Here is a 144,179-nt window from a genome sequence, read left to right as displayed (position 1 = left end):
TGTCTTCTAGTCTGGAGCATTTGTGATGAACTCTAATCAAGATTACTGAATACAGTCTAAACTTTGACAGATTTTTAAAAAGTATTTTGAAACCTTTTTCAATTTTCAGGGATTACAGACCTAGGGATTATGTCCTTACATAACAAATAAGTCAAATGAAAGAAGTTTGCAGGGAAAAAAATGTAAAGTTGAGTTCATTAATCTAGTAACATCCTTTGCTGTTTGCCGTAGGAATAGTTTTCCTTTAAATGAAACTGACCAGGAGGTGCAGAACTTTCAAGTCGGAAATGACCAGGGATTTGGAGTTCAAATTCTTCATTCTGTGGTTGGAGCAACTGTAGCCCAACTACATGTTGACGTTCCCCCAGTGCCCATGGATTCCTGGGGCCTCAGTGGCCTGTCAAATGGTCCACAGACGAGTGAAGGCTTCAGGGGGAAAAATGGAAAGAGTCTGTTCACATACATTTTGCAAACTTTGTAATTTAACATTATTTATTATTTTCACAGGCATTTTTATTTCTCAATAAGTATGATATTCTTAAAAGTGTGCACATGTATGATAAGGACTGTGCCGGTTAGTTCATCAGGTATCACATATTTACACATGATGTGCTTGTTATTTCCATGTATTAAATTAGCCTTTTTATAGTTATTGTATATTGTTATATGCTCAATGTACAAAAATGAATCAATGAATCAAAAGTGACAAACACAGCCATACAAAGCCTCCCACAACTCTGTGTTACTATAGAATTTGACTCTCATGGCCTGAGACAAATGAATTAGTAATTGTGATGATTTCGCAGGTGTGGCTGGATTAGATAGAAAAGGGTGGATCAGAAGTAAAAAGATTAAATATTTGAATATTGGATTTAATCAGACTGACAGTCCATTTGTTCCTAATTCCTGGGTGCATTGTCAGTTATGAAACTTTGATACAGTGGCATGAAGACATTGAAGCATTTGTGTAATTTTCAAACAAAGCAGTGATTTTGGTGGTAAGCCAATAAAATTTTCCAAGTATTAATACAATGGTAAAATAATGCTTTCCTGGACAAAATTGCTGGAGTTTAAGAAGAGGACAGGTAGACAAAGGCTTTATTCAAAGCTTCAACCCTTATAGAAAAATAAGTGTAAGTTTTACTACTGTTAAGAAAGTTATAAAGGCAGCTATGATAATAAAGATAATTATTATGATCAGAAGTAAAGCAGACAGAGGAACTGACAGAATTCCTTTGTCAACTGACAAGGTTTGATATCGTATAATAGCAGCAGCATACAACATGGAAGAACAGTTCCTGTCTAGAGTGCGCTGGCAGACATTTCACTTCATAAGCGAATGAAATGCCTTTCAGTATATGTGAGGGACATAAATGAACGGAGAAGTATTTGAGGTCTGCTTTTTTATTTATGCTAAAATATCAAGCTCCAGAGAAAGTTTTCTTCACTTACATGACAATGACGCTAACTGTTATAGAGAATGGAAAAAGTTCCTTGGTTTAGTACAGACAGAACTTTATGTGCAGCAGGGAGGGGCATTTGCAAAGTGAATAAAAGAACCCGTACATTGATTTTGTTATAGCAAATAGTAGGTGCTTGATTTAATGTTGAGGAAAACTGTGAAATATTGTGGATGTAACTAAATTATGGCTACTGAAATTGTATGCTTACATACAGAGAAATGGGAAGGAAGTAAAAGACTGCTTTTCTGGGGAAGATGCTCACACACATTGTTTAAAAGAATTCTACTCTTTCCTGGGAACTGATGATTTTCTTCACTCATCAGAAACAGAAATCAATGATGTATTTTGGGCATATTTAAAATTACATCCAAAATCTATGACAGATCATGAAAAGAGTGGACTACTAGAAGTAGGCCGTGGCAGATGCTGTTAATTGCTGTCCAACAGTTACTCTTTCCTTTCCCTTCACTCATGAAGCCACCATTTTGTTCAGGGCAGCCCCAGGGGATGAACGACTGTTAGAGGCGGAGTAACATACTCCTATACCGTTTGTGCACTGTGGCCATTTGCCCTTGCCCTGGGTCTAAGATAGCGACAGTAATTCCGTCCCCCTTTGCTTGCAGATAGGAATGGCCACGTGATATTGCTTTGGTGAGGAGATACAAGGTGAGGTGTTTCGAGGCCTCTGGGAAAGCCTAAGGACAAAAAGCTAACATGCTAAGGATAACAGAAGAAAGATAGTCAGCATTCTTGATAACATCCCGGAGCCACTGAACTAAGCCCAGAACAACCTATCGAAGGACTTCTTGTTATATGAGAAAAATAAACGTTTCTTTATGTAAGCCAATGTTTTTGAGTATTCTTTCCTTGTAGCCAAAAGCCTTTGTAACAGGTGCCTAAGCATACCAATCCTTTACGAGGAAAATACTTTTCTGACTATCTGAATATAGCAGCTACTAGCTATTGATGTTTTGATGATTTTACTCGCAGATTTTTCTGTACATATCATAGTATATAAAATTAGTTTCAGCCCATACTGACGTGCAGTGAGGTGCTGGGGACTGAAATGCAAACAGCAGGTCTGGCATCACTGTGTGGTAAATGGAGAAAGCACGTCCATGTGAAGTAATTCTGTTGTAAGGTCAGAGTCATTGGAGCAATCTTCCTTTTTTATTAGTAGTAAGGCAAGATTGTTTACACCGCTCTATCAAATATTTATAACAAGACATTTTTTTTCTCTTTTAGATTTTTCTCTCTTAGAAAATCTCTCAGCTGGACGAGGTGGCTCACGCCTGTAATCCTAGCACTCTGGGAGGCTGAGGTGGGAGGATCACTTGAGGTCAGGAGCTGGAGACCAGCCTGAGCAAGAGCGAGACCCCGTTTCTACTAAAAATAGAAGGAAATTATATGGACAGCTAAAATAATAAATATAGAAAAAATTAGCTGGACATGGTGGCGCATGCCTGTAGTCCCAGCTACTCAGGAGGCTGAGGCAGGAGGATCGCTTAAGCCCAGGAGTTTGAGGTTGCTGTGAGCTAGGCTGACAGGCACTCACTCTAGCCACGGCACTCACTCTAGCCCGGGCAACAGAGTGAGACTCTGTCTCAAAAAAAAAAAAAAAAAAAAAAAAGAGAAAAGAAAAGAAAAAGAAAACAAAGGAAGAAAGAAAGAAAAAGAAAGAAAAAGAAAATCTCCTTCCTAATAAATCCAGAGTATAAAGCATGTGGGAGAGAGTGTACTATTTTGCCTGAGGAGTGCAGAGGTTTCTAGAAGGGAGGTATCAAAACCCCAGCCTTTTTGCCTGAGATTTAAGTTAGGGAACCTATTAGGATGGACCGAGGTGACTCTGATGAAAGCCCAAAAGCCCATTTGAGAGGAAAGTTTACAAAGCCACTGGAATAAAGTGACCAGGTGCTTAAAATCAGAAGAACCCATGGCCGGGTCCAGAATTAAGTTGTAGGAAAGTCAAAGGGGATGGTGACAGGCCCCAAAACCTGTCCCTCCCATTCCTCTTGCGGGCTGACTTGTACCTTGGGTAGTAGTTGTATAACTGAAACAAAGTTTCTGTAATTTTGAGAACTCTGCCCAGGTTGGAGTGGGGCCATTCTGATCTAGCAAAACACTGCTGGGTGACTCCTCTCCCAGATTGTTAAAATGTTTTTCTATCTATTTAGATCTAAAGCTTTTGGTACAGGTTCATCTGCTAGCTAGATATATGACCTTGGATAATTTGATGAACTATTCTGGGTCTCTTTTTCTTCAACCTATCAAATGATGATCACTGAAGTTTCTTTTGAAATGTTGAGATGAGAAATGTAATGCGTTTAATATATGATGTTTTGATTGGAAAGTTCTAAAATATAATATCAGGATTGGGCTGTTGACTTGGTTAATGCATAGCGGGTTGCCATTTAAGGTTGAATAGCACACAACTGCTGCCAATTCCTACATTTAATATTTTAAAAAGTTCACAGTGCCTGCATAAACTAGTGTTTAAATTTTGCTTTTGTGTGATGAGACATAATTTAATTTTACATATTCTACACAGCCTCTATCTTTTTAAAGGATTTATATTTTTTTAAAGAGAAAGAATTATGCCTGGCCATAAGATTTGTGGTTGTCAATTCAACATTATAATGTAATTTTTATCCTAGTTCAGTCATTCCGGTACATACTCCCTCTAGTGGTTCAAGCTATTTAAAATATTTATTGAACATTTCAGACCAACTTCGTTTCTAGCTGTCCTGTATTAAGTTAATCCTTATATTTATTCTCTCATAGCCTTTCCTCATCTAGCCAGTACTAATATTTCGTTTTTTAAATGCATTACTTAAGATGAGAGTAAAAAAAATGGATGATTTTTTTCCCCATTTCAATTTGACATGAAAGGAAACAAGGTAATCAATGAACTCAAGTCAACAGAAATTTGTTGAACAGTATCTATACGTTAACAAGGGTAACCAAAGGATGGTCTCCATCCTCAGGGAGCTGGCAGTCTAGGTGGGGAAGTGTCATCTGTCTCCTCTGTGTGGCATGTAGCTTATGGATCATTGAAGATGTTTTGCGCTGGCATCGTGGTCACGGTTTTTAGCAGCTGGCTTCTATCCTCACTGGCATCCTCTGAGATGTTTGTGATTCCAGAGGATTTCTAGTCCCAAGGTCTGTGCTGTCTTCCACAGCTGAGTTCTTTCAACACAGCCGTGAGACCCCTGTGGACCTCCTGGTCTTCTCTCAGTACTTCCTTATCCCTCTGGGGGAAGGGAATGAGGAAATGAGAAACTTCCTGTTGCTTTACTGTGACACTCTGGGGCCCATAGGAAGCTCTGTTGGGTGGCCATGTCATCCTACTATGGCTTCGTTTCTACTTTACTGCTGTCTAAGGTCAGCCTAGATGGCTATTCCGTGTCTCCCTCCAGAGGGCTCCTGCACCTGGTCATCTTGACTTTCCCTGTAGATTTCTTTCCCTTTCCAACTCTGAGGACCACATCCAGGCAAGGGGTGGGCAATCACACTGTCTCTCTGCCAAGACTTTTGACTGAAAGGCCAAAGATTAGAGTGCCTGTCCCTAGTTTCTTCCTGACACTTCCTTCCTGCCCCTTGGAGCATGGTAGTCTCATATCTCATGGCCTGAATAGGAAAGGGTCATGGGAAACACACATCAGTTAATTCCGCCTTTGTCCCAAGACGATGGATGTCCCGGTAGGAGGGGTGTCAGCTTTGTCAAAGCTGCACAACCTTTAAGGAGAATGAGGGGGAAAATGGGAATTGGCCTTTCATTTAAAGATTAGGAGGCCACTGGTATCTTTCAGAAATAAATTTCAAGCCTCTGGGAATGGAGGAAGAGTGGCAAGAAGGCAAGGGGTGTAAGTAGTGTGTGAGGAGATCTACACTTCACATTTATTGAGCACTTACTATGTACTAAGCACTATTTTAAGTGCTTAGATGAATTAGCTCATTTGGTCCTCAAAACAACTCTATCACCCCCATCTCCCTTACAGATAAAGAAGCTGAGGTCCAGACAGGTTAAGTTATTTGTCCGAGGACACACAGCTAGTAAATGGAAGGGGCAGCCTGCCTCTCAGCCCCTACATGCTGCTGTGGAGGGTGAGGACCTGGTGGCAACACATCAGAGAGCACCAGCTCAAGAGGAGAGCAGAACCCAGAGATTTATGTTAGAATAAGGATACCTGAACAGCTGCAGAGAGTGAAGAAGGAACTGGTGGAGTGGCAGGAAAACCTACCTTAATAAACATTCATTCAATCACTGACACATAAGACAGAAAGAGAAGAAGAGATGGTAGAAGAAGCAGGCATGGGACAAGAACACAGTGAGGAGTTAACCCTGGGTAAGGCACACAGATGCCTCTCCTCCTGAGACAGCGGCAAGGCCAGGTCCTGGGGAAGGAGCTGAGCAACGCTGAGCTTTGAGAGGGTGTGGGGACCGCTGGAAACGGGGCGGGGGAGGGGCTAGGAACCACGCAGGGCTGATCTCAGTGTGTGGTGACCAAATCGGCTGAGAGTGAGAGGGAAGACTGGGGCTCTTGGGGCTGTAGAAGCTTTCTGGATTCTGGAGTAGCTTCTCTGAGCAACGCAATAAGGAGTCAAACAGAAAGAAAGGAAAAAAATGGCTGGGTCAAGCTGAAATTTTGATTCTTCTTATCATTATTATGTATCACACACTATACTATAGATACATTTTTTCCTAGTAGCCTTTCATGATTTATTACCCTCATTTAACCTTCAACGAAAGTGAGAAGCAGAGAATTTAAGTAATTTGCTCATGGTTACTCCGCTGGGAGTGGTGGGAGTTACACCCAAGTTGGGGTGTTACGAAGCTCAGGGGACTGTCCAGCCCAGCACAGGCAGCTGTGACATAGGGCTCCAAGAGATAATCCTTGAGGCTGTGATAATGGCTGGGATGGCCAGGGGGACCTGCAGAGAGGCTGGAGACGAGGGCCTGGCTGTCACCAAAGCCCGGGCTTGTCTCCTACCAATGGTAGAGTAGAATGAACCTGCAAGGCGCTGTCAGCACACTTATGTCTTTCTCACGAGAGTCTTGGCAATTTAAGGGAGGAAAAAATAGATGATCAGAGGTACCAGAATTCGGGACTGTTGCGGAGCTAATGGCCAGTGGGTAAGGCGTCCTGGAGGGAAGTCCTGGCAACTTCAGGCCCTCTTGAAGCATAGTAATGTCTTATGTCACTTCAAGTCAGTTTACTTTCAGCACCTTTGAAATTTAAACTTTTGGTCTAAATTTTTACGTTGCATAAAGGAATGTCTTGGCAATTTAGATTTCTCTCTCTGAATTTTCTTTTCTCTCTTTGAGATCATTCTGTGCAGCAGGAGACCATAGGTTTAGTAGCCATGTGTGTTCTTGGCAGAAAAGTCTGCGTCTTCGGAGTTGGTTGGGAGTATGTTTTTGTAAAAATTCTGTTGTTGATGTCTATTTTCTTCTCACGACCAAGTAGATGAATAAATTCACACCCTTTATTTTACCTTTCTAAACAAAATAAAATATGATATCTGTTCAAAAACATTTAATAAGGAAAAGGAAAAGCCAGTCTGAAAAAAGGTCAGCGAGACACAAGAAGTGTGATATTTGCTGAAAGCCCCTGTCAGAAGAGTCTGAGTAGCATGGACGGGCCCAGGGAAACAAGACACAATTAAGATGAAACTCATCTCCCACGTTTGTGAAAATGTGAGTTTATGAATCCTAAGAGGTGGGAGGCCAAATGAGATCTAATTGTGTCTTATTTAACTTGGCCTTTTCAATGGATAATCCTTGGCTCTCCCTGCAAATATCACACTTTTGTCAAACGGACCTTACTCTAATATGTTTTTCTTCTTGTAAATGCAAAGTATTTTTGATCATATAATGGTAACTCAACTAATAAAATTTTCAACTATAAATGTAGACTAAGCTCTAATGGAAACCACATATCAGTGGAAAGAGTCCCAATCTTTATTATCATATTCTAGCTCAAATAGTTCACACAGCAGGTTCTCTAAAGGGGCCCAGAAAAATAGCTAAAGAAATATTACTTTCTGCAAAGATTCACATACTCAGTTTAAATATACTGTAAAAATAGGAGACTGGCTTATGCAGATCAATAGATGTTCATAATTAGGAAAGAAAGTCTGAAATATGGGCAACTCCCAATTGTCTTCATGGGCAAGTTGAACAAAGAGTTGTATTAAAGAAAAATCCAAAACAGACATAGTTCTCAAGTTAATCGGCTTGTGGTTTATATTGAAATGTATAATATTTTCTGAAGGAGAATTAACTTCCAATTTTATTTTTTTGTCAGTGTCCATGAAGTTCTTGAGACTTTGGCTCAAGGGGACTAAGGTTCTAGTACAAACTCAGCCATCAGCTCACAATGTGTATTTAAGCAAATCACTTGTTCTCTCTCAACTTCATTACCCATCTGAAAATGAGTGTTTTCGACTAGATAATCACCAGGTTCTCTTCCAGCTCCAACCATATATAACTTTATTTGATTCTGAGCCTTTGTGAATAATCTAAAGTTGAGTTAAAGTTGGAAGGAGAATGTGGTTTCTTGATATCTTTAGTTTTGCTCTTTTTTTGGTTTTAAAAAAATCTCAGACCACCATTCCCTTAAGAAACCAACGTGTCGTGTCCTAGGAGAGCTGCAGTCTGACCTGGCTCCTTGTGGGAAATATTTCAGTGCTAGATGAAAGCAGAAGGGGAGAGAGGACCAAAATGAAGGCAGGAGGGACAGAGACGGCTGGGAGCTTTGGTTCTGAGGGTTTGTAATTGTCCTTAACTCACATGGACTGAATGTTTGTCTACCTGTCTTCCTGGGGCTTGTGTAAGAACATCTGCAGAAAAATTTTAACGGCGTGAGTGAACTTCACTGGGTTTAACGATTCATTGATTGTAAAAAACGTTTTACCTGGGATAACAATGAGTGTGTATTCCTGGAGCCTAAACCCACTGACCTGGAAGGAGGCCCCCAAAAGTGTGCTAAGTAGACAAGGGAAGCCTGGCTAGAGTTTATATTTATCTAACCAGATAATTGAGTGAACTAAAAGGTCTTTTATTATCCTTATGTGGATTACGTACTTTGTAGGGTATCCATGGTCATTATTAAAACCATGTGTCTCCCTGTCTCCCTTCTGAGCACCTTCTCTGGAAATCAATCCATACATGCTCAGGAATGCAAACCACACTCATTTTAGAGTCAGTGTAAACAAACATAATCAAGGAGGCACATTGACTTCATAAATTATCTAATGCCTTCTGCATTAAAATAGAAATGACTTTTGGCTGCTCCCATCTACCCGTGTGTATAACCGTTAAGTTCAGACGTGTTTTTCCTAGAAGAGCAAGTTTGAATCTCGACAGGCTCATTCTGGTCCCCTGTCTTCGCGTTCCCCATGGCGACAGGTAATTCATGGAGATCACCGTCCCAGCATTTTAAATATAACCTTCTTCAGACTGGAGTCAAGATAATCTCACACAGATAAGATTATAGGTAAAACCGACATTTAGAGAAGAGGTGCAGAACTGAGCAGAAACTCTCACAGGGCTTCTGAGTCACGAATATTCTTGTTATAGAGGAAAAAGGGACTTGCAGTTGTCCTCTTGATTATAAAGAAGAAAGAAATCAGAAAGCTTTGAAAATTCCCATTAGAACCTTATTTTAACATATTCTTGCCAAGACATAAGGATTTATATAAACTAAGTGAAATTTCTTGATTCTCACTCATTTGCATATTAGATCATCTAATTGTGCTCATTGCTCTTTCTTAAAGCTAAAAATGCCGTACTTGTTTTCATGCTGCTACAAAAATGTGAACCACAGTTTTTTGTGGTCCAAGACATTTTAGGTTGTAAATATTCTTTTAGAAATTATTAATAAATTGAAACTATAGAAGTGAAACATATGAAAGTATTTTTATGGAACAGCATTTTATGATAATTTAAGAATATCAAATATCTCTCTTTTAATAGTCATTCCTATTTATTAAATATTCTTGCTTATTCTTTTATAGGTATAAAAATTCAACATATGTCAGTGTCCTTTATATTTTACTTTAAAGTTGTTAAAATAATTAAAGTTAATTTTTGGTTATGTAAACAATAAGTGAATATATTCTTCTGGTAAAAATTAAAACTCTAAAGATCTAGATACAGTCCTTTTTGATTAGCATGTGAAATCCAGGCCTCCTTCCCAGATGATGTTGGTGCCGAGACCTGCGTACTGCACTTCCTCTCAGATCCCTGCCTATATATTAATATATATATATATATATCTCCTTGAAAAATATAGAGTGTTTTAAGGCATGTTAAATATAACTGGTATTAAATGGCTGCTATTCCATAGCTTGCTTTTTCATTTAATTATATGTTTTGAGGAGTTTTCCCTGTTACTACCTATAATTAACTTAATTATTTTAAACTGCTGCTTAGTACTTTATGATATAGCTATTAAAACATTTATTTTCTATTCTATTTTTGACAGATGTTTAGGTTGTTTCCATTTTTTTTACAATGACAAAAAGTTCTGCAATGAATTCTTGTATGCCTCCTTACGACTACGTCTGAACAGCATCCTAAGCAATTTTGTCAGTTTTACCTGAAGCTGTGACACCAGCCATTTCTAAGTCCCCTACGTGTTGCTTTTTACCCCAAGCCTCTTTTGAAGCATTTTCCCAAACAAAGACCATTCCCTCCTCAAGAGGCATTTTGAGGGGAACTGTTAAAATAATTTTAAAAATTCCCCTGTCATTTTGTTTATATTTTCAAATTCAGAAGAGCAAATAATTGATATTTGGTGAAGATTTTAGTTGAATGCATAAATGATATATTTGGGAAAAGAACATTGCCTTGGGAATGAGAGGGGCTATGCTTTTGTGAATTGGCTTTATGATCCTAGATATGGGAAAAATTGTTTCTGGCTTTTTTCCTCTTCAGGAGGTCGTCAACTAGGAGATTTCAAAGGTCATGTTCATTCCTCTATTTTGTGGTTCTATTTTGGGGGCAGTGGAGGTGGGTGGGGGGCTTTCCACAGTGCAGTACACATAGTACGTGCTAAAGAAACATTTGATTATGCCATAGTTTTATCTAATTTTCGCAGTATTGAAATGTAGCAAACATTTCAATATGTGTGTATAAATGGATTTTGAAAGTATGGGTAAAATGAAAAAGTCATAGTTTGAGGCAATTTGTCACAGTAAAAGAACATATGTTTGCATCTAGATGTTAATCTTAAATATTAAAGGCAGAAAATATAGATCTCTTGAGATCTAAGGGAAAAATCATTCTGGTGATCATTTTTTAGGGAGGTATTATGCTTTATAATAAGGAATTTGTCATTAAATTCCTATTGGTTTAAAGAAAAGAATATTCACATTGAACTTGAGGCAATAAATTATTTATTAGATGCTTAATTTATTCTATTAGACTCATATATTGTAGGTGACAACACTATCTTTTTTATAAAATGTCCTTGTATAATTGTTATTTACCAAGAGAATTCGTGACACTCTCTGTTTTGAGTAAGTAGAGTTCTTTTAGGATGGCTCTAAAATGCTCCCCAGAGCTGCAGCATAGGAACTAAATGCAGAATTATAAATCCTAAAGGGGAAAAAGGGATATGTATGTGTATATAAATGCTTCATATTTCCTAAATCTCTTTCCTACTTTTTTGTGAGAGGAGATGTCACAAAGAGGGAAGGTAGGCCTTGCACAAATTCTTTTATTGAAAGGAAAGGCTTCATAAATTTAAAAAAACAAGTAAAAGATGTACAAAACCCAAAATTCTCACATCATTGTGTAGCTAGGTAATTTACTTTTATGATTTAAAATATTTGAACCTTGAGCATGTTATAATAAATATTTTTACTTACATGAAACTCAATTATGTTTACTTAAATTACTATTTTCTTAAAGTCAATATGACTAATTAAATCACTAGAGTTTTATTTAAAACTGACTAGAGCTTTCCTAAAGATTTTATTTCTATATTTTTCTTAGATTACTATATTACTATTATTGCTCCAATAAAAAGTCTTTAAGAACTCTTATATAAGAGTAACATGCTAATTGTGTAAATACTCCTTACTATAGTGTTACTTTTCACTAAACTATTAGGCTTTAGCAATAGGCTCTCAAAGCTCTTTGAAAATATTAATTTAATAAACATCCCATAATCTCTGTAAAATGATAACTTTATTGATTTTAGAACTGGAAAACATGCAGAGAGATTCAGCTTATTTGTGTCGTTACCATGCTTTCATTGCAAAGGAAAAAATATATAATGATTTGTTTTTTCTTCTTGGTTATTTGAACAGTAGCTATAATTTATTGAGGGCTTACTAAGCGCCAGGACCAATGTTAAGGTAGGTTAAGCCACTGTAACAGGAGACTGAGCAATAATTAGTGGCTTAAGGCACGTAGAAATTTATTTTTCTCTCCGTCTGAGTGTGGGGTAGATATTCCAGTCACTCTGAGACTCAGACTCACAGTGGTCTGCCCGGTCTGCTAAGGTTGCTCTGGCTGCCATTCCAGCCAGCAGGAAGTGAAAAGCGAGTGCAGAGGATTGTGTGTGAAAGGTCTGCGGTCTTGGAAGTGTGATTTTGCTAGCACATTCTATTGGTTGGGGCTTGTCACATGGCTACACCTAGCTGCCAAGGAGACTTCGAAATGCAGTGTCTGGCTCGGCAGCTATTCCCCAAGTGCAACTCTATCACTATGGAGGAAGGGGAGCGCAGCTGGCAGATTCTGCCATGGTGTTTTACATATTATCCAATTGAATTACTACTCTTGACAAATAGGATTTTATAGAAAGGGTAACCAAGGCTCAGAGGCTAAGTACTTTTCCAAGGTCATAGGGCTTGTGAGAGGCAGAGTCAGAATTTGAACCTAGGCCTGTTTGGCTCCAAAGCCCGTTTTTAATCTGTATGCCACTTAGTATCACAAAAGTTGGAATGTAGCCCAAGCAATTGGGTTCAATGAATTGTAAATATTCATTTTCTTAAGACAGATTTCCCATAGATCCATAATACTTACCCCATACAAAGAAGGAATGATACAGTGTGTTTTTCGATTTGGCATTTAATCTTCAGGTCTCATTACAACCACGAATGCTGCTCTAAAAGAGTTAAGGGCCTTCTGGACATTTTCTAATTTAATGCGGTTACTTTCATTTCAAATGCATTTGTTGCAGACCATTTTGCTGAGTTGGGTTGGCTGCGTCCACACCTATTCCAATCATCTTCTTCCCTGCGTTTCTCTAACTCAGAAGCTAAAAAGCTTGACTTCTCTAGCCCATTTCATCCAGTGGTGGTCACCAGGTACAGTTCTGCCAGTGAGAGACAGAGAGAAGTCTCCTTAGCCTGGCTTCCTTGCACAAATAAAAAGACAAAAGGCCCGTTTCTATTTGCCTTATTTTTGCCTGGAACGTGGAGGTGATTTCTGGAGGTGCATCTGCCACCTCCAGATACTGAGGATGAAGGTCTGCCAAGGGTGCACAGTGGGAAGATAGAAAGTTTTTGGTGGACCTTGTTACATCCACCCTAATGAACTTACCTCTTGTGGTATTTTCTATTGCTTGCTTCAGAAAGCAGTCCATATACACTGAATGTCTTATCTCCCTTTTCCTCCCTCCCTCCCTTTCTTCCTTCTTCCCCCAGCCCTCTCTTATTCTTAGTTTTTGACTTCAGGCCATGGCAGCCTGAGATCGGTCCAGAACTTAGTGTTGGGATTTAACTGTGCTTAAAGTGCAGCAAGGATTTCAGTGGGCGGGAGCAAAGGGTGTTAGTGTGGGAGGGGAGGAAAGAGATTGCTCCTGTTCTCAGTTTCTTTCTCTGCGAGTCCCAGGGATTATAACCCTTATCTATCTGTCCATGATTGTATAATAATTTTAGCGGTGGAGGGCAAGTTTTTCATGTAAGTTCTAGTAATGGCAATAAAAAATGAGTCCTTCTGGTTGGTGGTGCAGCTTCCTTTCCTCACTGGAATTTCGCAAGTAGCTATTTAATTACTTTGTGGTAAACATGAAAAAAACAAGTCACCTACTGAGAGGATTTCTATTAAATGAAGTTGTCTCCATTTGAAAAGAAGGGCCATTTGAGTTTGTAAAGTTCATTTGGTTCCTTTTTTTTTTTTTTTTTAAGTGTCTTACTTTTTGTTTGTGAAGCTGTCCTTGAGGTCAGGGTTGAGAGGTAAGAGCAGCTAGAACTCGTGGGGGTGGGGGCTGGTTCCTCTGTGCTCTCAAGGCAGTTGTCCTTGTGTGTTTCTGCCAAGGAAAAGAGTCCTGCTCCAGCAGAAGGGAATGGCGCACCCTGGGTGTCCCTACTTTGGTTTGTTACGCGATGGAACCTGGACATTCCACCAGACCTACTTCTGGGAAGCCATTTTTGCAACTCTCTCAACACTGTTCGTTTCTTCCAGGCGACCCTGGAATAACGTTGAGGCTGGCAAACATGCAGGCTCTTTAACCCAAGAGACTGATTTGGTCCTGGGCCAGTGTATGGTCAGCTACTTGCATGAATATACTTTCATTCTTTTAGTGAAGATGGCTTGTCTCGGTTAAGGAAAATGTTTAAAAAGACACAGTACAGAAAGTGCTTTGGTTTTCTTATATAAACATTATAGGGTATTCCTATTTTGTACTTTAGATAACACATATTCATGTTTCTCTGCATACCTTTTGGATAGTGGAACAAAAAGGAATAAGAACAAATGGGCCTAAGCAGAGTGTAAGAATAATGTTAGCAAAGGGCCAGGGCTCTTATTTGACCTTGCAGGCTGTAGCTCGCATAACTGTAGGGGTGTCATTCCCATAGATTTTGATGTGCTTAATATTCCTTAGAGTTTTGCAACACAGTGGCCCTGCCACCACGTCAATAGCATTTACTGTGTGTCATGCACTATACTAAGAATATCCTTTTCAATGAATCTTTACCACAATCCTATGATGTAGAGCCTAATAGCCTATGAAGTAGACACTAATACCTTCATTTTACAAATAAGGAAGCCAGGATGCAAAAAAGTTCAAGGTCAAAGAAGTGGCAGAGCTGAGATTTGAGACCAAATCTGGTTTCAGAGTTGGGGCTCAGAGCCACCACACCGCACCACCCCTAATTCGTGAGATCAGATCCCAGGGACACATTCTGCATCCACTCATGTAACATCCCCAAATGATTTTGATTGCTCTGGGCATTGTGCTAGATGCTGGAGTAAAATGGTTCAACAACCCGGTTTTTGGCTCAGTTTAAACTAAGAACATCATAGGATTGTCTTTTCTTACGGTTTTAAACAGTGTCTTGTCATAAATTTCTGAGGTGACCTGAAGAAAGGAGATGGGCAGGCTAATTTGTCAGGGTCCTTTTGAGGTGCAGGAGCCATGCTGGGATACGATTCATGAAACTTTAAATACTCCTGCCTGCAAGACTAATATTCTCCTGGATTCCAAAGTGTAAAACCATGAATCTCACCTTTTTCCGTGTCCACTTCCTCCTCCTCCTCCTCTTCTAGTAGCTCCTCTCTCTCCTCCTTCTCCTCCCATCTCTCTCTCTGCTGATATATTTTCATCTTGTTGCCTGAATAGGAACTCAGAAGAAGGACCCAAATCTTCCCTACTAGAGAGAAATGTGTTGATCCACTGATCTCATTAAATTTATAAAAACCATGATAAATGAAATAAACATTTTACTTCTGAAGGTACAGACTCAAATTATGTTTTATTAAATAAATCGAATGACCTAAACTTACTTTTTTGTAGTCAAATAAGTCAAATTTGAGCCCCATGAACTCACAGAGGAGGCAGTGTAGGAAAAGAATGGAAACATTTAAACAGGCAAAAATCCATCTGTAATCACCATGTTCCTTGTGCGTTAGAGTCACAGGCCAAAGAACCTCCCAGCGAACATATTTTTCCTCTTAGGTTGATCTATATTGACAACCACCCGTGGACACTAATTTTTTAAGGGTAGACTGTGGCTGGAAGGAGGCAGAGGCAGCCCTGTACTATATTTCACTGAAGCACATTTGCCATGAAAATAACTGTTATTGCTGTTGCCACTCAATGGTCAATGCCTTGCAGTATGAACACGGGGAGTTACATAAGTTATGTTTGTACCAGGTTCCCTGAAACTGTGACAAGGTAGAGGCAGGGGGCGGGGAAACCCAGGTTGAATTATCCCCATGTTCTGTGGCGGTTGTGAGGGGGAGAAGCTGAACCGGCAGTGCACAGCAGGGTGCAAATGTAAGCAATGGTGAGCCCTGTCTGTTAATAACCAGCAAGGCTTGCTTGTGGGTGCCCCAGTAAGCCGTGCCTCATAAGCATCGTGGTTTCCAAAATTATTCCAAGTTAGGCACTGCTACAAGTAAAATATACTGCTGGCTGTGAAATAATGAGTGGGATAATAAATATATAAAACTTGGAATCTCCTGATGAAAAATGAAAGCGATTTTATGAACCCAACCAGTCAAACTCAGATGAAAACCCCCCAGTGTGCTCGCCATGATTGATGCCCTGGCCTTCCATGAGGGAAGCTCAGATTCAATTTCCTATTCTGGTATCTCGTTCTGGAGGCAGCTGTGGTGGGGATTATTGCAGAGATAGTGAGTTCATCGAGTGTTGGTAAATGTGCGGCTCCAAGGTCCTGGTGGGAGAGATTGAAAGGTCAAAGCTGTGGTGTGTCAGCGCGCACCCAAGAGTGATGACCATGTGTCTCTACAGAACTGGGTGCAAATATTAGAGGGGACATTTAATGGCAGTAATATTGCACTTGGATATATCAATACAGAGTACTCTCGTTAATTACCTTTTTGCTCATCTGGTCTGCATCATGACCCCGGGGGTGGCAGTTCAATGGATCCTGTAAGACCATCTAACAGAGGAGGAGACAAAGGATTAGGGAGTCTTGCCTAAGGTCACATGATCGGTAGGTAAGTGGTGGAGCCCACGACAAAAGCCCGGTTCGACCGCTGGTGTAGAGCTCTTTCTGTTAATCTCTGCAGCGTTACCGTGTCCCTAACCTGCCGTTAAACACACATGCACATGTGCACACACGCTTACGCGTACACTCTGTGGGGGTGTGAACAAACCGGGCATCCTGTCTAAATTAATTTATTTCATGAGATCATTTCTCCACACTCCATTTCACATTGCCTGTGGAGACATAAACCTAGTCTTGACTAAAAGAATGAGGACTTGGGTCCCTAATTTGGCCCTAAATGTCATGCAGAAAATGTTTTCTTAACTCAACGTGAGGCCTGGAAGGCTTGTTTGCTTGACTTTCAAACTCTGCCAGCCAGAGGACACATCATTCTAAAAGGTTTTATAGAGAAGGCTGAGTCCTGATGGAACATTTAAGCCCAGGGGGATGTTATTGTACAGGAAAGATTTGGGGGTGCATAAAATTTGGCAAAAATTCTCCCTCAGCTGGAAACTCTGGCCCATGGATTCCCAAGCAAGCTTAATCTTGCAGATACTAGCTTTTATGAATTACCATAAGGGTTACCATAGGGTATGACCTCATCTCAGGTTTCTGAAGTAAAGGAATGTCTCTTAATTAACTATTAAGGAAAAAATAGAAGAATAAAGCAAGAGGAAAATTACATGTTTGTCTTATTCTAGATAATGTTTTAAGCTCTTTGACCCTGCTGCGCCCACAGAAAGCTGTCTGTGACACCAAAGAAGTAAAATAAATTGCCGGGTCATCACACCTTGCCCATACCAGACCTCCTTTCACGTTCAATAAATGATGTGTGATTAGAGGTGTGCCATTGACATCCCGAGGGAGGATGTTTTAGGAGATCTTTTTCTCTTTCTTCTGAACCTGGGGGCTGAGGCCGAGAGCCACAGTATTCCAATCTACCTGTCATCTCGCATCAAGCCAGACGTTTTGACGGCTTCTGAATGTGCCTTCAGAGGTCTTTGCCTAAAACTAGCTTCCCTGTCGTCACAGGGCAGTGGGAGCTGGTAGCCGCTATGTAGGATGCTTTGTGATACAGGGCGGGATACCTTCTGCCTACACAGAGATTCCTACAATTTTTCCATAGTCATGTTTTAAGAAAAAGATGTCAAAGACCCCTTTAAAAAGCAAACACAAAGTAACCCATTATCTCTCATTTACGTGCCACGATACTGTTTCTCAGTCTTTAGGGTGCACAAGAATTATCTGAAGAGCATGTGAAGGCCCAGATTACTACTCCTGACTCCCATAATTCATTAGGTTGGGGATGGGCAGGGAATTTGCATTTTTATATGTTCCCATGATATGCTGATGCTGCTGGTAGGGGACCTCTTACTGAGGAACACTGTTCTAGAATTAGACGTTCAGATTAACTTAGTGGGAATTTGAGGGAATGGGGAAGAGGATAGTAAGTTGTGATGCAGAAAGGAGAATGAAAAAAATTTCAGAGCATGGGAATCTGTATAGAGGTAAAATAGAACCGCAGGTTTCCCAGAGGAGAGCTCTGGGAAGCCTACGGGAGAAGAACAAAGAATGACGGAGGAAGGCAGGTGGAAGAGGACCCCATCAAAATGTCGTCTCTTCATACACTTAACCAAGGTGAACCCTGGGACTCCTGGTCATGGACCATGACCTTCCCGTTCCCCTCGCTTATGATTGGAAGCCTTTCAGAACATCAGGTACCATACACTTTGATCGTGAAGATAAACTTTAAAACTGGCAAAATAATAAGCAAGATATGAATCAAGTAAGGTATTGTTCTTGAATGACTAGGAAACCCTACCTGCCTTTAAAGTTGAATCTGTTGACATGAATAATGGAAAGAAATGGCAGGGGGAGATTTGTAGGGGCATAGGAGTCTGGGAGTGGTGTGGGCTGGGAGTTGAGATATTGTATATACTGTTTCTTTGAATTCATGGAAGAACCTCTGACATGCCTCTGCCTAGCGGGGGTCCTCAGTAAACTTTGATTGACCATATTGTCCACACTGACAAAAGTTCAGTGCTGCTCTTTGTTGCTTCAGAAATGAAAGGATTGAGAACAACTGCCAAGCCTTTGAAGCTTATGCCTCTGGGGCTGGGCCTCACAGCTGCTCAAACTGAGAATAATTATATCACCACTGCAATGACTCAGCTGGGGTTAGAACCTCACCAGATTGGGGCTTGACTATTTCTAATGCATGAATTTTAAAAATAGTTGAGAGGTGTAGCCCAGAATATAACCTGCCTAGAAAAATGTGTGACCTCCTGCAGTTTCTGGCAACCCAAGCCCTCCGTGGCAGCCCCCACACCTCCAGTCCTGTGTCCCAAGCAGCACCCAATTATTTAGACTCCTAATTTCTCCCCACTCTTCCCTCATCAAAAATTGTCTCCTACACCCTAACCACACACTACAGTAATAAGCGACTGTAGCTAGGTCATTCGATGAACACCATAGCGGGCTTTTGCTTGACTTTCGTGTCTTACTCACTAATCACCTTTTTGGAGAAACCCTCCCTGACCACTCAGTGTAAAGAAGCAGCCCTTCCTTTATCATCTCACACTGTTTTATTTTCTCTGCATCATTTACTGCTCCCTGAAATGAGCTTGTCAGTTATTTATTCACTAGTTCACAGCCTACCTTAGTATAAGCTCCGTGTACGCTGAGATCTTCTTACTTTTGTCCACTGCACTATCTCCAGTGCCTAGACCTGTGCTTGACACATAACAGGTGCTCAAAGATATTTGTGGGCTACATGAATGCATTCAAGCCAAGGTGAACATTGATAGTGTCTTATGGGTTAATGCTACCATATAAAATACATTTTAACAAGACCCTTAATTCTTTAACTCAAAGGAATGAAAATGTGGGAATTTTGGGTTCTTTGGGGGAAGCCATAGGGCGTTGATACCAGTTCATGTCTTGCTCTGGGGTGTCATGGAGGTGACTGGAGCGAGCTCTGGTTAGGCTGGCACGCTTCATCACAGAAAGCGCTTTCTGGCCAAAGGGTTAATTGGAGTCTCATGAATGTGATGGAAAGAGCTTGTTAGCCCAGATTCACCCTTCCCCATCTGATGAGTACCTCCCCGGAGGGAGTTTTATCTGACAGATTTTAGAGGGAAGTGACATATCATCTCAAAGTTTTGTACCGAGATAAAATGAGATATCAATTCCAGGTACATGAACTTCCTATGTTTTCGAAAAATGAGTCCTTATCCATCTTTTTAAAATTGAAAACCTGCATTGTCCTTTACTTTTCATGCCCTTTCTGTTCCCAAAAAAGACTAAAAAAGGGAAATAATAAAAGATTATAATTGTGATCTTTTCTAGGATTTGTGGTGATACCGAGTTTTTGCTGTTTGCTAGTACTCTCTGATGAGTTGGAGAAAAGAGAAAATCCCAGTTCTGAAAGATATTTATTTATCAATTATAGTACCTCCCCAAGAATATGGCCTAGAACAGTAATTAACAATGTGTGGTCCCAGGACCACACCATCAGGACCACTCGTGAACCCATTGGATGCACATTCTCGGGTTCCCCTCCAGAGTGAAGATATTGGGGAACGCTGGGCTTCCTCTGGAGGGTCAAGGGGAGAATCCATTTTTTGCCTCTTCAAGGTTCTGGTGGCTGCCAGCATTTCTTGACTTTTGGTTACGTCAGTTCAATCTCTGCTTTGTGGCCATGTGAATCAGAAACTTGGGTGGAGGCAGCAATTTGTGTTTTACCCAGTCCTTCAGGTGCCTCTGATGTATGCTGAAGTTTGAGTATCAATGTCTAGAACATTAGTACTCAGTATGTGATTTTATCTAACATCGATCTAGATCAACATCTAACAGCATCAGCGTCATCTGGGAGCTTATTAGACCTGCAAAGCTGCAGGCCCCACTCCAGACCTATTGAATCAGGATCAACAGTTTAACAAGATTCCCAAGGGATTATCATGAAAATTAAAGTCTCAGAAACACTTGATCTAGAATCTACATAGACTGTCATGTCCTGGTAATAGATGAGAAATATATAATATTCTGGTAATATATGAGAAAAAGAGGGTAACTAAATCATTGTATCTTGCTTTTGCACTACATTTTTAGGAGCTCACATTTTACTTTTCTTAATCTTACATGTTTTCATAATAAGAATAATCTAAATTTCTTTCTTCTGTGACAGTTTTTCTTAAAGTGTGGTTAGCAGGTGAATTCTCTGAAATATTAAAATTCATATTCCTCAACCATATTTTATTTCAACAAAATAAAAGATACACCCTAGAATCTGCATTTTAAAATAAATAAGCATCTTGGTCATTCTTAAACCCTTTAAAGATAAAGAGCTTTTTTCTTGGAGATAGTTTTTCTCTATTTTAAATCTTTGAATTTGCCCTTAAACATTAATACTTGTTAATGTTCTAATGAAGAAACTGCTACGAAAAATCAATGCTATTAAAAGAAAACGCTGAATAAATTTTATTATAAATTTTAAGTTTAATAACTGGAGATAGTTACTTAGAGATGTAGTCTCTTCTTTTGATATTTCTGACATTGGCAGATCTAATGCTAAAAAGGTAATGTTTTTGAGAAACATAGCAACCCAAAAAGGTCTTAGAGAAAAGGCTCTAACTTATGTTGGACGAGATCTCTTTTTATCATGTTATTATTTTCCTACCAAATTATTTTTCTATCAAAAATATAAAATGTTATGAAAAATTAAAAATGCAATTCAGGAGAACTCATCCCTTCATCCCTGCTCATGCTTTGCTCCTTCATTTTGTTGAGGTTGTGTGAGAGCTGCCAAGAAATCCACACTGGTTAACAAATGGCTAATTGACAGTCACCCATCTGTTGATGCAGAGTTGGCTGTTTTCAGATAGAGTCAATGATCATTAAGTTTTGTCTCCCCTCATGGGGGAAAGCTGTGACATACTGATTACTTGACAGTGTTAGAAAGATTTCTGACTTATTGCTTATGCATCCTAAACAAATTTTTCTTTAAGGTGAGTGGACCTAATCCTACATTCATTTTTTATCTAAATTCATGAAGTTTAATAATTTTTATAATGGCAAACAGGTATTGCAGGTTTTAATGGTAGTGGTGTATAAATTGTGGTTCATATTTTGAAATATGGCAGCAATAAGTAACTGACAAATCATGGTTTTCCCCGCTAAGCTGAAGCAATTTTTCCCCTCTGCATCCTATATTTTCTCTTATGCTTTGTGATCTTTCTGGTATATAAAATATACAACAAGCATTTTCAGAGTGAAAGGGGAAAGATGTAAGATGCTCTAATCTTTTCATGGTTGAAAGCCTTCACTAGACATGGCCCAGAGAGATTAGCCTTGAAGCAGTACCAAGCTCTGAGGCTCTGCATGAAGGTAATTTTTCCCTTTGGATAGTGACTCTGTTCCCTCAGTGTAGGTTATCAGACTCCCTGTGTGTCTCTATTCTTGTTTCTCTCCTCTGCCTTCTTGTACTTAACCAATGACCATCCCTTCTCCTTGAGAGGTTGGCCTCTTATTAAGGCTGTGTAGAAATCAGTCTACTTTTCAGTAATTTTATGTCTTTAGGAACAAACATATAGGTATTATCTAAGTCTTTACAGTGATTTGAGTTTATTTTAAACAGTCAGGACTCAAAGTAAGCAAAATCTGTCCTATAAACATTAAATTATCCTGTAATTAGAACCATACATTCAATGTGTTTATTGAATACCTACTATGTACCAGGAACTGTACTAATAAGTACAGGGGATAGCATGCTTAGTAAATCAGATATGGTCTTTGTTTCCATGTAGCTTAGATTATATGGGAGAGATGAGAATTAATCAAATGATCCTACAAATAAATATAAAGTTGTAATGTGAGGAGTATCAGGCTGGTTCAGGAAGGTTTCCTCAAAGAGATGTTTGAATTGAGATTTGAAGCAATAGTAGAAGTTAATTAGGTAAAGGGGAGAGGAAGAGCAATTCAGGTAGGATGAAAATAAAAATGGTGCTTTTTATGGAGAAAAGGAATACTATAGATCACCTACTTTTGGTGGGAGAGGATCATGAGTTGAATTTTGAACAGGTGGAATCTGAAATGCCTTGGGGCTACTTAAGATATGATGTGACCTCAGCAGATGTCTGGACTGTTAATACAGATTTGTGTCTCCATATGAATTTTAGGATTGTTTTTTTTCTATTTTTGTGAAAAATTCCATTGGAATTTTGATAGGGATTGCATTGAATCTGTAGACTGCTTAGGGGAAGTATGGAAATTTTAACAATATTAATCTATGAATTTTTCAATCTATGATCATGGGATACCTGTCCATTTATTTGTGTCTTCTTCAATTATTTTCATCAAAGTTTTATAGTTTTCAGTGTACAGATCTTTAACCTCCTTGATACAATTTCTTCCTCAGTATTTTACTTTTTTGATGCTATTATACATGGGATTTTTTTTCTTGATTTCTTCTTTGGTTAGTTCATTATTAGTGTATAGAAAGGCTATTGATTTTTGTATGTTGATTTTTTGTCCTGAGACTTTACTAAATTCATTTATTAGTTCTAACAGTTTTTTTTTGTGGAGTCTTTAGGGTTTCCTCTACATAAGACCATGTCATCTGGAAGAAGAGACAATTTAACTTCTTCCTTTCCAATTTGGATGCTTTTTTATTTCTTTTTCTTGCCTAATTGCTCTGGCCAGGACTTCTAGTACTATGTGGAATAGAAGTGGCAAGAGTGGACATCCTTGTCTTGTTCCTTATTTAGCATGTTAAATGGGTTCGTGAAGATGACAACTGAAATCACCAAGATGATAGGGAGCCTTGTATTGGGGAGGAAGATGGTGAACCAGAGCTGAAGCTCTGGTAATTGAGAAAGAATGACGAATGAAAGAAGTCGATGAGAATAGCAAAGATAGGAGTAGAGGATAAAACAGCCAAACACTACCAGCCTTAGAATTTTTTTTAACTGTGAGATTGGAGGAGAAGCAGTCTGAGAGAAGAAGTGTTCTCTCCTGAGATCCATGGTTAATTGAGGGCCAATGATACAGGGGCCCTGGGAAAAGAGATTTAGGATTTTGAAGTATTTGTTGTTTATGGAGTGTCATTCATTGAGAGGAAAACACAATAGATACTATTGTCTTTTTTCTTCTTAATAGATGAAGAAATAGAGGCTTACAAAGGATGAATGACTTCTCAAGTCTACCAAGCTAATTAGGCAGTGAAGCAAGAACAAGAATCATCTGATTTCTAGCTCAATTCTCTTTCCACTCCCTCATGAAGCATCAGAGCAAAGTTATCAAGCAGCAGAGCCAAGTTTTCTAAGCGTATGTGTCATCCAGTCTGTTCAAAGGCATTTGTTGTTTCATTTATTCTGATTAAAGTTTGTGATGACAGCATTTGTTTTGTTAACTAAAATCCTTTTTATAAATGTTTTGAGTGTCCCTAAATGATTCTCTGAATTTTGGCATCATTTATTTCGAACAAGCAAATTGGAAACCAAGAACTATAATACCTATGAGGCATGTCTTGGACAGGAAAGGAAAAAGAGCAATGAGGGTAATATTTTCCCACTGAAAGGTACTTAAATTCTCCTTATTCTAGGAGATCACGTGAACATGTGCTTAACAAATACTTTCAATGTAGCATACTCTCCCCTCTCCCCAAATGAAGAGTAAACCAAATTGTAGAGAAAATATAGGTAACTTAAATATTTTCTTAAGACCATTTATGGCTTATTTTTTTCTATCTCCAAGTACTAGATTTAAAATCTGTGCTTTCATTACCATCAATTTTATTTTACTAAAATGTATTTTGGGAAGAATATATGCATGTAAAATTTGGCATTAGATTTTTCTTTTCACACCTAATTAAATGGAATAGTCATTAAACTGGAAAATTTTAGAATGGGTTTGTCCCTGACTCAAGTTCTTAAGGTGCACATGTGTGTGTGTGTCCCAAAGTGCATGTTTCAGCACAGTGAAAACCGTCTGTGAAAATGTTTCCTACCCATTGATAATTAGTCATGAGTTACCTGATTTTGCACACTAAATTGGTCCGGGCCTATTTGAAGTAGTGATATTCACAGAGGCATTTGGTTTGTTGAGGCTATTTGAATGACTCAACTGCTTCCCTAGTAAATACATTACTGTGTGATTATTTTTAATAGGGTCCTGACATCCATCGAACAATGTAGCACATCACACTTTGAGGCAGAATACTCCAGACGGTATTTCAAATTTAATTCTCCAGCTGGAATGGAAATAAGAAACTACATTTGATACAAAGAAAGTATTGAGTTGTAAGGATTTCTGAAAAGTCCTCTTTATAGCTTGCTAGGCAAACTGGTAGTCTAACCTTCTGGAAAAGGAATTAGATAGCTCATTAGAGGTTCAATTGTACACTCATTGTTCACTCATAACTTGGCACGTTAGAATCTGTGCTGTGTGCAGCATTGAATATGAAATAGGTAGGAGAAACAGAACAAAGGTTTTCATTAAAAAAAAAACAACAACAAAAAACCACTGCCTGGTTTTATTTTAAACTTGTGGTTTGGAAGGAATACATATTTTAATTTTATTCTTTGTAAAAAGATAGTTCATTTCCTCTCTTTTAAAAGCTGAATCAAGTGGATAATTAAAAAAACCAGCAAATTTGTAATTGGCAAGATGATGAGTCATAAAGTAAACAACACAAAATCAAGACTATAAAAGATGTAAGAGGAACAACATGCAGAAGGTAGTGTGGGGTGAGTGTGACACCCACGTATATTTACAGAACTCAGCTTGGATTGATTTTTTATCTCTACAACAAAATCTCTACCCTACTGCTGAAAACTACTTTAAATTTTATAGATATGCATATTTACCACATAAAATGTATATTTAATTCCTGTATTAACATGTGTACACATCATCACACAAAACAAATACCCATGGTGCTTTATAAATGACCTGATTAAAAGTGGGTATATGAGAGTGTGTGTGTGTGTGTGTGTGTGTGTGTGTGTTTATTTATTCCTTTATTTGAAACCTATACTATATCTAGGGTATAAAAAATATTGAGTAATGTTAGTTATTTTAGCAACTTTTTAAAAGATTTTTTTGTCTCTTTAGTAACATTTTTGGCTTTTGAGGGATTTTTAATTTTTTTTAAATTTCAGCATATTATGGGGGTATATTGCCTTCCCCCCTACCCCCGGGATTTTTAATTTTTTTCTCTTTTGTATTTGATTTTTTCCTTATATTCATGTATACATATATATCATATGCTGTACTATTCTTATATTGGCTATAATTTAACTAGTTATTTACTCTTTTGGCTCTAGTTTTCTAACTGAATTTAGCAGAAGCTATAAAAGATGAAATTTACCTTGCTTGGTACCCTTCTGAAAAGTAGATATTATAACTCCCCTTAATATCTTACATTTTTGTTTAACAATTCTTACTCTCAGTAAATTCCTCTTCATTTCCTAACTAAATCTCAAATGGGAATCAACTTTGCCCATATATCAGTTATCTTCTCCAATTCTTTTGGTTTGTTTTCTTCCGTGGATTCTGTCCAAGGCAATCCTTTACTGAAAAGTGAAAGTAACTGACACAAATGCATGCAGAAGCATCACTGTCCAGTTCTTCAGTGTTCTCTTTCTCTCTGGCATAGCACAGACATGGAGTTCAAAGGGTGGGATCTGGGGTCAAATGGACTATATTCCCAATCCCAGCTTAGTCTCTTACTAGGTGGGTGATATGATTTTGTTTAGTATCAATTTTCTCCTCTCAAAAATGGTGGGAATAGGCCGGGCGCGGTGGCTCACGATTGTAATCCTAGAACTCTGGGAGGCCGAGGCGGGAGGATCCCTTGAGGTCAGGAGTTCGAGACCAGCCTGAGCAAGAGTGAGACCCTGTCTCTACTAAAAATAGAAAGAAATGATCTGGACAGCTAAAATCATACATATAGAAAAGAAATTAGCTGGGCATGGTGGCACATGCCTGTAGCCCCAGCTACTCGGGAGGCTGAGGCAGAAGGATTGCCTAAGCCCAGGAGTTTGAGGTTGCTGTGAGTTTGACACCATGGCACTCTAGCCTGGGCAACAGAGCAAGATTCTGTCTCAAAAAAAAAAAAAAAAAAAAAAAAAAATGGTGGGAATAATGATCACTCTCTCATTTGAACGTGGTAAGGATTATATGACACAATTCTTAACATACTACTTGGCACTATGTTAAGTGTTCGAAATAAATTATATAACAATTCTAGTCCAGATAGTGAAATAGTTAAAGTATATAATATTGAATATTTATTTTAGGCTGGGTATAAAATATCTGAGTAGAGAAATAAGAAGTTCTTATTTAATATGCCTATGTGCGAATAAATCGAATGTAGGGGATTTTAACTTGTTAGGTCATTTTCAAATAAAGCCTTTGCAAATGACTAGGACTTACAGAATAAAACAATATCGCACACAAAAAACTATACTCCACACATAAACTATATAATGCAGAAGTTACCCAGAAGTGATGTATAGAGATGTTTAATATTCTGGAGCTTATTTAACTAACACTGTAATGCTTCACAGAAGTTGAGTTCTCATTTCTGGGTAATAATACTTTCATTTATACAGCATTTTGCAAGGCCCTTTTACATACCTTAGTACAATTTATCATCACAAAAATCTTGCAAGACAGGTAGAGCATGTGTTATTACCCTGATTTTGCAGGTGAGGAAAACCAAACTTGGAGAAGGTAAGTAATTTGCCTAAGGCCACAGTATTTCTAAGGTGAAAGAGCTCCCTCTCTGTTACTATTAATAGTTCTGGGATTTTTTCCTCCCAGGGGGCCTCTGCCAGCCTCAGCAATGACAAGGTTCAGAGTTGAATGTAAGAGATCAGAGAAGGGAAGGTGTTTGTGTTTGTTCTTGCCGTCTTCCAGGCCCTGTGCTTGGAATGGGTCACAGGACAAACAACTCCTATGTACTCTCCATAGTTTCCTGCCCCCTGGACTCTACCTGTATATGGAAATGTCTCAAGATGGCACTATGAGACTGAAATGTGGGTGTTCGGAGGTAGGAAAGAGGGAACTAGATAGTTTCAACCTGGGGAAGGAGAGCCAGGGTTTGGAGTGGGGGAGATGAGAATAGGGAGAGCATGCCTGCCCTGCTGCTCCTGGCCGTGAGAGAACCTCTGTGCCTGCCAATTCTAAACATCGGCTATTTGCTAATGCAGACGGCAAGTAACAATGATCTGCTCTTTCTTGAAAGGTTGATTTTTCTCCAAGATCAGTGAGAGTAAACAAAATCTTTTAATAAAATCTTTATCCAACTCAACAATAAAAGGACAAGTAACCCAATCAAATAATGGTCAGAGATGTAAGTAGACATTTTCCTTAGAAGATACACAAAAGGCCAATAAGCAGATACTCAACATCAACAGTCATTAGAAAAATGCAAATCAAAACCACAATAATGAGATATCATTTCTCACTCATGAGGATGGCTAAAATAAAAAAGACAGACAATAACAAGCTTTGGTGAGGATGTGGAGAAATTGAGGTCCTAATGCTTTGCTGATGGGAATGTAAAATGATGCAACAGCTTTGGGAAACAGTTTGGTAGTTCTCCCAAAAGTTAAACATAGAGTTACCATTTGATCCTACAATTCCACCTCTAGGTGTATACCCAAGAGAATTGGAAACATACATCCACACAAAAACTTATACATCACTGTTCATAGCAGCATTATTCATAATAGCTGAAAGTGTAAACAACCCAAGTGTCCATCAACTGATCAATGAACAAAATGTATATGTTATTTAGCTATATAATGGAATATTATTCAGTCATAAAAATGAAAGAAGTACTGATGCATTTTACCATAGGGATGAACCATGACAACATTATACTAAGTAGAAGCCAGACAAAAAAGGCCATGTATTATATGATTCCACTTATCTAACTTGTCTAGAGGAGACAAATCTATAGAGACAAAAATAGATTAGTGGTTGACAGGGGCTGGGGGAGAAGAGGGAAGGGCCGTGTTAGTGGGTGTGGGGTTTCTTTCTGAGGTCATGACAAGGTCCTGGAATTAGTAGTGATGATGATTATACAACTTTATGAGTATACTAAAAGCTTTGAATCACACACTTAAATGGGTGAATTTTATGATACATGAATTGTTGTATATCTCAATAAAAAATCCTTATCTAAGACGATGGTAATAGCTAACATTTATTAAGAAATAATGCTAGAAACTGTGCTACGGGTTTTATGTATTATTTTATTTAATTTTTCCAGCAACCAGAAGGGCACATACTCATTATTATTATTATTATTATTTTTTATTTTTTGTTTGTTTTTCAGCTCATTATGGGGGTACAAAAGATCAGGCTATATACATGGCCCTTGCTCCCCATCCCCCTGAGTCTGGGCTTCAATTGTGTCCATTCCCTAGACAGTGCACATCACACTCATCATGTAGGTGTGCACCCCTCCCCTCCCCTCACCCCATCCCCCCCAGTCAGAACTTCAAGCGTGTCCATTCCCGAGGCAGTGCGCATCGCACTCATCACGTAGGTATACACCCATCCCTTCCACCCAGCCCCCACCTCTGTCCGATACCCAATTGGTGTTATTCCCAAATGTGCACTCAGGGAAACCAGTTTGCTGGTGAATACATGTGGTGCTTATTTTTCCATTCTTGGGATACTTCACTTAATAGAATGGGTTCCAGCTCTCTCCAGGAGAACCAAAGAGATGCCATATCGCCATTATTTCTAATAGCTGAGTAATACTCCATGGTGTACATATACCACATTTTGCTAATCCATTCATGACTTGATGGGCATTTGGGTTGTTTCCACATCTTTGCGATTGTGAATTGTGCTGCTATAAACATTCGGGTGCAGGTGTCTTTTTTATAGAATGACTTTTGTTCTTCTGGGTAGATGCCCAATAATGGGATTGCTGGATGAAATGGTAGGTCTACTTGAATCTGTTTAAGGTATCTCCACATTGCTTTCCACAGGGGCTGCACTAGTTTACAGTCCCACCAGCAGTGCACATACTCTTATTGTTTTCACTTTATGGAAGGGGAAACTGAGGCTTTCAGAGGCTCAATAATTTGCCCAAATCACATGAGGTTTGACACCAGACTCTGGTTTTTACCTCTATGATAAGCACCACTAGACCTTAAACAATGTCCTGTTCTCTCGGTATGGCTGTCACTGGGTTCAGCTTTGGTGTTTTTGGAGTTTTTAACATTTTGCTTTTTCAGAATTCTGTAATTGGGTGCTCTAGTGACCAGGAATAGGAATAGATCTGAGCAGTGGTCCACCCCTCACCACACACCTCAATAAAGGACTTTGTTCAAGGCTGACGCTAACCTTTGTTTGCTCAGATGTCCTTCTCTTAGAGCAGCCCTCTTGATACCCCAGTCTAAATGAAAGTCCCCCTTTCAGAGGCTCTCACTGAACCATGTACCTCTTTTTTATAGCACCCATTGCAGCCCAGTGGAGATGTGATTAATATGTGTCTTCCCCACTAGGCTACAAACTTCATGATGTCGGGGACCATGTCTGCTTTGCTCACCATTGTACACTCAGCAAGTAACACTGAGCACACAGTAGGCACTCAATAAGTATCAATTGAATGACTAAACACCAGCACAGTAAGAAAATTTCTGCACTCTTCACACCTCTCTACTGTCCCCCACTGTGTCCCCTTTTTAGAAATTTGTATATCACGTTTCTGGCTTCTGGGTGCAGCGTGTAAGCCCGGCCTGGGAGTGCCCCGGGGCCACGCTGGCCCGCGCTGTTGGAAAGTGATGCACTGGTGGAAAGCTTTGGCTGCAGTTCCAACCTCAGAGACCTCTCCAAATGTTTCCTATGTGTCGTGCTCCTCCACTCCAACTGGGATTTTGGCTGTCACCTCATTTCTTGCCTCCATTAGCTCTTATGACTACTCATAATGACATTTCCCATGAACTCCCCCGTGATCCTAAAAAATTTTACACCCAGCCAATCTCACACCACCACCTAAGTGGTTAAACATGTACATTGCAATACCCCTGGCATATAAACAAGCTGAAAAACCCAGAAATGTTAATTACCCCAGGTTATGCAGCAAATAACTGATAGAAACAGAATCAGAAACTAATAGATTGTAAACTCCTTAAGGCTTTTGTTTTATATGTTTAAATTTTCGTTGCCATGCCCAGCATAGCCTGGTAGATATTAAGAGCTCATTAAATATTTCTTTAACGAGAAACCCAAATTCTTTCTGAAAGGAGCTCACACTCTGTTCTGCATCAGCTAATTCCCACCCCTCTGCGAATATATTTCCCCTCAACTAACTTTCCTAAACTTTATGAATTTTTGGATATGATTGGAGTGCCCAAATTCCAAAGGTACCTAACCAAACGTGCCAAAATAGCCCCATTTTCTCATTTTTCATATCACTAATGTTAGCACCACCATTTTTTATCCACCCTGGTTGAAATCTGCCTTTTTAATTCTTCAATCTTATTACACACAGCCAGCAGTCAAGTCCTACAGATTCTCCTTGGACAGTACCTTTGTGTTTTCGTTTCAATTCTCACTGCCACACCCCAGTCCAGACTCACTACCATCCAACTCGACTTTCCCCACCTCTCCGCTCTCCCAGCTGTAATAGTGTCTGGATACTGTTTCCAGACTAATTTTTCTGATTGTGATATGTTTTTCTCAAACAGTTTCAGCAACTCCCTACACTGTTTTGTCCAAATTTAAATTTCATGGAATTCGAAGTCCTTCAAAAATGATTGCAACTTACATTTTTATCCTTATCTCTCCCTTCTATGGACACAATCCTCTGGGCAAACCAAAAGGTACTCCTCAGAATTCCCTGGACACCCCCCCATTTCCCCACGTCATGCTACCTGTGACTTCTTCCTTATGCTTAAACGTCTGTATCTTGGCCTGGATGTCTCCAATGAAAGCTCTTCCAGGATTTTTTTTTTTCTTGATTGCTGCCCCCAAAGGAAGTGTTGCCTGTTGCCATCTTTTGGCTCCTTTAGAATTAGGAGTCGAATTTTTGTGCCTGTCCTGTGGTTTGTGGTGTGGATAGCATCTCCCCTAGTAGACAATGAGAGCAGGGTCCATGACTTACACAATTTTGTGCCCTGTAGCACTAAGCTAGTGTCTTCTAAACAGTGGGCAATTTCGTAATTTAAATACCTTGTTTTTCTTCATTGTCCATTTCTTCCATTTATATACCAACCCCCCCCATTTCCTTTCATTTCAACATCTTATAAACTGATCTCATGTATCTAAGCCCATTGTTCAGCTCATTAATATAGTCCATGTATATGAAACAGTTTACTAGCTTCATGTAATTGAATAACATTTATGATTAGAAAATATTAACTTTTAAAGAAGGTATAGCATATGGTGACTAAAAGCTTTAGATAGTTATTCCTAGTTTCAATTAATTTTTAGTAGGAAAACTTAAAACATAACATTAAAGGCATGATGGAGGAGCCAAAAGTCTAGTCTTAGTATAGCCTATGGAATGCAAGTTTCTGGCTCTTAAAAATATTTACAGTTATCTTTTTGGCTGCTTTTGAGTGGCAGTAACTGGCATTAGTGGGATTCTCTTCTCTTGGGGATGAAAAATGAAGTCTGAAAGAATGTTCATTACCATCAGGGTATGTGTTGACCAAACTAATTTTTCATCTGCCAAAATGTGTATACTGGCTTCTGTCTCATCTAGAGACCTCTGGAACTAAAAGTAATTGATCAAATTAGCCCAACTATAACCCCCCACTAGTACTGTTATGATTGCAGCTTGTTAACCTTAGTACACTGTTTATTTAAACCATGTGGATGACATCATGAAAACCACCCCCACTTCATCAAAGCATGATGCAGACGATGAAAAACAAGTTGGTTTCAAACCACTCTGAGATAGGATCTTTTTTCCTTTCTTTCCTACGTTAAAAGATAAAATGTGAAACCTCTGTTCTTGGCCATTTGATTTTCACTCCAGCTGGCCCTTTCCCAGTGACATGGAAGCATTTTTATGCCATTTAGAATTAAGCAAACTAAAAATATTAAACAAGCATGCTTCAGTCCTGGAAAAGGAGAACTGACGACAGAAAATGTTCTTTTGATTTTCCTATTATCCTTCCTTTGCCAAGGTCACTTTTCCATGCTGTATAGTGGTTTCCTGCACCACAGCCTGGCAGACAATGCCCAGCAACATCTTTATGCTGGAACTGGCCACGAGACTAGCAAGCTATTTTCCCTAGGCTGTGATTATTTTCCTTCTTGGTGTCCTTCTTATATTCCCGTACAAGCTCGGATCTGCTTTGATTAGAAAGATTGGTGCATGTGTGTACCATTCTCACCTCCTGAAGCATGGTAAGCTCCTTGGCTCCCACGGTGTTCCTGCTGCCATGGTTCCAACATCATTCCACTGCCACAGTTTTCTTCTTAGTAAAAGTATTAGCATCTATGAAGCCTAATTTTTGGATATTAGTAAGAGATAAGTTGACAATTCACGAGGAGGTCATTGGTTTACTGGTGGCACCAATATGAGGTAACACTCCAAAAGGAAAAATGAAATTCAAAAAAGTAATGGAATAAATGCCATCTTTACTCAGTGGACACTTGCAATCTCTAGTACTTTTTAAGCCTATATTTCCTTGACATCTTGGATGAGAAGCTTATCTTTTAAATTGTAAGAATTCATTCAACTATCTCACCTTGCATGTATTAGTAAGCCTTGTTTTAGGCACCATAAGGGGTTAAGAAATGTATAAAGTCATGGTCATTGTCCACAAGAAATTGACACTCTAGTGTAGCATTTCTAAACTGTTTTCTTTGGAACACTAGTTCTTTTTTTTTTTTTTTTTCCCCTGAGATGGAGTCTTGCTCTGTTGCCTGGGTTAGAGTGCCGTGGTGTCAGCCTAGCTCACGGCAACCTCAAACTCCTGGGCTCAAGCAATCTTCCTGCTTCAGCCTCCCGAGTAGCTGGGACTACAGGCATGAGCCACCATGCCTGGCTAATTTTTTTTTCTTTTTCCTATTTTTAGTAGAGATGGGGTCTCGCTCTTGCTCAGGCTGGTCTCCAACTCCTGAGCTCAAGTGATCCTCCCGCCTTGGCCTTGGAGAGTGCTAGGATTACAGGCATGAGCCACCGTGCCTGGCTGGAACATTAGTTCTAATACAAGCTCTGTGAAAAAAGAATTTTATGTACAAAGAAGTTTGACTTCCCTCTTGGAAAGTTACAACATATTAAAGGACTTGAAAAATTCTGAAATGAAGAATTGTGTTTATAATTTGTTTAACCTAGAGCTTACCAAATTTATTTGATCATGAATTTTTTTTAATGTAATACCCAATGTTTATAACACCTCATGGAATATATTTTGGGGAATGCTGGCTCAGTCAGCTTTTTTTTACAGGGATTATTTACTTTATTTCCTTTGTATCACCCAGAGGAATACCCACAATAAGTTTTTGGAAATACTTGATTAAACAAATATACTGTCTAACCCAATAGTTAGAGCAGTGGCTCCCAAATTCCAGTCCATAGATGGGTGTGTGCTGTCTGCATTAGTATTTCTTGGAGAAGATGTTATAAATACAAATTCCTGGGATCTGAACCTGGAGTTTCCTATTCAGTGGGTTTGAAGTTGGGCCTGAGAATCTGTATTAAAACATCCCAGGTAATTCTTAGTCTTGGCTAGCTTAGGAATCACTGGTTGGTATACAAAAAAAATAAACAACGCCAAAGCTGAACATTTGGCAATCCTTGATTTAAGTTCTCCATTCCATGGTCACAGATTAAATTCTAACTTTAAAAACATATGTCCATTGTAATCCATCAAGAATGTGAATGTGCCTGATCGAGTCCAAAGCACTGGACCTGAAGATAGGTCAATAAAGTTATCTGTACATATAGAAAAAAGAATAGTGTACTTTGGTTTTACAAGTTTAGCATAAATCTATAATTTTGAAGGGCACAGAAGAAATTTGAAATATTTCTGGAACCGAGAGTGTTTTTTGGCCTGGTCTTTAGGATTGTTGCAATGATACTGCTGGCTCTGTGAATCCTTCTCAGACTATTAGAAGGTGGCTTTAAAACTTAGAAGATTGGTCTGGAAGTCTGATGGGACCATGAACTCAAACCTTGGGTGATAAGACAAGGCGGATAGGATGATTTTTTTCCTACATCAGCATTGTAAATACTATACAACAGCAATAAAAATTTTTATAAGACCATAAACTTTAGAATATCCCATGACAAGATTATATGTAGAAATACGTACTGAAATGGTTTCTATGTTTTATGCCACAAATATTTGAAATCAGTTCTGGTTTGGTTCTCCTCTTATTAAAATTCGTTTTAGAAATGGCTCTACTTCATGGTTATTTTTCATGTATTTCTGATTGAGAAAGATCTTATAGGTGGTAAAATCAGCCAAAACAAGTAGTACTACTTAAAAGATTTTGAAGAGCCTTAGATACTATTTATTAAGGATAAACCATCAGGAGCATTGTAAGGATTGTACATTAGGTTTTTTAAATTATTATTTAAACTCCCCCATCACTGCTTTAAAAAAAATCACTGTGTGCCTCCTTCTCTGTCTCTGCCTCTTCCCCATCCCTCCTCCTCCTCCTTTTCCATTTTTTTTTTTTTTTTTTTTGAGACAGAGTCTCACTCTGTTGCCCAGGCTAGCGTAAGTGCCGTGGCGTCAGCCTAGCTCACAGCAACCTCAAACTCCTGGGCTCAAGCAATCCACCTGCCTCAGCCTCCCAAGTAGCTGGGGCTACAGGCATGCGCCACCATGCCCGGCTAATTTTTTCTATATATATATTTAGCTGTCTATATAATTTCTTTCTATTTTTAGTAGAGATGGGGTGTCGCTCTTGCTCAGGCTGGTCTCGAACTCCTGAGCTCAAACGATCCGCCCACCTCGGCCTCCCAGAGTGCTAGGATTACAGGCGTGAGCCACCACGCCCGGCCCTCCTTTTCCTTTTGACACTAGTTTATGAAGCCAGCAAAAAACATTAAAGATTTAGTAGCAGGCTATACTTTTACTTTTTGGCTTAATAACCCTATCTTCATGATAAGATTATATTATGGAGTAAAGCCTCTAGAACTGTTTCCTTTGATCGGTTAAATAATTTGGTATATCCATGCAATTGAATGCTATGCAGTGATTAAAAGTAATTATGTAGTTCTATATTAATGTACATGAATATTCACTAAATATATGGGAAAGAAAAAGGTGCTCAAGGGAAATTGTTAAGTGAAAAAGCAAGCTACCAAACAGTATGATTCCAAATGCTTAGATTCCATGTATTTAATGTGTAATTTTAAAAAGGAAATAATAGCTAAAGTTTGTTAACCTGAGACCATGTGCCAGGCACTATTCCAAGCACTTTGTGTACATTGACCTATTTAATTCTCATAACCACCCATTAAGGTTCCTTCCCTTATAATTCTCTATCGCCTTCCCTTGAGAAACTAAAGCGCAAAGCCAATAAGTCACTTGCTCAAGGTCACAGACTAGTAACTGGCAGATGTGGGGTTTTTAACCCATGTACTTTGGTTTCCCAGCCTGCACTCTTAACCACGTGCTATAGGAAATGTATCAAAATGCTGATCCTATTTGAAGGTGGTATTGTGTTCATTTTTTATGCCTTTGTAATTTGTTACAATTCCTTTTTCAATCAGCCTTTACTACTTTCAAATTAGAAAGACAAAATTTTGGATGAAAACGAAGAACTCCTCCCTTACTTAACACAGTAATAAATGCAACAGAGCCTCGAATGACATCATATTATTTAGGGTTCAGTCTAGCAGTCTAAAAGAAACTCTTTAAGGATTACACATTATCTTAACATTACAGATAAGGATTAAAAACCTCTGAAATATAGTGAGTTCTCTAGTCAAAGATGAGTCAGTGGCAAAGAATTGGCAATATAATCCAGTATATCTAACGACTTGTAGATCCTATAATCCAGTATATCCAATTTTAAAAGTTGATAGTGCTGAATGGATATTTTTTTGCACAGCCACAACTTGGTATTCATAGGATACCAAAATCTAAGGATGCTCAAATCCCTTATATAAAATGGTGTAGTATTTGCACATAACCTACACATATCTTTCTGTATACTTTAAATCTTCTCTAGACGACTTATAATACCTAATGCAATGTAAATGCTATGTCAATAGTTGTTATATTGTATTGTTTAGGGAATAATGACAAGAAAAAAGACCTGTACATATTCAGTACAGATGCAACCATCCATTTTATTTTTCCAAATATTTTTGATCTGTAATTGGTTGAATCCACAGATCCAGGACCCCTAGGCAAGGAGAGCTGAATGCATTTATTATGTTAAAAAGTCAAGTCTACTAGTTGAACATGGCTGTGTTCTGCTCACATCCTGCACACCTGAAAACAGTGCCTTCCATCTGTCCCGCTTAGTGGGCTCGCAGTGGATGAGGAGAAAAAGGTCTTTAAGGGTAGTATTCTGAGCTCAAATCCGAGTCATGTCCCAACTCTGCTAAGAGGTTTTTATAAAAAGACCCCAAAAAATCACATTGTCATGCTTCATGATTGCTAAATAATGTAGAAAAACAATTGTCCTATCAGTCTGATGGCTTTGCTGTTTTATGAATTCCATCATTTTCAAATCAGAGAAATCCCTCCCCTTTGTATGTTAAACTCTGCTTTGTGTAAATCAATTAGATCTAGAAGAAACCTCAAGGAAATATAATTTGTTTCATTCTTTTGGATAACCCAACAACGGAGTCCTTTAACTGATATCAGATTATCACGTAGATGGCACTGGAGAGTTTCCAGGGTCCTTGTGATACTACGATTGAAGCAGTATTTGTTGAGTAAACACCGTATGTATTTCTAGCAGAACTGTGCTAGAAAGGGAAAGGAACTGGAAAAGGAAAAGAAACATAAATACCTGTCACTATTCTGTCACTCACATTGATTTCTTGTGTTCCACAAAGAAAGGGAACATTAGAAATTGCAATTTGGAAATTGAATATTTCCAATAGACAGAAAGGAATTGGTAGGGCAACAGTGATAATTTTGAGGTTTAGCATTAGGTTGACTTGTAGGTCATGTTGCTTGCTATTCCCAAAATTGGGGAAGAGAATGTCAGTAAGATACAGCTGAGATCTTTTTCTGAGTGTAAACATAATATGTACCCCACAAAAATTAAACTACACAGAATGGTAAAAGGAAAAAAAATCATACAAAATCTCACTGCCTAGAGTTAACTAATGTTCTTATTTTAGCATAACTCTATGTTTTGTTATGTACATTTCTTGCAAAAAAATGGGACCCAAACTGTTTTAAAACCCAGTTTTTCAATAATATACTTTGGAATTTTCCTATCAATAAATATAATTGTACATTTTTATTTTTTAATAGTTACTCATTTCATTGTGTGGTGTGTCATAATAAATTATTTAATTACTATAATCCTGTCTTTTTGGAGATTTAGTTTAAGTTTTTTGGATCCTTATATACAATGCTACCACCTACACACATACAAATACATGCATGTCTATGTTTCTGTTTATATTTACATAATAGGTGTATGTATACTTTTCTGATCATTAATTTGATTATTTCCTTAGGATTAATTCCTGGAATTGGAATTTGCAAAGGGCAGGCACATTTACATCTTGACACAGTATTGCCGAATTGCCTTCTAAAAACATAGTTTATATCCTGGGACACAAAATGGGAGTCCTTGTGCTGAGATCAATACCACCAACATTATGTGTCACCAGTTTTTAAATACTTGGGACTCTTCTAGGTCAAAAATTCTCTCCTCTTTCAAAATTAGTTTAATATCTTTTTCCATGCATAATGGACATTTTTATTCTTTCTTTGTGACTTGCCTGCTCATGGCCTTTGTCCATATTTCAATTGAGATATTTATCTTTTTCTTAGACATTTTACAATATTCTTTATGGATTTATCATATTACATGTTAATGTGTCATATATGTCACAAATTTTTTCCAGTTCATTTTATTCTTTACTTATGTATTTTTCTTTTCTTTGTTTTCCTTTTTTTCATAAAGAACTTTTAAATCTCTAATTTTTAGAGAATTTAAGTAAAGAAAAATTTTCCTGGGGAGCCCCTGTTTGTTACTTTTCTTTGTTGGTTCAATTTACAAAGAACAAATCTAATATAAGACTAGTAACAAAATATGGGAGTGCTTATCTCCATAGATTGAATAATAAATATATTCAGTATTTTGTAATTGAAAGCAGATTATATTTTCTACGTTTTTAGCCATTATTTAAAATTTGAACTAGAATGTTTTCCCTATTAATATGTATACTATAAAACACATACACTTTTATACTTTTCTAATTGGATTATAATTTAGTGTCTTTGTATATTTCTATATCTATTTCTATATATCTTTACATTTTAGGCACTTGTGTTATTCATGTGGAAACACATAAACAGACATTTAGTAACTTGGCAATTTATATATTTACATATATTCACACATATACATAAATTAGAGCTCAGCATTGTCAGAGAGCATTTATTGGGCTCACCGAATGTGTGTAGGAAAATATCACTCTCCTAATGTGGCTAATAGAAATGGAAGTTAGTTACACATAGTTACTACTAGCAGAACTTGCATCTGCATTTTTTTTTAAGTGTCATGAATCTAACCTTTCTATTTTGGCAACTGAAAGGTAGCAGGAAGGACAGTAATTCAGCTGTGGGACAATGTAAGGGGTTTTAGTGAATGTTGGCCAAATACCATTTGACATGCGCTTACTGGCAAAGCAAATAGTGATCTTGTTGCACAGCCCAGCTCCATGTGTTCAGTCAAATTTCCTCTGAAGAAATCATGAACTGAACTGCCACCCACAATTCAAGCTAGTTAAATGTTACCTCTGGCTTTTAATGAAAATGTAAAACCCATGGGTCCAATTCTCCTTACTTGGCTCTGTATGTGTAAAGGTTGAGTTGAATAGAAATAATTAAGGACAGACTGGGAACATTTGCAAAAATTAAATCAGGGATTAACTCAGATGCACTAAGAGTTGTTTAAGTTCTTTTTGACCTTGTCTTATAAACATAGTCTGTTTTAGTAACCTTGATTGCTTTGCAAAGTTGACTGGCTGACATAGCATCTCCCTGTGAGGTAGGCTCCTAAGCATTCAATCACACATGAGACTAAGAGATAGGAGTCATAGCATGTTTAATATTTGAATTATTACTTCAGGACATGCTATATAGACTCTTTAAAAGAAAAAGCGTTTTCACACTCACGTTTCTGATCCAGTCGGGGGCCATACTTTTATTGCCACATGGACTTTCAGAGACTCCAAGCTCATTTCGATTGCTGGTGCAAGGGTATAATATATTTTAGTAATTTGGCATTTGTTTATTATTATTGTCACTGAATCTGCACATTGGAAATTTATTTTTAGTTAATGAATGCTGTTGTACATGAGTGGGCCTCTAAGACGCCAATAGGATACACCAAGACCCCAGTGTCAATTAAGAGTTGAGTGATGGTTTCTGTACTTTATTTATCTTTGCTTTTTGGCAAATTTTATAGATTTTTGGGCAAATTCTTTCAGCATTCTAAGAGGTAATGCTTTTGATGGTATATGCAAGAAACCAGCAACTGGTAAAACATAAATAAATATAAATAAAATATAAGTAATTTTTTGGGTACAGTTTTGCTAGAGACTAGAATAACAGAGTCTTTTTACTTTACTATAAATTGATGTTTTAAGATTTTAAAAACAAAGTGTGATCTGTCAGTCAACAGAATCTGAATTTAAGGAATTTGAAGAAGGTGCTGATTCTGCATCAGTAGCTTCTTTAGTACGTGTGCTATTAGAAGACATTAGGTTTTCAATGGCACCTAAAGGAATTGTGCCCCGTGAGTGCTACCCACTGGTTATTATGCTTAAATCGGACCATGAAGATTTTGTATTTAATAAAATTACACATAATGTTTCCAGCATATTGCCTAGCTAGCATATAATAAGAGCTCAAGAAATGTTACTGCATCAAGTTAATAAGCCAGGCTTCCCTGATACTGGCACCCCCAGGAATTATCCTCATTTTACAGATGAAGAAATTGAGGTTTAGAAGCAGGCGGGAGGGAGCTTTCCCAATCCAGATGGTTAGTAAGTGATGGAACTAGGCTTAAACTCAGGCTTGCTGACCGCTATGATAGTCAACAGTATTCCCCAAACTTTGGCACGTTTACCTCTGGTACTATGTACAAAATTATTTTAGATGGAACCCAAACACATTTTTAAAACTGTAATATGTATGTATTTTTTTTTTAACTAGCCTCTCCACCCATTTTTTTCTGTGTTTTGTTTCTGTGGTATAATATCTGGAAAATTCTTATTCACAAAGAAAAGTAGTTGCCTTACAAATGAAATAAAATATTTGTAGTATTCCTGAAGCATCTTTAAAAACTTCTCTCGATTATTTTCTTTTTTAAAAATAGCAGGTTTATTGAGATATAATTCCCATACCATCCATTTCACCTTTTTAAAGTGTGCATGTGTTTTTAATATATTCATAAAACTGAACATGGATCACTACTGTCTAATTCCAGAACATTTTCATCACTTCAAAAAGAAATTCTATATACATTAAGCAGTCGCTCCCCATTCTCCTCTCCCCCGTCTTCTGACAACCACTAATCTACTTTCCGTCGCTATGGATTTACTTATTCTGCATATTCTTATAAATGGAATCATACAATATGTGGCCTTTCATGCTGGCTCCTTTTGCTTAGCATAATGTTTTCAAGGTTCATCTATTTTGTATCCTGTGTCAGTATTTCATTCCCTTTTATAGTCAAATAATATTCCATTGTGTGGATATACCACATTTTGTTTATCCATTCAGCAGTTGATGGACATTTGGGTTGTTTACACTTTTTTGATTATTATGCATCATGCTGCTATGAATATCCATGTACAAGTATCAGAGTCCTTATTTTCAAATCTTTTGAGTAATATACCTAGACGTAGGATTGCTGGTTCATATATTAGTAATAACCCCATGTTTAACTTTTTGTGAACCACCAACTGTTTTCCTCAGCAGCCACACCATTTTATGTTCCCATTAATGGTGTATGAGGGTTACAATTTCTCCATATCCTCACCAATACTGGCTATTTTCCATTTTACTGATTATAGCCATCCCAGTGGATGTGAAGTGGTATTTATTTTAATGTATATTTGAAGATATAATTACCCTGCGAAACTCATGGTAATGTTTGTTTTGCCTTTATGGCAGTGATAAGATTTCTTCTTCTTTTTTTTTCTTTTTTTTTTTTTTTTTTGAGACAGAGTTTCTCACTCTGTCCGCCTGGCTAGAGTGCAGTGGCATCATCGTAGCGCACTGCAACCTCAAACTCCTGGGCTCAAGCGATCCTCCTGCCTCAGCCTCCTGAGTAGCTGGGACTACAGGCATGCGCCACCATGCCTGGCTAACTTTTTCTATATATTTTTAGTTATCCAGCTAATTTCTTTCTATTTTTAGTAGAGACAGGGTCTCGCTCTTGCTCAGGCTGGTCTCGAACTCCCGACCTAGAGCAATCCGCCCGCCTCGGCCTCCCAGAGTGCTAGGATTACAGATGTGAGCCATCGTGCCCAGCAATAAAATACACTTTTATTTAAGGAGGAAAAAAGTGGATCACTTAAAAAAAGTGAATCACTTAAAGAAAATCAGTGGATAAATAATGTGTGACTGTAGATATGGTGAAATTCGTGAAGGTGTGGCCTTGGGCAAGTTACTTAATTTCTTTGAGCCTTAGTTTCCTCATCTGTAATAAAAGAGGACACTGGACTGTTATGAGGATTAAATGGGCTACCATTCATAAAATACATGGAACAGTGCCCGTAGAAGTGTGTGCTACGTAAGTAGAGAAAGTGGTGTTGAATGAGTCAGGTTTGAGAAACTCTTGCATAACTTATAGTATATCTCTTTATATTTATTAGCAGGGACTGGCTTTTTGTATAGGAGGCAGTCAGTCACTGTTTAATAAAGCAAATGGCCGAGTGAATGTCATGGTGATGTTGCATTTCTCTGTTCATTCTTGGCTTGTGTGATAAAGGTGCTGCAGAAAAGGAGAACTTTCTTGGGGTGGGGACGACCTGGCAACACAGGCACAGGCCAGTCACTGCTGATATTCTGCCACCCAGGCTACCCACCCGCACCAGCCACACTAAAGATGCTGGTCCCTGGAGGAGGATGTGGAAAACACCAGTCCTTTTCACTCCTGGCTTCTTGGCTTCTTTTCTTTTCCTTTCCTTTTTTTAAAAAATAACTTGAAAATTAATGAACGGGGCTAGATTTCAATTCTCCTTCCTTTTGGCCATAACACAAAGACAAATACACTATGACAAAAAAAGAAAAGATATTTCATGGAGTCTCTATAATGGGATTTGGCCGAGATGTTGTCTTGAAAGATCATGCTTGCAGTCAACAGTAGTCACTTGGCCTGCTGGGAAGTGAAGCATACATAACTCCCTTCGCTTATCAAATCTGTTCTCTCACTCTTGGACGTTAGAGTTTAAACATTCATAAATTAAATGGCCAAATAACAGTCATTGTTTTACATTTGATCAAACATAAAGAACTTACTTGAGTAAAGCAAGCGAGTTAATGAAGAAAAATAATTCACTGAAATGAAAAAAAAAGCGCTTTAATTTTCACTTACAGAATTATGAGCAGTGTAATGTTCTCTGCTCAGCAGTGCCACTGTTTCATGCGTGCTTACAGTTAATAACTTATTCTAGGTATTAAACCTGTCACATTCCTTTTACTTGGGCCTGCAATGAAGAATTTACAGCAGGAGACCCAGAACTGACCCAGCAATTTGAAAACATAACACAGATATGAATCCAATTATTCTCCATCTAAATGGTGACACTTATGCCCTGCATCGACATGTGACATCTGAACCAGTCATATTTAATATCTGACTCATCAAAGCCAACCCAGAAACAAAAGCAAAAAGATTATTTCACACCCACCTTCAGAACAGAGTTCATGAACGAAAGAAAAAGAGAGCGCGTTAGCCTGCTCTATGTAATTTAGATACTGACATAAAACATATTTTTTTCAAAGTTGTTCTCCCCCCTGGTGTGCTGGTCTTTTTCCCTTTCGCGACTACATTTGTGCTGAAAAAGAAAGAGTTGCTTGTACAAGTTCATAAAACAAAACAAATCACTTCTGCAGCAGGAATATATCAGTGGCTTGCTGCTCGGGTCTCAGGGTTCTTGCCAAATGCTCCGATCATTTCTGTTTTTATTCTTTGTAAAACCAGCAACTGGAGCCGCTTAAAATGTTTTTCATATAAAAATGTAACTGGATCAAACAGTGGCCTTGCAAAGAGAAGGGAGGGGTGAGTGGAGATTCCTTTGGAAAAAGACTGAAAATTTGGGGATTGTAGTATAAATAAAGATCACTTTTAATATATGTAAAAAGAGGTATTTTATTTTGTCCCTCTACAATAAGGGGAAGGGAGATATATTCTAGAACCAGCTAAAAAGGAATGGATAAAAAGATTGTGAATAAGTGCTTCAACTAATGGCAAAAGGAGCATTTTCTTGTCCTCAGTGTTGAAGAAAGCAAAAGGAAAGAGAAGATTAAGAGGTTAAGAGACTAAGATTCACTTGCTCATCAAGGGAGAGCGAGTGAGCCTGCCTGCTCAGCACACTCACTTCCTTTCGTAAAGATTAAAACAAAAGGTCAGGGCTTGGAAAGCAGGTTGGTCACAAGACCTAATTTCTTATATTTGATCAAAACTAGGCTCTATGTGGAGGAAAAAAAATAAAAACTTTTAAAGAACATTTTTGACTTCTAAAGGGTTATATGCTAACGAAGGGACAGACTATCCAGCAATCCCCAAGAGAAAATTCTGTAGTCATCTTTTTACATTGTATGAATTAGACTTTGGCTTTTTATTATGTTATTATTTGTTATGAGAGACTAATTCTCATTCTGCCATGGTCACAAAAGGCTACAATATAAAGCAACACAATATCTCTGGAACTTGAAGTAAAAACAAAAGAGAAAATTTCAATATCAAATCTCAAGGCGACAGCAAGAACGACCCTCTTCCACCAAACACACAAACTCTATTTGTATGTGTACATGTTTTAATCCGTAGAAAATATGGCTTGGAAGAGCACAGCCCAGATTCTTGGCAGTGATTACAATGAAGAGAATCAGTGGGACTGGAGGATGGGAAGGGGCTTTCAGATGTTACTTATATACCCTCTTTCACACACCGTATAGAAAGGAATGTAACAAGCATTCATGTACATGCCACTCCGATGTAACAACTGGTAGTATTTTGTGGTCTTTGCTTTAGATCTGCTTGGCTGCTAAAAGAGACCAAATGTGACAGGTGCCATGGTGCAGTGCTCTGTGTTTTCTGAAGATGACCTTGGAATCACTCTAGGCTGCTCAGGCAACAGTCCGGCTGGGATCAGGGGCGTCTCCTTCTCCCTGTTGAAGGGGCTACACCCCAGCTCCACTTCCCATGGCACTGGTGGTCCCCAGCTCCAGCAGCAGGATGGCAAATTTCCACAGGGTCCAAGGTCTTCAAGTGAAGGGCTGAAGATTTTCCCAGACAACGCTGTATACACAGCTGGTTTCCAAAATTCTGACCTTCTGGCACTTGTCGGTCTGGGAATACCTTCACTGACAAGGCAGTTTTCTCAGGCTTGTCCTATGAAAAGGTAGAAAAACAGGAGGGTAATGTCCCTCCACTGGCCTGTAGACCCGGATGTAGACTCACACCCTTTTGTGGGATGGTGAGGAGATGGAGACCCTGTGTCTTGTCTTCTCCAGGGGCCAGGAAAGACCCTGCTTTGCATAAGACAGAGTGTTCTTCTTTTTTGCACTCTTCTCACATCCCATTTCCACCTTGCCTGGAGCCAACCACTATCCTGAAGTAGATGTTTATTCATATTTTTGTACTTCTAAGTACGTATGAATGCATTTATACGCTACACATAAAATTGTTTTGTGAGTTTTAAAAATTTACATTAGAGTTTATTCTTTTTCTAAAACTTGCTGTTTTTACTTAACATTATATGTCTAAGATCTATCCATATTGGGTTTATATTTCACCCAATCTGGGAGTCTCTGTGTTTTAATAAGCAAATTTAATGTTGACAATTATTGAGGTTATTGATTTTTTTAATTATTATTGTTAATATGTTGGTGCTTTAAAATCCTTTTTCCTTTTTTTCTTTGCTTTACTTCTCTTTTTCTGCCTTAGTTTAAGTTTTCCCTATTCCCTTTTCTAGTCTCCTTTAGAAGCAATTCAAAACTTGTTCCTTTAGTGGCTACCTCTACATTGTTAAATGCTGACTTACTGACTCTAAGGTTGTTAATATAAAGACCTTAGACTCTGATGACCTCCCTCTCATTTTCCATGTATTGATATCTAGTATTCAGTGTCCCCTTTTATAAACAGTTAATATTTATTTATATTTGCCAGCATGTTACCCATTTTTTTTTATTCACTATTTCTTCTTGTAATCCATCCCTTTCTTCTCGGTTGAGTTTTTTTTTTCTTATCAAACTATAACTTTTAATAGATGAATTTTTAGTGTAAATCTGTGTATTAGTCAGGATTCTCCAGACAAATAGAACCAATGTTGGAGGGGGTGGGAGTGGGGGGGGGGCACGGATATTTTAAGGAATTGGCTCCTGTGGTTTGGAGGCAGGAAATCCAGTATCTACAGAGCAGGCCGGCTGGCTGGGAACCTAGGAGGGGCCGGCTGCTGGCAGAATTCCCTCACTTTTGGGGAGGTCAATTTTTTCTGTTAAGGACTTTGACTGATTGGATGAGACCCACCCACATTAGGGAGCATCACTTGCTTGACTTAAAGTCTGCTGATTTAAATAAATATTAATCTTAACTAACCTCAGAGACATATCTAAATAATGTTCCACCGAATATGGGTACCATGACCTAGCCAAATTGACACATAAAATTAACCATTGCAGTCTGCCAGTGGTACAATCTCTCAATCTTTGACTAAAAATGATTTATTTCACTTTTATTAATGAGTAATAGCCTAGTTCTTTATGTAATCCTGATTTGAAAATGTTTTCCTTCACTTCTGAAGATATTATTCTATCGTCTCTTGCTGCTGGTGCTGAGAATTCTTCTCTCAAACTGATTGCCGTTCTGTTGTATGTAATCTGTCTTTTCTTTCTCTCTTCAGATTTTTTTCTTTGATTTTCTGTAATTTATTTATGAGTGTAGAAATGTGTTTTGTTTTTATATGTTTCCTGGGACTTGCCATGTTCCCTCAGTGTGAGACCATGTCTTGCTTTAATCTGGAAAATCTTCAGCCCCTATCTGTCCAGATTGTCCTGCTCCCATTTCTCTCCTTTTGGAAATCCTCTTGAGGTTTCTCTTCCAGGCTTTATGTCTCTTATCTTCTCTTTCATATTTTGCATTCATTTATCTCCCTGTAATGCATGATGGTGGTTTTCTTCAAGCTCCATTTGTTCATTTACTAAATCTCTCTTCGGTTGCCTCCCTGTGGTTTACTGAGTTTTAATTTCAGAGGCCATTTTGTTTTAACTTCTAGAATGCCTATTTTTTTTCAAATCTGCTGTCTTTTTTTACTGAACTGTCCTGTTCTTGTCTCATAATTTCAAGAAAACCCCAGTCTAAGTTGGTCAGTTCTTTCACTTTACCTACTTCAAGTCTTTTATCTGGAAAACCAGATTATAATCGTTTTCTCTTTCTTTTTTTTTTTTAATTGCACTGACTCTTTACCCCGAAGGATTTTTTTCCCCCTCACATGTTTCCTGCTAAGTGTCTGTTCATTTTAATAGGCCATTATGATCAACAAGCTAATATGCAACAGTAGTCAGGATCTAACGTTCAATTTGGTGAATAACAAAGGAAGAACACAGTGGTGACACCCTAAGATCTTTAGAAAATATATACAACTTTGAGACAGTAGGGCAGAAACTTTTGCTTGTTTCCTTGAGACTGCACAAAATCCTTAACTGAAATTCCAATGATGTCCATTGAATTTTAAGGTGCTTTTTGTGTGTGTGTGTTGAGCAGAATTGTATTTAACTCATGTTTGTATTTAACTCATGTTTGTATTTCCCAGTGACATCTGGTTTATAGCTTATACTCAATATATTTGTGGACTTGAATCTCAGGTAAACAATTTCCCATCAAAATTGGGATTTTTTTTTTTTTTCCTCTATGACTCTGATCTTTATACAGAGATAGCTGTTTTAGGTAGTGAACGCATTAGCACTGATTTGTTCTTCATCAGTGGAATTCCAGCTTCACATTATCCCACTTAAAACAGGACAACTTCTTTTGAATAGTAGAAAGAGGAACTAGTTTACAATATAGTATAATATATAAAAATATATATGCCCTCTGTATTTGTCATTTTTGGCTGCCTGGGATTCATTTTCCGTTTCCTAATAACACCATAGTTTTCTGAGTGAACTCCTCTCTCCATTACTGTTGGGATTTGGGGGGGATATAATTGGCTTAAACCAGTCAACTATTTCCATCACCTGGGCCACAGTGAATAGTTATGAAGGGTATGTAACCCAGCCAGAGGCAGTGAGGTGGGAGAAATGTTTGCAGGAGTTTACGTTGGAACCTTTCCACATTGGCACGACCAGCAGTTCCCTGAGACAGGAACAGAATTTACCTAGTTATGTGTTTGCCTTTCCTTCAGCACCACTGTCTGGGGACTGACCCTGTTTGATCAGCTGGCACTGAATCACGTTACTACTGCATCGGATCAGGGGTCCCACTTTAAGGAAAAGAAGGTACATGCAGTGGGCCCATGACCATGGGATCCATTGGACCTATCACATTTTACACCACCTAGAAGCTGCTGGCCTGATAGAGTGTTAGAATGGCCTGGTGAGGGGAAAGCTGAAGGACCAGCGTGGAGCCAATACTTTACATGGATTGAGTACTGTCCCTCAGGACACAGTGTATACTTTGAAGATATTCTTATGATACTCCTCCTCCTCAATAGGAAGATGATGTATGTCTGGGAACCAAGGGTAGAACCAGGAGTAGTTCCACTTATATCACTCTCAGTGATATAAAATTTAGTGGCTTTATTAGATTCAAAAAATTGTACAACCATCACCACTATCTAATTACAGAACATTTTCATCATCCCTAAAAGAAACTCCATACCCACTGGGCGTCACCCCTCAATCCCCCTTGATCCCAGCCCCTGGCAACCACTGATGTACTTTCTGTCACTATAGTTTTCCCTATTCTGGATCTTCAATTAAGTGGAATCATGTGATGTGTGACCTGGCTTCTTTCACTTAGCATAATGTTTTCAAGGTTCATCCATGTTGAAGTATGTACCAGTATTTCATTCCTTTTCATGGCTGAACAATATGCAATTGTACAGATAATACTGTATTTTGTTTGCCCATCTATCAGTTGATGAACATTCAGATTGCTTCCACTTTTGGGCTATTACATTATTGATCCTTTTTTTTTTTTTTTTGGTAGAAATGAGGTCTCACTGTGTTTCCCATGCTAATCTCGAACTCCTGGCCTCAAGTGATCTTCCTGCTTCAGCCTCCCAAAGGGTTGGGATTACAGGCATGAGCCACCATGCCCAGCTCGGGCTATTATAAATAATGCTGCTGTGAACATTAGTGTATAAGTTTTTGTGAGTACATATGTTTTTAATTCTTTTGGTATATACCTGGGAATGGAACTCTTATGTTTTACTTTTTGAAGAACTGCCAAACTGTTTTTCAAACAGAAAAATGTTACAAAATATTTTTTTTTTATAATTGACTTGGACCATAATTATATTGTGGTCAGACAATATGTTCTTTGAATCTTGTTGTTTTATGATCTTGTATAGAAATTATTTTCACAAATATTCTATGTCTACTTGAGAAGAATGTGTATTTTCTAATTGTTGTATGTAAAGGTATCTATATATTCACTAGTTTATAGTCATATTCATATTGATATTTGTTCTGCTTGAATTATGAGTAATTGGGAGAAGTTGTGGATTTGACAACTTCTCCTTAAGTTGCATCAGTTTTGCTTTATGTATTTGAGGCTATTTTATTAGGTGCATATAATTTTAGAATGTAACATATATCTGGTGAATGGAACCTTTTTATCAAGATGCTGTGTCTTCACGCCTGTAATCCTAGCACTCTGGGAGGCTGAAGCAGGAGGATTGCTTGAGGTCAGGAGTTTGAGACAAGCCTCAGCAAGAGCAAGACCCCATCTCTATTAACAATAGAAAGAAATTAGCCAGGCAACTAAAATAGAAAAAATTAGCTGGGCATGATGGTGCACGCCTGTAGTCCCAGCTACTCGGGAGTCAGCTTCTGTTGCTAACACCTAACAAGTATGAAACTGATACAATGCACTATTTTTTATGCTTATATCAAAATGGTTTCACATTCACACAGTTACATAAACATTGTTGGAATTTTATAAAAACAAATCCCCATAATCACAGAGGAATGCCCTTCTGAAGTATTCTTTCCTGATGCAGAACACTGACTAAGCTAAAACTTTTCATTGAATCTCTGCAACCAGAAATTTGCTTGCCCCAAAATATCTATTTCATCTGGCTTCTGGGTAGCTTTTTTTTTTTAAAGTAGTAAGTTAATAATAAATATGACTAAAAATGATAAGAATTTAATTTTTAGGAAGTGGGATCACAACCATTCATCTTTTAGCTATCTTGCCCTCCTTCAAACATTAGTCTTTATGTACTTGCAAGTCATCAATAGGAAACCTACTCTTTGACTTTACTTTTCTGAGGACTTTCACCACCTTTTATTAATATTATAATAAAACATTCTATTTGATCAGGGCTGCCAACTTCCAGGATTTATGAAAAGCGATTACAGAAAATGAAGAAGAATATGTAGGTGTCTTTACTTAACATTAACTCATTCAATATGTATTGAGCACCCACTTCATAGTGGAATAGTACGAGGGGTTACAATGGTGAGTAGTAAGATGGTGTCTATATTCTTGGAATTTGTAGTTGATTGTGTGTGGTGGGGTGAGCAGATAAAACATTGATCAAATAATTACACAAATAAGTGAAAAATTTTAACCATGTTAACTGCAACCAAGAAGAGAGACATGGCACTAAAACTGTGTATGACAGAGAATTTGCTCTTGTCAGAGGGCTGGGAAAGGCTTCCTAGGAAGTGACAACTGAATTGGCAGCTGAAGGATGAACAAGAGCTTACCAAATGAAGCAAAATGGTAAATGGATACTAAGCAGAGAAACCACCAATAAGTGGGAACAGGGCACAAATAAGGAACTGAAAACGTTTTAAAGTGTCTGGAGCCAAGAATGCCAGAATGTGGTTGGTGAGTTGAGGCTAGAGAGCTAGTCAAGACCAAGCCACATGATGGAGTTTCGAATTCTCCTTAAGAGCAATAGGAAATCATACAGTTGTTTAACCCTTTAGTATGTGTGCATTTGCATTTAGAAAAGCATGGAAAATAGACTGAAGAGGGCAAAAGTGAATGCAGGTAGAAGAGTTGGGAGGCTATTGTAGCAGTAAAGGGTTGGGTGTCCTGTCACAACTTAGTTTAAAAATAAATTTATGCCACCCAAATCAGGTCTTTAGGCTCTTTTAACTGAACAAATGTTTCAAAGTTTGCAAAGTCATGTACATAAGTTTAGCTAAAACATTTTGTTTAAGAGAAGTTATGCTGGTTCTGCTCTGTCTGATCTAGATGCATCAAGTTCCCTTTATGTAATTGCTCTCTAATTCTGTTGTCTGTGTTCATCGAATTCATGTTCTAACCACCATGCACCGAGTTCTTTTGTTGTCCTTTGTAGACCTAGCACGTACACTTGGCTTACGTTTACCTTCACATCTGTCAAGGGAACATCCTTACTACCCAGTTCACTTGTCAGTTGTTCTAAAGGACAACGGAAGTGTTGTCTGCAGCAAATGTATGGATTAAGTGTGTAAGTGGATAAGATCATAGTTCTTTGACTTGAAGACACTATTTTTTATTGATACATATTAATTGCACATATTTATGGGGTACATGGGATATTTTGGTACAAGCACACAATGTGTAATGATCAAATCAGGGTAGTTAGAATATCCATTACCTCAAACATTTATCATTTCTTTGTATTGGGAACATTTCAAATCTTCTAGCTATTTTGAAATATGCAATAAATTATTAACTGGAGTCACCCTTCTGTGCTATCAAACAATAGAACTTATTCCTTCTCTCTAACTTCATTTTGTATCCATTAACCAATCTCCCTCTTCCCCTTCCGCTTCCCAGCCTCTGATAACCACAGCTCTACTCTCTACCGCCAGGAGATCCACTTTTTTAGCTCTCACATATGAGTGAGAACATGTGATATTTCTCTTTCTGTGCCTGGCTTATTTCACTTAACATAATGATCTCTGGTTCTATCCATGTTGTTGCAAACGACAGGATTTCATTCATTTTTTATGGCTGAATAGTAGTCCATTGAGCACACCACACTTTGTTTATCCATTCTTCCATTGATGGACACTTAGGATGATTCCATATCTTGGCTATTGTAAATAGTAATGCAATAAAACATGGGCATGCAGATATATTCTTTGATATACTGATTTTCCTTCTTTTGGATATATACCTAGCAGTGGGACTGTTAGATCATATGATAGATCTAGTTTTAGTTTTTTGAGAAACCTGCATATTGTTTTCCATAGTGCTTGTACTAATTTATATTCCCACCAGCAGTGTACTGCTATTTCCTTTTCTCCGCATCCTTGCCAGCCTTTGTTATTTATTGGCTTTTTGATAATAGCCATTCTAACAGGTATGAGGTGATATCTCATTGAGGTTTTGATTTGTGTTTCTCTGATGATTAGTGACGTTGAACATTTTTCATATACCTGTTGGCCACTTGTATGTCTTCTTTTGAGGGCCTGGGGTGAGTGTGCACAAGTAGCAGGTACAGTAGAGTGTGGGTGTGGGGACCCAGGGTTCCTGTGCCTTCACCCTGTTGGGGAGATTCTGTTTCCTTCAGAGTATGAAGGCAATGAAAATATTTTACCCCCAGATACAGCTTTTGACATATTTTGAATTAGCTCTAAAATGCTGTCTTTTTGGGGGGAAATTTCTCTCTATATATCTGTAGAATATCTTTATTAACACGGTCAGCCTCTCCTCCCCCTCACCCCTGCCTGGATAGAGAAAGGAATCATAGAATTTGAACCCTTTAAAGATGTAAAAATAACACAAAACAGAAAAACCACACCACACCACAACACAAGCTACCCTTTGTTCTCTCTGAGGGCTAGTATCTGGAAGATTTTATCTCTCAATACATGACAAGACCTCAGATCATTTGCCCATTTTTAAATTGGATTATTTGCTATTGAGTTATTTGAGTTCCTTATATACTTTGGTTATCAATCTCTTGTTGGGTGGATAATTTACAAATATTTTCTCTCACTCTGTAGATTGACTTTTTACCCTGTTGATTGCTTCTTTTGCTGTGCAGCACTTTTTAGCTTGATGTAATGCCATTTGTCTATTTTTGATTTTTTTGCCTCTGCTTTGAGATCTTACTTAAAAATCATTCCCCAGACCAATGTGCTGAAGAAGTGTTTCGCCATGTTTTTTCTAGTAGTTTCAGGTTTTACATTTAAATCTTTGATCCATTTTTATTTGATTTTGTATGGTGAGTGGTAGGAGTCTAGTTTCATTCTTCTGCATATAGATATCCAGCTTTCCCAGCATTTATTGAAGAGACTGTACTTTTTCCAACTGAATGTTCTTGGCACTTTTGATCAAAATCAGTTGGCTGTAAATGTATAGATTTATTTCTGGGTTCTCTATTTTGTTCCATTGATCTATGTGTCTGTTTTTATAGTAGTACCATGATGTTTTGGTTACTATAGCTTTGGAGTGTATTTTGAAGTCAGGTAGTGTGATGCCTCTAGCTTTGTTCTTTTTGTTCAGCATTGCTTTGGCTATTCAGGGTCTTCTGTAGTTCTACATGAATTTTAGAATTTTTAAAAATTTCTGTGAAGAATATCATTGGTATTTGGGATTACAGTGAATCTGTAGATCACTTTTGGTAGTGTGGTCATTTTCACAATATTAATTCTTCTGATCCATAAACATGAGATGTTTTCCATTTTTTGGAGTCCTCTTCGATTTCTTTCATAAGTGTTTTGTAGTTTTCCTTGTAGAGATAGTTTACTTTCTTACTTAAATTTATTATTAGGCATTTCACTTTCTTTTTTTCCCTTTTTTAGGTAATGAGCTTTTCCCCATTAACTATAATGTTAGCTGTGGGTTTGTCATATGTGGCCTGTATTATGTTGAGGTATGCTCCTTCTAAACCTAGTTTGTTGAGGATTTTTATCATGAAGGGATGTTGAATTTTATCAAATGCTTTTTCAGTGTTTATTGAAATGATTTTATGGCTTTTGTCCTTCATCCTCTTGATGTGATTATTATGTTTATTGATTTGCATATGTTGAACCATCCTTAAATCCCTGATATATATCCCACTTGATCATGGTGAATGCTTTTTTTGGTCAGATCATATTTATTTTTTTATTATTTTTATTTTTTAAATTTTTATTGACACATAATAATTGTACATATTCATGGAGTACATGTTATATTTTGATACAAGCATATAATATATAATGATGAATGCTTTTTTTTAACGTGCTTCTGTATTTGATTTGCTGGTACCATGTTGACGATTTTTGCGTCTATGTTCATAGGGCTATTGGCTTACAGTTTTCTTTTTTTATTGTTTTCTTGTCTGGTTTTGGTATAAAGGTAATGCTGGCCTTGTAGAATGAGTTTGGAAGAATTCCCTGCTCTTCAAATTCCTGAAAGAGCTTGAGAAGAATTGCTATTAGTTCTTCTTTTAATGTTTGGTAGAATGCAGCAGTGAAGTCATCAGGTTCTAGGCTTTTCTTTGATGGCAGACTTTTAATTACTGATTTAATTTGTTATTTGTAATGGGTCTATTCAAGTTTTATTTCTTCTTGGTTCACCTTAGTAGGCTGTATGTGTCCAGGAATTATCCATTTTCATTATGTTATCCAATTTGTTGGTGTATTAATAACAGTCTGTTCATAATAGCCTATAATAATTCTTAGTATTTCTGTGGTATCAGTTGTAATGTCTCCTTTTTTGTTTCTGATTTTATTTATTTGGGTCTTTTTTTTCTTGGTTAGTATAGCTAATGGTTGGTTGATTTTGCTTATCTTTTTTAAAAAATCTTTTCATTTCATTGATCTTTTGTATTTTTTTAAGTCTCAATTTTGTTTATTTCTGCTCTGATCTTGACTATTGCTTTCCTCCTACTAATTTTGGGTCTGGTTTGTTCTTGCTTTTCTAGCTCCTTGAGATACATCATTAGGCTTTTTATTTGAAATATTTATGCTTTTCTGATGTAGGCATTTATTGCTATAAGGTTTCCTCTTTTTTTTCTTTTTCTTTTCCTTTTCTTTTCTTTTTTTTAAGAGACAGCATCTTTCTCTGTCACGCAGGCTGGAGTGCAGTGGCATGATCATAGCTCACTACAGCCTTAAACTCCTGGGCTCAAGTGATCTTCCTGCTTCAGCCTGCCAAGTAGCTAGGACCACAGGCACATGCCACCATGCCTAGCTATTTTTTTTATTTTTTATAGAGATGGTGTCTTACTGTGTAGCCTAGGCCAGTCTAAAACCCTTGCTCTTAAACAATCCTCTTGTCTTAGCCTCCCAGAATGCTAGAATTATAGGCATGAGCAACTGCACCTGGCTGAACTTTCCTCTTAATATTCCTTTTAGTGTATTCCACAGATTTTTGGTATGGTGTGTTTCTGTTTTCATTTGTTTCAAAAAATTTTTATATTTCCTTCTTAATTTCTTCATTGACCCATTGGTCATTCAGGAGTGTGTGGTTTTATTTCCACGTATTTTTAGTTTCAAAGATACCTCGTGTTATTGATTTTTAGTTTTATTCCATTGTGGTCAGAAAACGATGGTTTACTTTTAATTGTTTTAAATTTCTTGAGACTTGTTATGTGTCCTAATATGTGATCTCCCCTGAAGAATGTTTCATGTGCTGATGAGAAGAATGTATATTCACAAATGTTGGATGAAATGTTCTATAAATGTCTGTTAAGTTCATTTAATCTAAAGTACAGTTTAAATCCAATGTTTCTTAGTTGAGTTTTTGTCTAGATGATCTGTCTAATGCTGAAAATGGGGCATTGAAGTCCGCAAATATTATTGTCTTGGGGTTTATCTTTCCCTTTAGATCTTAAAATATTTGCTTTATATATCTGGGTACTCTGGTGTTGGGTGCATATATATTTACAAATGTTATGTCCTTTTGTTGAATTGATTCCTTTATAATTATATAATTACCTTCTTTGTCTCTTTTTATAGTTTTTGACTTAAAGTCTGTTTTATCAGATATAAGTATGGCTATTCCTACTCACTTTTTATTTCTATTTATGTGGAATATCTTTTTCCATCCTTTCACTTTCAGTCTATATGTGTCTTTACAGATGGAGGGAATTTCTTGTAGGCAGCATATAGTATTTTTTTTTTAAAATTCATTCTGTTGGTCTATATCTTCTAAGTGGGGAATTTAATCTGTTTACATTCAAGGTCATTATTGATAGGTGAGGACTTACTCCTGTCATTTTGTTAATTATTTTCCAGTTTGTGCATATCCTTTGTTCCTTTCTTCCTCTCATCGTTTTTCATTGCAGTTTGTTAGTTTTCTGTAGTGATAAGTTTTGATTATTTTCTCTTTCTCCTTTAAGTATCTGCTGTACCAATGAGTTTTATACTTTTGTGTGTTTTCATGGTGGTGATTATAGTCTCTTTGCTTCCAGATATAAGACTCTTTTGAGCATTTCTTGTAAGGCTGGTCTAGTGGTGATAAATTCCTTCAGTTTTTGCTTGTCTAAGATTGAAGACACTATTGATTATAGGATTCACCATTATTTTATATACTACTAAGGAAAACATACTACTTGTTAAACTATTAATGCTGCTTTCTAATCACTTAGAATTTTTATTTTATGCTTATTTTAAGGGCTTTTACACTTATTTCTGTTCTTAAGTCTCTTTAGCACCTTTAACATTGACAGTATAATTCTGAAGCATATTAAAGAACCCTCAGCCTTTGTCAGCATTTCCTATTTGTCTAGACTTGGTTTTGTATTTTTATCATTTGAGTCATATGGCATCGTCACACACCAGCTTTTTCTCACTGTGTACAATTTTTTGAGTAATTCTCAATGATTGTTAATTTCTCTTAAATATATTACTTGCCATGTGATAGTCCTCTTGTACATATCTCAGGGATAAAATGTAGCACAGCTTCATGTACTTGTGACCATTCTTTCTCAGTCCTGTATTCTCAAGAAAATATGAAGTTATGGTCATTATGCTAATGGCGATTATTTGTTGCATCAATATCCAATATACACCTCACTGCTGTATTTCTGTGGTGTTCCACATCTATGATAACTTTTTGTTTCAATATTGAATCATGGTATAACCTTTTTGAAGAAATTTTAAAGTTAATATGAGAAATTCCAACAGTACATGTAACTCATTTGAAATGTTGATAATATGAGCAACAATGACCATGTTTGTGCATTCACAGCTTATGACCACTACACCATGTGCTACCATCTGGCTCACAGGGATTTTAAGATCTCATTGGTTTTTTTTAATTAATAAATTTTAGTTTTTAGAGAAGTTTTAGGTTCACACTAAAACTGAGCAGAACGTACAGAGTCTTCTCATCTTACTCCTTGTCCCCACATACAAACTTCCCCCCATCACTATCTGCACAAGGTTGGTACATTTGTTACAATCAATGAACCTACACTGACACATCATTGTTTCTCAAAGTCCATAATTTATAATAGGGTTCACTCTCGGTGGTGTGCATTCTGTGGATTTGGAGAAATGAATGACATGTACCTAGTATTATATCATCATACAAAACAGTTTCACTGCCCTAAATATCCTCTGAATTCTGTCTATTCTTCCCTCCCTACCCCCTAATCTCTGACAACCACTAATCATTTTACTGTCTTCATAGTTTTGCCTTTTTCAGAATATCATATAGTTGGGATCATACAGTATATAGTCTTTTCAGATTGACTTCTTTCTTTCTTTAAGGAACATGCATTTAAATTTCCTCCATGTCTTTTCATGGCTTACTATCTCATTTCTTTTTAGTGCCAAATAATATTCCATTGTCTGGATGTATCATAGTTTATTTTTCCATTCACCTACTGGAGGACATCTTGGTTGCATCAAAGTTTGGCAATTATGAGTAGAGCTGCAATAAACATCCATGTACAGATTTTTGTGTGGACATATGTCTTCATCTCCTTCAGGTAAATACCAAGGAGAGTGACTGTTGGATCATATGGTAAGAGAATGTCTAATTCTGGAAGAAACTGCTAGACTTAGGACAGATTAGAATGGACAAAAAAAGAACAAAGAAAAAAAAAAAAAGAAACTACCAGACTATCTTCCAAGTGGCTGTACCATGTTGCATTCCCATCAGCAATGAATGAAGGTTCCTGTTGCTCCACGTCTTCGCCAGAATTTGGTGTTGAAAGTGTTTTGAATTTTGGCCATTCTAATAGGCATATAGTGGTACTTCATTGTTGTTTTATTTGCAATTTCCTAATGGCATATAATTTTGAACATTTGTTCACATGTTTACTTGCCATCTTCATATCTTCTTTGGGGAGGTGTCTGTTTAGGTCTTTTGCTCATTTTTTAATTGAGTTGTTCATTTTATTAACGTTGAGTTTTAAGAATTCTTTGATAATAGTCCTTTATCAGATATGTCTTTTACAAGCATTTTTCCCAGTCTGTGGCTTGTCTTCTTATTCTCTTGAAGATCCCATTGATTTTAAGCCACAATTTCAAACAGGTAAAAAATTTTGAAAGATACTCATTTTAGATTTGGTGAAATATAATAATTCATGCAAAGATCTTAATGAATCAGCAGTGGCAACCAAGAAGGAGGGTTTAGGCTTTGGTTTATTATGGAAACTAGATGACACAAGGCTGAGTATATCGATTTGATCCCCTAAATTATAAATCTGGAATGATGAGTCAGATATAGTAGGAAGAAATGTAATAGGAATAAACATAAAATCCTGTACTTAGGCTCAAACAAAACAAAGCAAAACAACTCTAAAAATATAAGCTAGAACAGAACTGATTTACCATGTATATCTATGAAAAAAGTGTTGTTAAAAATTGGCTATAGATCCAATGATGTGAGGTGACTGCCAAAAAGAAAAAAATAGAGAAGAGTTGCCATCTCATATCAAAAGTCACAAAAGGAAAAAATTATCAAGTCAAAAGTATTTTGAAAATCTAGAATTTCCCATAAAGAACAGCAATATATTTAGGGGTGAGGCTAAAAAAAACAAAGTAATACACATCTTTAAACTCTCAAATAACACTTAGCCCTCAGTATAAAAAGTGTTAAATTATGACACATGAATGACCAGATTCACATTTCTCGTTTGATATTTACTCTGGGACATGTGTTCACCAAGTGGACGGTATCACTTTTTATTTATTTTTGCTGAAACATACAGTAGAATTAGTATAAATTAAATGCATGTATGATGTAGCTCCACCTATACTTTTAGACTTGATTAATATATGAATAACTTGAACAAGGCAGATGACTGTCCTCCGCTCTTCCATGCTAGTCATTCTACATCTGGAATACCCTGTTTGATCTGTGTGACACAGTTACAGAGAGTGCCTGACAAATGTGTAGAGGGGCAGTGTTACTAACAAAGAATAGTTCCGGTGATACAACATCTTGTTCTATTAAGAAGAGGGATACTTAGTTCAGAAAAGGCAGCTTGGAAGGTGTCTTTAAATATTGGAAAGGCTGGCATGTTGAAAATGGATTAGATTTAAGATGTTTCCTCCTGAAGTCAATACAATACTCCACATGAGGCAACTAGTGTGGAGCTCAGTGGGAAGATAACCTCCCTTTTTGGGGGAAACTGAAAATGTAACCAAAGATTGCAGTTGTTTTTTGGCAGATAAATTACATGATTGGCTTGTGTTGCACTTTCAATCAACAAAAAGTATAATTCTTTCCATAAGATCTGTTTTCAAAACAGATCTACCTAATTCTGTGCACGCAAAGTTAAATTTTGCACCTTAGTGAGAAGCTTATATTTCCCCTAATTAAATGAAGTTTAATTAGTTTTGCTCCTTAGTTTTTTTAATTTTAGTTTAGTGAGGTGGGTTTTTCTTGTAATACCAATTATCTGTATTTGCACTCCTGTTTTGCTTTTTGTAATCCACAAACAAGATATAATTGTTCTATACTTTTCATCTAGGATGATAAGGGGAAATGTTGGACAAGATGGGACTGTCTTGGTCCATTTGATGTTGCTTATAACAGAATAGCTAAAACCAGGTAATTTATAAAGGAAAGGAATTTGTTTCTAACAGTTATGGAGGCTGAGAAGTCTCAGGGCAGGACACGGTGAAAGCCTTCTTGCTGGTGGGGACTCTCTGAAGAGTCCTGAGGTGGCACAGGGAATCACATGGTGAAGGGGCTGAGTGTGCTAGCTCAGATCTCTCTTCCTCTTCTCATAAAGCCACCAGTCCCACTCCCATGATAACCCATTAATCCATTAACCCATTAATTGAGATTATTAATCCACTTATGAGGGATTAATCCATTCATGAGTCAATTACCTGTTGAAAGCCCACCTCTCAGGCCAGGAGTTCAAGACCAGCTTGGGCAACATATTGAGACCGGTCTCTACAAAGCAAAAAAATTAGCTGGGCATCTGTAGTCCTATCTACTTGGGTGGCTGAGGCAGGAGGATCGCTTGAGCCCAGGAGTTTGAGGCTACAGTTTGAAGTGGGTAAATATTTAAACCATAGCAGGAACTAAGTGCAAAATAGTGAAGGACTCCACTGAAAGCTCCCTCTAAAGTGATGTAATCCATAAATTCATGTTATTCTCCATTTCGTCTATTAGAATATCACAAAACTTAGATATACCATCTCTATGGCTTTTCTTCAAAAAAAAAAAAACGTGAAAAGTATGATAAAAAAATTAAATTAGCCTTATTTGTTATAAATTCTTCTTAGCACAACTATGCTGGCTAATTGCAATTATTTCCTGAAAACTTCAAAATTATTTAAATATGCTAAAATATTTTTGTTGCTAGATATTGGTGTTAAATTAAGTTCAAGGTTTTTAATTTCTGGAATACATCTTTATCTTTCTTTAGAGCATTGGTACTTTTCCCATTTCCCACTCTTCTGGCATCTCTCCCATTTTCTGTGATTCCTCAAGAATCTCTGGTTAACTTTGCACTAGTGCTCCTGCAGGGCCTTCCGTTACCACAGCTGTGATTTTTCTGACCTCAGGCACCTAAACTTCATGAAAACAGCTTAATTATTAGAGTGATTACGAATGAAGTTAATTTGTAGAGTCAGTGTGTAAAGTGAAAGTTGAGTAGAGTCAAAACTACTCTTGAAATCCTTTAAATTGCCCATACAAAACATGATTTGGGTGTACAGCTCTGCATGTATATGATATGAGAAGACATACAGTGTGCATAATGATATATAATATAAAATAAAGAGTTTCTATGAAAAACATACAGTGCAGACGCTCTGAGGGCACCCCGAGCTGAGACTCCCTGAGGAGCATCAAGCAAACTGCTGAGCTTGCGGTGAACTCAATGAATGAATAAACAAATAAATGAATAAATGTGGGCAAATTTGCCCACTTTTAATTTCTCTGACTCTGAGTTCATATTGTTGCATTTCCATGAATAAACTATTTAATGTGATTTCAGTGTAATATGCCCTCTATTTGGGGCTTCATTTCTTCCTCAAACGTGCCTTATTCTGTTCTGATGGAGTAGTATATATAATAAATCTCAAAGGATAGAAATTCAGAATATTTGATAACCTTAAGTCCAAAAAGAATTCTGCCTGTCATGTGTGGCAGATTTTATTTTCCATTGCTTTTCCCCCCTTAAATCTGTTAAGAATTTATTATGCGAAGGTGTCATAATTTCTCCATCATGTTGGTCTCTTCCCTGACACCGTATATCCCGTTATTCACACTCTAAATCCTTTCTATTAAAGGCATTTCCTCCAGCTGGAAGATAACATGAAAGAAGGACCTGTGTCCCCAATCTCTTACATTTCCTGGTGGTAGGGGTAAGTGATACAAAACAAAAATCCTGAAATTTTATTTAGAGGAAAGAGCCAAATGCTAGAAACTTCCAAATAGATTCAGAAGTAGAAGGCCCTGTATCAAATTCTATTTTAGCAAAGAAAAGTAAAACCTTGAGAGATTACACAAATAATTCAGATAAACACTCTTCTCCCCACCCCAAGCTAGTAATATTAAGAATAGTATTTAATAGTATTTAAAACCAAACCAGACCTGGACTGTTTGCATTTCCCCTATTCAGTGTTCACACTGAGTATTTGCACACTCAATTCTCATGCAGAGACGAAACAAAGCATGTGAACTGCCTGCCATGCACGCTGTCCGTGAGGTGCAAAGCAATATTGCATAAAGCAAAACCTGGACAGCACTAGTGAACGCTACACCAAGCTCAGTGTGGACTGCAGATGTATTTGATCTCCTCTGGCAAATGAGACACAGTGAAATTAAAGCCGGTTGTGTGTGGGGCTGGCGGGGACAGGGTGGCTGTGGCGGAGGTGAGCAGGAACACGTGTCGGCAAACCATCACTTTAAAAGGGTCAGTACCGCAGCAAAAAGGCAATAGAGAAAAACCTGCTGTGAAGTGTTTCATTTTTGTGATTCTCTAACAATTTATAGAAGGAATGGCACATAAGGGAAGTTTCCTTCTCTTTGGGGAATCATAAATAAAATAGTGGTGTAATCAAAGGACAGAAGAAAAAAGAGACTTCAGGTATTTAATTCTTATTTACCTCCTTCTCCATTATGTATGACTCCCAGGCAGGCGGGAGGGTTACGGGGAACAATAACTCAGCCTAGCCCCGTCTGCTGGAGCCTTCCAAATTTTGAGCCTGCTGCTCTAATTTATTGCTTTCTACTCAGTGAATAGAGAAGGGTTTGAAAAGGTCTTACGGAAAAAAAAAAGTGGTGAGGCTTCTGCTGGATTCGCTATCAGGGCTTGTTCATCTCTCTGATCGATAGTCCTCTCTGTAGTTTAGGGCTCCACCGTGGTCTCCAGAGAGCCTGAGCTTCTGCTAGGGGAACTTCCAGAAGCTTCTGCCTGCGGTGAGGGCTAGGAGTCAGGAATAGAGATGCTTAGACTGGCCTCCCTGCAGCCGTGGAGGTGTCAGGAGCATCAAGACAACCTTGTGATTGTGGTGATGCCTTTTTCCTCCCAGCCCCTGGCCCGGAGTCCTGGCTGTAACTGTCAGTTTCTTTAAGCCTGTAACTACTCTAGCCCCAGTCAGTGCAGAATAAATGCTCTGTGCTGGTATTTTAGCAGTGTTCACTGGACGTGCTGGGGAAGAATATAATGTGGTGAAAGGAAAGGTTAGCAGGTGGATTTTGCAGAAAAGGACAGAGGATTGGAGACTCAGAGATATCCAGAAACTAGAGACGGACAAGCCCTCTGGAGAGGTTGTCAGACCCTCTCCTCTGAACTGCGGTTCTAAATTCTTCCCTGAGGGAAAACAGCCCATTACTCCCCAATTTAGTTTTGTTGAAATGCTTCAGAAACAAACTTCTAAATGTTTCTCTCCACAGCGTCCTGTACTAATAAATCTGCAGTGCAGAGGGATCATAACTTACATTTGTGTCCCCGACCGGGTCTTATGCTTTGACTAAAAAGCAATGATGACTAATTATATAAGCAACTGCTAGAAGTTCCTTCTAGGCCCTTACAGTGATATTACCAATAAGTGTAATGCCATAATTTAGTAAGCATTATTGAAATAAGATACAATATTTTAGGAATTAGTCATATTTTCCAAATTCTCTCAATGCTATTTAACAACTTGTTACAACAAAAGATTTTATTTTTTCATAGACTCATCACTATTCAGGTAAAAAAAATAAAGTGCAGGATTGTCACTTGCCTGAGGTAATTCAGTGGTATATTTCAGCATTCAAGGTAAAGCAAAAATATTAATGAGTGAAAAAATTTGCCAGAATGTGGAGGGCTTTGAAAGCCGTGGTATTGTCATTTGTGTCAGTCACAATTAGTGATGGGGAGAAGTGATCATTAATCTTGTGGTCAAAGTTTCAGTTTTTGACATAGCCATACATTTTCCCTGAGTCATTAGGAAAACAGGATGATATGATAATTCAAGATATTTTCCATCCAACAATGAAGAAGAAATTTGTGTTAGTTAAATGGCATGAGTTTTCTGTCAATATGATATAGAGATTATTTTCTATAATTCTAGTCTGGAGTTAGAATTTGAAAAGAGAGCCATCAAGTATCATTATCCTTCAGTTGGATGGAGAGTTAGGAGGTAAGTATGTCCAGCTGCCTGTGATTGGACAAAATAACAGCTATTTGACTATGAACTTGGCGGATTGGCTGTTACTCCTGTTTCTGGAATGAGGGCGAGGCCAGTGAGGCATGTGGGATGCGAAGTGTATGTGCATTCCTGTGCCTCTGAGAACACTGGTTCCTAAGTTCTGCACCTTTGGCACCTCAGCTGCCTCCCCTCGGTCTCAGCCCTGGAAAGTAAGATTACTTATACAAGTTAAGTGTACTGTCTATGTTCAAGATTAATCATATGTCAGAGATCTGAAAGCTAAAACCATGCACAGTCCTGGAAATTATAATTAATTATTTTACTTTATTCTGCACTTGCGTTAAATTTTCTTCTCCACTATGTAAATAAAAATTCTCAGGTTAGGCCGGGCGCGGTGGCTCACGCCTGTAATCCTAGCACTCTGGGAGGCCGAGGTGGGCGGATCGTTTGAGCTCAGGAGTTCGAGACCAGCCTGAGCAAGAGCGAGACCCCATCTCTACTAAAAATAGAAAGAAATTATATGGACAGCTAAAAAATATATATAGAAAAAATTAGCCGGGCATGGTGGTGCATGCCTGTAGTCCCAACTACTTGGGAGGCTGAGACAGAAGGATCCCTTGAGCTCAGGAGTTTGAGGTTGCTGTGAGCTAGGCTGACGCCATGGCACTCACTCTAGCCTGGGCAACAAAGTGAGACTCTGTCTCAAAAAAAAAAAAAAAAAAAAAAAAAAAAAATTCTCAAGTTAAACAAACTAAATACTTAAGAAAAATAAAATAATGCTATTTGGGGACAATTGATGCAGAACCAATGGTAGTTAGGAACATGACTTTATGACGTGGCTGTATAATCTTTCTTCCAAAGAGCTGCTAATATTTTTTGTTGGCATTTCTCTAATGGTGACATATTCTGGTTAGGGAGCAAGTTGATTTCAAGTCACACTTTTGTAGGCAGAAATCTATTTAATTTGCTTTGTAAATTCTGACCTCAATAGTATAAGCAAGTTGGCTACTTATGAAATCATTTTTGAAGTGATTGAAAATTTCTTCCTAACATCATACGATGTTGGGATATAAGCTGATTAAGGAATCTCATTAATGCCTTTCCAGTGTTCTGAGAAGAAAAAAGTCAGATATGCATTATTTAATAGTGAAGAATTGATGAAAAACCTTTGAGGAGCTTTTGAAGGTGAAAAAAAATGTTTCTTTCAGATGGCTGATTTTGTAGTCACCAATTGCACCCACAGCTATATGCCAAAACTATATTGGCACAAGTGACTTATATCCATAAATTCTCTTTCATCAGCACAATTACCACAAAGTCCCTGGAGCACAAAAGATGCCGGCCCCAGTTTACAGATGCTCTCAGCATTTTCCTTTCCTTTCCTGATCTTCTTTCTTTGGGAGTACGTTTAGCCTTAAACCAAGGATTATCTTCTTTTCTTTGGAGCAGCAAAGATGTTTGCTATACAAGTTTTTTTAAAAAAAAATTCTAGGCTCAGCCCAAGTAGAATAGATACCTCTGATGATACCCTCTTAAAATAAATAATAAATTGGTAATCACAAAAGTTTTAAGGCAAATTACTTGAGTATAAGTTGCTAATTTCCTTTTCATGATGTTTACAAAGATTTTCTGCATCCTTCAAAGCCACAAAAGACGAGCTATGAATCTCTCTGTTTCAGTAAACCCAAAGCAAATTACAAATATTGTAACTACATGTAAGCAAACTGTTTCAATGTCAAAGGTTCAATAGATGGGGAAAGCAAAGTGCTGATGACAGCAATAATTCAAATAGCCAAGTGCGCTTGCCATCTCTTTTCTGCAGACAGATTTCTTCTGAGTCACCAGTGGGAGCTTCCCGGGGAGATGCGGCTTTATTCCCTCATGGCAGACAGGAGGAGGATGCTGCGAGGGAGCGGATGCCACCTGGCAGCGATGGTGGCACAGACTGCTGGAGAGGCACAGATTGGAACCCAAGCCTCATCAGACGGCAGCTGTGACAGAGGCATATTTCAAAAGTGTATTGCAAATTTCACACAAGGGGTCTTTAAAATAATTTGAAAGTCTCCATGGCTTTCACAGACTTTTAATTAAGAGAGAACACCTCTTCTTTGAAAACCAAACGCTATTTGCCGATTTTGTGTATCTAAAGGCAGATAGGAACTTACAGGTACCTTTTAAAAATCTGCAGTTGATTATGCTTTTTTTCAAATTTAATAAGCTAATATTAATAATTAGCTCTCTCTAACAAACAAAAAACAACAATAAAAGGCACTTTGACACCTCGCAATTGAAAGTTCAATGATGCTACCTCTGAAGACTTTGCCCTCCGAAGTCAGTTTTCTTAAATCTCTTGGAATCCTAGCAGCCAATCTGAGTATTCATCCTGTACTTGCCATGGGAGCAAATGAAAGGACAGTAATAATGGAAGAAGTGTATCTTTTGGGATCTAACATGCAAATTTGAGAACTAGCCATCTTTCTTGTTAACTGCAGAAGAAAGGGTCTAAACTTCTATTTCCTTAGTTGTCAACTTTTAGAGAGGGTTTCTGGGTCCAGGTTAATCCACAGTTGAGAAGAATCAATGGGGTAGGCTCTTTAGGCCACAGAATCACAGACAGAAGCTGAAACTTTGAGAAGCATCTAGTCTCTCTTTCAGCCTCTGTGTAAATATCTCTGAGAGATTAACATCAGTTATGGGCTCTGAGGCTTACTGGGGTAAGAACATCCACCTCTTTGCTCCAGTTTTTTTGCCACAGGTGGTCCAGGGTTTGTGGAACCCGAAGTTTACACCATTATGGGCCCTTCTTTAAGCAAAATACAATAGAATTACAAATAAAAAAATTAAGTCCAGGGACTTAATTAAGGTACTAAAGCTCAAGCTTCGTTAGCTTCATGGTAAATCCATCTCAGTGTCTACACAAATGTCCAAGTTCCAGTTCCGACAGGCAGTGTAGTGGGCCAGATTGAGTTTTCATATTATTGAGACTGTGTAGAGGGTTTGTCTGCATGAGATTCCTATGGCTTTCAGAAAGACAATGTGACTTCTTTACCACGGAAGGAAGTCTAAAGCCAACGAAGTCAACTTGTGGGGAAATGTAGAGTAGCTGATCAAATAGGATTAGATGACTAGACTTTTATTTATTTCCATAGTGTCTCTACAAAATGCAGAGTTTTGAAAAGTCTGTAAAGCCAAAGAAACATCATCCTGAATGGACATTTGACCCTTTTTAAATCAGTTCTGTGACCACATGCTTTATCCCTTCTGGTGTACTGACCAGCCACTCCAAACTGAAGGGTGATTCCCAATTTTAGCTATAAGGCTGGGAACTGAGTTTGAAGCATACGGTTAAAGTTGATCAGTACAGTTTGACAGTGTGTCTACAAATGGCTTCAATGGTCACTTCAGGAGAATACCATCTCCACACAGGGACCACAGGAGCCCAGTGTCACAGAAGGGAGTCTATGTCCCAGTGAGTGACAATAAGTCTATTGAGGGCATGACATACTTAGACACTATCTTAATCAATTCAAAATCACTATATCTAAAGTTTTCAGCTAGGGTTGACTCATAGTTCAAAAGTGACAATGTCTACCCAGAATCGGTAGCTATAGAGTATATTAAACTTCAGACAGGATGGGGTCAGTAGCAGGGCATTGTGTACACGAAGAAAGAGTCCTTTCTATTCGCCACCATTTAATCCGTTCCCTTGATGGCTCAGTGGAAGTTGACAGGTCTATGTTTTCAGTTCTTTCTTCCACACTTCCTGCCCCTTTGCTTCCTCTTAGGGGTTCTTTTACACAAACCTCTCTTAATCTCTTGCTCTTGCTTATAAAATAAATATTCAATAAAGTGTGTATAAATATTCCTTTAAAATATATCTCCTAGAAGAATAAAAACCCCACAGGAATTTTATCACTGCTCAGAACATTATTCACTAAGTACTGTATTGTAGCACTTTGCAGAGGAGATGGCCGGTACCAACTGGCTTGATTCAAAAATAAGATCAGGGCCATATGGATGGTAAGGGAAATTGAATTAACACTCTTATAATTTATAGAATGCTGTCAGAAATAAATCCTGGTTAATGTCAGAAGCTGGCCAGTGTTGAGATTATCCAGCAATATTTCAGTGCTTACCAGCCCTGGAACAGTGCAGGGAACAAAGCTGTATTTCACCGAATTAATGACTGGAGTTCAAGACCAGGAGGACAAAAGTAGGACAAGGTCAATTTGAATTTGTAGGATCCCTCTTACCTCACAGAATTGTTAAGGGTTGAGATTATCTATATAACTACCTTTTGTAAACTATAAATCCCTATTTAAAATTTAGACATTATAATTGTTTGAGGCTGGGACATGTTCTCCTTATGGGAGAAGGTAAAAGGAAGAACTGTCCTTAAACCTGAACCCCATTGTACTACTGATGTCTTCAAACAGAAGTTGATTTGTCTGTGGACAGGATCAGTTAGAAAACTTCTGCTGTGGTGGATTTGGGTGTTGAATAAGATGTAGGGTGAATTAAGCGGTGAGTTCTATAATCTGCTTTGGTGTGGATCTCACATATGGGTCTCACATGACTAATTCTTTGATTTATTTCAAGTAGACATTAAGGGCTTAGGGCAGGTATTTTACTAGCACAGGGCTAAGCGTACAGTGGGGGTACAGTGTTATATTTGTTAAACAAATGCAGATATATTTATAGTCCTGCCTGTTCTACTCTACAAGTAGGGAATAGTCTCAAAGAAGTCCAATAATTAAAACTAAACAAAATATTACTTAGAGGCAGATTTCTCTTCAATTAGAGACTGTCATAAGACCCTTAGCTTGGTTGAGGGAAAAAACACAGAAAGGGGTTTTGATATCATCTATGTATCTATTCATTCACTCCATAAATAGTTATTGAGCAATGGCTATCTCCCAGACTCTAAGCTATATTTGGAAGACACAAAGATGAATGAGGTTGGATTCCTACCCATTGTTACCCTCATAAAGTACATATTTGCGCTGCAGCCATCACTACTACTGTGATGAAGGCAGTAGGGAAGGAACATACAAGCTACTGAGCAGGCCTCATGCAGTCCCTGTTGGAGTTGACAGCTACAGTCTAACGCAATGGCCACACTCAACAGGGTGGTTAATTAAAGATATCAGGTGTGATGCAGGGTTTGACTTCAGATGTGAGTCTAATTGTAAAAAGAAAATATGTTCAAGTTACACATATGTGTGCACATACACACAATGTGAGAAAGGGTGGAGCAAAAACAGATAGAGATTAACCATTTCAGATTCATTCTCTGCCTTTCAATGTATGGACAGACAATAGAGAGAACCAGAGAGTGATGCCCTACACCTTTCACACTACTGTTCAGGCATCTCCTCTTGAAAGGATCTTAAATTTCACTGAGCATCTGTTGAAGAAAGATGATCCTTGTTAAATCATGGTTAGAAAGACATTATTTAGAACCACCAAGGTAGGTATAGGGATCAAAGGAATGGTCTTGCAGTGAGGGAGAGAGATTGGGCTCAACCCCATATACAGCATGGGCAAGTGGAAATCTATAGCCAAGGAGCAGGGTGAAGGTCAGTGCATGGAAAATTACTAAGAGGAAACATCAGAAGTAAGGTGGATTCTGGCTAAACTGATTCAGCAGGATTCCCACTGAAGACAAGCCAGGGTGATCTGACATCCCCTAGGGAGTGGAAGGAAATGAGGAACCCAATCAGATATCAAAAGTGATCAGATATTGAGGGTGGGGGTTCTTGCTAAATTGACTCAGCAGGGATGGCTAAAACTGTATTTTATAAGGAAGTACATAGATGGAAAAGGTTTGGAAGCCTGGCTAAAGTTTGGTCGTGAAAAGAATCTTTGTCACATCTTTGTCTACCTCCAAATTGGCATAGAATGTGTCACACGTGGTAGGCATTTCACTGTTTATACCACACAGCTTCATTCTGTTCTGTGCACTTTGTATATTATCAGCAGTCTCAGAACTGTACTGAGCAAGTTAAGGGTGTGTGTGTGCATGTGTGTGTGTGCACGTGTATGTGTGTGTGTACAGTTTTTCTTACTGAGTGATGAAAAATATTTCTTACTGGGTCAAGGTAAAAACAAATTGAAAGCCCTTGGTGTCCATCCTCCTGGTAAAGCCCCTAGAACAGGTCTGGGGCTCTGCTTTGCTGGTGTCTGGCCTCATGGTCTGGCAGTGCCAAAGCATGCTATAGTTGCTGCTGCAGGCTGTAGGCTGAGCATCATGTGATAGGAAACCTGACCTGAAGGTCATGTGACTGGGGCGCTGTGCAGACATTCTAATCACAACACTGGGAGCCCTTGAGAATTATGCTGTGAGATTTGAGCATTTTGTAAGGAGAGTAGGTGTGGCTGTCTTGGTCCATTTGTACTGCTATAACAGAATGTCACAGACCGAATAATTTATGATAAGCAGAAATGTATTAGCTCACAGTCCTGTAGGCTGGGAAATTCAATATCAAGGTGCTGGTATCTGGTGAGGGCCGTCTTGCTGCATCACATCATGGCAGAAGGGCAAAGAAAGGGTGAAAGAGAGAGCAAGAAGAGGCAAAAGCACTCCTGAGATAACGGCATTACTTCGTTCATGGGGGTGGAGCCCTCATGACCTAAACAATGTCACAATGACAATTAAATTTCAACATGAGTTTGGGAAGGGACAAATATTCAAACCATAGCAGTGGCCTTGACTTTTTGAGAATTGTGTTTTAATCAGGGACTGAAATGTGTGCATAGTAGTGCATGCCTCCTCTCACCCAGTTTCTCCTTTGCCATGCTGTGGGGGGACGGGCTAGTTCAGAGACGTCCTCAGGAATCAGCTGGTGGCTAAACCCTTCAGGAGCCAACTTTCTCGTCTGGTCCATGCCCCAGATTCCATGTCCTTGGGTTAATGCGTTGGATGGGAGTTTTCCTCTTAGTACATGAGTCGAAGTGGAGCCATTCAGGGTGACGACACACCCATTCCTTACATGAATTTTCCTGAGTTCAGATTCAGACACCTGTCTACAGGCAAAGAATTGGGTTTACCGGGAGGATCAAGCCAAAAAATGTTCTTTGTTTTCTAGCTTAGCAGTTAACCACTGTGTGTTAAGATTTATTTATTTTTGGTTAGAAACTATGATAAATGACTTTATCCTAGTAGACATGATGGGATGGAGAGGACAAAGGTAAAGGAAAGAACATAAGTTCCCTACCTCTACCCCTAACAATTTCTGCCCCGAGGAAGGTAGAATCCTTCAGTGCAGGCGCCCACAGCACATTCCTGTCAGTAACTGATACTTCTACAGACCTTCAGAGGCTCTCAGGGGCTCTCCCAGTATTATGCTTCCTTATACTATGTCATGTAAGCATTTCAAACCTGCTCTAAAAAGTAAGATTTGATAGATCTAAAAAGACTTCTTTCTTCTTACTCAGCCCCTTCCAAGGCACCCCAATAGTGCATTGAATTACATTACTCAAAAGTGCTGAGCTTAGTGGGGATAGAGTCAAATGTGAGGTCTCTGTAGAAATCATGGGAATACAAGATTCTATTAAGCAGAAATAGAATACTTTGTGAGTGCCTCGTGTGGGAGAGTTTCCTTTTATAGCTGTGAATACAGTTCACGCGTTTTGGTGAACTGGATCTGGCCTCGCAACTGTCCTCCTTCAGGCGCTTCCTTTTTGAAGGCAGCGTCTCTGTCTCATTTGACTTTATAATCCTGGCACACTTCCTGACACTAATGATTGAGGACTGAATGTTTCATCATCTCCAAGAGAAAAAAAATTTTGATTAGTCAATATGTGTTAAAGTAAAAATTATTACAACCTAAACAAGCCTCTATGTAATTAAAAGATTAACAGTCTCTTCTCTTATTTTTAGTTTAGATACATCATACAAATAATGAACATCTTAGAGTGCATTGTTGGGATGTGATTTGTTTTCTTTTTTTATTTATAAAAGAATACAGCTTTTCCAGATGCAACAAATGAAATAGGAAAAAGAAAAAAATGATCCACCCAAAGAAGTGAAGCTTTAACTTGTTAGTAATTTTGTGTACGTATACATGTGCATGTGTGTGTTTGTGTGTACATGTACATGAGAAAGGGTAAGGAAAAAAATTCAACAAATGGCTGAAAGGAGAGAGAAATAAGGAGACAGACAATGTCTCATTTACATCAAGCTGTGAGACCAGATATTTGTTATTGAATCCTTGGAATGAGAGCACAGCTCTTGTTTATTTACATTTGTTCTCAGTTTGAAAGACAGCCCAAGAGGTAAAATAAAATGAGAGTGCCTCAAATGCCTTCTAAATTTCCCCTTAAATTGAATTTCTTGTTTTATCAGGGAACAATACTTGCACTGATGCTAGGCAGACAGCTAAAAGGTCAACAAGTTCCCTTGGTTGCCTTTTGTCAAGGGTTTTTGACTTGTCTGTGAATAAAGATCTCCCAGGAGGAGGGCAGACCTGAATTTCCTGTCATCTAGAAGACAGCCATGAATTTGAAAATGTTACAAAAAGCATAAGGGACTTCAGGCACACCTTCAGACCCGCTGCGGATGCCAATCGCTGCCCGTGTAAACATGTACACAGAAATGTTTTGGATTTGTTCTGTCAACTTTTGGTTGTGAAACAAATTGTTCAACAGCAGCCCACCTTGAATACAGAATGAACCCGAGGGTTTTTGTTGTTGTTGCTACTGCCTCATGCCTAATGAGAAGACACCACGCTCTCTGCTCGCTCACAGCGCAAGAACATGCTCGTGAGGAGGAGCCGAGGGCTGCAGGGCGGCAAACTCCATTTTCCTTTTTGCTTTTCTGTTACTTGAAGCCCTGAAGATCTTCTTTTTTTTTATTTTTAATTTCTTTCTTTCTTATTTTTTTTTTTTTTTTTGAGACAGAGTCTCACTCTGTTGCCCAGGCTAAAGTGCCATGGCTGGCGTCAGCCTAGCTCACAGCAACCTCAAACTCCTGGGCTTAAGCGATCCTCCTGCCTCAGCCTCCCAAGTAGCTGGGACTACAGGCATGCGCCACCATGCCCGGCTAATTTTTTCTATATGTTTTTAGTTGTTCAGCTAATTTCTTTCTATTTTTAGTAGAGACGGGGTCTCCCTCTTGCTCAGGCTACTCTCGAACTCCTGACCTCGAGGGATCCTCCTGCCTCAGCCTCCCAGAGTGCTAGGATTACAGGTGTGAGCCACAGCCCCGGCCCAGATCTTCTGCATGTAATTTTCAGTGTCTGAGATTTCTGTATGTGTGTTAACAAGTAAGTCTTAACTGCTAGCATCTAGACAAAAATAAATGGATCTCTCCTGGTGTTGGTCATTTTTAATAATGAATGAGTTGTTATTTTGCCCCAAAACATTCCCAACAAGAAATATTTTCCCTGTATGTTTCTTCATGGAAGTTTGTTCTTAGAAAAGGTAAGGGGACTTTAGTCACTCTTCCAAGCTAGGAATTTATTGTTGTCTGCCCTAGGCCCCATTTAGGTCACTGGAAACAGCAACTGGGAAAGGAGAGTAGAGTGGTGGTGTATTTTCCCTTAGGCTATTAAGAAACCACATGGCTCACTTCCTACATTATTTCCAGAACAATTGCCAGTGGAGTAGAGAATTGTAATTCCTTATTTCAAAAGTCACTGATCAAAACGTACGCCTGCACATTCATTTGACAAACATTTATTGCATACCTTTCTGTGGAAGAGGTTGATCTGATGCTGTAGAGAAAACAACAAAGACAACTGGTATAATTTGAATGTGAACCCTGTGGTAAGCTATGTGCTGAGTATTTTATATATAGTCTCTTTTAATTCTCAGAAAAACCCTATAAAAAGAATTTTCTATGAGGAAATTGAGGCTTAGAAAGATGACTTATATGTTCCATGGTCACACAGCTAGAGAGCAATGGAGCTGTGATCAAAATCTAGGACTTTCTAAATCAAAACTCCCCCTGAATTAGTCAAGATTCTTATTACAAAGAAAGATTTAGTAATTTTAAGTTCATGTTTTACCATGGCTCACACAGAACTGCCAAGAATAAAAAGTTGAACTATATATTCCTGGTTGGGAAGATTCAACGTCATAAGCCTCAATTCCTCCCCTCTTCAGGTTTACCAAAAGGATGTTCTGCAATTTCAGTGAAAACAGTTCTATTGGAATTTAAGGGAGAATGAACAAAGGAATTGTGAATCTCATCTCAAAGAGTAAGCATATAGAAATGGCCAAGAAGTTAAAAAAAATGCAGTAATGATGGAATTATCTTATTTGATAATGAAATGTATTATAAAGATATGTTAGATAAAATTTATGGAGGGTCCTTGCTTTGGACTGAGCTTCTATACTAGGCCCCAACAGACCAACTAAAACAGAGTTAACTCATGTTAAGTGCCACGTAACCTTTAAAAAAACAGGAAAATTCTCTAACAGCACAGTTTTTACGAAAAAACCCAGGAGATTCAGAGTCACCAATTGGAAAGCAACCAGTCAACCTGGGCAGGCATGATAAGGAAGTCCTCCTCTGCTTTGCTTCTTGCGAGGAAAGTCAACTGAACTAACCTGATGTTACCAATCTGTTTTTTTTTATTATGCTGTTTCCTTGTTCCTGTTCAAGCTACCTTACAAAAACCAACTATTCTGCCATGCCCAATGAAACTCCTTCTGTTTTTTAGATGGAATGTTGCCCAAGTCATGAATCACTAACAAAAGCCAATTAGATCATTAAGCTAAATTTGTTGAAATTTTGTTTTTTAGCATCTATAATAAACTAGTCTTGTATTTTTATAAGATTAATCAGTGGAATAAACTCAGAAAGAGCTCCAAGAATAAACAAAATCTTAGGTGTGACAAACGTGACATTTCAAATCAGCAAAGAAATAATCCAGTTTTTGCTGAAACAGTTGCTTCACTGACTGGAAAAAAAATTAAGTTAAATCTTTCCCTCACATCTTATACCAAAATTAATTCCAGATGCATTCAAGAAGCTTTCCTTAATTTCTTTCAATAATATTTTATACCTTCTGTGTGTAGGACTCTTATATCTTTCACTATGTCTGTTTCTAGGTATCTAGGAATTTGATGGTATTATATATGATATCTTTAAATTTTTAAATTTTCTGTTTGTTCCTTTCTCACATAAATATAATTGCATTTCATATATTTATCTTATATCCAATGACATTGCAAACTTACTAATTCTAATATTTTATCTATTGATTTTTTTCTGTATATACAATTATGCTATCAGATTAAGGAAGCTTCCTTCTATTCCTAGTTTGTTAATAATTTTTATCATTAACAAAAGCTTTTCTGCATCCATGGAGATGCTTATATCATTTGTCTTCTTCGTTCTGTTAATGTGATGAGTTACACAGATTTATTTTCAAATTTTAAATCAACTTTTCATTCTTAAAATAAACTCGGTTATGTCATATTATATTAACCTTTTTATATATCACTCGGTTAATTTTGCTAACATTTAAGATTATTGTATATATTATTAGTGAGATGGGCCTACAATTGTCCTTTTTGAATTGTTCATGTTAAGTTTTGTAGAATGAAAATGAGTTAAAAAGTATTCCCTCTATTTTAATTCTCTGAATAGTTTGTGCAAGAATGGCATTCTTCCTTTAATATTTGGTACAATTAACTGGTGAAGTTCTCTGGGCCCAAGGTTTTGGTAGGAAGTTTTTAAATTACAAATTTAATTTTTAAAATAGTTATGTTATAGGACTATTCATACATTCTATTTCTCCTTATGTCAGTTTATGTAAGTTATGCTTTTCCATAATTTATTGGCATTGTAGTCATAATATTAATAATAAATTTATAATATTTTCCTAAATAAAGATTTTATTTTAGAATAGTTTAGATTGACAGAAAAGTTGAAAAGATAGTACAGCGATTTCTCGTAATACCCCATTCCCCATTTCCCATTTCCCCCATTGCTAACAACTTATGTTATTATGGTACATTTGTCATCACTAATGAACTAATATTGATACATTATATTATTAGCTAAACTCCATACTTCATGTGAATTCCATTAATTTTTCCCTAATGCCTTTTAAAAAATTGAAGTATAACTGATATACAAAAGATGTGCATATTTAATGTATACTGCTTGATGAGTTCAAAGATAAATATACGCCTGTAAAACTGTCACGATAAACAATGCCATAGACATAGCCATCATTTCTAAAAGTTTTCTCCCTCCTCCTCCTCTTCCTCCTCCTTCTTCTTATGGTAAGACATTTAACATAAGAGCTACTCTCTTCACAAAATTTTAAGTATTCAATACAGTATTGCTGACTCTATGTCTAATGCCTTTTTTCTGTTTTAGGGTTTCATCCAGAATATTACATTATATTTAGTTGCCATATCTCCACTTTTTTAGACTTTCCTTGTTTTTCATGACCTTGACAGTTTTGAGGACTGGTCAGGCATTTTGTAGAATGTCCCTCAGTTTGGATTTTCTAATGTTTTTCTCAAGGTTGGATTGAGGTTGTTTTTGAGACGAAGACCAGAGAGGTTAAGTGCCATTATCATCATATCATATCAAGGGGACAGCTATCCACTTTTAATTTTTGAAAATATCTGCAGGATCTATAATAATATCCTCTTTTTTCATTCCTTATATTGGTAATATTTTTCATTTTTTCTTGGTAGTTTTGGTAGAGATTTTTCAATTTTATTAGTTCATTGAAAAGATGAACGGACTTTTGGCTTTGCTAATTTCCTCTACTGTATGTTTGCTCTATAATTGATTTATTTACCTTGTCTTTATTATTTCCTTCCTTTTCCTGTCTTTAGGTTTAATTTCCTGCTCTTTTCCTAACTTCTTGGGATGAATCCTTAATTAATTGATTTTTAGAATTCCTTCTTTTCTAATACCTTTAATGTTCTAAACTTAGGATTATACATTTCTCTCTAAGCAATGTTTTTGCTGCATCTGCAAGTTTTTTTTTTTTTTTTTTGAGACAGAGTCTCACTTTGTTGCCCAGGCTAGAGTGAGTGCCGTGGCATCAGCCTAGCTCACAGCAACCTCAAACTCCTGGGCTCAAGCGATCCTCCTGCCTCAGCCTCCCGAGTAGCTGGGACTACAGAAATGCGCCACTATGCCCGGCTAATTTTTCTATATATATATTTTTAGTTGTCCATATAATTTCTTTCTATTTTTAGTAGAGACGGGGTCTCGCTCTTGCTCAGGCTGGTCTCGAACTCCTGACCTTGAGCGATCCACCCGCCTCGGCCTCCCAGAGTGCTAGGATTACAGGCGTGAGCCACCACGGCCTGCAAGTTTTGATATGTAGTATTTTATTACTATTCATTTAAAAATATCATACAATTTCTTTTGTGATTTCATCATTGACTCATTGATAATTTAGAAGTTGTTTTCTCATTACTAAAAAATATGAGGATTCAATAGTGGGGTGTGTGTGTGCGTGTGTGTGTGTGTGTGTGTGTGTGTGATAAATGTCTAGCTTCATTCTACTGTATCCAGAGAATATATTCTGCAAGATTAAATACTTTGAAATTCCTTGAGAGTTGTTTTATGGCCCAGCATATGGTCAGTGTTAGTTGATCCATGTATATTTGCAGCTATCTGCTTCATGTGACTGCATGCCATCTCCACTGGCCTTTTGTGGTTGTTAAAACTTTAGGCTCCTCCCAGAGCCCCCACGTCATAGTCCCCACTAGAGTCCTCTTCCAGTCTGATATCCTCCCTGGGCCTCCCCAGCGCCAGTTAAAATGACTGTGTTCCCTTTTCATTTCTAGTACACTGTGATTTCCCTTTTTATTCAATCTCAGCTATTCACGAAAAAAATGTTTTCTGTTCTGCTTTATGCAGAATTTCTATGTTCTTTTAGTGGAGAAGCTTCTTTCTATTTTACCACGGACTCCCCTCAACCCCAGTAAACATATTGTCATATATGAAAATATTAGTTTAAGCTGGATTTGGAAGTTTGGAGTCAGACTGAATGAAGTTTCACTATGCATATAAATGAAACAAACGCTACCTCCTCTAAAGTGCTTGGTGCCAGCAAAAGGACCCTTAATGTCAACACTTCTAAATTGACAGCTGAAAGTGTGAAATGAAACTGTGTCCGTTTTAAGTTCACAAATGTTCTTTCAAGCATCCCAGACAGGTACAGTACATTTCCCTAAAGGAAATGAAAATACGTAACAAAGAAAGCTAAAAGGGCAGATGCCTAAATAATAGATCTATATATCAAAATGAGTCTTCATATCAGCAGTAATGATAGCATTATTATTCCTAAAGGGCTTTGTAAACACTGTGCTAAGTGCCTTACTGGATTATTTTCCTCATTTCGCACAGCAGCCCGCCACAGGATGTTATATTGGAACGTATCCCTGAAATACCAAGAGGCAGTAGGTGCTACCTTTCAGCAGAGAGTATTAAAAGGAAAGAAGAGAGAGAATTGTGGGGGCAGATTTCTTTGGAGAGAGCCCAGTGCTGTGATTCCCCACCTTCCTAAGTTTCATGGAAGACAATTTTTCCACAGATGGGGGGCGAAACCCTGCGACCTGGTCCCTAACAGGCTGCTGACCTTACCGGTCTGTGGCCCAGGGGTTGGGGACAGCAGGAAGGAAGACCCTGAAGAGCTGACTATGTGTCCCTAGTAGTTGGGAGGGCGCAGTGGAGTGTTGCCTGACACAGCATGAGGAATTTAAGGGAAAACATCTGTGATCAGTGCCAGAGGTGGCAGAGGGAGAGGAAGGGGCCATGCTTTCACATGGTGGGCAGCAGGAATGCCTCAACTTTCCAGATACGGGCCAGGGGGAGAGCAAGCTGGACTGAAGCTCTTTTCCATCTGGTTTAAGAATTCTGCCTGGGAGTTAGAACCGCGGTTACCAGGAGCTTTGCGGGGGGTGGGGGTGGAGGTGAGCCCTGGGGACAGGTTGGTCAAGGACACAAAATCCCAGTGAGACAGGAGAGCTGAGATAGGAGATCCACCATACAACAGGTGACTACAGTTAATAACACCGAACTGTATACTTGAAAAGAGAGTAGATTTTAAATGTTCTCACCTCATGGTAAGTGTGTGAGGAAACAGATGTGCTGATTGGCTTGGTTGAGCCATTCCACAGGGTATACGTGTATCAAAACAGCATGTTGTGCACCATAAATATGTGTGACTTTTATTTGTCAGTTAAAAAGGTAAAAAGAATACAGCCTGGAAAAGCAATGGGCCTGGGTGGTCTGTGTGGGGTGGGTGCTGCGGCAGGGCGCGCCCAGGAAAGGAAAGCTCATCTTCAAGCACGTGAGGGGCAGATGGAGAATCTGCAGCGGGGCAATCAAGAAAGAACTTTCGTGCTCCCTTTACTAGCTCTCCTTCCAGTACTCAGACTACGCTGGGGTCCAAAATAATGTTTACTAAGACGGGGAAGAGAGGCAAGAGTGTAAGTCAGAGAATAAGGAAAGGACAACGTCCTTAACAAGTACACTAAAGGAAGTTTCCAGACATCCAGTTTTTGAGCTTTCAGATCGTCTGGAAGATACCATTTCTTCACGGGTGCAAACACACCCCGCCCACCACCAAATGTCTTCCTACCGTCCATCCTGTGCTCATCATCTCATATTAGGGACCCTACAGTTAAGGAGAATCATGAGCGTTCTCTGTTCCAGAATCAGTGGTTGCAATCCTGACCTAGGGCACTCACTTGACCCACTTGTTCGCTCCTATGTTCACTCCTAGACCCAGAGAATGTTCAATTCACCAAATATTAGTATTTATTGGTTGCCTACCACATACCAGACAATGGGGACCGACAGATGATTAACACAGTTTCTGAATTCAAGGAGCTCACAATTTAACAGGTGAAGCAGAGGTGTAGACTGTGCAGTGTGATGAAAGCTACTGGGTCAGATGAAAGTCGAGGCACAAGGGAGAAAATGGGTCCCTCTGTGAGGAAAGTTTAAGTAAACCCTCCTATGCTGCTCCTTAAAGGAGAGCAGAAGTTTGTGAGGCAGAGGGCCTTTCAAGGAAGGCTGTGCTGTGTACCGAACAAGGCATCAAATATTTCGGTCTGGCAGGAGCACTGGGTGCCAGATTGGAAGTGGTGGGAGATCTCATTGAAGAGATGTTGGAAACAGACAATGGAGCCTCTTGAACCAGGGCTTGGACTTCTCATTACAGATGTCAGGGAACCATGATTGTAAGGTTTCAAGAAGGGCATATGATTTTATCAGATATTTGTTTTAGGAAGATGGCTCTTCACAGCCTTTGTGAAGAATGGTTTGGGAAGTGGCCACTTCACATTGGCAGGTGGAAGCCAGATGAGAAATTCAGAGAGTTTGTTTATTTCCTATCACATTTCTAATACCAGTGGGAGTGCCACAGAAATTAGCCCAGCAATTACTAACACGCTGTTGTATTTCGGGTATAGATCTCTACACTATTCTGGGGTTGATCTAGCTTGTTACCTTAACTTTTGAGAACTATCTGAATACAGTTAACTCCCTATGCATAATGTGCTAGATGATTGCTCAATGACCTCTCAGGATTCTTAAACGAGATGAATTATGCTAGAGCCTAGAGATCCATAGGTCTTAAACATTTTTTGAGCATAGATTCATTTGAGAATTCTCAATAAATTTCACATGCATGAGTGTACACACACAGGCATGCACATGATTTTGTCTATATTTTTAGGAGTTCATAGACCTACTTAAAACTGTGTATTGAACTCCCAGGGATGACTATAGACCCCAGGTAAATGATGCTTTTTCTGAAACCACTGGACATTAAAATCTTGAATTGGTGATTAAGCTCAAAAGGGCTAAATTTCTTAGTTTATCTAGGAACTTTCATAGTACACCAGAAGTCTCCTTATAGCCCGGAGCTGAGAATAGCGGCCAGGCTTTATGTTTGGAAGATTTTTGTCTACTGACATCAGCTTTAAGAGTGTTGATATTACTTGCTTGGCTTTCTTCCTGCTACTTTGGGTACACAGCAGTCAGGACAGAACTGAGCCATGTTGAAAGCTTCCAAGGAAAGGCTGTGAACTCTGGACATAAATGCTCGAATGGAGGCTGGCCCTCTGTCGTAGCTGGGTGGCTAAGGTGGCAATACTAGTCATGACAGCTTACTGATGGGGAGCTCCTGAGAGATATTTTATCTGTGTTCTAGCAGTGCTGGCTTTGTGGACCATCTTTGTGTGAGACAAGCCAATCTGGTTCCCATATATTTTATTTTCTCATTTCATTATCACCAAAATTTTTATGGCCCCCAATATATATTACTGGACTCAAAAAAGAGTGATACTGAGCAGAAAACTAGAAAGGAAAACGTGTCTGATCTCATATTACTGCCTGCCTGTTATTTGAGACCTATGAACCACTGGAAACTCTGCTTAAAGTGTCTTGCTGAGTTACTCTGTAACTTAAATTTAATTTGTGTGTATTTTTGGCACAGTATTTGTTTTAGTAAGTGTTTTTGGCACCTTGGTTTTGGCACTTTAAAGTACAACTCATAGACCTTCATAAGTTTTCAAAGTTTGCTTTCCCACAGACTAGCTCTAAGTGGCTGCCTAAGAAATCCAGATGCAATGAACTTCTCCAAAGCATTGCAACAGCCAAAAGGCTGATGCTGTGTGTGCATGCTTTTGATGCTAGAAAATATCTAGCATCAATACAGTACATAGTTATTTTCTTGAGGACAGAGAAAAAGTGCATTTCTTTAAGTATACAAGTATATATCTCTTATGTCTCCAAAGATCTACAAAAAGAGAAACTTTTTTTTTTTTTTTTTTTTTTTTTTGTTGAGACACAGTCTCACTTTGTTGCCCAGGCTAGAGTGAGTGCCGTGGCGTCAGCTTAGCTCACAGCAACCTCAGACTCCTCGGCTTAAGCGATCCTATTGCCTCAGCCTCCCGAGTAGCTGGGACTACAGGCATGCGCCACTATGCCCGGCTAATTTTTTTCTATATAGATTTTTAGTTGTCCATATAATGTCTTTCTATTTTTAGTAGAGACGGGGTCTCGCTCAGGCTGGTATCGAACTCCTGACCTTGAGCAATCCACCCGCCTCGGCCTCCCAGAGTGCTAGGATTACAGGCGTGAGCCACCGCGCCCGGCCAAAAAAGAGAAACTTTTAAAAACAATTCTGCTGTTTTGGTAAATAATAATAATTGTAATGACAACAAAAAAGAATCTTGCCTGGATGCAATCTTTTCTGCTCAGGTAGCTAGATTTATTATATTAATATGTGCTGAGACTTTAGATAATAGTGATCTTCTGTAATCTAGTGAGACTTGATTTTATCATTGTGCCACTGTAGGGCCAGATGCAATGAGGCTCTGGAAAAAGTGCATCTCGCTTAAGCAGGAGCCAACTAGACTGTATCAAGACTATAAGACTGACATGACAGACTTTATCTACAACTTGTTCTATTTTTCTTTTAACGAGTGAAACTTGCCCAGAGAATGGGGAGGCCCCATGAGGCATATTTAATCGTTTGCGATGAAGGTTGCCTCTTGAGACCCACCATGTTCACAGAGTGATTCCTGTTATTGTGATGTGTCATAGCCCCATTTCTCTCACTTTCTAAGTTTTCATTTTGCTAAGAAATGCTATTTTTAAAAACTCATCATGGATACCAAAGTTTGTATTTACAAAAGCTTTGCCTGGATAAATCCTAAGTCTCTCTTAAGACTTAGTTCAGGCATTGCTTCCTCTAGAAAGTCATCTTTGACTGTCCTTGGGACAAGCATGTTTAGCATGTCATAAATATAGTGCATGGGTAATAATTTCAACAACCACTGTAGCAGGAAAGGATGACGCAAAGTTAAATAAGACATAGTTCGTAATCAAAACTCTTATATCCTTTTCACATTCCCTCTAGGTTTTCTAATTCTACAAAAGCATTCAATGTTACTTCTTAATGATGGCGCCATAGAATTTCGTGTAGAATATAATAATTCTGAAAGGAATTTTGAGAGTGGGTGAGAACATAGCTGTTGAGGACAGACTACCTGCGATTGACCCTTGACCCTTTGTTAATAGCTGTGTGATCTTGGGCAACTTTCATATATCCCTTAGCCTTGGTGCCCTTATTTATAAAATAGGACCACTAATACTTACTTCAAGGTTTGTTGTGAGGATTCAGTGCAATAATGTATATACAATTGTGTCTGGCACTGATTAAGTTCTCAAATAACTTTGGTTATTGCTATTATTTGCATTTTCACCACTGGCTGCCGAGGTCCCTATTGTCCCCTTCTCCTTTCATGGCTCTTCGTGTTTTTCCTGAAGCCCTATTGAAAAGGATTATCTCTTTATTCAGAAAAAAATACTATTTTTTCAGGAAGAACTGTGTTACCATTCACAATACTCAGCACCTTTAAATGACACAGAACGAATAAATGTGCTGCAGAGCGTTAAGTCCCGGTGGTGGCTGTCACCCGTACCTTAGTTTGAAACATCTGGGAGCCGTGTACTTTTCTTCCTTTGCATCAGGAGCCAAAGAGCTGAGACTGGCCTGCCAGCCGGGTGTTGGGTAGTGGAGGGCTGCATAGTGACCACTGTGTGCCTCTCATGGGGGTGGGGACGGGGATGGGGAGGGAGAATGGGGAAGGTGGACTCACACCCTCAGCACTGGCACAGAAGAAAGAAGGGAAAGAGAAGGCTTGGGTGGGGATCCGGCTTAAAGGGAGTGGTCATCATGATCTACCATCTGGGGACTGCAGCCAGGAAAGGAATGTTCCAGGACATATTCCAGTGCCCCCAGTAAACCCCCAGGGAGCCAGAACTGGGAGACTGCCCCATTTCCTCTCTAGGAAGTAGACATTAGCCAAGGGAGGAAAACTTGCTCTAATTGTGAAAATTAGAACAGCATGTCCCTCACTGTGCTCGCTCTATGAGTCATACTGACTGCTGACCCTAAGGAGTCACAGTTGGTGAGCTGCGTATGAGGAGAGCAGGCTCACATAAACTCAGGTTGTTCCATTATAAATTAAATATTTTGTTTTTCTTGGAGCTAATTGTCATATTTTTGTCCTCCTATCTGATTGATCCAAATCAGGAGATCTGTTGAGTGAAACTGTTGAGACATAAAGCAAGCTGCTAACATGAAGAAATGCTTCTTATCATAAGAGAAGATAAAATCCCTACACAAAGAAAAAGAAAGTCAGATTTGGAAACTAAAATGCTGGAAAATACTGATAGAAAAACCTTGAGTCCCTGTCTTCACTTTTGTTTTTACCGTTGCAAACGGCTTCATGTTGAAAACTGATTCTTATGGTCTTAAGGAACTGTTCAATAATTATTCGCATTAGCTGTACTTTTAAATTTGGTAATTCTTCTGTAAGGAAAGCCATGGGTCCTCTGATCACCGATCTGTAATTCTCATTGTTGGAAACCCAGCTTACAGAATCAGACTCTGCCATATACTCATGGAGTAACCTTAGACAGGTTACTTAAATGGTCTGGCCCTTAGACCCGTCAGCTGTGAAGCGAGGATAGCAAGGGTTAGAGTGAAGACTGAGATAATGTAGGCACAGGTAGAGAGCATGATGGCAAGCCCATCTTAGATGGTAGGTCTTTCTGCTGTCCATGTGTGCATTCCTCTTCCTCTACACATCAACAGAAAAGCACACGCATATGGGCCCTTGAGCGTTGGCATGTGCTCCTTCATTGGTTACGTAAGGATATTAAACCTTAGTTTAATCAAACACAGCATTTCAGATCTAGCCTCAAGAATTTTACCAGAGTCCTGATTTTGTAGAAAAGTATAAAAATGCCCATTTCCCCATGGGTTACAAAATAATAAGGTTTTTTCCCCTCCTTTGTTATCTTTTCAGTTAGTTATTTCAGCATATCACAGCATTAAAACACTTCCAAAGAAAAGGTCACTCTTTCTCCGATCAAAGTGTTTCTTTGCTGTTCTGTTCCCGGAGGTGCACATGGGAACAACAATCAATGAGAGAAGCTCCTGGAACATTTCAACTTACTTTTGAGGAATAGCCGTTAAGTCAACACGTTTCACTGTGGTTTCACCACCAATAATTTCTCTCGTAATGGAAGTTTCTAATCACTGGGTGAAAATAACTTCCTTTGCAATAATAGGGCTCCATCGGGATCTTTAAGATCTGTTTTAGAACTTTGACCTTAACAATTTTTTTTCCATTTTGGCATTTTTTTATTATGTAATGAAAACAATTCCTGATGTTTCATACTGAAGAGATAAAACATTTTTCATTATGATATCAGCTGCAAAATAATTAAGCATTGCTAATCCACATGTACTTTCTTATATTTTTTACTTTTTATATATTTTCAACTACAAATATGGTGAATGGAGATGCGTTCATTACTACACTTCCTCAAGACTTCGAATACTGCCTTTTGCTAGGGTTCGAAACCCAGAACACGTATAACTTCTACAAGTTTCCCATCTCATTGAGAAATAAAGATAGGTTTTAGTACCCTTCTTTTGAAGTAGAAGAAAATATATTTCAAAATAGAGCTAATGTGGGAATTTTAACAGCATGTAGACTGTCGATTGTTACCGTGTCTGTCTCCTTAGTCTGTGGGTTTGCACGCAAGCTCTGTGAAGTCCCTTAGGAAGATGAAGAACATGCTATAGAAGTCCCAGACGGGGATATGTGCAATTCCATTTGATATTTTAAGCATGACAATTTTAGAGAGTTCCTGTAAGCTTTATCAAGTAAATGTGACCCTTAAAAGAAGTTCACTGATAAGCTATGATAGATGTGAAAAAGGCCTATAAATAACATTGGCAAATTTAAAGCAAGCTTTGCAGATAAACTCTGAAATAGTACTGCGTGTTGCATCCGAATAGCATCTGCTCATGGTGCTCAGAAATTATCTATTAGGATTAGGCCCATATTTATGTGGTTTGGTTTGAACTCCACTGACCTTTGTTTTAAGTAAGATTGTTTCTGAAATTGAATTTTTTTAATGTTCCCTATGAAACTTGATGCTACTGAATTTTATTTTTTATCGTGTGATATTTCATACCTATAGGAGAATTTATGTAAACCATGAGGCATAGTAATAAAAGAAACACTAGCACAGCTACTACTCAACTGAAGACTAGGAACATTACTAATACTGTTTTTATTAATACTACTCAGGTGCTGCTCCCAGTCACAACCCCCAGCACTACAACAACTCCTGGAGGTAAATACGATCTTAAATTTTATTTTTGCATAATTTTGAACTTTATAGAAATAGTATTATATATGTAATATTTATGTGTGTATACTTTTTTACTATGACTCGTTTGTTAGTGCATGAAGGTAAGATTCGTTCATTTTCACTGCTTTATAATAATCCATTGTGTAAAATACCACAATTTATTCAATTTCCTATTAGTAGACATTTGAAGTATTTCCAGTTTGTGTTATTCCAAACGGCGCTGCCAGGATGGTTCTTGTACAGGCCTCTCGGTGCACAAAGGCAGCAGTGTCTCTACGGCACATGCCTGGGAGGAGAACTTCTGAGTCATGCAGATTCGAATGATGTGAAAGTAATGCCTAATTATTTTACAAGAGGTTCTACCAAGATACCCTCTCCAGGCGTGATAACACCGTCGTATTACTATCTGATAATAACGTGTAGGTGCTCTGGTACCTGCCTTACACTTCCTTGGGAGCAGCTTCACTTTTGCACTTTACTCAGATTCTATGGCTAAAAGAAAAAATAAAAACTTCTACATGGAGCTTCTTCCTGTAATCAGTGAGTAGAGGGAAGAAGTCTTTCAGGGAAAGGACCTACCACTGGCCCATATATAATCCAACAATCACAAAGAAGGCAAGGCCCCTGGACACCCATATGCTTGGGAACACCCCAACACCCCTCACGCAGCGAAGCCGGGCAGGATCCACTGAGAACCAGATGGGAGCCTAGTGGCGTTGTGGTAGTACCACATGCTTCTTTCTTAGACCAAACTACGTATTTAACATGGGACAACTTAAAGCCATCCATCAAAATCATAATTGTCCTACCTCGTAGGTACCCTGCTTCAGTAAATATGTCTAGAACCAGATCTCTAAATGTGTCTAGGTATCTAAGTTCTTTTTATAAAATCTTCATTCCTTGAGCACGTCTGTAGAGCTGTATCTTCTCAATACACAAGTCAACATGCTTGTGTTTAGTCTGGTCAAAACCTATTAGGACAGAGTTGATACTTTGATTGAAATTGAATTCATTTATGCCCATGTGAAACATGGCAAATAGCAACCCATAATAAATTTTCCTGTCCTTAACTGAATGAAAATAGGTTTTTATAATTGAATTTCTTTGATGTTTCTCACATTTGCATCCTGGGGAAAATGGAAAGATTTATTATAGGTGTGATATGAATCGCTCATCTGTAAAAAATATTTTAACAGAGGTTTCTACAATGGCTGGAAAGGATAGGGAGATAAGATTTGTCAGCCTTCCTTTATAATGAATTCAATTAAGAAAGTTATAACATTGGTTTTACGTAAAGATGGTATTTGCGGACATTTAAAGAAGTCTATAGGAATGGAATGAGCCCTTGGACTTGAGTCTGAATCTTTAGATGTACTTGATTTACCATGAAGGGTGCATCATATGTGAATAGAACCCAGAATCTTCCCATCTGCCTTGAAAACTTAGCAGGAGGTTTTATATGAACTCAAGGACTGAGGTTTGCAGTTGTAACTCTAACCCTCTTGACTATTTAGCTGGAATATTTGCCATCATGCTTGTCATTTTTCATAATGCTTGTGCATGGTAGGCATTCAATAAATATTTGTGGAAAGAATAAATGAATGTAACTAATTGCTCCATCCTTATCCTGCCACTACTGTGACGTATGATAGGAAGTTAAAGAAAATGTGCCAAAATGTCTGCAGAATTTTCTGCATAATCTTTTCTAGGATTGTACATATCCAATTTGCAGATATCTGATAATAGTGAAAACAACAACAGTGGGCATTTATTTAGTGCCTATGAATGTTCTAGGTACTGGATTAGACCTTTCTTACTTAATCTTTATAATGGGTGTATAAGGATCAGTATTTCTATTTTACAGATGAGTAAACTGATACTTGAGAGAAAAATGACAGACCAACTATGAAATCCAGATCCAATAAACTGGTCTGTACTTCTCCCATACAAAAACAGTGAGGATAGAATTTTAAAAGTGGCCTGGCGCGGTGGCTCACGCCTGTAATCCTAGCACTCTGGGAGACGGAGGTGGGAGGATTGCTCGGGGTCAGGAGTTCGAGACCAGCCTGAGCAAGAGCGAGCCCCTGTCTCTACTAAAAAATAGAAAAAATATTAAAAAAAAAAAAGAATTTTAAAAGTAATTATTGAAAAAAAAGTAATTATTGAAAAATTAAATATTTGTTTTTGATTCAAAGCAAAGACTACCTCGTAGATTTTATATATTACATGGAGCTTTTGAAGGTTCAGGCAGTCACCCTGAAATAAAATAGACATCAGAAATAAATATGTAGAAATATATATATATAGAAATAAATATATAGAAAAACTCAGAATATGCAGGGACAATACTACACTATGGCTGTGTGCTGGTGAAGACCATGTTGTCTGCCCAAGACATCCTGAAATATGTTTAAATTACTTAGTCCATGACTGAGCTGGAAGGCCACAGTGCTGTCTGGCCGACCACTGGCAGCGCTCTAGACGGAGCTGAGGACTTTGCACATGACAAGGACTTAGTAAACCCAGGGAGCTGGCTCTGTCTTATTCAGACTCACTGTCCATCCATCTAGTTCATGACATTTTCCCTCATTGAGAACAACACAACAAAAACACAACTTCCCACAATTCTCCTTTCGCTAGCTATCTTTAACATTCATGTATTTTTTTCTCTTATTTAAACATAGTTAATCTCTTCTTGGTATGGCCAACATCCTGTACTTTTTCCACGTTGGTTCGGGTGTGGGCCTTATTGAGACATGGCTAATTCCTGTTGGAATGTAAGCAGCTAGAAGTTCTGCTGCTGTTCAGCTCTGCCAGGGCAGCGTCCTCTAAAGACAATTGCCTAGCACGGTAATTACTCCACGAGGTTTGGCAGACACTGGCCCTTACCTTTGCCCCATAGGATTACATAGCCTGACATGCCGTACGTTTGTACCCTCCCTCCTCCAAATTGGTTCCATGCCTCATATCGGGGACCAGTAAATGGCAAAATAAAGGACAGATACAGGGTAACTTGATACTGCAGCAAAATTTAGCTTGCTATCTTGAAAATAGTCGTACTATTTTGGGATTTTACAGTAAACAAAATCCAGACAGCAGACCAGAGGGGCCATTTATGAGTTATAAAATTGCCTGGGTAAGATAAGGCAACTCATAAATGATTCAGTGAAGCTCACAGGATAAATCTTATTTCTCATACACACGAATCCAAGGAAGATTCTGGCATGTTCTTAGCCATTGATAATGTAAGAGAGGAACACATGTCACATTAAGAACCTGACGTGGCATTAGAGTGCTATAAAATGTTCAATTAAACATGGCAACTGCAGGACAAATGGTACCCAGGATACAGTTCTTTGTTTGCCTTTAAGAACTTTAATGTGTCTTATTTATTGAGGGCAAAGAACATAAGGATAGTAAAGTGACAGCCTCCAACCCATCTGAAAATATTTGTGTTGGTGTCAGGACAAATAATAAATGGGGCTGCCTCAGGATCTTAGCCTTTTCGTAAGATGGACAGAGTTGCGTTTGGTGGATTGCACCTTACGGAATTAGAGCCGACTTAAGGAAAACTGCTCCAGCATCTGTCTTCTTTCAAGCAGATTGTCAAGAGGAAAAAAAGACTGGGGGAGGGGGACACGCCAAGGGGGGTGGAGAGAACAGGAGGGAGGTGAGGGGGGAGGAGGAGGGAGAAGCAGGCAGGGACAGCTCGCATGTTTTAAACCCTCAAGATAAGCTGTCGCTTAGAACCTTGACGGCTCCAGAACTTGACACACGCTTGTGCTCTCTGGGGGACCCTTCTTGCTGCTCTGTGGGCAGATCACGGCCACTGAGCTGTGACGCCCCGGCACTTGCCTGACCTGACATAATGGGCAGCTATTTACTGCAAACAAGGTAGATGGAAGAACATAGGCTTAAATGATGCTCTGGTGTAAGCAGGAATCCACTGGGATCCCTTGCAAACCAGTCAATCTTCTGGGTTTCTCCCCCCTTCTCTCCGCCTGCCCTTCTTCTAGGTTGGGCCTATTTATTTCTTTCCCCCAGGACCAAACCACAGATGCCTGCCTCGGAGCAACGCTCCTCTTCCCTCCACCCCCCTCCACTTCCCACTCAAGATCAATAGAGTGGGTTAAAGAAGCAATTGCATGACAATAAATAAAAAAGAAAACTAAGTTTGGATACTACTACTTCCAAAACGACTGTTTCTGGGCTTGTTTTTATCCATTACTAAGGAGAAAAAAAAAAAAAAAAAAAAAAAAGAGCAGCCCCAGGAGGCTTCCTGGTTCTGCTGTCAGATCGCTTCAGTGAGAAACCCAATCAGACTTGATTTGTGAAGAGTGTCAAAAGCTGCAGCGAATCATGTACACATCCCCGTCTATTACCTGAGGCCGCTGCTTTGCAACCTGAAGGCTCCTCATGCGCATTTCTGAAACTAGTGCATGTTTAATTTTCCTTCATCTAACAACACACATTTGCACTCTCCATTTTCTGGTCACGGGAAACAGTCACAATGGGAAGCCTTGGGCCAGTGAATGTCAGTGAAACAGCAAAGGGGGTTTCAGCTGGTGCCTCTACCAAACCTCTCCAGACCTAAGCCCCTCACAGTAGAGAAAATTAGCTAAAGAGTCTTTCTTCCATGGCTTTTCCAAGGGCCAGCGGGATTTTATTCTATTATTGCATTTATTTCCTATTAACTGAGGTAAGAGAGGCAGGTGCACAAAACAGAACCTAAGGCTCCCTCGTCAAGGCCACGGTATCAAGAAGGAGCACAACGGTCTCTAAATTTTCTGCCTTCCAAATTGGTTCCTTTCTCCCGTCAAAAAGAGAAGGCAAATTCTTTTCTTAAATCTTATAAAGATTGAAACAGCACAAGTAAGATTAAAAACGTTAGTTTGTTTTCAGCCTCCAGAGACTCAATGCATGCCCTCTGTTTGCGCATTTCCTTATATAATGTAAGAAGCTCAAAACGAGAGGCTCTGTTCCTCGAATGTCTGACATGGAAGGAAGGCAGGTTCCTGCTGGAAACCAACACTGGGTTTTTCCTTGGGAGTAAAGCCTACATCAGCCATAGAGGAGAGAGACATTCTGTAATTTTATTATCAGATTCTAATGGCTTTGTTGGACCTTTATACCGTGTTAAGTATCAGGCCATACCTGGTTTTCAAACAAGTTTATAAACCAAGAAAATCATAACTCTGCCAATTCTCCTTTTTCATTCTTTTAGATGCTTTTGCAAAATGTTCCTGTCACTTAATAATTATTTGCAGTAAGGTGGAACAAGAGTGAAACAGACATTTGAAATCCGTAGTTGACCTCTACCCCTCAATTCAGGTGATCCTTTCCAACTTATCTTTCTCCAGAACTGTTAACTGGCATTGAAATTACTTTGCCTCAGTAAAATCTACTGTTCTTTCTCCTGAGGGCATCAGTGCAGGCTAGAGGCAGGGGATTGAAAAGGTTTTTATTTTTCTTCTCTTCCATATTTTATATCCCCCTTTAAAAATTTCTCTGTATCTGATTTCTTCTTGTGACGTTCAGCTGAGCTCTGAGAAGGCTAACCATGGTTTTGCAGAGGGGAGTGCAAGAGCCAATTCTGGTTCTTTTTTTAGTCTGCCAGGAATAATCTCATGTTCTGGACTACTTTCGTATTTTCAAATAAATTATTTCCAAGACTCTTATTCTCGTATCTACTCTGAGAAATTCCACTCTTGGCCATGAGAGTGATCTGTCAGCGGACTGGTCAGAGTCTATTTTCACAGCTACAGTTTTACCCTGGAGAAACGAAATAAAGACGACAGTGTTTGGGCAGGCACTGTGGTAGGAAAAAAATGGGGCTTTTATTATCCCCACCCATAACAACAACTTGACAAACAATGGTATTTTAAATTAGAGTGGCAACTTTGTGAAGAACGTGGTATGTGTTGTATAGAAAGGGACAGTTTTAGGCCATTTTCTCCCTTTCCTACAGAAATGTAGTCCTTCCTCAACCCTGCCTGCAGTCAATGAGAGCAAGGCATAGGGCATACATATCAACAGCTGGTAGACGAAGCAGGACTCCTGAGTATGTGTGGCACGCTGCCTTCGCCCGGTTCTCAATGTGCATGTGATTTATTTCAGAGACTATACACACTGAAATAAGAAATGAGCAAGGTTTGAAGGTAGGATTTGGGGTCCACAGTGCTCTCCAGATGTGCAGTGACATGCCACATGTGTTACCAGCTTCCCTAGGCTCGCCTTGCATTCTTTGATATAGAAAGAACTGCATTCTTTGAAATGTAAGTGATATTTTTCCATTTGACATAAAGCAAGGTTTCTCAACTTAAGCATCGACATGTTAAGCCAGATAATTCTTTTTAAAAAAATTTTTTATTTTTAATTATTATGAGTATATCATAGTTGTATATCTTTATAGGGTATATGTGATGCTTTGGTACAGGCATACAGTGTGCCATAATCAAATCAGGGTAATTGGGGTATGCAGCACCTCAGGCATTTATCATTTCTTTGTGTCAGGAACATTCCAATTCCACTTTTAGTTATTTTAAAATATCCCCTAACTTACTGTTGACTAAAGTCACTTTATTGTGCTGTCAAATATTTGTTCATTCTCTCTATCTATCTTTTTGCACCCATTAACCATCCCACTTTATCCCCAACTCCCTGCTACCCTTCCCAGCCTCTGGCAACCATAATTCTGTTCTCTGTCTCTATGAGATCAAGTGTTTTAATTTTTAGCTCCTACACATGAGTGAGAACAAGTGAGATTTGTCTGTCTGTGCTTGGCTTATTTCACTTCACATAATGTTCTCCAATCCCATTCATGTTTCTGCAGATAACAGATTTCATTCTTTTTTGTGGCTGAATTATATTCCACTGTGTGTAGGTACCACATTTTCTTTATCCTTTCATCCACTGATGGACGCTTAGGTTGATTCCAAATCTTGGCTGTTGTGAATGGTGCTGCAGTGAACGTGGGAGTGCAGACAGCTTTTTGAGATACGAGTGTCCTTTCTTTTGGATCCATACCCAGCAGTGGGCTTGCTGGGCCATGTGGTAGTTTTATTTTTACTTTGTTGAGGAACCTCCATACTGTTCTCCATAGTGGTTGTACTAGTTTATAACCCCACTGACAGTGTGTGAAGTTTCCCTATTCTCTACATCTTCGTCAGCATTTGTTAGTGCCTGGCTTTTTGATAAAAGCCACTTTAACTGGGGTGAGATGATATCTCACTGTAGTTTTGATTTGCATTTCTCTGATGACTGATGATGCTGAGCATTTTTTCATACACGTGTTTCAGCCAGATAATTCTTTGATTTGTTGTTGCAGAGGGCTGGGCTGTGCATCATCGGGTAATTAGCAGCATGTCTGGCTTCTAGTCACCAGGTGCCAGTGGTACCCTTCCCCTTAGTCTCCCCCGGCCACTGCGTCTCCCACTCCTACCAAACATGGCCATCAAAAATGTCTCCAGACATCACCAAATAGTCCCTGGGTGGGGGGCGGGCAAAATTGCCTGAGATTGAGAATCACTAAGGCAAAGTAACACCTGACATTCACTTTAAGGTTGGCTCTGCCCAGCAGACTGGTGCTGTAGGTCACTTTCACAAAGAAGTTCTGAAGCCACTATGTCAGCCATGGAGGTGAGCCGCTCAGCTCTCCCTCCAGACAGAATCTGCTGGGAGGAGTCTCCAGCAGCCCACAGCATGCTTGCTGAGGCTGTGCCCTCCTCAGGGTGCTCCTAGCTAATGACTCAGCACAGCAGGGGGCTGGAGCTGGAAAACTCCATCGTTCCTTTTTGGCCTGGCTCTAACATCTGTAGAGCTGCCCTGCCATATGAGGCTCTCTGTACCCAACCCTTCTTCCTTCTCCCTCTTCTTTCCCAGGTGTCAGACCTGCCTCATGGTCTGGGGATCTTGCAGCTTCACTTGCTTTCTCTCCCCTCTGTGTTTCACAGACATTTCCCAAATAAATCTCTTAAATCTCTTGCATTCCTTTTTTTTTTTTTTTTTTTTTTGAGACAGAGTCTCACTCTGTTGCCCAGGCTAGAGTGAGTGCCGTGGCGTCAGCCTAGCTCACAGCAACCTCAAACTCCTGGGCTCAAGGGATCCTCCTGTCTCAGCCTCCCGAGTAGCTGGGACTACAGGCATGCACCACCATGCCCGGCTAATTTTTTCTATATATATTTTTAGCTGTCCATATAATTTCTTTCTATTTTTAGTAGAGATGGGGTCTCGCTCTTGCTCAGGCTGGTCTCGAACTCCTGAGCTCAAACGATCTGCCCACCTCGGCCTCCCAGAGTGCTAGGATTACAGGCGTGAGCCACCGCGCCCGGCCTCTTGCATTCCTAATTTTGTCTTGGATCTGCTTCCTGGATTACCCAACCGGTTGCAGCTGCCATTAAGCATGTGCTATTCTCTCCCCTACTCCCCTGGCTCTATTCTACAATGTATGGTTTAATAAAAAGATATGGACTAAGTTGGGCATGTGATATGGGTTAAGGGTGGCAAATGGGGCAATTCCTGGCTCTGTTTCCAAGGCGTGCTCTTAGCCTTGTGCAGGTGGCGCAGAGCTGCTGGACTTGCAGATCCCGCGCTGTTCGTAAGCATGAAGGAGGAGGGAGGAAGGCGGAGAAGGCCCCCCAGCGGAAGATGCAAGATAGTCAGGTGAGGACCTCTTTGGTGTTACCTGCTTAGAATATTTACTTTTGTGTTATCCAAGTTTTGTCAAATATGAGCCAAATATGGATTAAGAAAAAAATTTCTTCACACAATTTCCTGTTCAGTTTTCTATTTGGAAAGCAGCTTACCTTTTAAGTGCATTTGCTAAGGCAAATGATTTTTCTTCCCCATTGAAAGATCAAGGGAAGGGTTAAACAAATTAAAAGAGCTTCAGGGACGCAGAAGAAGAGGAAGAGAGAAGTGAGGAGGTCAAACCCTTTGGTTCTCTTTCCCCAAGTTGTGAGTTACTCCCCTAAGATCCCTTTTTGTTGGAATGGAGCCATCATAAAAAAGAAGGAAGGTTGTCAATATGATAACTATAAAGGCTATTTATGGAACAATCAACCATTGCTTAGAGAGAAGAATGAACTATTTGGCGTAGGCCTTACATTCTTCATCTACTTAGCATTCACGAGCCATCTATGTGCTAAATCCATCTAAGTGTTGGTGATAGAGGGATGAAGAAAACAGAGTCTGTGCCCTTATGGCACTTACAGTCTAATGGAGAATAAAAACAAATAAAAAGAAAGTATAATTCACTTTGATAGGTGATCTTAAAGGGAGCTATAGGAGTCAACCGAGTAGGTACCAACAGCAAACGAGAGGGGTCCAGGAAGCAAATCCTTACACCTGGAGAACAGGTGGTTGTAGGGACGAAGGAGGACAGGGAAGAGATTTTGAAGTAGAGGAAACAGCTTGTATGGGGGCCTGGGTGAGAGTTCATGTCGCTGAAAGTGAAAATAATGACTGTGGCCAGAGTGCGTGTGGCGGAGCAGGACGTTCAGGGTAAAGGCCGGGAGAGCTGCACAAACAGTTTGTGCTTTGTTCTGAGGGCGACGCAGGAGTGAGGAAGCCTTTGGGTTTAGAAAAACTGCTCCACTTGCAAGGAGGGACAGGGCTGCAGGCGGCAAGAGTGGAGACGGGGCGGCCTGTCGGGAACTGTTACCGTGATCCGGGTAAGAGACGCTCGTGCCCAAACCAGATGTGTCTATGACGGGGACGCGGTTCCACTACCGGCAGGGAGTGTTGACAGTTTTGGTTGTAAGGAAATAAGGAGAAGGTGGCGCATGGGCTTCTGGCCTTGGCAAAGGGGACTGAGAACACAAGAGCAGGCACAGTGTTAAGAAAAGACGATGAGTTCAGCGTGTGCCAGGTTGGGATTTCGGGGCCTGTGGAACAACCAAGCCTATCTGGAGCCGGTGGAGAGATACGCGGGAGATGTGGGCTTGTGAGACGTCAGTGTAGACGGGGCTGGAGGCTGTGTGAGTGTGTTGGGAGGTGCGGAGAGAAGCCACCTGGGAGAGGCGTGGACCGAGAGGAAGAGTGGGCTGAAGGGGACGCCGGGCCACCCCCGCCGAAGGGCCGGCGAAGCAGGGCTTGCACAGGGGGCGAAGGAGCAGGTGGAGGGGAGTGAGGAAACCGCAGGGACTCGAGGGAGGCCAGGGGAGACGGGGCTGAAGGCGGCCTTTAACGGGGCACCAGCAGCATCCCCAGTGACCTCCCTGAGAACCGGTGGCGGCACTGGAGCCCGAGGGCAGTGGGCTGAGGAAGTGCGAAGACGTCAAGGGAGGCTGTGAAAGCAGGAGAGAGGGGAGAGTGATGTCAGAGAAGTGTTTTCTTAAGAGATGGCAGTGAATTGAGCGTATTTAAATACAGAGGGAAACAGGGAAGAGGAAGAGGTTAAAGGTATGGGGTGGGGAGAAAGCAAGACCTTCCCGGTGGGTGATCTTCTGAAAACTTCAAATCATGTCACTCTTCAAATTAAAAACAAAACAAAAAAAACACCCCCAAACATCTGCCACTAGCTTTTATTTGCATGTGAAATAGGAATCCCAGCTCCGTTACTTGGCCAACAAGGTGCTGTGTGAGCTGTCCCCTGCCTGCCCCTCTCATCTTGTTTCCTGCCGCATTCTCCCGGTGCTCACAGTGATGCAGCAACCCTGGCTTCCTGCTGGTCCCCAGATACTCTGAAACAGCAGTCACAGTTGTGCCTTTGCAACAGTGGGTTCTTTGTGAGACGGGCTTTTCGCTGCTTTCTTGCATAGCTGGTTCTGTCACTTGGGTCTCAAATGTTGTCCTTAGTGAAGCCTTTTCTGACACACAACTTAAAACAGCCTCTGGTTAGTGTCCATCACATCACCCAGTTTGATTTTCATCATAGCCTATTTTGTTGATCTTTTGAGTGTATCTGTTTCCCTCCTTTAGAATAAGCTCCTCATGGGTAGGGACCACGTGTGTCTTGTCCAGCATTGCATTTCTGCTGTCTACAACAGTGCCTGAAAAAATGGGAGGAAACTGGACTGCAAACCTCTGGGAGAGAGAGCTGACAAGAGGACAGCAGAATTGCCAGGCAGTCCTAAGACCTGGTCAGGAGAGGAAACGTTGGATATAAAGAGGAACCATTCTTCAGGGCTGAGTGATTTTCTCCTGCCAGGCCAGTGGCCTTAGGAGAGCAAGAAGGCTGACACTTAAGTCAATACAATGCCTGTGGTTTCCCAGAACAAGTAATGGAAGGACAACACACTGAGGGAGTTAATGCTCTTGCCAAGCGTGTGTTCACGGCGGCAGGCTAAGAACTTGAAGGTAAAAGCAGAGGTTCAGTAGGCTGGAGTTCTCCGTGAGTTGAAGAATGGGTGACATGGGAGCTCGATGGGAGAACTAGTAGGAAAGAAGGTTGGGATCAGAAAACAAAGCGCGAGTGTTTGATTTCGGAGGTGGAGAAGTTCTGGGTGATGATACGGCCTGGGTTGTGGCCAGGGGAGCAGATGGCAGAACAGACTGGCCCACTGAAGGTAAGGTCACTGGAGATGAGGAAGTGAAGGAGCCACAAGACCAAGAAGTGGGATGACGGTCTGTTTTCCTAGACACTGAAGTTACTTGAGCGGTGACTGGGCTTGGAGTGGAAAGTGAGAAGCTAAGCTAGACACGAAATCTACGGCGAATGAGACAAGCGATTGGTAGGTTAGGACAAGAAAGCAGGAAGAAGGGTACAGGGCGGTACAGCCACACTGCCACATCAAAGATGCAGGGCTTTATATGAGGGGGAAAGACTCCTGGGAAGTGAAGAGGATGCTCTCCCACCTCCTGGCCCTGAGATACATGGAGCGAGGAAATAAGTGGCTTTTCCTTGGAGCCACGAGCCTAGGAGAAGGCCAGGCTTCTGCTCAGACCAGCTGGGGACGGGACATTTGGGGAACTGACTGAAGATCTAGGAGCTCTTTGTTAACCATGGGACAGGGGTTCCTGAGGTTCCACAGAAAGACTGGATGAGGGTGTATAAGGACGGTCAACACAGAGCACCGTGGGTGAGGGTGCGGGCAAGGAAAGAGCTGGGGGAAGCTTTGTCTTGGGTAGTAAGAAGATAACAGGGGTGTGAGGCACATTGGTTTATCTGGGAAAATAGTCCCATATTCCCCTATAGGAGGCCCAGAAGTCAGTTTAAACCTGGTTGTGTTGCCTCTTCAAGAAAACTCCATCTCTTTGGAAAAAGCATGCTTTGGCTGGATCAATGGTCTGAACTCTGAAAAGAGACTCTTTGCCCCAGACTCTTGGAGCCAGGCTCCTGCGGGGCTGAAGGCCTGTGTCCCAAGGCTGGCTCAGCCGTGGGCCTGTGGTCAGAGGGCTGGTGTCCAGGAGATCAGGGTAGGACAAGCCTGCTCTTATTTCCAAGTCCACCTGGAGCCAACTTTCACAATCCGACCCCGGGGTGAGGCCACCTGGTGTCATATTGTTGGGTGCTGTGCAGCCCTGGCCAGTGGCGTGATGATGTAAGGTGATTCTTATGAGATTAGCCCCTTCTTCTACAAAATTTGTCATGAAATATTGACTTTAAACTAGTTGGTTCTCCCTGGTTTGGAGGAGATTCCCAGTCTGTTTCTTTACCAAAGATTTATATTTGGTTGTAAATGAATCATATACTTATCGAGAATACAAACTGTTTCACCGCATCGGACAAAGGGATAGAAAACACAGTTTCTGCCAGAACATACATAGGAATTGAGAAGTTATGTAGTAAAACCCCAATGAAACAGCATGTAGGAAATTTTAGCCGTGGTGTTGGAAAGAGGGACAGTGGAGAAGGATATTTGAAGGACAAACAGAAAATACATATCAGGGAAAGAATGATCACTGATGGGTGGGCAGCCTTTGGGCAGCTCCCAGGCCAGAAATGTGTCTTCTTTTGTTAAAGGCTAGGAGGATCTACAAAACTTTGCTTCCAGCTGGAAAGGAAATCAGATAAGTGGCTGGTCTTTGGCATGTGCAGGGACATGGGGCAGTCACATCTGCAGAACCTGAGAAGAGCCATCCTTCTGAGATATATATATATTTTTTGATAATAGCATAGATTTTTATAGCAGTAGTGAGAAGGTGTCATGGCTAATTAGATGAAGACCTCATAACAGAGATCGAACTTTGGTTAATTACAAACAGAGAGGTATAAAATTCCCAGCTGTTATAAGGAAGTGACCATGTTGATGTGGCTCCATACAAATCAGCATATCATGGGCTAGCCTGACACATAAAAGAGGATGTCACATGATCTGGACAAAGGTTAGTGACAGAAGGCAACATACGGCATTTTGCTTAGCCATATGTTTGGGAGATTTAGAATTGATATAACTACTCTGTTATGTTTATTTATTATTCCTGTCTATTTTGTGTATTGTGTGTGTGCACACGCATGTCCAACAGAATGAAGTAAAGTGATAGTGCCCAAGCTAAGCCCAGGCCTCCAGGGGCCTTGCTCCCTTAGACTCCTGCCTCCGCCATGTGAGTAAGCCCACCAGCCCTGCTGGAGGTTGAGGGCCCATGTGAACGAATCAGCCAGCTGTCCCCACGAAGCCCACAGAGATGTGAGAGAGCCCAGCGGACATCACTAGGTCCATCTACCTAACGCACACCTGACTGCTGTGAGTCCAGCTGAGAGCAACCAAACCTGGCCCAGATCAGCAGAACCACACACCTGACCTGCAGACTTGTGTAATGAAGAATGGTGGTCGTTTAAGCCAAATTTTGGGGTGGTTTTTATGTGGCAATAGGTAACTAATCACTATTCATGTGTGCTCCTTGCTAACTTTACAATCTTGTTGGGTGGATCAAATAAACACAGTAAAAGATATAATTCCGACCAGGAAGGAGAAAGCAATTAGAGTGGACTGGGGTAGTGAAAGGATACACAAAGGAGACAAGGATTCCGGGGGTCCCTGGCCATCAGGCCCTAAGTTGGCAGGAAGATATGTGGGTAGGTGAAAGTCGTTCTAGGAAGAGGAAAAACACATGTAAATGTGGAGAGGGGAAGGAGAGCACAGTGTGGGGGTGGACAGTGACAAGATAGGCTTCCCCGGAATGGGTGGCTTCAGGAGAATACCCTGGTGGCACGTAAGGTGGGGTGTGCGTGTGTGTGGCAGAACAACTGAGCCTTGGCGAATCACACGCCAAACCATGCGCTTTGCTGTCAAAGGTGCACTGTAGATCTCATCTCTGTGGACAGTGTGTTCTGATCATTCGATCGCCTTCTGAAATGTCCTCGCAAGAGCACTTGGGAATGGTTGGTTCTGTACCTCCGGTTGGGCACATTTTCCTAGAGCTGTGTGAAGACTCAGGCCCAGCGCAGTGTCTCTCTCTCCCAGGTGGCCATGGCTCCCTGTACCAGGAGCGTCCCCACTGTGGGGTTTGCATTCATGTTTGTGTTTTTCAGGACCTAGTTGTAAGTCATAGATGACAGTCGTACTTCCATGTTCTGGTTTTCTGTACGGTTTCCAAGACCGAGGTGAGCAAAGGGCGGCCGGTGCTCACAAGCAGCTTCTCCACAAGGCGTCGGGACCTCCCGCTGCATCTCTCTGCGTTGTCACTGCCGTCGCCATGGCCAAGGTGCCAGCACTCGGTTACCGCCAAGGCTTGTTCCTCTGCCACTAGATCTTCTTTAGTAGCATCTTGGTAACAAGGAGCCCAGAAAAAGTCTAACTCCTTACATTATTTTTTGAAAACAAAGTGTTTTGTTCTCTAGTGGTATTGAGAACATAGTCTAAGACGGCTGTGGTGTTTGTCTAATCTGAGTATTTTTCCAAATTGACATTAATGTAGAGAGTCAACATTTTCCAATAGTAAGAATTCATTTTGCTCCAAACATAAACGAGGAGAGCTGAGAGATTGTCAATCTAAAATTCTCCTAACCACAAACTTCCTACACCATTCCTTTCACCCATTTTTTTTTGTTTTGTTTTGCCTCTTACTATAGTAGGTGTTTTTCAGGAACCTGTGGGAAAGGCAGCCTTCAGACTTTTGCCATTATTTTGACAACTTATTACCACTACTCTGAGATCTCAAAAACAAAATAACAAATGGGTACTAAGGAGGTGAGTTTGGTGGATGAGGACAAAATACCCACAAGGTGTCTGTATTCAGAGCTGTTGCTGCAGTTTGCTCTGGGCCCTGCCTACCCCACCTGCAGCTCAGCTCCCCATCCACCCCCCCCCCCCCCCGGTATTGCAGCCACTCTGGGTTGCTGGAATTCCTAGAGCTGCCCTGGTCCCTCCCGCCGTGTGTGCATGACTGAAACATTCTCCCCCCTCTCCCTGCCCTTCCTACCTATCGAGTGTAACTCATTTTTGTCCTCAGATATGAGCTTAGTCATTACTCCTGTAGTTAATCCTTCCTTGAACTCTCAGCTAGGGTAAAATTTCCTGACTATAAACTCTCATAGTGCCAGTTCCTGCTCACCCAGAGCACTTACCACATTTTCAATTTTAAATTTATTTGGGTTTATCATCAAATTAATGTCTTTATCTGGTTGCTGTCTCTGTCTTACATTAGACCGAATGACTCACGAGGGCAGAGCCGCTGCTGTGTGTTTTGCTCTTTGTTGCATTCACAGAGCTGGCCGCGGAGCAGGTGCTCAATGAGGTATGTGGATGAATACACAAATGAATGAATTCAAGGATTTTCTCTGAGAAAGGGCATGAGACACCACTGTAACTGGATCTTCTAGAGAGTTCTCCTGTATACAATACTTGCCTGTCTGCTAATACTTGAAAAATAATATGGGCATCTGGATTTATGGAAAACTGGGTTTCATTTTTTGCTCGGGATATATGTGGAAATTCCTCTGTGATGAGGTTTATCAAATGCTTTTTTGACATATTTGTAGAAAAAAAGTAAAGTCTGGGCTTATATCTTTTTTGAATTGAGCATTTAGCTACTGATTTTTTCCTTGAGGATTTGGATAATGGAAATTTTCCTTCAATCCTTGTCCCAACACTAATACACTGCTGGTGGGACTGCAAACTAGTGCAACCCCTGTGGAAAGCATTATGGAGGTATCTTAAACAGGTTCAAGTAGACCTGCCATTTGACCCAGCAATCCCATTACTGGGCATATACCCAAAGGAAAAAAGGTCATTCTGTAACAAAGGCACTTGTACCCAAATGTTTATAGCAGCACAATTCACAATAGCAAAGATGTGGAAACAACCCAAATGCCCATCAATACATGATTGGATTAGTAAACTGTGGTATATGTATACCATGGAATATTACTCAGCTATAAGGAATGATGAAGATACGACATCTCTATGGTTCTCCTGGAGAGAGTTGGAACCCATTATATTAAGTGAAGTATCCCAAGAATGGAAAAACAAGCATCACATGTACTCACCAGAAAATTGGTTTCCCTGATCATCACCTAAATACAAATCTGGAAATGACACCAATTGGACATCAGACTGAGGTGGGGGGTGGGGGAGGGGATGGGGGTATGCCTACACAATGAGTGCATTGCGCACCGTTTGGGGAGTGGTAACACTTGAAGGTGCTGACTCGGGAAAGGGGAGGTGGGGAAAAAAATATGAAACTATTGTTTTTAACTTGCACTGTTCACTTAATAATTTATCATGAATATTTCCCATATTATTTCATATCATTGTACAAGAAATAATGTATACATTATGAGGACATACTGTATCTAACAAGATATACTGTTAGACTCTTTGATTCTGTAAAATTAAATTGAAAAAAAAAAAAAATCCTTGTTCCAGCCCTCCCTGTAAATTTCATAATATTGATCGATGCAATTCAAGATCTAAGTGCCAAACAATAGAAATTAGAGAAAGCATTTGAAAAAGGAAGAATGAACTCCATACACTAATAAAATTGTTTTAAAGGAGTTTTTCTAGTGTGATTGAAACACTTTTGTACCGTGAATTTAGGATGTTAAGCTTAGACAATGCAAGGTAACTTAAACACCAGAGATGGTCCAAGTATGACTCAAGATGATTTTTCGTGACTCCAGCTAACTCAAATGAAATACAGATTATATTCTCTTAACCTTCAGGCAGACTTTTGCAGACCAGAAAAAAAAAAAAAAAAAAAAAGGACTCCTTAGTCTACATCCTCTTTTTGCTCTCTTTCTAAGTATTAGAGGTCTTTTCTGACTGTGTCTGTCGTGAGTAGTCAAAGTCATTGCAGCCCTGGCACTGCCTTGTTAAGCCATGTGGCCCACGCTAACGCATCATTGCCACTGTCACTGACTCTGAAAAATGAGCATCCTAAAACCTATAGCTCCCTTAGCCTGAATAATTTGGCAGTTTTGGGCCCAGGGTGCTCCAATACTGGTAGGTTTTCCTCAGTTTTCTTCCCTGGCACTTAAACACTTAGGACTTCATGAAAACTCTCAGAATTATTTACTGCTCTGAGGAAATGATTAAAAAATTAGGGCAGAACCTCCTTGAATGCCACAGGTCAAGAGGAGTCAATGTCAAGTTCAAAGCTGGGAGCTTGTCTCTGACTAAATGCACACCCCCAGTACTACCTTGGCACCTGGCGCAGAAAACCCAACGCCCCTCCTCTGCCAGGTACCTCTCCCAGGTAAGCCGCCTCGTTATCTCCTCTCCTTTTGTTCTGTCTGGTTGCTGTTCGCTCCTTGCACAAACAAGTGCTTATGCTAATACCAAGATATAACCCAACCTTAAAAAGGGTGTAGTGATCAGTATCCATCATCTTTCCAACTGCCTTGTCACTACATCAATTAATACAATTGAGCAAAAAATGTCACGGGCCCGGTGGAAAAACCTTTTCACAGCCTTTCAGGGGGAAGTTTACTTCCAGCTTTTTTTCCTTGCATTAGCTCCTGTCATCTACAAAACAACAGAACCCAGTGGTGTCAATTATATTTGATTGACTGAGTAAAGCACACACACAAATAAGCGAAAACAATGGACACAAAAATCTATATATGACTCCCCTTGTCAGAGAGAATGCTTGTCTTCTCCATTTTCATGCGGCACGGTGTCCTGCTGCTCCTGGCTTAAATGTTTCCTTCAGCCCCCAAACTATCACCAATTAAGTTAGCAGGGTCTTCAAAGGTGTCAAACGACTCCCTAGGCAATCGGCTCTAACTGCTGTTCAATAAATGAGGTCTAATTTATCAGTTTAACTTCACTTCTAAAAACCTAATGCTTCACAGTGCAGGGCTCCATTCACCTACCGTGTGAGGCGCTGCTGCCGACAGCGTGGAGGGTGCAAGTTACGGCCCATCTCCCAACAACCGGCACACTTTGTTGGGTGCATTTTTTTTTTTTTCATTTTCTAATTTCAATGTGTACTTTCCAATGTTGTACTTTTTTCCACTTACTTTGCACACGTGTGTGTGCAAAATCTGCATGGGCCAAGAGAAAGCTGAGTTGGGACTACCCAGGGCCGAGTTTTAATAATGGTCCAGGAGAAGCATAACCCTTCTCTCTCTGTCATGTTATGTCTTTGTGTTGTCACTACGTGGAGACTCACATTTTGAAAAACTCTGGGACTTTAACTTTGGCAGCAGAACGGGAGTTAATGTGTGCTCAGATTCCTCAATAGACATGAATGTATAGGCTCTGGTTACTAAATAAATTAAACAGGTACAGATTTGGCAAAGGGACCAGTTAAGTAGAAAGTCTTACAAATAAACGAACCGGAAATTTTAACTAACAGTTTGGGAGTGGAAATCATTCAAATCCGTCGGCGAGACAAAAAAAGCTATAATTTAAAGCTCAAACATACTAACCACATTAGTATTGCTCCTAATTAATACATATTAATATCAAATAAGGACAATGAGTAAGATAGACAAAATATTTTTTGATAGATTTGGACAGAGTTAGGTGGAGACTTAATGAGACACACACACACACACACATACACAAACCAACAAAAACCAAACCAAACCAAACCGAACCAAACAGAAAAACCCTAGTAAGGATATTTGTTTATATGTAGAGTAGGCTGCATGTAAAATTTGGGCTGAGGTGGATGGGTAGTGTGTCGTTTCTTAAGCAAGATAGCTGCTGTGTGCCTGAGTATATGGAGACTATGGAGATGTTTGCATTTTAATGGGAAGACATAACATTTGCAAATATGCCTAAATTTGCAGCTCTATCTTGGCCAAGCATTAACTAGAATTTGGATAAAAATCACATTTGTAAGTAAATTTACATCCCTAGGGGGCTCGGCATTTTTCCATGACCCTGAGATATTTCTTAGAGACATTCACTCCACACATGGTACGTACAGGGGGCAGTATTTTATTATTAACTTGTTTTCTCTGTTGCCTCTGTGAGCACACTAACTTTGCCCTAATCCACCTAAGGAATCCATCTGCCTAGAGGAAAATTAGGATTTGGTTACAGAAAGAAAGCCAGTAGAAAGAACATATTCTTTAGCTCCTGACATGCACAACAGAGTTTTACAGTGGAAGATAATCACATACACCAGGCTTGGGATGGTATTTTACAGATTTTGTTGTTTCCCCTTTAGCATATCCACAACCAGGAGAATCTGGCTCACTAAGTTCTGCCACGTGTAGAGAAGATTCCTGCCTCCCTGATGGCTAGAAATGTTCTATGGTAGCATGCGTAGGAGAAGACAAGAGTACATTCCTCTCTCTGTCTGTCTGTCTGTCTCTCATTAGAGAAACTGTGGGAGAAAGAGAGAACCTGAAAAGAGAGGAATTGAATTTCGCACTCCATGCTTTGGCCAGGAGAGGGGGAGGCATGTGGGATGAGAGAGGACTGTGTGAGGGAAGAGGGGCAAGGGCACAAGTTAAACTGGGGGGGACGGCTTGGCCAGCTGTCTGGACTTTTAGTTCTTTCAAGCTGCCCTCACTTCCCAGCTCCAGTCCCACATCCGCCATTTAGACCTCCCTGGTTGCTCTACGCTGTGAAGATTCCCTCTACTCCCTCCCGCCTCCGGCTCCTCTTGCCCTCATAGTCAGTGTGTACAGTATGGGGCTGGGTTACTTTCCATTTGCTTTGTCTATGCTTGTCTTGAATCTTTAGCTAGACTGCTAATTTATTGAATTCAGGGATCATATTTTATTCTTTTATGTAAAAGCACAAACTAAGGGGTCAAACAGACCTCTTTTTGACTACATACTCTGCTACTTGTTAGCTGTGAAACTTTAGATGATTTCCTCATCTAAAAATTGGGATAATACTTATCCTATAGAATTGTTTTGAGAATCAAGAGAATTAATTTATGGGCTTAATTACTTAATTAAGTAATGGGCTTGATCCCGAAATTGATACTTTTCCTGTTTCAAAAAATATCTGATGGCTTCCCATTCACTCACAGGAAAGAAATCCGAAGACATTAACATGTGTGGTCTAGCCCCTGCCTACCTCTCCAGTACCGCCTGCCTCTCCTTACAAAACTAAACCTCAAGCACATTGAACTTCCCACAGGTCTATAAATATGACATTCTGTTTTGCACCTCCATTCTTTTCTGATTATTCTTCCTCTGCCTGGAAAAACCTCTAAGTATTGCCTCTATGAAGCTGCAGTCTCCTCAAGACAGAGTTGATCTTCTGACTTGGGAGCATTTCTGTAGCCTAGTAAATGCTCCATAGAACTTTATCACATTCCTTTTATTGACATGCTTTGTTCTTGCAGGCTGTAAACTCTTTGAGGGCAGGAACAATGTCTTACTCATCTTTGCATCCTGAGAACACAATATCTAGCACATAGTAGGTTTGCCATATAAAAATGATAATTCCCCATAGCTATAGCACCCAGGACATAGTAAATTCTCAATTAATATTTGATTGAGAGGCAGGTATAATCCTTCTTATTAAACTTGGAACTGAGCTGTGTAATCACAGATATATAATCTGACAATTTGTAACATGCCAAATTTCAATTTCTTAATATTTACCATCTACCAGTATTTTAAGAACCTGTACTTCACTCCTCCATAGATTACCTTGTATTATTTGAGTAATTTTTTATAGAAACATGCTTGTTAATCAAACATGTCATTCATTCGGAATTTTGATTTAGTGTCAGCATTAATAATTTTTGGAGCTATAGTTCTCTGCATCCTATCTCTATGGAAAGACCATTGGTTAGCATTGGACTATGAACTGTGAAGGACAAAACAAAGCTGTTACCAATTTTCATGCCTTTCTTCAATGACTTGAGATCATGTCTTCCATTTCATAAAGGGTAGAGCAGCTAACATGGAATTTTAGACAAATAGCTGTCCTCAGAAATCTTTTGCAAGTTTCATAGCATGTTCCTGCTGCAAGACCACTGGAAACCAACTATGAATGATCCTGTTGGAGACAAAGTTTGGAGAAGGTCCATGTTGGCGTTAGGGACTTTGGCAGGCAGGCAGTGGGGCCCAACAGCTCAGCTTTAAGGTCAAGCCTCCGTTCTTTCTCTCGTAGAACAACTGGGTGGGACCTGATCCTGAAGAGTTTCAAGAACTGGACAGATTTTCAGGCAGACTCTAGCTCAGAGGAACGTGGTGAGGATTGACTTGTAAAAATCCACTTAGAGGCTGTCAAAGATGATGAGATAGAGCAGAGCTCCCCAAACTTTAATGTGCATACAAATACTGTGTGGATCTTGTTAAAAACGCATATTCTAATTCAGTAGTGGGTGAGACGCAAGACTTTGTATTACTCACAAGGCACCAGTGATTCAGGTGATGCCAATGCTCCATTGAGGAGCAGGAAGGTAGAGGATCACTAAGCATTCTAAGTAGTCTTTCTCTGACCTTCTGATACACAATTTGCATCAAATAAATCAGGTTTCCCCAACCTGCAGCATGGGTTCTACTTCTTGCCTTTCTTTGATGAGAGAGTAAGGTTCAATGGAAGAGAGAACTTGCTGCAGGTTCTTTCTGTGTGTTAGTGGCAAGGCGAACTGTATGCGGAGCTTTCCCTAAGGATAGATTCTCCTAGACGGACAAGTGTCAGAACTGTAGGGGTGAATATTTATATAGCTCCATACATAACTGAGGGTCAGCCAGGCTGTACCAGCTGAGACCCACTGGAATTGGAGACAGCTGGAGCTAATGCCTTGGTCACTGTGCTAGGAAAAAAGGATGCGGCTAGAGAAGGAGTTTGGTGTTTTAGTGTTTATTCTGTAATTTTACTTTATGCACACTACCATTTAATGTCTGCAAAATAATTATTGTAACATTTGGATTTTATTGGGCTTTAAGAATTAGTTTTGCTGGTTTTCCTTTAGCCCTTGGTCGGTGTGTGTGCATGCCATAATCTCACTCATGTCCAATTTTCAGTCCTAGCAAAAAGACATTGGAAACTTCTGATTCATAGCTTAAGTGAACATTTCAAAAACTTAAAACTTACCTCACCAAAACTCTTTAAAGAAGAAACAACTGATTTAAAGAAGCCTAAGACAAAAGCATGATATGTCTTGTTTATTACCTGCTACTTGCTCCCATTAAGTCCAGACTTATTTCGTGGAACATAATTGAGCAGTAATTGAATAAAAATAAGCCCTTTTCCTCTGTGGGAGAAGGTTATGTGAACTGAGGATAAGTTGGGATTCAGGAGTTGTTTTTTCAGGACTTTTCTTTATGAAGCTATTACTCAATTTTTCACATTAAAAGACATCCCCTAGACAGAATCAGCAGAGACAGGAAAAGACGAAGAAAAATGACACCACAGTTCTTGAAGAAAACAAAACCCGATTCCAAATGCTGCCCATCAGCTCACGCCATTCATCATCTCTGCACTTTCATGTCATCTTATTTTATTCCAGTCGAAAATCTCCCAGGCAGGGATATACCTTCTGAGGGATCTGGGTAGCACCCTGGACCCAACTGCTGATGGGTGCTTCTGAGCACTGAGAATCTTAATAAAACTGAAGGAAAAGGAAGCTCCAAAAAGGGATGGGAATTAGGAGAAATGTCACCAGCTGGTTACTGGAAAAAATAGACACAGTAGTTAGGGCAAGAAAAAGAAGTAGACAGAAGTTATGTTACTTTTGAATTATTAGAAGATCAAGATATTTATATTTTTATCCAGAGATGTGATGCATTTCAAATATTAAATTTTAGTTCTTCAGTCAAAATTCAGGTGAAAACTCTTTAGAACACACTGGGTATATAAAATCTATAGTTATCAATCAAATAAATTGAAGGAGACACTGCTCTTTTATTCTCAACTTAAATCGAGAACTCTAAGGGTAGTTTTAAGAATTAAACTAGGTGTATATGGCACTTAGCATGGCCACTGGCTCAGAGCAGATTCTCTGTAATCACTAGTTATTATCAAAGCTATTTAGAGAGCCTGCTTCAGCCAGGTGTGATGGCTCATGCCTGTAATCCTAGCACTCTGGGAGACTGAGGTGGGAGGATCACTTGAGTTCAGGAGTTCAAGAACCACCTCAGCAAGAGTGAGACCCCCATCTCTAATAAAAATAGAAACAAATTAATTGGCTGGGCAACTAAAAATAGAAAAAAGTAGCAAGACGTGGTGGTGCATGCCTGTAGTCCCAGCTACTCAGGAGGCTGAGGCAGGAGGATGGCTTGAGCCCAGGAGTTTGAGGTTGCTGTGAGCTAGGCTGACGCCATGGCACTCTAGCATGGGCAACAGAGCAAGACCCTGTCTCAAACAACAAAAAAAAAGATGCTTCAATGCACAAAAACAGCAAAATCTTAAGTTAAATTGTGAGCGTTCTCAGTACACTAATGTATTACTATACAAAAATATACTCTTAAATGTTTAGGATCTAAGGAGCAAAATTGTAAATTTATAGACAATTATTCATTCTTCATTCAACTGGTATTTTGAGTACATTTTGAGTACGTGTTATTTCATGTAGTTCCTATTCAAAAATGCATTGCGTTCACCTAATATAATGCCCTGTGAGTGAGACAGGTTATTAAACTAAGACCTAATGCAAAAGGGGATAAAAGCAAGGATAGAGCTATGTATAAGAAGATTGGTAGCATCGAGATGGGGCATCTTACTCAAATATTTCTTCATGGAGATAAAGTTTAAACCAAATAAAGTCTTCTCAGGAAGAAAACTTACAGGCTGAAGAATCAACATGTAGAAAACCCATAAGCATTAAATGCACGGTGCGTTCCAGGGAGCAAAGTCATGGAGCCCTTGAAGGGAAGGTTGTACGCTGAGTAATACTGGGAAAGCAGGAAGCAGTGGGCTCTTCAAGCAATGAGATTCCTGACTCAAGCTAAGGTGCTTGATGCCTTTAATTACAAAAATGGCACGTTCAGCTTTGCATTTTGGTAAGATCACCTTGTTGGAGGATGGGTTGGTGATGTCAGTCTCTGGTACAGGAACAGATAATTATGTATCTGTGAATTGCCATATGTTTGTATCGTGGTTCAATACTATAAATAAGAATGAATGTTTCCAAGTTGATTCTTCAGCAATATGCCTGAAGAGATACAGATAATCTGTCTGAATTCAGTTGTATTTGGGTAAGAATGTAGTGTTTGGGTAGAAGTTTGAGGAAATTCTTACCTGATAGAAATTCTTCTGTTCTCTGAGATGGAGTCGGCAAGGTCGTTTATTAAGAGTGAGGCGGGTGGAGTTTGGGTTCTTATTTCAAGGTTTAAAAATCTGACTAGGTCACTGAATTAATCTGACCAGAAAGTGTTCTGTCACCCACGGTAACATAGAATTATTGAGGACTTCAGTGACCATTATGTCAGGTTATTTTGGGGACCTCTGAGGACAGCCTGATCCCTAAGGCTTTTAGGAGCACCAAGGGCTCCCCAACTATGACGTTTCTACTGTGTGACAATGAAAATGCCCATGAACGTATTCTTCACTTCAATATTACGTTGAATTATAATTTTGACATATTTTAACTTCAAAACTGGCATTTTTATATGGTTCAGCCTAATAATGTTTTATGTATGTTGACGGCCTCAGATATTTTGAAAAACGGATTTGGAGGCAAATTCATACTGAGAGGTAGCTGCAGACTGTCTCCTCAGCGGGACCAGGCAGGGGTTACTGTCCTTCCAGTGTCCCCTCCTTCTGAGACTGCTGAGGATGGAGCTGCCATTTGAAGAAAGGCAGCCCAGCCCAGCCAGAAGCCTCCAGACCCCACGCCCCCTCCTCCCAGCTCGCCGGGGTGAAGACCACAGGGGTCCTTCTTAGTTGCTCCCTGCTGTCAGCTACCACCTCCGCACTGTGGCACTCAGAACCAACTGCAGGTTTATGTGCCTCCCGCCTGCCGCAGGCTGGACCCTCTCAGGCCTGAGACTCTCCCCCACATCATCGGGACCAAATCCAGTCTGCTGCTGATACCGTGCCCACAGCTGACTGCGTGCCTCCCAGGTCATTTCCCAAACTCTCAGCCCCTCGCATCTCTGCCCTTCCTCTCTGGTAGTCCTCGCCCCTCTCCTGCCCTCCCTTCGAAACCCTTCACGGTGCTCTTGGGAACGCCCTCTCAGAGCAGCCACATGACAGGTGAGTGGGCAAGTCGGTCCAATTCAGGGTGTGCAGAGCTTTAAGCAACCTCACCGTGGCTGTAGATCCAAGCTGCATTTCCCAGTCCAGCTGTATCAGGAGCTATTCTGCTATTCGAGGTCTATTTCTGGGTTCTCCCTGTAGGAGAAGGGTTATGGATGGCACTTCAGGGACTCCAACAAAAACAGCCTGCCTCTTGTCATCCGTCTGTCCTGCCATATCCTCTCTACCCTAAACCCCTTAAGACTTCACTTCCCTTCTCGTTCTGCTTCAAGTCCATGGTACATCATTATGTTCCCTGTATGTAAATACCCTTGAAATATCCTTGCATTAAAAATATAATTTGATCAAAATGATAAATCTATTATTACCCAGCTAAGGAAAGATTAAATCTAGGAATCCAATTTCGCCCTTGTTTGGAGAAAAAGAGAAATGGGCAGACAGACAATTAGAGACACAGTGGTAGCTGAAGAGTAACTTTTTCTGCCAGAGTCCTGTATTTTCAGATAACATTCTCCATCTTCACACCATCTACTTAACGGGGTGGTTTCACAATTTCCTGTAGTATTGCCTTTCAGCTACATACCAAGCCCTGCAGCCAAGCCTTGCTTTCTTCTTTCCCAATGGTTTCTCTACTTTCAAAGTCGTTTGTGGCTAAGTCAGGGATCACCTTCCAGAATGAGGAAAAAAGTAGAAGCACAACTTAAATTGGTTTTGGTTCCAAAGGCCCCAATGTCTAGAGTTCCTAAAACTCTCTGTGGTTGAAAATTTTGCTCCTTGCAAATCACTTGCCAAGGTGTATAAGGGTTTTCAAATGGAAAATTCTAGGAAGCCTATGGTTTCCAGGGTACTGTATAGGTTACAGGGAATGGATATGTCATATTCAGGCTAAAGATTTTTCTCTAATGCTATCACAAGGCCAGTATGCCTTCAGCTGGTCCCTTTTACTAAAGCATTAGACATAAAGGACTGGCCACAGAAGAGTAACTCTCTGCCCCTTGTTCTTCTTGTCAGCTCTGTAAGGAACTGGGGATACTGTTGGCATGAGGCAGAGACGGCAGGGCGGCTGTTTCACAGGACTTTTCCCTTCTTGATCTTACTTCTACTGTGCTGCCAGTCTGGGGCAGAATTTGTGTAACTAGAAATTGGATCTGAAGCAGAGAATGCTAGCTGTTTATCAGAATTCATGCTTTTCTTTCCTTCCCAGCTAGAACCCCTTTCCCAGACTTGCTTGGGGTTGGGTGTGGCCATGAGTTTGAGTTCCAGCAGTAAAGTCAGAGGATAAGGTGTGCTGTTTCTGGGCCACGGCTTGTTAAGAAGAACCTTTGCTCCTCCAGTCTTTCTCCCTTTTCACCAGCTGGATGCAACCGATGGGAAGTCCCTGCAGAAAGGTGGAGCCACGGTGCGCGGGAACATCCCACCAGCCAGGAGAACCTGCTTGGATTCTTCCAAGAGCAAGAAATCAACTTGTATGTTTGTCCTTACACATTTTCTTTTGTTTATTTGGCCTACTTACCCTGACCCTTCAATATGTTGACAGATTCACTTAGCTCCTTATAAAAGGTTTACCAGATCTCTTGTATTTACTCGAGTATTTTGTCCAGTTGAATAAAACACTGGCTCATCTGTATGGGATAACATTTTAAGATTCCGGTTCTTGCTATTCTAGTATTGCCATTGATAGCACTCATGCTGGACTATGCTTCTGCACAGCCATGCTCGTTTTAAAAGCTCAGAGTTCATGGTCAGCCTTCTAGTCCTTATTTCAGATTTACTTAGTCCTTTCAGTTGCTGAACCTGTTTAGGTGTTCTAATCCTAAAAGGGTAAACATTAGTGTAACCATGGTGCATATTATCTTTTCTAGATATGGCCTCTTCAGCCAAAGCCAGAGTGTATGTAATGCCTTAATTCTTGTCAACTGCCTAATCACCATCTTTTATTTGTATTTGATTTGGTGAATTTTGAGGGGTCAGAGAAGGCAGAAATATGAAAGCTACAAAACCCAAATCAGAATCCCCTTTACTCAACTGCAAAGGCCATGGAAACTTCTTGCCATAACTTTGTAATAGTATTAGACTTTTTGCTCAGAACATGGGCTAGGCTAATGAATGTGTTACTAGTAATGACTAAATTTGCAAAGCACTTTATAGCTTATATGATTGTACTTGATCTTCACAACAACCCTGGGAGATGGTGTGGAGGGTATTTTGATTCTGGGATTCCATTTGAGGAAATGGAAGGTACAGGTAAAATAAGAGATGTGCCTGAGGAATTGGCACTATGACACAGGTGGCCTGAGTCCATATCCCATGCTTTTTGCATTATACAGTGTGGTGATTCTCAGCCTCCAAGGACACCATTTACTTTTATGTCCTCTGGCATCATTTTCTCTAAGGTGCGGGATCTGTATGAGCTGATTTCCAAGGTTCCTTCAGTTTGCATGTTTTATGACTACATTCTGCTATCTGCTTTCACATTAAAAAAAAGTTTCTAGGCTTCCATTATGCTGAAGACCTAGAATTTTTGTCTTTTGCTAGTTCTGTCTTCACAGTGGGGAAAATGATTCGAGTTTTATTTACTGAGACTCCCTTCTTCCTTTCTCTTCACTCAATATCGATTCCATGTCCTTAAATACATTACGTTTGAAGCAGTGATTTTTTTTCCCCTTGGAACCAAGTCAGGAATGAAGTTAATCTCAGCCCATTACACTGCTAATGCTTATCTTCACCTCGGGATGCTTTCCAAAGTACTTAGAAGTCATTATCCCTTATAGGACCTAGCACTTTACTGAGTTCCCACTTTGTTTAAAATTAGCATGACCACATAATTTATTATTTTAATCAGGACATGTTTCGTGGGAAAGGAGGCTCTATTAATAATTATGCTGGAACAACTGGCATTAACTGAGACTGTCCCAATCAAACAGGCACATGTGTTCATCTAGTTAAGAGGCATCTCCTGTCGGGGGACGGGGTGTGCTTTGGCTCTGCAATCTAACACGAATCCTCCCCTTGCTGCTTTCTAGTTTAGCATCCAAGTATTAGTTCTCATATCTCTTAGCTTGATGTATAAGAACACATTTATCTATATACTTTAAAAATATCTGTATCCCATACTAGACTCTTCATTCCGTAAAGTAGGATCTAACACCTAGCACAGCATTTCACACATAGTAGGTGCTCAATAAGGGGTTGTCAGATGAAGAAATAAATAGACAAATGAGCCTGCTACTCAAAGGCATCTGATTGATTCTTCAAGAACATCCCAAAATAAATAAGCTTTTTTTTTTTTTGTAAAGGAAAGAACATGTCAGAGATTGTGCTACTTTGGTGCATTTCAGGCCTAAACACAGCCACTTTGTACTTTTGGTATCTGGAGTAAATCCTACCATTTTCCTCACCAAAATGGCATAGCAGTAGGTTTTGTGCTGAGAAACATTCAGTTGTAATGGCATGATGAAGTGTGCTCATAGTGAATGCACAGGGTGCCATGATGTTTTTGTTTCTTCAAGTGGAATGGGGCCCAAGGGTGGTTTTCTGGCTGCTCCTGGGGCCCCTCATAGAGTGGGCTTTGGATGCAGCAGAAAGTTTTAGGAGCTGCTCGTCACATGCATATGATCAGCAATGAAATTCTACCAGATTGCTGTCTTGGTCAGGTTTTAGAGAACAGACTCATGCAAATCAAACTCAGAAGAGACTGATTAGTGCCCTGGAGTGATAACTTTAAAATTTATAAAAATGTTTAGGCCAATCATGCCCACAATGCTCATGGCTATTGGTCAGCACAGTCTCTCCCATTGAGAAGTATGACTTAGTGCCAAACGCTGCTTAGGAATAGAGACTGCAAGTGGGTAGTTACGTGATCTCAACACCATTGGAATCAAGCTTTGAGAGTGTGGAGTGCTCAGTTCCTGCAGGGATGTACATAATATCAGGTACTTGGAAATTCACCTTACACAAGTACTCCGTTGCTCTTTGGAACCCCTTTTCCCCGTACAGTGCTGGGTAAGTACAGATGTTTATAATTTTAATAAGTGATTTAAAATTATCTGTAATAATATATACAATAAACTATGATAAGATTTTAAAAAATTTTAAATGAAAAAATGGGATCCAAGAAGAAAAAAGGGGAAAATAACTTGATGTTTGCATGGAAAATACATGTCTGTGAGATCCTGTCTGCTTGACAGGAGGTTGGTCATAAATTTGAGCTTCAGCTTTCCGGTCGCCACGGTGGAAAGTGCAACTGATCAATTTTTCCTCTCTGATTCCCATTTATCATCTCTTCATGCCTGACACGTTACCAAATAACTGGGTAATTAAGTTATGTCCTGGTTTCAGAGATTGCAATGTATTGGAAGACAACCTAATTTTTCCAGACACAGATCTACATATCATCTCCCAAGGATGATACTTCTATTAATACATGTGGATGATACTTCTATTAGTACATTAATCTTTACTTCAATTCAGAGTGCTTGCTTCTTAGACCCACTTCCAAACTCTGTAAGGTGTGCCCTACTTGGAACTGTAGAGCCCGGGATCTGAGTCCAAAAAAATCACTTAATTGTAATTGTAAAGACATGGTGTATTCTTAGGTGAAGTACAATCAACTAAGCTTTCTGCTATGCAAACCGCAAATTTTTTTTTAAAGGAAATACTTTTTTCCCCTTTGCCATATATATTATTTTTTACTAGAATGAAGAAATAGCCTGACTTTGACTTATTTTCTTTTCTTTTTTTTTTAGCATGGTAATAGAGAGAACTTCCGTCCATGATTAGCTAATACCTTAAGTTCCTTTCTAAAACATAATATGGACCACAGGAAAATATCATTTTGCTACTGAGTAGTGACTCTCAACAGTGACACCCCCTCTCTTTTCTACTATCTTCCAGCCAGATGAGAATCGCTGCTGTGATGTTGGGCATATGTCATACACCTCAGGTGTGTTGGGTTGCAAATGGTTGAAAATCATTGCCATAGAGAACTCTGTTTAGGCAAAGACTGAAATTTTTAATAATGAAATCACCTTGACTCAGACATGGGCCGGGACTTGGTAATATTTTTGTTTTAGTGACTTTGTTGTTGGAACCATACTTATTTTGTTGTGATCTAAACTATGTTTGGAAAGATAATTACCAAAAATTCACATTTGTCCAAACTTTAAGATATTGAGTTTTATAGCTGTATATTACATATACGGACAGAGAACACAAGGATCCTTATGTCCGGCAGCAAGACAAAGAAAACCCTATGGCATAGACACATTTTAAAAATATAATAATATCATGTAGGTGACATAATTGCTAACTTCCCCAGCCAAGGATGGATGACAATCTTCCTAATGTTCAGGGATTGCATTCAATTAGGCATCCGATAATTCCTTCCCTCATTAGAGATAATCAGTGTCTAGAAACTAGATTGATAGATGTTTCTAAAATTTTGGCTAGCAGTATATAGAAGAAATCATTCTGGAATTACAGAAAAATCATGAAGAAATTATTTAGTAAAACATTCTCAACAAGCTTGCAAGTAAAAATCTCTCTTCCTCCCTTACTCTAGGATTCGGTCTTATTTATGAGGATTTTTTGACTCTATTACACATTGTTACTGGGGGAAAAATGTAAAAAGCTCTTATTTATAAAGAATATAACCAACTCATGGGCCCAAAGAGTTTTTTACAAGTTTAATATCCTGCTTTAGCAAATGATGACATTAAAGCTGCTAAGAGATGGAGCTTGGAATTTAAATCTCTAAAGCCTAAGCTCTGAACTGTTCTGTTATGACTGTAGTAAACACAGAAGTGTGTGTGTGTGTGTGTGTGTGTGCACGTGAGTGTGTTTTCCTAGGACTAGGGTCCTTGGCTTGCATCATATCCTCACAAGGATTTGTTAGTTTCAAAAGGTTAAGATTTGTTGTTTACTGGCCAATTTTGAAATGTGTAAATAGCCACAGGGTTGATAGGATGAGATGAGAATAAGACAAATACAATTAAAATTTACAGGCTTAGTTTACTAGTAATAGAGGAAGATGCTTATTGTATAAAGAAGAAAGCACAGCACAGACTTGGAAAAGCAAATAAAGCTTAACAGGAAGTCCTTGGTAACAATGTCATTATGGCAAAACAAGAAATGAATGAGAATTAATTGCCGAATTTTCAAGATTCAGAGTAAAGAATTGTAGGGATTAATTGGTGACTACAAGTTGGCTATACACCAAGCTTTCTCGCAGTTTGTAAAGTTTCGGTTCATGACAATGTTTAGCATTACTCTTGTTTAGATTGGGATTTGCATGTATCCTTATTGCACCTGGGTAAATATTATGAAATCAAGACACAGCAACCTATCAACTTATCTCTTTCAGGGTCTTATTTGAATCATTTGGAACTCAAAAATCTGAAAATATATATTGGTCTGTCATTTATATCCCCTATACTAGGACTAAGGTTTTCAGACCCATTTCTGTAAGTGAAGAGTCACTGCATTTACACTGTTCTGCATACGCAGCATTTGGCCTTGCTGATGAAATTAGGTGCTATAGAAATTAGGCCTCAAATGTGGATTCACTATGCCTTTGATCAGTAGACTCATACCCCAACCTCTTTTGGTCTTTAGATATAAGTGGAATTAGATAGGAGCTGAGTGTGACTTGGGCAGTAAGCTTTGGCTATCTAATCACACCGTGGGACAGGAACAGAGTTGAAACTAGAATTCCATGTCTTGGCTCTTGTACTGGTAACTCATCCTCATGGTGGTCATGTTCCTGCTCGTAGACACAAGGGGCCCCAAAGAGATTGATGTATTACAGTTCACAACGACGAAAGACAGCATGATGTGGTCATCTGATGGCTGATGCTGTGGGAACAAGACCCTCACACAGGAACTTGTGGGCCATTCTGACACTGTATGAATACAGCATCCAATCAGTTTTCCTAACCAAGACTTTCTATTTCTAGCCCACAGGAATCTGCAGTGTTCTGCCTCCCTTACCCTGCAGGGCTTCCCTCTTTAGGGAGTGAAAAGTAGACCTTCTAGGAAAATGAAAAAGGCTGAGACCCATGACGGAAAATGAGACTTATAGAAAGGAAGGTTGGCAGGTGGGGGTGGGGAGGAGGAAGCACTTGTGTGTGTGTGTGTGTGTGTGTGTGTGTGTGTATAGACATTGCCCGTGATGAATTGTATAGCTATGGAAATAAATAAGTACAATACATGACAATATAATACAATACAATAAGTACAATACATGAATTTATAACTTTTTAAATGATCTTATTTCATGAAAATTGAAGCCTATCTTTTAATTCTGATTTTTTTTCTGAAAGCTTTTTCATTTTATAGCTTTAATTCTAGCATTTCTGAGGGATTTCTTTGTTCATTATTTACCATAAAGGTAAAGCTGAAAAATGGCATTTAGCTAATTGTGTGTTTTATCAAACTCATCTGATACACTTTTAACAAGCAATTTTACACATATGTAGAGCAATAAGCAAACTGAATTTTTTATCTCCAAAATTTTAAACAAACATCATTTCAAATAGTAATGAAAATAGCCACCCGGACTAATTGGTGCATCCCTGTAGTGCCAGCTACGTGGGAGGCTGAGACAGGAGGGTCACTTGAGCCCTGGAGATTGAGGCTGTGATTAGCCACTACACTCCAGCCTGGGCAACATAACAAGACCTTATCTCTATTAAAAAAAAAAAAAGAAAATGAAATCCTTTTCTCTTCACCCTAACTTAGTGTGAGTGATGTATTTGCTTCTGGCTGTGGTTACTCCTGGCCCAGGTGAGAGCTGCCCTGGTTTTCATCTCACAGAGCTACATTGTAGTCCTTTGATATTTACATGTATAAACAAGGTGCTGACTATTGGTAAAGGAACAGTGTTATGTTTTAAAATTGAATCTATTTGAATCACAAAATTTTGTGTGATTTTTTTTTTTAGGACCTCAATGAGAAAATAAAGATAAAATGAATTTATGCCACCTATAGGCATACTTGGAAATATTGTGGGTTTGGTTCCAGACCACTGCAATAAAGCAAATATCACAATAAAGTGAGTCACACAATTGTTTGGTTTCCCAGTGCGTATAAAAATTACGTTGACACTACACTGTAGTCTATTGAGAGTACAATAGCATTATGTCTAAAAAGCAACGTACATGTCTTAATTAAAATACTTTATTGCTAAAAAAAATGCTAACGATCATCTGAGCCTTCAGTGAGTGGGAATCTTTTTGTTGTTGGAAGGTCTTACTTTAATGTTAACGGCTGCTGACTGATCAGGGTGGTGGTTGCTGAAGGTTGGGGTGTGTAACAATTTCTAAAAATAAGACAATAGTGATGTTTGTTGCCTCAATTGACTCTTTCTTTCACAAAAGATTCCTCTGTAACGTTTGATGCTGTTTGGTATCATTTTACCTGCAGAAATTCTTCCAAAATTGGAGCCAACTCTAAAGCCATGCTGCTGCTTTATAAACCTAGTTTATGTAATATTCTAAATGCTTTGCTATCATTTCAACAATATTCACAACTTCTTCACCAGGAGTGGATTCCATCTCAAGAAACTACTTTCTTTGCTCATCCATAAAAAGAGATTGCTCACCCACTGAAGTTTTATCAAGTGATTGCAGCAATTTAGTCCCATCTTCAGGCTCCACTTCTAATTCTAGTTCTCTTGCTATTTGTACCACATTTGCAGTTACTGCTTCCACAGGAGTCTTGAGCCCCTTGAAGTTGTTGCTGACGGTGGGAATCAACTTCTTCCCAATGCTTGTTAATGTTGGTCTTTTGACCTCCTCCTATGAATCACAAATGTTCTTAACGGCATCTAGAGTGGTGAATCCTTTCCCGAGATTTTTAGTTTTCTTTGCCAGATTCATCAGAGGAATCACTATCTATGGGAACTATAGCCTTACAAAATTTCTTTCTTAAATAATAAGTTGAAGTTGAAATTACTCCTTGATCCATGGGTGGCAGAGTGGATGTTGTGTTAGCAGGCATGAAAACAACATTAACCTCCTTGTAAATCTTCATCAGAGCTCTTGAGTGACCAGGTGCATTGTCAATGAACAGTGATATTTTGAAAGGATTTTTTTTTTTTCTGAGGAGTATGTCTCAATACTGGGCTTAAAATATTCAGTAAACCATGCTGTAAACAGATGTGCTGTCTTCAGCCTTTGCTGTTCCATTTATAAAGCATGGACAGAGTAGATTTAGCATAATTCTTAAGGATCCTAGGATTTTCAGAATGATATATGAGCACTGGCTTTGACCTCAAGACTCCAGGTGTATTAGCTTCTAACAAGAGAGTCTGTCCTTTAAATCTTTGAAGTCAGGCATTGACTTCTTCCCTCTAGTTATGAAAGTCCTAGATGGCATCTTCTTCCAATAGAAAGCTGTTTTGTTAATATTGAAAATCTGTTGTTCAGCCACTTTCATCGATGGTCTTAGCTAGATCTTCTGGATAACCTGCTGCAGTGTCTATATTAGCACTTACTGCTTCACCTGGCACTTTTATTTTATGGAGGCAGCTTCTTTTCTTAAACCTCATGAACCCATCTCTGCTAGCTTCCACCTTTTCTTCTTCAGCTTTCTCAGCCCTCTCAGCTTTCATGGATTTGAAGAGAGTTAGAGCCCTGCTTTAGATTCGACTTTGGCTTAAGGGAATGTTGTGGTTGGTTAGATCTTCTATCCAGACCACTGAAACTTTCTCCATATCAACAACAAGTCTGTTTCACTTTCTTATCATTTGTGTGTTCACTGGAGTTGTAGTTTTCATTTTTTCCACAAAACTTTCCTTTGCATTTACAACTTGGCCAACTGTTTGATGCAAGACACCTAGCTTTCAGCCTATTCCAGCTTTCAACATGCCTTCCTCACTAAGCTTAATCAATCTAGGTTTTGATTTAAAGTAAAAAACATGCATGCCACTCTTTCTTTCACTTGAACACTTAGAGGCCATTCTAGGGTTATTAATGGGCCGAATTTCAATATGGTTGTGTCTCAAGGAATAGGGAGGCTTGAAGAAAGGGAGACGGACAGGGGAATGGCTGGTTGGTGGAGCAGTCAGAGCACATACATTTAGTGATTAGTTCACTGTCTTACATGGGATTGGTTCATGGCATCCCAAAACAATTACAATAGTAGCATCTAAGATCACCAATCACAGATCACCGTAACAGATATAATGATAATTAAAAAGTCTGAAATATTGTGAGAGTTACCAAAATATCACAGAAGGACACAAAATGAGCACGTGCCAATAGACTTGTTCCATATAGGGTTGCCACAGACCTTCAATTGGTAAAAAACACAATATCCACAAAGCACAGCACAGTGAAACACAATAAAATGAGGTATGCATGTATGCACTGGTAGATTTATAGAATAAAATTAGTAAGGATGTAGTGAAATAATCATCACAGTGCTGACACGTCTATTACAGATCAGATGACTAAATTCAGTTTTCTATTACAGGCACTTTAAAACAATTACAATTTCCTGCAAAAACATGTAGGACATTAATATAATTTCATTGGCCGGGCGCGGTGGCTCACGCCTGTAATCCTAGCACTCTGGGAGGCCGAGGCGGGTGGATTGCTCAAGGTCAGGAGTTCGAGACCAGCCTGAGCGAGACCCCGTCTCTACTAAAAATAGAAAGACATTATATGGACAACTAAAAATCTATATAGAAAAAATTAGCCGGGCATAGTGGCGCATGCCTGTAGTCCCAGCTACTCGGGAGGCTGAGGCAGTAGGATCGCTTAAGCCGAGGAGTCTGAGGTTGCTGTGAGCTAAGCTGACGCCACGGCACTCACTCTAGCCTGGGCAACAAAGTGAGACTCTGTCTCAACAAAAAAAAAAAAAAAAAAAAAAAAAAAAAAAAAAAAAATAAATATAATTTCATGCCTCAAAGGATAAAATAAGGTCTGAATTTAAGGTTACTCTTCCTAGGAGATAAGATTAACCATTTTTATTTTAAAAAACAGGAAACTCAAGAGAGTTTGTCATCCTTCTCAGCAAACAGAATAACTGAAGATCAAATTTGAGGTTCATTTGGTGATACAATATAAAATCTGTTCAGATCTAACTTAAACAGAACTGTCTTCTCACCTGGCTAATGTTCTTTCATCTTTGTGCTTTTAAATGGTCACCAAACTTTGATCTTGTATTTACAAAAAGGTTACTTACTAACTAGCCCAGTGTTTTGGCATTGTCAAAGTGTTTAAGTTTCTCAAGGTTGTTCATTAAATGCTACGGTGGCTTGGGTAGAGGGTTTTACATATAATTTTAACCCAGTTTTACTCAAGATATTTAAGGTTCATAATTCTTGTTTTTGTTTTTTTCACCATCTACCTTATAGTAACCTCACAGACTAGGAGCAAGTCCTTAGGTGATATTGGCCGTTTTAGTACAAAATCTGCCATATGAAGCCTGGCTTATCAGAAGTTTGAAAGTACTTAACAGTGATGAAGTTGTGTTCGTTTTCTTTTGCTGCTGTAACAGATTACCACGAATTGGGTGGCTTCAAACAATGCAGATTTATTATTTTGTAATTCTGGAAGGCAGAGGTCCAAAATAGGTTTCACTTGGCTAAATCTAGGTGTGCGCGGGCTTGCTTGAGGAGACTCTAGGTGAGAATCTTTTCTCTTGCCTTTTCCGGCTTCTAAAGGTCTCTTGATGTCTTGGCTCATGGCCCCTTCATCTTCCAAGCCAGCAGCGCAGCATCTTCACACCTCTGGCTGACTCTCCAGCCTTCCTCTTTCACTTTTAAGGACCCAGGTGATTACACTGGAAAATCCAGGATAACCTTTGCATCTCAAGATCCTTAATTTAGTCACACCTGGAAAGTCCTTTTTGCCAGGTTAGGTAATATTCACAGTTTTCAGAATTAGGACACGGACATTTCTGGGGGGTCATTATGCCCACAGGAGTGTTGACAATGTTTTGTTATTTTTTTTAATTAAAATAAATGTGTCTTGGCCGGGCATGGTGGCTCACACCTATAATCCTAGCCCTCTGGGAGGCTGAGGTGGGAGGCTTTCTTGAGGTCAGGAGTTCAAGACCAGCTTAAGCAAGGGCAAGACCCTGTTTCTACTAAAAATAAACAGAAATTAGCTGGAGAACTAAAAATATATATAGAAAAAATTAGCCGGGCATGGTGGTGCATGCCTGTAGTCCCAACTACTCGGGAGGCTGAGACAGGAGGATTGCTTGAGCCCAGGAGTTTGAGGTTGCTGTGAGCTAGGCTGACGCCACGGCACTCTAGCCCAGAAATAGAGCGAGACTCTGTCTCTAAAAAATAAATAAATAAATAAAAATAAGAAATAAATAAATGTGTCTTTAACTGTACAAATAATACATAAATACATTCACTTATGTAAGACTACAGATAAATCTAATGTCCCTCTTTCACTCTCTCTCACCATTCCAGTCTCCCCAGAAGTAACTATTATTGCTCATTCAGTTTACGGCCTTTGTTATTTTTTTATGTATCTGTATGTATTTATATGTAGCTAAGGAATTACAGTTTTATTTTTCCTTCCTTCCCTTCACAAATGCTTTTATAATTTGATGTGACTACTTGGTTAAAGATGAGTTCCCTAGTGACAATAACACTTTTATAATATTTAATCTTCCCATCCTGGAATGTGGTTTTTGTTTTATTTTTAATTGACAAGTAAAAATTGTATATATTTATTGTGTACAACATGGTGTTTTGATATATGTATACATTGTGGAATGGTTCAATTGGGCTAATTAACATATGCTTTACCTCATATACTTAGCATTTTTTTGTGGTAAGAACACTTAAAATCTACTGGCAGCTATTTTCAAAATACAATACATTGTTATTAACTATAGTCACCATGTGGTACAATAGATCTCTGGAACTTGTGCCTCCTATCTAACCGAAATTTCCTATTCTTTGACCAACATCTCCCCAGTCCTTGAAAACCTCCATTCTACTCTCTACTTCTGAGTTCAACTTTTTTACATTCTACATGTAAGTGAGATCATGTAGTATTTGTCTTTCTGTGGTTGGCTTATTTCATTTAACATAATATCCTTGGAACATGGTTTATTATTCCATTTTTTCAGGTTTTATTTTAAGGACCTTAATAATAGGTTTTTTTGAGGTCTTTATAGTTTTGCTAACAGATTTTTTGATTGTTGATATGGTAAATGTAATTATTTTTTTCTATTGTATTTTCTAATGGATTATTACTGAATTACAGAAAAGCTATTTTTTGTATGTTGTTTTTATATCTAGCCCTCTTGATGTACTCCATAGGTTCTAAATTCTATCAATTTATTTTTGTAGGTATTCTATAGAGCTAATAAATTTATTTGAAAATGATGAGAATTTTACCATTAATCACCCTTTACCAGAACTATGTTCTTAATCAATGCTTCTAAGACTACAAATTTACCTCTGAGTGTCATATTAGTTGCATCTCATGGTTTTTGATATGTAGTACTTGATTATTGTTCAATTCTAAATATCACAATATACTTTTAACTATGGTAAGAACAGATAACATGACATCTATCCTCTTAACAAATTTTAAAGTGTACAGTATGGTTTTGTTAACAATAAATACAATGTTGCATAGAAAATCTCTAAAATTTATTCATTTTGCATAATGAAAACTTTATACCTGTTGAACAGCAACTCCCTATTTTTTCTTTCCCCAACCCAGGCCCTACAAACCACCATTCTACTCTCTGCCTCTATGATTTTGAACTATTTTAGATACCTCATATAAGTGGAATCATACAGTGTATGAACTTCTGTAACAAGTTTATTTACTTAGCATATGTTCTCCAGGTTCATCCATGTTGTCTCAAATGTAAGGATTTCTTTCTTTTTTATGGCTGAATAATATTCCATTGTGTGTATATACCACATTTTCTTTATCCATTCATCTGTTGACAGATATTTATGTTGTTTCCACATCTTGGCTATTGTGAATAATGTTGCAATAAACATGAAAATGCATATATCTCTTCAAGATGCTGATTTCAATTCTTTTGGATGAATACTCAGAAGTGGGATTGCCGGATCACATAATTCCATTTTAAATATTATAAGGAATCTCCATACTATTTTCCATAGCAACTGTACCATTTTACATTCCCACCAACAATGCACAAGTGTTCCAATTTCTCTACATCTTCACCAACACTTGTTATTTTACTTCATTTTATTTTTTGGATAATAGACATCTTAACAGGAATGAGATCACATCTCATTGTGATTGAGACTTGCACTTTCCTGATAATTAGTGATGTTGAGCATCTTTTATATACCTGTTGGCAATTTATATGTCTTCTTTGGATAAATAGCTGTTCAAGTCATTTGCTCATTGTTTAGTTGGGTTATTGCTATTGAGCTCTTTTGAGTTCCTTACATATTTTTGATATTAACCCTTTATGAGATGTATGATTTGCCAATATTTTCTCCAATTCTGTAGGTCACCTTTTTACTCTGTTGACTGTTTCTTTTAAAGAGCAGAAGATTTTTAGCTTGATATAGTCCCACTTGTCTACTTTTGCTTTTGTTTCAATCTACTTTTGAATGAGATCTCTTTCTCTGTCTCTCTCTCGTCTCTGTTAATTATTCCTCCCTATACCCATTAGATTTATGTTTGCTTTTTCCTGGCCCTTTAGGGTTCACAGTTTAGAAACAAGTAGTGTTTCAGGATTCTTTTCTGTGATGACATTGAAACTATCAAAGGTATCACTTACTCAGTAATTCCTGTTTCTTGGAGTATGTCCTTGTCCTCCCATGGCCATAGTTGTAGCTCCAGACAGGGCACTTCAATCCCCTTGCCTCTTCACGGGAGCCCCATGATAACCCCTGATTTCAAGGAGTGAACTGAGTTTTAATCACATGGAAAACTTTTAGTTCCTGGGACCTCATAGAAGCTGAACTCCTTGTCATCTCTGTTTAATTTTGGATTTGGACACCAGCAGGCCTGCAATGTCAGCCTGCTAAATGCTATGTTTCTGATCCATAGAGTTGTTAATCTTGTTACATTAAGATAAAACCTTTTCCCTCTGCTTCTCTTGGTCAGAGACTGCTCTTCCTGAATATCTTGGTGGCTTTCTTGCTCATTATGTCATCATTACTATGTACCTTCAGAGAGGTCCTTGTTTTGCCCTTACTTTGCAAGGTTTACTCTCCGACTCTCTACCATCACTTCTAAACCCAGTTCTTTCTGCTGCTCTGAGATTTGCTCTGTCAGTTATCCCTGGATCTTTGAGCTCTCCTTTTCTGCTGCTTTCCATTCTGAATGAAAACATGCTACAGGCCTCCTTTTCATAAGAAAAAACAAACAAAAAGTCATTTCATTAAACCTGCTACTCTCTTGTAAGATAATGGTTCCTTATTTCTCTTTAGCATTAAACTTTTTGGAGAATATTACATGGTAGCTAAGTCCTTTGAAGCCCACCTTAGCTGCAACCTCATTGATAAGAGTCAGGAGAGATGTCCACCCCTGCCTCCAGCTGCCTGTTAATAACCAGCCCAAGGACACTTCAGATTCTGCCTTATACATAGTCCGCCATTTATACAGTCATTGATTTTTTAGTCTTGCCTCCTGTACTAGATTGTAATTTACCTTAGGACAAGAAGTTTTAAATTTTAAAACTCACTTGGCTCTTTCCCTTATACAAAGGGTTTCCAGGAGAGGATGCTCAGTAAAATATTTTGTATAATAAGCATTGTGTGTATATTGCTTATAGCTTTGAAATTCCTTGAAACTAGAGAAAATTATGATAATCATACTTTAATAATTATTTTAATTTCATATTTATTATATATACATCACATATGTATATATAATATAAAATTGTGGAAGATATGTAGAAATATACATATATGTATCCATATACACACACACTTGCGTATGTGTGTGTGTGTAAACTCCATGGGTTAATCAATGGCTCCTTTTTTATTTAAGGAGCCAGTTGGGCCATATGTCCAAGGGCCCGTGGATGGTGCTTCTGTTTCGGTGAGTCAGCAATGCTGCATCCTATGTTCAGAGGGCATATTTGCAGCCCTAATTTTCAAGGATGTTGATGTTCCATAAAGAACTTCCAGACAATTCATGGCATTCTGACTCTCTGTGGTCGCAGAGGCTTCTTCAGAGAAGAAACGTAGAGCCTTATTAACTACTAGGTGAAAAATCACTTTGGCAGTACATTTGATTGCATCTGTACCTTAGGAATTAAGTTTTGCTTCTTTAAAAAAAAATATAATCAATGTTGAGTTACATTTAATGCACAACCCATAGTTATTTTAGCATAGTGTAATAAAAATCACTTGGCTTGCCACCAGAAAATATCATTTTTGAGGAACCCGTGGTACTCATCTTTGATTCTCTCATTTTTTTCCTACCAATATATAAATGAAAATAAGCTCAAAGTGGCTGCCTGAATCCCCAAAGTCTCTCAGAAAAAAATGAAATCTTCTTTTCCCAGCCCACAGTGTAGTGAAATAAATTAGTATAATGATTTATGTTTACTGTTTTAGTCAATTCTGATAGAGATTATAGAGACAAAATGACAAACTGCCTTCGCGGTAAACTTAAATCATGTCAGCCAATCTTTAGTTTTTCCTTACCCTAATTGCCCCTCCTGTTCATTTATCTTCCCAGGCAATCTTTGGAAGAAATACTAGTTCAATCAGTGCATGTGCAAACCACCCGAGATAAAAAAGTTTAGTCTAATTTGTCTCACTAAATTGTAATGCCTCCAGTAAACAAATCTTGGTTTGAAAGGAGACTAAAGAAATTGGAATAATTATTTGTGTAAAATATTCTCTTTTTGCATTTCTGAAGATGCCATTTATATATAGGTTTCTCCTCTCTCCACTCTTACCTCTATATTTCTTTTCCTTATTGTTTTGAAGATGCGCCCTATTTCCAAATTAGAATCCAGAATTGCATGCAATATTTTTATTCACATAGTTCAGGACCTGTTCACTATAAAAGCAAAAGATAAAGACTTTTTAAAGGAAAAAGCCCAGGAGGGTTGTATCATGAAAAGAGGTATGTTGAGAACTGGCTTTTATAGGGATAATAAGTGATAATTTAAAAGGAAGGATAATAAGTGATAATTTCACAGGAAGAAGACTTTGATGAATATAAGCTTTTAGGTGATGAAAACAGTGTTAAGAGTGTGTTTTTTATTTTATCCTCAAAACTTTATAATGGATTTACCGTGTGCCGTAAACTGTGCTGATTTCTGGCTACATTACTTTTCATTTAGGAGGGGGCAGGGATCCAGGTAAATTGGCTTTTATTAAGTTTCTTTGTGCTTTTATTGAAAAGTACAGAATATCATTTCCATGTTAGAAAACATATTAAGCCAGAGTGATTATGATTAAAGTCCTTTAATCATTTTTTTCCTCCAAACCCAGCACAAGCTTGACTTCTTCATGACTTCTCTCTGCAGCTGTCAGAGAGGAGATTCTGAATCTGAGCTGCTAAGTGATGCCAGAGACAAGCTGGGTGGCCTTGTCAGCAACAGTGGGGTGGAAATTAGTAGATTCGGCAGCCCCTATCACTCTTGCTTGCACGAGGAGAAAGTCTCTAAGGCCCTTGGTGGTCTGTGGAAGCCACAGCACTCACTCGCTGCCCACCGCAGAAGTGTCGGGTCTGATTCCCTAGGAGTTTCGGGTAAGGGCACCTTGTCAGGCCAAGCTAGCAGCATTCCTCAAATGCACAAGATGGATTTTCATGCTTGTCATAAAGTGTTAGAACTACGGGATCTTAGAAACCGTCTCTAAAATCTGAGACTTGGATATAAGGGAGACATTGTGGTCTAGAAAGGAAAAGGATTTTCTTAAGGTCATATGGAAAACAAGGTAGAGAGCCGGGGTGGGGCCTTGAGTTGCACAAGACCAGGAGGACTGACTCTAGACTCTGTAGACACATCCTTAGGGTGGAATAAAAATGACGCAAACCTGGGAAATGCACGTAAAGAAAGAGAAGGCTTGGATGTTAAAGCAAACTTAACTCTTTCCTGGTTAGAAGAGTCACTTCTACATCCTAACACACTTGCTTTGAGTCTTCTCATTTAGAGGAGTGATAGGGCAATTAATTAATCCCTGTGTACAAATCACTGTGCTAGGAGCTTTGTGAAAAACAGAGACCATGGCATGCCTTCTAGGAGCTTACAGTCTCGTGGATGAAATGGATGCAAAAATGACTAGCCACAGTGCAAAGTAGAATGAAACAAGCCACAAGGGGGCTATTTATAGTTAAAGACGTATTTGTAAGATAGATTATTTGGACATCAAATTTATCTTCATTAGTGAATCTTAATTGTGCAGGCAAAAAAATTAAAATGGATTATATATTGAGGAGTAACACTTCCAAGCTGAGGTGATGCAATTCAAGTGACACAGTCAGTTGAGTTACACAAGTATTTGCCTTGATCTTTTCTAACTCAAAAGAAAAAAGAATATATGCAGACAAGAAACAAATATGCCCATGATTTGCTTATATTTTACAATATAAGTGACCAATTTAATATATGTGCAATAGTTTTGTTATATTTCTCCTTGTGGAACTTTGCAGGAAGATGTCCCTGCCAGTGCAATATTTATGGGGGCAATGGGGATCTAACATGGATCAAATACTACTACGTTCCAGGCATTGTCTTGGGTATTTGATATATTCTATCTCATGTACCCATCACAGCAGTCCTATAAACAATTGTTACTACCCCAATTTTATAGATGAGAAAATTGGACCTTAGAGGGGTTAAGTAACGTGCCCAAGATCCTATAGCTAGTAAGTAGCAGAGCCAGAATTTTAACTAGATCTGAAGACCCAGTATCCATGCTCTCCTTCATCCCATCGCTAGAGCAGAGTGCCACAGAGAACAGAGATGGAAATGATTAGTTTCAATCAAAGAGAAGAGACATTTCACAGAAGTGGGAACAGCTTAAGTCAGCACACAGAAGAAAGAAGGAGGGAAGAGTGTGGCACTCGGAGGCACAGACACGAACTGTGACCATGCTCCTCTGGCCATCGCTCTCCGCCAAGGCCCCTGTGCCAGAGAGGCATTTGCTACCTGAGAGTAACGGTGAATGAGAGTGGATTTGAACCCTTTCCTTCTGCAGACTGGAGCAGGAGGAGAGGAGCTTGAGGGATAGGTTTGAGTTAGAATCCACATTTGTGTGCAAGCTGAGGGCTTCGGCAGTGAGGCCAGAGGAAACGTCCCTCCTGTGTGCTGGGGCTGGCTACAGGCAGAGGGAAGGGGCAGCCGGGAATCTTCACTTATGCAAAATACATTGCTGATGCCCATGTTAGATGGCAACTTTTGCTTGTGTGCTATTTCAGTAACAAAGTGTTTCTATTAAAGGAAAACAACGTCAATATTTAATAGGGAATGTTATCTTTTATTAAAAACTCTATCAACAACAACAAAATGAACAAAATAACAAAAAAACTCACTTGATAACAAGAAAAGGATCTTAGAGCAAGGTATTTGGTCTCAGGTAACAGTCACAAAATGTTTTGTGAACTCTCTGTTTAGATAGGAATTTTTTTTTGTAATTAAGAAATTAAAGATAAGAGAGTCATCACTTCTGTATGAACGAGGACATAACTCATGCCAAACCCCTGAATTCTTATCACTTTCCCATTATACTCATTTATCATGGCCATCTATCTGCTTATCAGGCCTGTGCCAGGTAAAACATCAAAAAGCACAAGCAATCTCGAGCCCTTGAAGAAACTGTGAATTTGGGCGTGACCCTTCAAAAAGCATCATCATCAAACAGAAGCTATGTCAACTCTCACATGGCAGGAGGTTATAATGTCAAAGATTAAAGACTTGATGTTACAGGGAAAACAGGAAAACTACATAAAAAAAGATAAATTTTCTTTATTTTTTTTCTCAGCTCATTTCATGATTGTTTTCTGTAATCCACTTTTTACAGAACTGCTCGGCAGCAGTTTTATGAAGGAAAAAAAGCTGAAGGGAAAATATGTTGTTGATTTTGTGTTATTTTATCTAGGATTTCGTAAGCCTATCTGCATAGCTGCAATGCTAAACTTCGATAACACTGGAAAGAGAGGAGGCTGGGGACTTGGTCAGCAGGAAGGTGTGGACATAGGATTCTACACGGCTTGACTGGATACATCATAATATTAATATTTCAAAGCCTCAAGCCAGTCCCAGTGTCAGTGCATTGCACAGAAGCCAATAAGTTATTGGCTGTTATTCTCAGCTTTCCTTGCAGGGAACACTTACCTAAGGTTATCTGTGTACAACCCAGATGGTCACTGAGTAGAGAGTAATTCAGCAGCCACATTTGAGCTCTTGCTACCAAGAAAGTGTTCTGCAATATTATGCAGGAAGTACAACGGTATTCATAGATCTATCCTTAGCTTCTGATCTCAGCAGAGGTTACCCCCCTCAGCAGAGTTATCAAATCTTCTCCCTTTATCCTGGCCAGTGGAGCAACTCTCATCTCACAGTGAGAAGTGGTGGGCACAGCCTTGCAGATGGGAGGGCCAGAGATTGACAGCGGCACAGCTCAGCCACATTTGCAGTCCCCATTGGAAGGAATCCTAGCTTCGGTGCATAACATCTGGAGGAACTGAGATACGTCTTGACCATGTGCACAAGCAGGGTGCAGAGTAAGAAACAGAAGGTAGGGAGACCCAACAGTGGAGGACATATAGAAGGGTCCAGATGGAACTGGACTAACCAAGAACTATCCAGTTAGACACATTAGGTAAAGGTTAATCTGCAGGTTCTTTAGTGAGAGTAAAGGGAATCTAACAGCAGAACTTATGTGTCCTTTTTAGAGAATGGGCCCACTCCTGAGACTTGTGAAGCTTGGGTTTCTCAGATGCTCTCAGGGACACTAGGAACCTTTGGAAACTGTTTTAAACTGTTTTGATGTTGTATAAAGGTATATTTTCTTCTAGGGAAAGGATTCTCTCATGTTTCCAGAACCCAAAAAAGGTTGACTACTGTTTTAGTACTTAACGTATATATGGGTAAGTACATTGCTCTTAGGCAGGACGGGTTAGTCATAGCTCAGTAAGTCATTCTCAGCATGTATTTTATTGTCTTTTCCATAAAGTCTTGTATGTTTTACCACATTGCCATATGAAACAGGGCAGGTTCTGCCTTGTGCTGAGCACCAACAGTTCAATTCTGAGTATGGTTAAGGCCACGTGAGCAGCCCCTTTACTGAACTGATCTAATGAGGTTTGATCCCATCTGGAGATGCAAGAAATTATAGCCAAAAGTTGCAAACTCAGATGCCTAGAGGGCCAGGCGGCTTAGAGGAGTGAGTGAACAGGTCAAGGCATAAAATGATAAAGGACAATGAAAATTCACCTTCATCTTTTTTTTTTCTTTTCTTTTTTACAAGAAGATTCAGAAGAGGCCGGGAACTGTGGCTCACACCTGTAATCCTAGCACTCTGAGAGGCCGAGGCTGGAGGATCGTTTGAGCTCAGGAGTTCGAGACCAGCCTGAGCAAGAGGGAGACCCCGTCTCTACTAAAAATAGAAAGAAATTATCTGAACAACTAAAAATATATAGAAAAAATTAGCTGGGCATGGTGGTGCATGCCTGTAGTCACAGCTACTCCAGAGGCTGAGGCAGAAGGATCTCTTGAGCCCAGGAGTTTGAGGTTGCTGTGAGCTACGCTGATGCCACAGCACTCTAGTCCAGGTGACCCATCGAGACTCTGTCTCAAAAAAACAAAAAACCAAGAAGATTCAGAAGAGATCACCTGTTTTGGGGAGACTACAAGGAACAGTAGAACACACGACAGGGAACACCCATGACTCAGTTCCAGCTGGCAGTGACCATGATAGAATACCTGTTCAGTGTTGCAAGACTTTCCAGATTTTCTAGAAGACCTAGAGATCTGAATTTTTACACAAAATTTCTATTAGGTTAAGAATATCCAGAAAAAGTACTATAAGATGTATGGATCTTTATCTACTGAATTCATGCTGAGCCATAAATCTTAGTTTGTGATGACATGGGTTAAATGCTTTTAAAAGTTTTCTAAAATGTACATTTTATAAAACTAACATTTTTTTACCTTAAAATGATAATATGTAAGAATAGGTGGGCATTTAGAAACTCATTGCTCTTTGAAGATGTAGTTGATCATATCATCCACATAATATCAGTAGGAAGGAGCCCAAGAGGAGCAGCCCTTCAGATGTCTGAGGAGATGTGAACTCATCCATACTGTTTGCTGTGGACAGATGTAACCTGTGATATTACTAAACCTAAAGAGTAGAGTAGCTGGTATTTTTAGAAAGGAAATCTCACTGTACATGACCAGAGAAAGGAGGCAGCAAAGAAGGGATGAAAAGGGAAAGAAACTGCATAGAGCCCAAGCTGTAGGTCTGTTCCTTCCCTGAGACGGGGCGGGTGGAGTATGGAAGCCGGAGCAGTGGCAGACAGAGGGAGGGCTAGAGACTGGGTGAGCAGAAAGCACAGGCTGCTCAGATGGACCATAGAGACACCTCTATTAAACCTAAGACGCAAGTTTCTAGCTTGCCCTGGGACACATACCAAGCCTAGAGACTCAGATATTCCAAACCCGACTCAGCCACACCCAGGAGGCACTTTCTCTCCCAAGCCCAGTGGCCAACAGGCAGGGTTGGAGGAGATCCCCAAGGCATTGTGGGAGGTTTGCGTTCCATTCTTACGGAAATTCAATGCTTTCAAAAGGGACGGTTTCACAGTTGCCTAACTTGTACTCCCTTTGCCTTAGTTCCAAGCAGAAGAGTCAGTGTGTGTTTAGTGTGTTCTGAAAAGCTTATCTTTATGGCAAGAATTATGGCAACATTTTACATTCATTAGGCCGCTATTCTTAAGGCTGACGATGCTATGGTGATGTCTGTCATGAGGGCCACACCTAACAGAAGGTTACTCACTAAGGCTACTGCAGACCACTGTGAAATAACTGGTAAAAGCTCATCTTTTAACTTAAATTTGTCAGCTTTTAAGTAGCTTTTAAAATAAATTTATTTGTAAATAAAAGGTTAATCTCTAGTGATAGGTAAAAATGTAATATAACTTAGATATGGAGTCACGGATTATGTAGTATAAGACATTTAATATGCAAAAAAGAAGTTTCTTTTCCTTAAACTTTTTTCAGAGATACGAAATTGTTCCTTAATTAAGAGTCAAATTTTTAAACCAGTGCTAATTAAGCCAACGCTGTTATTGAGAAAGATTGCAAATCCCGATGCATCGATTCACACAAAGTAATAGCCATTATTACACTGAATTCAAACCTTCTGGGAAAGCTGAACACAAACCCTGAACTTAAATAAGATTCAGAGTTGTTCTAAAAATGGTGTAAGTCAATATTTAATCAATCAGAACAAATCTGTTTTTGTATAAAAATTTAAACACACAAAATGAACACCTTGAGACACTTTTGGAATATATACAGCAAAGAATTTCCAAATAAACACAGTCTTAGCTTGTGAGTAAAGTCCTCCGTTGTTGTGGGCTGCGGAACAGCAGCACAGTATAGACAAAGCATGATAGGGCCATAGATCACAGTAATAACATTTGCAATAAACAATAACAGAACAAAGCAGACATCTATAAGAATCCCATGAGGAAGTTACGTTATCCATAATTTTTCTTTACATTTGAGAAACTATGGCAGGAAAGGCCATTACATTCAATGGCACCAATTAATTTCTGCAACTTTTAATGACATCTTTCTGAGTAAAAACCTCACATAATGCCCTAAGCACATGATTGATAGCAGTTTATGTTTGATTTGTACTGGATTCCTGATTTTTTTTTTTTTAGTATTTTTAAAGAGTCCCTCTGCAGCCAATCAAGCAATCAACGTGAAATACTCAGATCCTCTCTTGAAAAGTACAAGAAAACAGAAAAGACAATGTGGCTTCCTTCCCTGCCGATAGACGATTGGTGATGTTCTTTAAGTAGTTTTCCAGATGATGGATTACAGAGATTTTTATTCCAAGAGAAAATGACAGTCAAAGAAAATCACTTAATTCTTGTTCTATTCAGGATATCAGTGTATAACACTACCCTTAAATACGGGTTTGTAATACACAATTTCCCTTTGACTTTCCTAGACTTTAGCAAAAAGTATTTCTCCATATCCTAAAAATGTCCCGAGTTTATATCATCAATGAGAGGATTTAAACTGAATGAATAGGACCACACAAGAACTCACGTATGTTTTTAGTGGGCATGACCATGGGAAATGAATCCTTGATTAGCATGGGATTTGGTTGGAGCTTCTCTTTTCTTTAACCATAAAAGCTCCAGTCAAAATTTGGTTGAGTAGTTTACAAAAATAAGTCTGCAAGCTAAAATAGTAAATATATTCAGTAGTATGCTGGTAAGCACAAGATTCTGACCCTCGAGATATTTACTGTTTAGAAGGGTCTCCTGAATGGAAAACTGAACAGCTTAGCAAAAAGCTATGTAGCATTTGTGCAAGTGACACCCTGCAAAGCAAAAATGGCCCAGTGGAGACCCAAAACTGCCCAGAACCAGTTATCAATGATGACCATGAGGAGAATATGGTGTCTAGGAGGTACAAAATGTTCATTTGTTCCATAAATATTTATTGAGTATCTAGTATAGTCCATATATTGTGCTAAATTCTTGTCCTTATGGAATTATAGATTACAATGGGGCAACTTTAGAAAGGCTAAATGCTTGCCCAAGGACACAGTAGGTAGCCAAGTTGGGATTATCCAATTCACTCCAAAATCCTGGTTTGTAAATAATATGTTTTGGTCCATCATGAAAATAATACAAACAAAAGGGCTTTGGATTTTATGAGTTAGTGAATTGAAATGAAAATTAGTGAAAAATTCTCTTATTAATTGGTGGTATAGATATTTCTGGACTATTTCAACCATAGATTTTAATAGTATCAGAAGATCATAATTCTTGTCAAAGAAGTTCTATTTCACTGGTAGCAGCCTTATGTTCAGTTAAAGAAGAATCAATGCCTAGATACTTGAGAAATAAAATGCACCCCTGCCTTTAAATTCTCACAACTTTCCTAGAATTATCCAGGGTTCCTGCTATATTCACCAAGAATTCCAGATTACCAAGAAATCACTCAAAGCCCACAGCCTCTGCTGACAAACAAGGTTTTGGATGATAGAGAGCTACATTAGAGATGATAAAATTCAGGTTTTTCCATGATTGTCAATATTGTTACAAAATTGTTGTGTGATTTTATATGAGAGCAAGTCATGGGCTACATTCTAATATGTACATTTTACATGATCGCTTAGTCCACAGAAAACTACATGAAATGGAATAATTTTTTCAATGAACTCATCAATTTTTCTACATTGCTTTTACTTACAAGATTGCTGCCTAATTCTTTACTTCTAAAATGTTATCCTAGTAGATAGCTACTGAAGATCATTGCATGTTAAAGGGGATGCCAGAACTGAAAGTGACTTCAAGATAATAACTCTAATCTCCTCATTTTACAAATCCATAAATTGAAGTGTTGAAAGTCAAATGACTTGACCAAAACCATTGAGAAAGTGTGTGGTCAGCCAGGATAGCACCCTAGTGGCCAGACAGCTGGTAAAATACTGTGATGTTCCCTGATCGCTCTGTCTATAACATCGAAATTGGGGTAACAAGAAATGGCATTGTGCTGTCTTCCTTAAAACATTCCATGAGCACAGTTAGAGACTGGAATATTCTTTCTCCTCTTAAGGAGATGCAAATTAAATCTTGCCCAGAAAGATCAAGATCAAACTTAAAATTATTCTTCCAAGTATTATCTGGACAGTCAATTGTTGGTTATTGTCATTCCCTTTAGCAGAGACTGAGGGTCTTATTAATTGCCATCTGCCTTTTTTTCCTGTAAGAACAATGTACACATCGTACTTGGAAAGTTTAGTTGTTTATTCAACTAAAGCAAGCATAAGAAATGCGGAGGGGAGTGTTGAGAAGTCCAAAAGAGAAAGAAAAGAGGTGAAATGAGGGAAGAACAGTAAAGAGTGAGATGTTTAACTGAGAGTACTGAGGAACCACTCTACACCCATTTTTGGATAATCAATATTATCAAAAAAACAGAAAATAACAAGTGTTGGCAAGGATGTGGACAAATTGGAATGCTTGTGCACTGTTGGTGGGAACATAAAATGGTGTAGCCACTGTAGAAAATGGCATGGCGAGTTTTCAAAAAAGTAAATGTAGAATAACCCTGTGATCTGGCAATTGTACTTTTGGGTATATATCCCCAAAAAAATGAAATCAGGTATTCGAACAGATATTTATGCACCCTTGATCATAGCAACGTTATTCACAATAGCTGAAAGGTGGAGGCAACACAAGTGTTCATTGGCAGAAGAATGGATAAATGAAATGTAATATGTACATACAATAGATTATTATTAAGGTGTAAAAAAGAGGACAATGCTGACATTAGCTACATTAAGAATAAACCTTCAAGACATTATGCTAAGTGAAATAAGCTAGTCACAAAAAATACTTACTGTATTATATGAGGTACTTAGGGTAGTCAAATTCAGAGACAGAAAGTATAACAGAACTGTGGTCACTGGGGACTGGGTAGAGGGGAAAATAGAAAGTGACAGCATTTCAGTTGACAGGCAGCGTTTTAGTTGGAAAAGATAAAAAATTTCTGGAGATGGTTAGCGGTGATGGTTGCACAACAATGTGACTGTATTTAATACCACAGAACTGTACACTGAAGAATGCTTAAAATGGTATATTTTATGTTATGTATATTTTATCACAATTGAACAAAAAGAGTACTGGGGGAAATGTATGAAATGCAAAAATATAAATGGCCTTTATACTTCAGCATCTACTAAAAAAACAACTCACTTAACTAATATTCATTATTTTCAGCAAAGGTATTATTTTTGTTTCAAAACAAGCAATTGTTTCTCAAAGACAAGTGACTTGGGGATGTCCACTTTCTTTCTCCGTTGGCGGTACTCACTAGAAGGTTAGCTCGTGTACTCTTTCTAGCTTAGCAAATGTATCAAGGATTTCAGAATTACACACTAAGGAGCCAAGAAATTTTTTTCCTTGAGCAGTACAATATATGCTTTGATTATTTGTATTTGAAAATGAATAGCCAAGTCTTTATTTTTGCAATATTCCTTCTGATCGATCCAAAGGCACAGGAATGAAATATTTGTCCTTTCTACTGCTTTACAGTTAGTTTTTCTTTAATTACAGGAAACTCTCATTATAAATATGCTCTGTGTTATCAGGCAGCATCAGCTATTGGATACTTAGCCTGGCTGCCAAGTTTATTTTAGTCTTTACAGCTTCTACCTTGCAAGGGCATTCCAATTTCTCTGATATCCTTTTAGAGACTGGTTAATGGCCAAGCTGCAAAGGATCATTATTTATTAAATGATAGAATATCTTCCCATGAGCATAGATAATATGAAGCAACTAATTTAAGATACTTAAAATAGTACTCTCTTTTATTGGCAAAATATATAGTATCTTGAGATGAATGTTTGCTTAGTCATCACTGTGAGAATATCATGTAATGTAATTATTACTCTTAGAGATTTTAGGAAGCTGCTATGGTGTGCTAGGTCATATATTATGCTGCTATGATACACAGGGCCAGCAGATAAGACCCTTGCCCCAGAGGATCTCACTACTTATCAGAACTACTATATGAATAAGTCTTTATTAACTTTTTTGCAGAATTTTGTGATTGGAACAGTTCAGGAGCAGTTCTGCCCCCAATATTGCCTGAAAATGTGTCCTTTTTATGTATCTCTATCTATTGTGGTGTGAGAATTGAAGCCATCTCCGCCCCCCCCCCCACTGCCCAGCTTACTGTCTCTATTAACATGACGTTACTATTCCATTGTCTTCAAAAGCATAACTTTACTATTTCAAGAGTCTCTTGTCCAGGTCAATAGCTTGATTGCTTATTACAGGAATTTTCTGAAAGATCTATCAACTCTTCAATAGGAAGCATCAATAGGCAAATCACATTTAAGACTCTCTTATCTCAAAATTCTTGCCATTTCTACAAATCCTAAACTATTAAATTCTGATCCTCACCCAGTCCTACTGAAGTCTCCACTTTGAAAGACCAACCTTAAACCTATACTTCAAAGTTCCAATAAACCAAGCCTTGCCCTTCTCAAGTCTGTGGTATTCACCGTAGCCAGAAGGTGAAAACAAACAAACCCCAAACCCCAAATGTCCATCAACAGAAGAATGATTAAGCAAAATGTGGTATATCCATATAATGAAATATACTATTCAGCCACAAAAGGAAAGGAATGAAGTGCTAATATATACAACAACATAGATGAACCTTGAAAACATTATGCTGAGTGAAAGGATCCAGACATAAAGTATCACACATTGTAGGGCTCCATTTATATGAAATATCCAGAATAGGTGAATCTATAGACATGGAAGCAGATTAGTGGTTGCCAGGGGTTTGGGTGATATTGGTAGGAAAATGGGTAGTGACTCTTTGATAGTTACGGGATTTCCTTTGGGGATGATGAAACGCTTCGGAACTACAATAGAGGTGATGTTTGCACAACATTGTGAATGAACTAAATGCTACTGAATTGCATACTTCGAAATGGTTTGCTCTATGTTATGTGAATTTCACATCAACTTAGAGACACTTTTTAGAAGTCTGTGGAGTTGATGTTCTCTTTTACATTGGTAAGCACTAAACTTAGTTTTGTCTTATTAACAGGTTGCCCTACTTGATATTTGGGTGGCTAGCATTCAACAGCTATAATTTAAGACAGAGATCACAGTCCTATTTAAGTTTTGAAAATAGATCACGGTCCCCTAGGTTGTGACTCTTGATGGCTTCCAAAGCTGGACTTGTTTCCTGTTTCCTCCCCCTGTGAGTGAATGGTAGCTTTTTCCCCACCATGTTTTATCCTTGTGTATCTTCCTATACTTCAGTGACCTCTTAAGTTGCTATTGGTTTTGAGGCACTCTTATTTACAAATCCTAATCCCTGTTTGGCCAGCTCTTCATTTCTTTCTCATAGTCAGCTTTTTTTTTTTTTTTTTTGAGACAGAGTCTCCCTTTGTTGCCCGGGCTAGAGTGAGTACCGTGGCATCAGCCTAGCTAACAGCAACCTCAAACTCCTGGGCTCAAGCGATCCTACTGCCTCAGCCTCCTGGGTAGCTGGGACTACAGGCATGTGCCACCATGCCTGGCTAATTTTTTCTATATATATTTTAGTTGGCCAGATAATTTCTTTCTATTTTTAGTAGAGATGGGGTCTCGCTCTTGCTCAGGCTGGTCTCGAACTCCTGACCTCAAGCGATCCACCCGCCTCGGCCTCCCAGAGTGCTAGGATTACAGGCGTGAGCCACCGCGCCCGGCCTCATAGTCAGCTTTTGATTATGATTGGCCCTTAAAATGGAGTATTTATAAATAATCAGTTTTTGGTTTGATTTGCTTGTTTGTAACATTTTTTATTAAAGTGAAGTTCCTATGTTGAAAGTACAGAGCCCCTTTCAAGTCACCTTGAACAAAGAGCTCTATGGTGAGGACCGTGTATTTAGGTGAACTGGAACCAGGCTGGAGTGGTCTTATGGCATCTGGGCTGGTCTCACTCTGTTTTCCCAAGTGAAGGTATGAACAGTGTGAGCACGTCAAAAAATAACTCCTCATTCCTGTCTCATTTGTGCAATGTTTTCTTTCCGCTCAGATGTCTTGTCCTGACTGACTCTTCTTCCAATTTTTTCATGATATCTTCTCAATTTGATCAAAGCATAACACAGTCAGACACAAGTTATTGGAACAAATGTAGTGTGAAGATGCCTCGTGCTTTGCCATTCTATCTTCCATTCCTTCCCACGTTGCAAAATATGCTCAGATCTAAACATGTTCTAAGTTGTGAGTAATTCGTATAAGTATGTGTCTGCTTTGTTCAAAGACAACTGTTTCATCCTAAAGCTCAATTCAGTAGATTTATCTTCAACAATTACGGAGCTTTGATCACCCTAGAATAGGTGGTGTCATGTGGTCTGTAGCTGTCCTTTCCCAGTGCACTTTCCTTATCAGGATACATGTCTGTTGATTTGTGGGAAGCTGGCTGTTTTTCGTTCCTGACAAACTCCAGTGATTAAAATGTAGTGGCTTGCTCTTGTTCCCCTGATAAAGGTGACAGCTGCAGAGTTTCCAGTGGTGGTGGATATCGTCCATGCAGATTGCTTTTTAATGAAAGCAATATATTATCTTACCTAGAGACCCTGAAGCCTTACCTTGTTAATGTATTCTAGCTTGGCACCACATTTATCTATAAATTAGTTGTATTAAACACACTCCTTACTATTTATCCAGGCTTTAAAGAGTTTTTCTAGTGAGAGGATTTTTGCCCTCTTTCTTCACCTTAAATATTATTATACTCAATGACAAACCCACCAATATTTTAAAGTGTGGTTTTGTATAAAACATTCCTACGCTGAAAGAATACTACGACAACTACCTCTCTACTCAATAACTTGATAACCCTTTGCCATGTTTAACCATTAAAATAAGAGCAAAAAGATGGAACTGATTAGAGCACTAGCCTTTCAGTTGAGTCTCCTGAAAGTATGCAATAATTTTGAAAGCAAAGCCCACTAAATATTGTAGTATGGTTCAATAAATCAAAGAGAAGAGATCGATTTAAAATTTAGCCTGTAAAGGTTTGAAATTTGAGATTATAGGAAAGTTCCTATCCATATATAGGAAAAACATTCTGTCATAGTTTAAAACTCAAATATAAGAATCCCCCAATGTGCAACTTTTGGTTGTCTTTCTATCTCCCTTGGGGTGCATGTAACAGCATAGCATCAGGTCTACTGAGAGTGGTCACAATTCTGTGGGGAGTGAATGGCATCTATTGTACTCTTGCAGTAAGACTCCACAGTGAGCTGCAAACTTCATGCTGTGGCTCTGGAAATAACTACAGCCCCAAGGCCTTGTAATGATCCATGAACCAAAATTGGAAACAAACAACTATTTTGCTGAATGTGTCCTCTCTGACCTAAACCTAATATTAAACTTTTTACAGTACTATAAATCAAAACCATTAAAAACAAAAAACTCAGTGAACCAGTCTGAACTAAATCCAAACCTACGTATTTTCTAAAACAACTGAACTGTAACAAAACTAAAACATCAAAATATTCTCCAACTTGAATCGATATTTCATTTGGTTCAGGTCTCTGAACCATATTTTCTATTACAGGACAGGATTATAGTTAAGTGTTAACCATCACTTTAAGAGGAAAGGAAATTTCCTCTTTAGAAAGGAAGTTAGTGCCATATTTATTGTAGGACTGAGTGTAAATGAGAAAACTCTACCGTAAACTGTGTGAAAAATATCCATTTTATAAATAATTTAAGTAAATATGCAAGTATTCAAAGAGAAGCAAGAAAAATTGTCAGAAAAAATAATCAAATTTGTGAAGAGTTGAGAAGACGCGGGGAGCAGGTTTCATGGCTGAGGAAATGTGCAGGCAAATGTGCATCCAGTGTTGTTAGCACCAACTTACACTTTGGATTCCAGAGAACTATATTCACCCTTGTTAGAATTATCCTTATTTGCTGATTATTTTTTGTTGATTATAAATGGTAGAGAAGAAGTGGAGAACAGAAAATAATTTCAGGATGACTTTTGGTCTATAAAATTCTGAAGTATATTATTTGAATTTTTTTTTTTATTTATTTTTATTTTTTTGAGACAGAGCCTCACTCTGTTGCCCAGGCTAGAGTGAGTGCCGTGGTGTCAGCCTAGCTCACAGCAACCTCAAACTCCTGGGCTCAAGCGATCCTCCTGCCTCAGCCTCCCGAGTAGCTGGGACTACAGGCATGCGCCACCATGCCCGGCTAATTTTTTCTATATATATTTTTAGCTGTCCATATAATTTCTTTCTATTTTTAGTAGAGATGGGGTCTCGCTCTTGCTCAGGCTGGTCTCGAACTCCTGAGCTCAAACGATCTGCCCACCTCGGCCTCCCAGAGTGCTAGGATTACAGGCGTGAGCCACCGCGCCCGGCCTGAATTTTTAAATTATTCCATGCATTAAAAATGTTTATGGTTTCCAAAACCAATTTATATTTAAGGAAATGATTCTCCAACATCCAAAATTTTGTACATTGTCTTTTTGTGATACAAAAACATGAATATGCCACTAGAAATAACTGGAACACATTTACACATTATATTTACCTAGGCTCTGGTATGTACATACCTATGTACGTACACATACACATACACACGCACGTACCTAAAGAAGCCTAGCTTCTCCTCAATGGCCTATTATTAGGGAGGTGGTCACAGGGTATAAAGCCTGCTGCTCCATGATTTTTTTCGTACAATTTCAAATAAACCAGGACTCTTGATAAGAATAGTGACATATTCAATCTCTCTCTTAAGGCTGTGATGAGAAGTTAGAAGTTTGACCTGTGTTCCAAATACTTGTAAAATAGTGAAATTACTCTTCATTTCTAGAAATTTCTGTTAAAGAAATAATCATGAATGTGAGAAGGTTTACCCACAAGCAATAGTCACAACCCCAT

Source organism: Eulemur rufifrons, chromosome 17, assembly GCF_041146395.1.
Source record: "Eulemur rufifrons isolate Redbay chromosome 17, OSU_ERuf_1, whole genome shotgun sequence".
Taxonomy (NCBI): domain Eukaryota; kingdom Metazoa; phylum Chordata; class Mammalia; order Primates; family Lemuridae; genus Eulemur; species Eulemur rufifrons.
The sequence above is the reverse complement of the archived record's forward strand: the minus strand, read 5'-3'. Positions refer to the sequence as shown.